General features: G+C 56.0%; 2 protein-coding genes across 2 annotated transcripts; one reads left to right on the top strand and one right to left on the bottom strand.

Moving 5' to 3' along the window:
- Positions 1-47,871: 47,871 nt before the first annotated feature.
- SMYD2 (SET and MYND domain containing 2) lies at positions 47,872-65,432 on the top strand. The gene is made up of 12 exons (XM_056110789.1): positions 47,872-48,083; positions 56,353-56,416; positions 58,107-58,217; positions 59,695-59,755; positions 60,328-60,452; positions 60,795-60,862; positions 60,990-61,092; positions 62,299-62,409; positions 62,802-62,922; positions 63,587-63,761; positions 64,447-64,555; positions 65,255-65,432. Exons 1-12 carry the CDS (start codon positions 47,911-47,913, stop codon positions 65,333-65,335), a joined length of 1,302 nt encoding a protein of 433 aa, XP_055966764.1. The 5' UTR covers positions 47,872-47,910; the 3' UTR covers positions 65,336-65,432.
- A 2,305-nt stretch (positions 65,433-67,737) lies between these two features.
- On the bottom strand, positions 67,738-120,623 carry PTPN14 (protein tyrosine phosphatase non-receptor type 14). Its single transcript, XM_056110547.1, has 19 exons — positions 120,593-120,623; positions 107,008-107,204; positions 101,553-101,722; positions 90,001-90,098; positions 87,336-87,403; positions 86,152-86,222; positions 85,904-85,991; positions 85,258-85,346; positions 84,547-84,634; positions 84,022-84,104; positions 83,702-83,759; positions 82,515-82,593; positions 78,805-80,240; positions 77,629-77,772; positions 76,425-76,643; positions 74,041-74,169; positions 72,720-72,954; positions 69,990-70,153; positions 67,738-68,038 (listed from the first exon to the last, which is right to left on the bottom strand). The coding sequence occupies exons 1-19, from the start codon at positions 120,621-120,623 to the stop codon at positions 67,910-67,912; spliced, it is 3,576 nt and encodes a 1,191-aa protein (XP_055966522.1). The 3' UTR covers positions 67,738-67,909.
- Positions 120,624-141,942: the final 21,319 nt, after the last annotated feature.

The following is a 141,942-nucleotide window of genomic DNA, read 5'->3' as shown; positions in this document are numbered from 1 at the left end:
AATGTATCCATTTCTTCTAGGTTCTCTTGTTTTGTGGCATACAGACTTTCAAAGCAGTCTCTGATGATCTTTTGGATTTCTTTGGTTTCTGTTGTGATATCCCCCTTCTCATTTCTGATTTGGTTTATTAGGGTTCTCTCTCTCTGTTTCTTTGTGAGTGTTGCAAGTGGTTTATCTATCTTGTTTATTCTCTCCAAGAACCAACTCTTGGTTTCATTGATCTTTCGGATTGTTTCTTTGGTTTCCATGTCATTGATTTCTGCTCTAAGTTTTATGATCTCTTTCCTTCTGCCTGATTTAGGCTCTTTCTGTTGATCCTTTTCTAAGAACTTGAGCTGTGAGGTCAAGTTGTTTATGTGCACTATTTCTACAGACCTAAGATATGCTTGCAGAGCTATAGATTTTCCCCTTAATACAGCTTTCGCTGCATCCCATAGGTTCTGGTAGCTCTTGTCTTCATTCTCATTTGTTTCCAAGTATCTTTTGATTTCGCCTTGACTTCGTTCCTGACCCACTCGTTGTTCAGCATCGAGTTGTTTAATTTCCAGGTGTTTGATTTGGTTCTCCGTGTTCTGTGTGTGATTCACTTCTATCCTCAGTGCATCATGGTCTGAAAAGATGGCTGATACTATTTCTATCTTCCTTATTCTGTTGAGGTATGTTTTGTGTCCTAGCACATGGCATGCTGAAAGTAGACTATCGACCAAACATGATTGCCACTCAATGCCTCTTTTGCAAACCACAGCACTCAAAAGGAGAGAGAGGGAAATGCCCTGCCACAGAGGCAGGGTGGGATGGGGGCTGGGGGGTGGGAGGGATACTGGGATCCGTGGTGGTGGGAAATGCGCACTGGTGGAGGGATGAATGTTTGATCATTGTATAATTGAAACCCAAGCACAAAAATGTGTAAGTCTGCAACTGTACCTCATGATGTCTCACTATTAAAAAAAATAATAATAAATTAATTTTTAAAAATTAAAAATAAATAAATAGGATATAAGGAAATAAACTAAGAAACAGGAATTAAGAATAAAAAGAATAAGGAATATTCTTATTCTAGTCCATCCATAAAATGTCTATATGAACCAATCCCCCAAATCAACAGGTGAGCAAGAGACAGGGGAGGCAGATCACAGGCACTAGAAACTGGCTCTGTTCCATGGGTAAGTAAAGGACTATGGAATTTGCTTGTCAACCCTGGGGACCAGGGGCACTTCTTTCCCTGGCTGCTGCTAAGTTGGAAAAATCTTTTCAGAAACAATATGACACATTTAGAGACCTATTTGCATTTCCTTGAACCCAATATCCCCTTCCATCATTATCCTTGTTGTTGTTATTGTTAAACACTGGGGGCTACACGAGTGTTTCTCAAGACTTACTGTTGACTCTGCACTCATGGATCATTCCTGGCAGACTTGGGAGACCACATGGGGTGCCAGGGATCAAACCCGAGTCAGCCACATGCAAATCCTCTATATCTCACCAGCCGTATCGTCTGCCCAGCCCCCAGCCCCCTTCTTCCCTGACCCCGCTCCCAGGATGCACCCAGAGCCGTACACCTTTGAACAAGCCTATGGATGGATAGTTGGGGGACCGACAGAGGGATGAATGAGAGGAAGGAAAGTTAGATGGATGGATGGACTGATGGTTGAAAGGGTTGATAGATCGGCCGGCAGACAGGTGTATGAATATATGCATACAGGTGTACTAACTTTCATGTATATTAATTGGACTAGTTATGTGATCGTGGTCATTCAAAACTCCCCCAACTTCCTCAAGTTAAAAAAAAAAAGTGGATAGGGCGAGAGAGATAGAATGGGGATTAAAGCATCTGCCTGCACCCTGCCCACCATGATTCCAAAATCCAGCACCATACATGGTCTCTTGAGCACCCTCGGGATCACTCCTTAGCACAGAGCAAGGAATAGCCCCTGAGCACCACTGGAGGCAGTCAAAACAATGAAAATAGTAGGGACCCAAGAGGCACTGCAGAGGGGGCTGGCAGAAGGGGTCATGTTGCATTTGCAGTTTGCTCTCCCACCCCCAACACACTTCTTGAGCATCTGCCGAGTACCGGGAGGACAGAGCAGACCTCACCGTCCTCCGTGTCTGGGGGCTCTGTCCTCAGGCCCCACGCAGAGCAGGGCTGACAGGACACGCTGGCTGTTCAGAATACCAAGTGGCCCACTATCTCTATTTCCTCTGTCTATAACGAAGCATATAAAGTGGCCGAAACATAATGACTGTCCTCAGCTGGGAAACCTTAGCAGCCTCACACGTGCTTTTTTGAGCAAGGGAGCGCTGGGAGATTAGTGCCTGAACGGTGGCATTACCGAAGGGGCAGGAGGATGAAATAACACGCCACATCAGCTCAGCGCTTTCCTGGCCCCGATCGGGTGGCAGAGATGTGCCCACGGCAGCCTGAAGGAGAACACCCCCACATCTTGGGCACACAATAATCTGTTGCCTCGGCAAGAGATTCTTTGTAAGGGAAATGAAAACCCTCCCACATACACCCAAGCACAGTGTCCAGCTCCACAACGCTTTCTGGAAGTCTCTCTTCCAGCATAGTGGGGAGCTGTCCCCCTGCCCAACAGCTGCCAGGGGAGGAGGTGCAGATGGGGGGAGGCATATGAGGATCTGATTTCCACTAGCACCCAGTCCACACCCAAGGGACACTCCCTGACAACAAACTCTCTGATGGCCATGGCCTTGGGGGAGGGTGGCCCCTTATGGTCTCCATACTAGCCACTTTAGGGCACCAGGGTCAGGCACACATGCCCAAGTTTGGTCCCTGGCCCCAGGAATCCCTGGAAGGGTGGAGCGTGGCCCTGGTCGTCCCACTATTGCATCCAGCAGTGCTGTACTGCAGGCCTCCACCATGGACCTGTTTGGCCCCACTGGCTAAGGATCACCGGGAGCATCTGCTAGGTCCCCCAAACTTTACTGGGAAGGGCGCCCCAAATGAAATAAAACATAAAGTAGAAGAATGCCCGCAGAATTCGCTATTTGCCATTCTGGACGGCTCCCTGGCATCTGTAGGTGGGGGGACAAGTAAGTGGGCTGACACCAGCAAGACACTTGGAGGCTGTGGGGCTGCCGGCCCTGCTTCTGCTGAGGACAAGGAAGGGCCACTTAACAGCGAACATTGCCTTCGTCTTCATGGAAGGAACTCAGCAAGGCCCCACGAGAGGTCAGTGAGGGTCCAGGTGAAGTTGACTCTGAGTTGCCTATTTTTCTTCCGAAGGGCCTCCCAAGCATGGTCAGGGTCTGGGGTCACTTCCAGAAATACTCAGCCAACCATTTCGGATGCCTTGATGCAGGGTCTGAGGCTGGTGTGTTATAGGGGCTGTGGTGCCAGGCACCAGCAAGGCCACACTCAGCAGTACCTGGAGTTCTCCAGGGCCACACCTGGTCCAAGAGGCCACACAGGGCCAAGAACCAAAGCAGAGTTTCATGCATGCAAAGCACTTGCCAACTTCTGGCCTCTGGGATGCCCGTTTTGAATGATTTCAGGACTGACCTCATTCCATCAGCTGCTGTTTCTCAGGGCTGTTCCTTACTGGGCCCTTTAAGGCCTATTGGACCACCAGTCCAGTCAGGCAAGAATCATTTGAAAGAGAATCCAGGCTCTCCAAACCCTGCCTGGGAGACACCACCTGCCTCTCCCCCCTAAAAAAAGAACTATTTTTTTAAGTTGTGTGAAAAAGGTCACTCATTGAGAAAAGAATAGAAAACAAGTTAGACATCAAGAACGCTTATCAAACAGAACCTGCAGCTCAGCAGCAAAAAGTTACACAAAATTCCCAAATTCCAGCTGTCTAAACAACAGTACATTATAGAATTGAGTGCAGAATTTTGGGGTGAGAATACTATGTCTGTTCATTTTTGAAGACAATATATAAAGGCCGTTGTCTCCTTAATCACAGACCTCTCCAACCTCAGTGTTGACTTGAGGGGTGAATGCCCCCACCGAGCATGCCACATGTCATTCCCCATCAACAGATCCCCCCAGGAAAGACCCACTCACACTAGCCCACCACCCACCTGGAAACCCAGCAGAACTGTTGGGGAGAGGGAAGGAAAGTTCTTGGTAAGTTCTGGAAGGTCTGGAAGCAGCGCCCCAATAGGTGCTGAGAGCTGGTTTCCCTGGACCCTGAAGAAGAGTGTCACAGCAGAGCCAGCACCCACTAAACCTGTGAGTGGGCGGCAAAAATCCACACCGTGAGCCTGAAGCTTGCCTGGAGTTTCTTTCAGTGGGTTTGGTTCATGAGTGGTAGGTTAACAAGTGCCCAAGCCGGAGTTAAAATCCCAGCAAGGGAGAGATGAAAGTTAACCAAAAATTAGACACAGGTATGTCTGTATGTGTGTTCGTGTGTGTGTGTGTGTATGTGTGTGTGTGTGTGTGTGTGTGTGTGTGTGTGTGTGTGTATTTCCCTGGGGGACTTGAGAAGCTTCAGCCTAATCTTCTGAGAAACATTTTCTCATAGAGAAAGATAGAGAAAGTCATCCCGGGAACTACTTAGATCATTTCCCACCACTGAAGAACTTGTGTTTTCCAGATGGGGCCCCAGGGTAGTGAGGACAATGAAGATGAGAAAACCCAAGGCTCCCAGGATAGAAGCTGGGGACACAGGCACCCAGGAGAACCTCATCATTACTAGCACTAAGAAAATTAATGCTGTGCATGAAAACGAATATCACCACCACATGCTATTGAACTGTCCTGCCAATGACAATGACACTACCAAACTAGTCTAAAGCACAGATTAGGCTCACACTCTCTGGGAAGCGGGCACAGAGGACCCATGGCACTCTTCTGCTGACAGTCTTTAATGGTGAAAGTCCACTGGGTAGGACCTTCAGTGGGACATGAGGGTCAACAGACATGAGATAAGAAATGTCCAGAATATTGGATGGCCACTGGGGACTGCAGTGACGGGACAGACGGTCATCTTGTTGGTCAGAAGCTTTGTCAGACCATTTGACTTTTGAGCAGTGGCAGGTGTATCTTTGATGAAGATCATTGTGGAAATGCCTCATTTTATGGACTGCTAATAGGGTTTCAGACAGACTACAAATGCCAGTTCCTGAGTGGGGACCCTGGGGAAAGTTGGTCCATGCTTCTGAACCAGTTTCTCGGCTATGCAACAAGGATAAGAGCAGTGGCCAAGCCTGTTCTAAAGATAAAATTGCTAAAGGACCTGCTGAAGTGGGGCTGATGTGTACAAAGAGAAGTTGTGTCCACCAGGTAGATATTTGGCCAGTGCCACTATGGACATGAGGTTGACAGGTGTGATGCTGCCTGCCCAGTGGCCAAGGGGAAGTGTCCTTTGCAAGATTGTGGATAAATACAGAAATTCAGGGCAACCCTTTTTAAAAAATTCTTTTGTTTTGGGGACACACCCAGCAGTGCTCTAGGACCTTTTCTGGGAGTGTTGGGGACCTGCGGTGTCAGGGCTCCAGCCCTTTGAACTATCTCTTGGGCCCAATCCAGGTGACTTTTATCCAAAGTAGAACTTAATTATGCAATTCCTTGGTGTTTTTACTAGTGTGTCTATTGAAAACATTTAATCTTGGAGTCTGAGATTTATTTTATTGTGATGGATGCTCTTGACAAGTCCACTTCCTCACACTTTGGAATACTAAAATAGCAGGCCATCTTGTCTACTTACCCAGGCCCCTAGAATTTCTCAACACATCTGTGATCAGTGGGGGCTGGGGTTGGGTGCTGTGTGAGACAATTGCTAAGAATGGCAAATGGATAGTATCCGCACAAGGAAATGAAAAGTAAGAAATCATATTTGCTTAGAGAAGACTTTTCCTCAAGAAACTAAAGTCAAAAAACTTGAAAATATACTACACTCTTCTTTGCTTTTAACTGAGTCCACTTTTCAAAGAACTAGTGCCACTGAATGTCCAAACTTTCTCACATCTGGGTTAGTGTCTGAGAGTGGATCCACCTGGTGGCTTCACCAGAAGAGCACTTTCTCTCTGCAGCTGACCATCTGCATTTGAGACCGTCAGGACACACAGATCCTGCGTGGCATCATCTTTCCTCATTGACATCCCCACCTCTTAGTGGCACTTGAAGTGGGGAGCCCCTCTCTGGGGGGACAGAACAGTCCCTTTCTGATAGGAACAGCACGAAGGAAGTGAATGATGCCACCTCCTGAGCACAACACCCCCGAGACACGCATGATGTCACAGTGGGGGCAGACTGAGAGGCAGGGACATGGAGTGCCTGGCCCGAAGCAGAGTTTAATTATAGCATCGTTACTTCACTGACCGGCTCTGGCAAAGATGCCCCAGAGAGGATTCAGGGGAACAACTGAGCTCCTGTGTCTTAGCACTGAGCTTGACAGCCAGCAAGCCCAGGGAGCACCTGCTCCAAGCTAAGCCCTGGGCATTAGGGGGAATCCAGGGAAATTAAGAAGGGAGGGGTCCCTGCCCTTGAAGAGCTTGGGCTCCGTGGAGGCAGAGTCGCAACGCTCTACACGTTTACTCTTCATGCTGTTTGGCTTCTGCGGAGCCTAATTTTCAAAACCTGCAAGGAGGTGGAATCTGATTGCCCTTGTTTCATGGTGTAGGTATCTAAGACCAGCAGAGGCTGAGCGTGGACACCTTTGGCTTGCATGGTCATCCACAAAAGACCTGGACATGGAGCTTAATGATGGGTGCCAGAGGCAGGGTGGGTAGGGAAAGAGGCATGAAGGGTCACCCCTGGTAGTGACTAGAAGACAAGATCCTGGGACTTCTTAAGAGCCACCAGGGTTGGCTACCCTTTGAGCTACTGAGAGGGAAGATTCTAGATCTCATCACAATAAATAGGGTTGTGTCCCCATCAACACAATCCACCCACTCTATGAGCCCGTCTGAACGGCAGCCCTAAAGGCATGTGCAGGTCAGCCCTGTGTCCACCCGGGAAGAACAGCGGGCACACACTGCAGTGCAGCGAGAGCTCAGCTGCTCTAACCAAGGGAAGATTAAAGTTTCTTAACCTGGGGTGAAGAAAGAACTCCATGTCCCCTCTAAATGAATCTACCCCAACACACCCAAGCCCGGAATGATGACATTCAAGTCACTGTAAGCTAGGTCAGGAATGCAGGCCCTAACTACAGAGCCGCTAAGGAGTACTCCAGCCCCAGGATCTGCATGCCCCCCCCCGAGACAAGGCAGGAAGGTGGGGTTTCAGTGGACCCCTGGAAGCTCCTTGACCTTGTATTTCAGCATCCCGAATGGGGAGGGGCACCAGGCCTGGGCCCCTGACCGCATCACAGGTATTGACCAGCACCACCTGGGGTGGCAGCACAGACCCTCAAGGCCCTGTCCGCTCCTGACCCTGAACTTCAGAGGTGATTTGTCCATGCAAACTCCAAGATGTTCTTTCTAAGACAGCAAACTAGACATTTCAAGAGGGAGAAATGGAGCCCCCGGTGAGAAGCCTGGGGTCCAATGAGGACATGAAATATAGTGATAGTCCAGAGCAGAGAGCTTGGACCATGTGAGTAGACAGGAAGCAGGAGAGGTCGGACATGCAACTCCTGCAGAAGGAACCAAGCAGAGCCAAGCTATCCATCATCCTTTTTTTTTTTTTTTTGATGAATTGAACTGACAAATAAAAAATTGCATGTGGTCCTACTGAGGTGAGATGAAACTATTTTTTGGGCCCCCTTCTTCCTGTTGTATTTCCAGTTAGGGTGAAAAATCTTGGGAAATGGGGGGTAGTATTCCCAAGTGTCCGTTTCATTCAAAGCCCATGAGTCACAGATGACTGACACCTGTGTAAATCCATCAGCAGGGGGGCTTGATCTCTGCCCCTCCTTCCCTGGGAGCTGACTCCTGAGAAAAGTCAGAGTGCCAGGGGTCCTAGAGGTGTGAGTTCAACACAAACAGGCAACAGAGGCCAACAAGCATGTGGCTCTTCTTGGCGGAGCAGAAAAATGAAACATCCGCTCCTCCCTGGCCAAGGGGACGAGTCCAGAGCCTGAGAGTGTGTGCTGGCTCCCGCCCACCTCACTTCCTGTCCACGGAGACATTCTCTCCCTCCCTGGTTCCCCGAAGGCCCAGCAGGTCCAGCCCTTCTGGACATGGGGTGTCAATATTCCATGCTGAGTGGAAGGCAGATAAGGGGGTGTTCTCAGGACTTCATGGCCGCTGCTGTCAACACCTCCTTCCCCCACTCCAAGCATCCGACTTATTCCGAAAGGACCCAGGGTGTCGGCTGGGCTGGGCTGGGTGTGGGGCAAGCAGCCGAGGGAAGACTTGGCCAGAGAGCACTAGAGATAAAATGAAGAGGGGAGGACAGGCAGAGGAAACATCTGGGCCTCTGGCAGCAGCTCCCGTGGCTCATCCCGAAGTCGCTGATGACGGCCGCTTCTTCATTCCGGCCTGGAAGCTGCTTCCTGCCACCTCCGAGTCATGCAAAAACAACTCAGCCAGAGCTATCGTGACCTTGGGCTTTTGTGATCGCCAACACCCTCCCTTCCAAATTCCCCAGGCTGACAACCTATTGGGGTCTTCTGGAATGACTCTCCAGACCACCCTGGGGGTTCAGGACGCACAAAGCAGGGAGCCAGAAAGGTTCTTCCTGGGTTGGTGACAGCAGATGACAAGTCTAGAGGAAAATTCCCCATGCCTGAAACACTCTTGATCTGCAATGTGCCGAGATAGAAGCCACTGGTGGGACGGGATGGGGCAGGATAGTGACAAGGGCATGTCACCCTCCTAAGCTGAGAGTCATGCCTGTGTGTTACTGTGAGCCACGGGCATGCTCCAGTGACCAGAGGTCTGGGCTCATTTATTCAGCCGAAACTCTCCTAGGCTCATTAGACCGACTACCCTTTTCACAGAGAAGGAGGGAAAGAAAGAAGAAAGAAAGAAAGAAAGAGAGAGAGAAAGAAATAGAGAGAGAGAGAAAGAAAGAAAGAAAGAAAGAAAGAGAGAGAGAGAGAGAAGAAAGCAAACAAATAATAAAGAAAAAAGAAAGAAGGAAGGAAAGAGAAAAAGAAAGCAAGCAAGCAAACACAAGAAAGAAAAGAAAGAATGAAAGAGAGAGAGAGAGAGAGAGAGAGAGAGAGAGAGAGAGATCACTCAGCCCTGGAAAAAACGCCCCTGGAAATCTTCCTTCCTTCCTTACACGAGCAAGCAGAAAGCGCCCCCCAGTGGCACCCCAGGCTATTCCCAGTGCCCAGGTTTTGGTTTACTCCAGCGCCCCTTGGTTTGGTATTGCCCACCCTGGGAAACCTTGATCTTGCTGAAGAGAAAAACTTGTGCCAGTGGCCAACACCTCCCCGCTTTCCTGCACCCGCAGTCACTCTTGCTAGCCCTGAGCCCTCCGCTTAAACACTGGAGAGGTTTCAGGTAAGTGAGGCCAGGCAGCATTCCTAGACACATGGAGCAATTCCCCTTCATGTCCACACGGGCCAAACTGTGGCTTTGGCAAGTGGTTGTTTCAGTGGCATCAGGAAGATCCATGGGATCCACGGCCCTCAAACTCAGGCACCCAGCTCCCAAGGCTTCTGCTGTGCCCTAGACTTCACGGGGTGCCAGGTCCTGTTGCCAACCCTGGTGCCTGTCTGGGAGCCACTCTCAGGAGGGTCCCAGTCAGACACTTTGGGGTGAGGTGGGGCATATCTTCTGCAAACTCCACTCAGTGATTAGCAAACTGCTGGTTCCTTCTTCTGCGAGGAATCCACTCTCCCTCGCCCATCGCCTTTTTAGCTAACAAGAATCCAAATAATCAGGAGACTGCCAAGCAGCTCAGAGGGTGCTTCATCCTTCCAAAGGATGTGTGAAGATTGGGATCTTGGGACAGTCCGGAGGACATGCTGGCACCAGCCTGGCAACTGTGGCCGTGACCAACAGGCGGGAGACCCGCCACTCGGGGTCCCACTTTCCCCTCAGAGCTGGGAGGAGTTTCAAACCAAAGTTTCTAAGGACCTTGTAGCTGTTCTATACTTGGTGTTTTCAGATTTCAGCACGATTTACACCCCTGCCCCCAGCCCCATGTTGGAAAAGCATCAGGGGGCCCAGCATGGGCATAATTCATGTTTAAATAAAATGAAGCCAATGTTGCAGGTAAGAATCCCAGACAGTACCAATGGCCTCATAAATATATTGCTTTTCATACTTCCCAGATAAAATGCAAGTTTTTGTATGTATATTTTTAAATACATTTCCTTAAGAATTTCTTATCATGGACTATCACCTAACCCACCATTGCTTTCCCTGAGGGATTAGTCAACATTTATTTTAATACCTTTTAAATCCCTGGGTTCATAGAATCTTACATCTCTTAATTGGAAACAAATTTTTATTTCCTGGAAGTCCTGGTTCATGCCACAATCACTTGACCCCTTCAAGAATATCTGACAATTCGTGGAAATATTTGAAATATTAACTTTGAGTGACCAAGGCACTCCTGTGTGGAGTGCAATACCCATCTAGTTTTGCTCATCCACACATATTCTTGAGGAAAACAGGACCATATTTTCAATTAGTCACCGAGTATTGACTGAGCGCTTTCTGCTTTTTTGTTCTACCCTGCTGGGGGCTTGCCTATTCATTTCAGCTAACCCATTTGATTGAAGTGGTGTAAGTCATTCCTGGGGGGGGTTCCCTCCAGACCTCTGTCTTTTTGAAAGATTGCATTTACACTCGCTCATTCATGAATGTTCTTCAGTGCATTTTTTTAGACTTTTAAAATCAATTCAAGCTGTCAAAATGTGTAGGAAAGGGTAAATAATGGATACATAGGATAGGTTATATCCATTAACTTACATATCTACAAATATGCCATGGGCATAAAAATTTCCTCATGGAGCAGGATAGGCAAAGTTCAAAGCAGACTCTCCCCGGAACAGTGACCTGAGTTCACATTCGCCCCAAGAACACAGTTTGCAGAGCCCATGCAGAAGATCCCGCCCTCCTGGCCAAGCTGACGGGTCTCTGAGGAGAGACAGCTCTGCCATCCAGACCAGCCAGATTGGTCTCAGCTGGGCATGTGGTAAGCCTTGGCTGTCACCCGCTTGGTCTGGGCCTCCCTGCCTGTGGCAGCACAGGACCCCGAGCACTCTGCAAGGCTATAAAGTGCAGACCCCTCCCCTGTTCTCCCAACTGAACGCTTCCCTCCCTGTCCTACCCCCGGGCCCCCTTTAGTGGCACATGTCCTACTGCAGACCCACCCTCCGGTTCTTTTCCGCTGTCTGGGAGTATCCCTTAGTCCGCCACTCTGTTTCTCTGTGCCCCGCATATGCGCTCATTCTGAACCCAGCCTGTGCCTCTCAAGACCTGTGTCTCCACGGTTGGAAGCCGCACCCTCTGAAGTCAGGTGTGTAGGAGTGTACAGGTGTCTGAGTGTCTGAGCAGGTGATTGCATGTCAGAGTGCAAGTTTATATGAGTGTGACTGTCTGTGGGAGGGTGTATATTTGTGAGTGGGGGTATAAGTGTGTGATCATGTGTGAGTGTATGTATCTTGAGCAGGGATCTGAGTGTGAGTGAGTGATGTGTGTGATCATGTGTCAGGGTGTCTGTGTGTGTGTATGAGTGTGAGTGGGAGAGTGAGTGTGTGAATGTGTGTCAATGTGATGGAATCTCTGTGCTCAGAGATTACTCTTGGCAGGACTCAGGAGACTACAGCAGTGTCAAGGATTAAACTGGGGTGATCCACATGCAAGGAAAACACCCAAACCCCAGTACTCCAGGACCCAGATTCTGCAGGAAGGAAATGCTCTTGCCTGGGTTTTCTTGCCGGAAAACCTGGTATCTGAGTCACATTCGAGCCCTTCTTCCACACCCATCACTAGTGTGGGTGCTCGGCTCCCAGAGAGAATAGTCTAAAGGCTGGAAAAGGGATGCACACCAGTCCCAGGATCCACCTGGGCTGCTGCTGCTTCAAGTCATCCGTGTTTGCCCCTTCCCTTCTAGAATGTTCTCGTGCCCTGGTGTAGTATGTCAGCTACAGGGAACAGTCTCTCTGGATTGGAGGCATCACATTTTGATTCTCTTGTCCCTATTTCAGATTTGGGTTTTAGAAAAATGCTTTAGGGCCTCAGAGATAGTTTCCCTGGGGCACTTACCCTGCACGTGGCTGACCCAGATTCAATCCCTGCAACCACATGTGGTGTCCAAACACTGCCAGAAGTAATCACGGATCACAGAGCCAGGAATGAGTCCCAAGTCTCACCAGTCATGGTCCAACACCTCCCACCCCCAACAATAAAGTAAACACTGAACCCTCACTCGGTGGTGGTGTGAGCAGCATCTTGACTGGTTTGGGAAAACTTATCTTAGGGTAAGACAAGGAAGAGAAAGGAAAATTCTAGCTGATAGAGCCTGAATGCGCAATATCAGACACCACAGGGTGAGACGCACCCCCTACATTTTGAGGATCACCCTACAAATTAGCTTCTTGTCCTATTATTTCTCAGAGGACCTCCTGGCCCCAGAGTTTTGCTAACAATTCTTCCCTCTCCATCTGGGACTTGCCAGGGCTGCATGATCCCGCCCCTTGACGCTGCCCACTTCTTTATTCTTCTCTCACCTGGGAGGAATGAAATGAAACATCCTGGGATGGCTGCTCACCGCGTGTGGAGGGACTCTGGCCTTGTGGCCAGGCATGGGGACCTCCCCCAAGCACAGCTGTCAGGCCTCCCCTCCAGGGTCTGTGTTCCCCGGAATCCTTGCTCCATCCCATGCATCTCCCAAAGCCAAAACCTTTTCTCCACTTTGCCCTGGACACCACGCGCCAGCTACCCTGGCCGTCTCTCATGCTCTTTTCCTGTTTACTGCCTGCAAATGAGGAACCAGCCCCACGGACAAAAGCAGCACGTCTCCGGCCGACAAATATCTGAGCATGTCTTTCAGTGCCATTGTGGCCACCTTTCCTCTTCCTTCCTCTCACTCTTCTCACTGTCTCTTAGGGTCGCTCTTTGTCCCAACCTGGGCTGCCTCGGGCGGCTGCCAATGAGTTCCATCGCCTTTGTCCCTTTTATCCGCCGCCTTGCACCTCATTTCCCCCATTGTTCCTTTGTTCCAGGAAAAGAAAAATAATTCAAGGAGCACAAACATAGTTGCCAAGGTCCTCCGAGGGAAGGGTTGTCCTCTAACCTGACTTCATTCTCCTCTGGGTTTTAATTGCATTCTCCCCCACTTCTCAAGAACCGCCAACACCTCTCTTCTATCCTGACAAGAAGGAGCCTTTTATTTCTCGTTGCAAATGCTTCCCTCCGAATCCCGGTCTTCAGAAGCCCTGGAGGCCCCCGGCTACCTGTTGGCCTTCCTGCTATTGACTGATCCTTCGGCCTCCCTACACTTTCTTACCTTTTCAACCTCCCCTCATCGCCCTTTGCCAACCTAGGTGGGGATTTACAACCTGCTGACTTTTCTCATCTTCACTATCATTATCTCCAAACCTCATCTCCCCAATGCATTCTTTCTTTTTCTTCTCTTTCTTTCTTTCTTTCTTTTTTTTAAGCCAACCCAGGTCTCTTTCAAGAAACAAAGAGAAGAACGATGTGATGGCATCCACTGTTGGAGCGTCTGTGGCTTTGTTTGAGGGAGAGCTTCAAATCCACAGCGAAACCTTGACTTAACACACAGACCCAATTGCCAAGCGCCATCCCCGAGCTCCAGCGCACCAATTGGCCGAGGACACAATCAGAGGGTTATTGGCAGTATCTTCTTATCTCCCTGGTGCACTGACAAAACTCAATTCATTAAAATAATAAAAAAAGATCTCGGTCCCTCATGTGAGCGGCATGTGATTTCCCACGAACGTTCGCTCAGAAGGCGTCGTGCCTATTATACATTCCATTTATAAATCAAACACCTCGGCCGGCGGCAGCACGCTGGTATGTCAGTGAGGTTTGGGTCAGCCGCATACACGGCCACGTGTACAGCAGATGAAGGCAAAGAGACTGGGGAGCAGCTCTTTCTTCCCCCCCTTTTCCACCAGTAATAGGCAGCTGGAACGTTCAAATTGGGCTGAGACTCCAAAACCAAAGTCCCATGGACCAGAGAAGTGAAGCACGTTGAGATGAAAGCCAGGCTCTGTCTGTTCCGGTGGGCCCTTCCCTTGGTCTCTCTTCCCTTTATCGTGCTCATCGGAAAAGGAGGAGCAGGACACATGCATGTGAATTAGAGAATAGGACCCAGGAAAGACGGGCTGACACCCAGTGCAAAGAAGACTTTGGTCTCAAACGCCTGGGCTGGTGGCTGGGAGCCCAAGAGCAGGGCTCTGCCAATGCCCAGAAGAAGATGCTCAGTCAGGTCTCCTCGGAAGGCCATGTAGGACCCAGCTGACATCACTGAGAAGTGCCAAATGCCACATGCCAAGCGGCTCCCTCATGCCTGGGGAGCAAGTTTTACCATGGTCTCTTCCATCCATGGCTCCCAAATCCTGCAATGCCCCAAGGTCGGGAAGGTTTCCTTCAGGAAAGGCCCTGCACCACCATCTTTGCCCTCAGCTCCACTCCAGTCATCAGACACAACCTTCTTCTCTGTTGGCTGGACTGAGAGTAACAAAAGTTAAGGGGAGGTGAAGGGAAAGACTTTGGTCTTTGCAACATGAGTCTCCTTTGGACATTTGGATCTTCCATACTGGCAAGTGTTGGGAAGAAAGGCATTAGAATGTTCTAGAAATACGAGAAAAAAAAACTACCCCCCCAAATGGGAATGTCTTAAGTGAGACCTTAATGTCAGGCTTTGGTCACGTGTCAGGTACAAAGGAGAAAGACACAAAGGAGGAGCTGAGATGCTGAAAAGTGGGATTCTGTCTCCCACATTATTCTGAGACATGAGGATCTTCCCACTCCCCAGACTTTGAGGAATTCTAACAAATCACTCAGGACCACATCCTAAGAAGAGCAAAAGGACATAGGTGGCCAAAGTGAACTGTGATTATCGTTTTCCTTGAAACCATGAGATCTTGTCACCAGCAGTTCCCCCACGTCCTCCAAAGAGAAAGGTCATGCCATTTCCATGTCACTCCCATGACCCTAAGGTAAGGGTCTCAAATTCTAGTTGTTTCAGAAATTGTTCATGTCAGAGAGAGCTGGGGTTATATCTACTGTTAGATAATTACTCAGACATTTTCTAAGTCAACTACAACTTGAACCCTTCAATACTATTTCCTAGAATAGAAAATCCTGATGCCAATCGTAGATTTGGAACTAATTTATTACAAATGAAAATGTTATATTTATCAAAGTTGTAAATGCAGGGCCTAAAATTTCAATCACCTAGATAGATAGATAGATAGATAGATAGATAGATAGATAGGTTGACTGATTGACTTAAGCTCCCAGACAGCTATCCAGCCTCTCTTAGCCCCTCTGGATGGTTAATGATGTTAATCACATCTTTCCACAGCAGATCTCCTTGTCCAACAATAATTTCCACTGTTGCTCTCTTGCCTTAACAAAGAAGGTCTTGGCTTTTGACCCCTAGGGCCCTCATCACCCCCCTGCATGTCACGGTGGGAAAATTCTGGCCCCCTTCATCCAAGCTCACCATGCAAGAACTTTGGGTCAGCCCAGAACTCGATGTAGATAGCAGTATCGCTGTTAATCTCAGTGGTGAAGGGATCACTTTATTGACTATTTCTACCACATCTTATTCTCTTGGTGTTTCCTTTACTTGGGGGTACCTCACTGCTGTGGCCCACTTACCACTGCTTAGCCATAATGCTCATAATGCCAGCACTTCAGTTAAGATGGTGCAGATGGGCACCACCCATGTGGGCTTGAACTGCCATCCAAGAGATCTGCTCTAGGGGGCACATGACTTGGTGTCAGGACAATCAGTCATTGTGACTGTAGAAAGGGCAGAGCAGCGCCGGTAGTGCCCACACATTCAAACAGAGTGTGACACGCACACGGACTAGTGGCAAAGCAAATACACGTCACTTGAGGAAGGAAAGAATTGGAATGCTCTTGAAAAGCATACCCAGCGCTTGGCATGTGATCTGAGGACAAAGGCGCATCCCTGAGTGCAGAAGAAAGATCACATTGGTTCATGCAGGTACAGAAAGGCTTTCCCATTGGTGCAAATCCTGCTGCTGACAGGAAAACACACCAAATCCCTCTGCAGAGAAGAAACAAGTTTTTTGAGGTGCTGGTGCTGTGGCCAATTCCACAGCCACTTTTACAGATTCGAGAGAGAGTACAAGGGTGGAGTGCTGGCCTTGCACACGGCCAACTCCAGTTTGATCCCAGACACTGCAAATTGTCCCCCCAGCACCACCAGGATTGTTCCTCAGCACAAAGCCAGGAGAGCTCTGGAGCGTTGCTGGATGTGGCCCACATACTTTTAAAACCACCTCTTCTTGCATTCAGGATCCTGTAGTCATCACATATTTGCTCCACCCACAGCAGCAAAGCTGACTAGCATCCAACATGCCTCTCCACATTGCCCCTACACAGGCCCTTGAAAGTGTCACAGATCAGTTGCTGGCAGTGAGATGTGTTCAAGCAGCTTCTGCGAGGGAGACTCATTCTGGACCTGTCGTGCTCTGCATGCTCGGGTGGAGACCGCCACTCTGGTTCTGCTCCAGGAAGAAACCCCCACATTCCAGAGCAGTACCAGCCATTGGCTCTATTGAGATAAGAGAGGAAAAAGTAGAAGGGACTTTGCCTCTTTCCACTGATGAGGGGTGGGCCTGGTTGTGAGAACAAAAGCATACAGACCCCTCCACGTTCACACATCAGCGGGTGAGTGCTGACGGGATCTGTGGGTCCCCCAAGTACTCCTACTGCTCCCTCACAGGAAGCTGTGGCTTCCCAAGGGCAAGGGAGTTCCCAGTCTCTTTGTGGCAGGGGACAGTGATGGAGGATTTCAGACATGGCCCCCAGCCGGATTGCTGAAGAATGATGGGCTCCAAGAACAGATGATTGGTTAAAGAAACTTCGGTACATCTACACAATGGAGTACTATGTTGCTGTTAGAAAAGATGAAGTCATAAAATTTACATACAAGTGGTACAACACGGAAAGTATCATGCTAAGCGAAATGAGTCAGAAAGAGAGGGATAGACATAGAAAGATTGCATTCATCTGGGGGATATAAAGTAACAAAATATGAGATTAATACCCAAGAATAGCTGAGATCAGCACCAGGAGGATTACTCCATAGCTTAGAGGCCAGCCGGGCATTCTAGGGGAAAGGGCAGCTCAGATAGAGAAGGGAGCACCAAATAAAGGGTGTTTGGAGGATCCTCCCAGGAGGGGAGATGCATGTTGAAAGTAGACTATGGACTGAACATGTTTGCCACTCAATGCCTCTTTTGCAGACCACAACACCCAAAAGGAGAGAGAGAACAAAAGGGAATGCCCTGCCACAGAGGCAGGGTGGGATGGGGGGGGTGGGAGGGATATTATCCATGATGGTGGAAAGTGGGCACTGGTGGAGGCATGGGTATTTGATCATTGTATAATCGAAACCGAAGCACAAAAAATTGTAAATCTATAACTGTACTTCATGGTGTTTCACTAATAAAAAGAAAAAAAAAGAAATTTTATAGTTAAAAAAGAAAATTTTAGAAGTTTATTTGCTCACAAAAAAAAAAGAAGAAGAATGATGGGCTCTTTGGGGCCCATCAATGATGGGGCCTTTCAAGAAGAGCTAATCTGGCTGATTTTGGCCGTGTCTCAGGACCCAGCAAGAAAGCCAGCTCAGGGCTGGGGACAACACTGTGAATGACAGTGCAGAGGCACAGGGAACAAATTGTACTAGATTTTAGACCGACATACCCCATGAAGCCAATCACTGCACACCAGCCTCCCCTTCCGTGACTCTGAGGGTTTGCTCAGAGCAAAAATCGGGTTTGGGGGTGGGGGTCTCTCTGCTGATGGAGATTACCAAAATGTAGCACGAGTCTGTTCTGTCGCTTCCCTCCCACCATGTCCCATTGATGGGGAGCACAGAAATGACCCTGAGCTGGCCCACTTCAACCCAGCTAGGAGATGGCTCAGAAAGCAAAATTCAAATCTTCCTAATCCAATGCCCTTATAGGCATGGGACCTTGGACATCTATTTCTGATGCGGGCTTACTTAAAGTCAAGTGTCTTCACCAATGGGAGTTATTTGGGAAATAACTAACAGGTTTACCTCTCGTCGTCTGGAAGCAGCATTTCCTGTTCTCTCTACGTGATCAATGATGGCTCTATCCACACAAATTTCAAAAGCCATTTTTTAAAAAATTTTTATTAGTGAAACACCATGAGGTACAGTTGTAGACTTACAAATTTTTGTGCTTGGGTTTCAGTTATACAATGATAGAGTACCCATCCCTCCACCAGTGCCCATTCTCCACCACCACTAATCCCAGTATCCCTCCCATCCCCCCAGCCTCCCTCCCACCCTGCCTCTGTGGCAGGGCACTCCCTTTTGTTCTCTCTCTCCTTTTGGGTGCTGTGGTTTGCAAAAGAGGCATTGAGTGGCAATCATGTTCGGTCTATAGTCTACTTTCAGCATGCATCTCCCAATCTGGGCGTATCTTCCCAACATCCTTTATTTGGTGCTCCCTTCTCTATCTGAGCTGCCTTTACCCCTAGAGTGTGTGGCTGGCCTCCAGGCCATGGAATAAACCTCCTGGTATTTATCTCAGCTATTCTTGGGTGTTAGTCTCCTATTTTGTTACTTTATGTTTCCCAGATGAATGCAATCTTTCTATGTCTGTCCCTCTCTTTCTGACTCATTTCGCTTAGCACGATACTTTCCATGTAGTACCACTTGTATGTAAATTTCATGACTTCATCTTTTCTAAAGCTACATAGTACTCCATTGTGTAAACGTACCAAAGTTTCTTTAACCAGTCATCTGTTCTCAGGCTCTCAGGTTTTTTCCAGATTCTAGCTATTGTAAACAGTGCTACAATGAACAAACAAGTGCAGATGTTGCTTCGACTATACTTTTTTACCTCTCTGGGATATGTTCCCAGGAGTGGTATTGCTGGGTCAAATGGGACCTCAATTTCTAGTTTTTTGAGAATCGTCCATACTGTTTTCCAAAAGGGCTGAACCAGTCGGCATTCCCACCAGCAGTGAAGGGGGGGTCCCTTTCTCGCCACATCCATGCCAGCACCGGTTGCTTCAAAACCCATTTCTTATCTCATTGACATAAGGACCTATCACAAGGCACAAAGGAATGTTTACTGTTTCACTTCAGAAAGCAGGCCAGGTGGGGCTTCCTCTGCCCCATGGGAAGCTTCTGGGACTTCCTTTTCCTACAGGTTAATATAGTAGAGACTAAACAACACGAGGAGAAAGCAGCTCCCACTATAGCTCCCCAGCTTCTGAACCATGCAGATGTTTGTAGAAAAATCAGACCAGATAATTGAGGAGGGAAATTCATATGCTTTCAGCATTTAATTATTTGATGGACTGTCTTTAGTCATTTAGGTAATAGTCAATTTTCCCTCTATTTTGTATAGTGCACTGATTTTTTTACACAAAATGAGAGACATAACAAGTATAACCCAGGAAACAATAATTCCAAGGGCACAGCCCCAAACATTCTTCTCTCTGCCCATGCTCCCTGCCAAGGTGACCCACCCAGATCCAGAGCTTCCAGAACCATCCAGACAGCAGCCCAGGTACTGCCCTCACACTGCCATCCTGCCTCTTTCCATTATTTCCCTGTGTGTGTTTCAGAGCTCAGCTCAGCGTGCCTGAAACTCAACTCTTCATCTTTCCTCTCCAAATTTGCTCCAGCTGTTCTTCTCTGTTTCTTCTCTGTCTCAGGCAGAAGGCAGCCTCCAGGTGTTCAAGACAGCACATGGAGTGATTCTTGCCTTGCCTCTCTCCCCAACACCACCTCTAAGTCATCACATAATACAGCCCATTGGCTTTACTGCTGGAACAAAGCCCATTCTGCTCACCTCTGTGCCACCAGCTCCATCAGCCCATGCAAAGTCTGCCTGCTTTCCCCTGGATGACGTCCTTGGCCCCTTAGCAGCACACCTACCCACATCTTGCCCTCCAAGACAAGCCCATGTATTGTGTGTTTCATTTTAACACACGTCTTTAGGAATACAAGGCTTAAAACATGAAGAATTCACATCAAGTACCAATAACACACAACACGCAACATACACACACACACAACACACTGCAAATACCTCACCTAATTGCAAACACCTGGCCTTCCCAGACATGCCGGGAGTTGGTACAGCTCGGTAACACTGGGAAAAATACAGAGCTATGCAACACGTCTGTCTCAAGAGCCCCTTTCCTCTGCCCCTGGGTTCCTGGACAGGCCCCTTGTCCTTCTCAATTCAAGACCCAGAGAGAAAAGGCAGCTGGCGAGGATGAGCCAGCAAGCTGCCCGCAGAGAGACGTGGCAAGAGGTGGTTTTCTGGGCTGCAACCTCACACTTGCCCGGAGACTTCACCCCCTTAGTAGCCTTGGGGTGTCCTTTGTGCTTGCGTCCTCCACATACTCCGAGAAGGGAGGAAGAGCGGCAGCCGCAGCAGGCTGGGGTGGAGGGTTGGGGGTTATGGGAGGGAACCTGGGGACACTGTTGCTGGGAAACGTACAGTGGTGGAGAGATGGGTGTTGGAATACTGTGACTGAAGTCCAATCATCAACAGCTTTGTCGGGGTCTATCTCACAGTTTTTCCACTAAAAAAGTCAATTTTTTAAAAAAAGAAATATCAGGACTAAAGTACATTAGTCCATCATGCTGACTCTGTGAAGAACCTCTGAGCACTTCCCAACTCTCCTAGGAACTTTGGCCCCTGGTGGGAGCCTGTGGGAGTCTATACACGGATGTGCGTACACGAGTCCATAGAAGGGGTGTGTGTATGTGTGTGTGTGTGTGCACGCGCGCGTGCACACACGTGCACAAGTGCCCACGTGCATCAATTCGAGCACAAATATAGAACAGGGCTCATATGCCAGGTGTCTTTGGAACCAGTTTGCTTCATTTTTACTGCTGCCAAACTTGTAAGTCCCTTTGGAAAGTCAAGCTGAACCGCTGGACTTAGCACGGGGAGAAAGGGCATCTCCAAACTGGCTCCTCGCACCCCAGATTCCTGCCCTTTGCCCCTGACTTACCACGCAGCTTGCTCAGGCTCTTTCTGCTCCTCACTCACTCTGAAACCACTTTCTAGACACCAGCATGAGACCAGCACCCCCGAAGGCATCAAGTCACACATCATTTCTGAACTCAAAGTGCTCCTGAGACGTTGGCTTCCCTTAGAGCATGAAGACAAAAGCTTTGCCTGCCACTTCTGTGACAATACCCCTTTTCTTCTCGAACCCTGGGTCATTGAGTGACCCTCAATCTCACAGTGCCACAGACAGGACCCGGCCTCACCTTCCAGCCCCCTATCCTCATTCTCTATCACTCTCTGTCTTTCTGACTCTCTGCCTCTGTCTCTCTGACTCTGTCTCTCTCTGTCTCTCTCTGTTTCTGTCTCTTTGACTCTCTCTGTCTCTCTCTGTCTCTGTCTTTCCAACTCTATCTCTCTCTCTGTCTCTCTGTTTTAAAAACGTATCCAGCGATGCTCAGGGGTTCCTCTGGGCTCTGTATTCAGGGATCACTCCTTATGGTGCTCAGGGAACCCTGTGAGATGCAGGGATATAATCCAACTTCCTCTGCCAGGCCCCATGCAGCCCCTCTCTCCAGCTAGAGCCGGGCATGGAGCCTTGGACTGTAGGCTGCACTCCCTGTGAATGAATCAACCCCTGGTCGCCAGAGTTGTGAATGCACCCTGAACACTTTACAAAGAAGTTGGGAATGTTGTGGGCATCTGACTAAACAGGGAGCTTCTTTGGTGGTGTGTCTCATAGTTGGTGATGATCAGGGGTTACTCCTGTATCTGTCTGTACCTAGGAATCACCTCTGAAGGTGCCAGGGATTGAACTTGGCTCGTGCCACCAGATATATGCCTTACTCCCTATACTGCTTCTCTGCTTCTTTTAGAAAGGGGTTTGCTGTCTATATAATGCACTGGCCACTGGGCATGCGGGCACTTGAACTGGTTCAGAACGTGCACGCTGGTACATGCAGTACTTGGCTCCGAGCCGGACACAAGGGGGCGCTAAGGGTGTCCACATCTGACTCAAGACACAAGGCACAGGGTTATTGTGCAGCCCAGCAGGTCAACCTGTAACTGCAGGGCAAGTGCATTAGTAGCCTGGCGGTGCCTTCAGGCTTCCTGATACCCCAATATTGCTGCTGTTCCTCTTGCCGGACCCCAACATCTTGGGACCAAGTTTCCCAAGAAATTAAATAGCCTAAAGTTAGGTATGTGGAAGTCACACCCACAAACCAACTCCGGCTCAGCTATACAAGCTCATTTATCGGCCTTGCTTCAGAGATCCATAAGTCTCGAAAGAGATCAAAAGCAGGCCACTTAAGCGCATTAATGGCCATGATTCAGAGACTCACAAATGAATCTCAGAGGAGAGCAGCTTGCCATAGAGATGTCTCCCCACCCTTAGCCAGGCTGATTTCACCAGGGCATCTCAGAGGGGGGCAGGTGTGTCCCTCGCCCGCCCCAAATGAACCCTGGCAGCTGCAAACCTCCAGAACCCAATCCCTGCCACACTCAAGCTGATCTTCACAGGCTCGTGTGGAGTCCTGATGCATGCGAATGAATCCACTGTAAAACTCAGGTGTGCGGGACCAGTGACTGAAAACTCCAGGCTTCACTGAGTCGGGGATGGGCGGTATCCCCCATCCTTCCCTTCCAGTTTCCTGGCAGTCTCGCCCACAAACTGCCTCCGGGCAGACTTAAGTACATTAATAGCCATGATTCAGAGACTCACAAATGAATCTCAGAAGAGAGTAGCACGCCACAAAGAGGCCTCCAGACCCAAATATTTAAAAATTTTAGAATTCCAGGAGTGCGTGTGGTCACTTTTGCTGCTGTGTGGAACCTCTTACTATTCATGGCAAGCAATACAAAGTAAATTGTTTATCATCTGCCTATGTGTCCTATGGCACATCATAGGGCACTCCCTACCCATTTTCCATGATTACCACACCATATTTAATGGGGTTCAGACAGTAAGCAACAAAACATAGAGGGAAATATATATATATTTCTGGATGGATTCTCCCTACCCCACAGATATATATATACATATATATATACATATATATATATATATCGAAAAGTCTGGCAAGCTACCAAGAATAGCCCACCTGCACGGCAGAGCCTGGCGAGCTACCCGTGGCATATTCATTATGACAAAACCAGTAACAACCAGGTCTCATTCCTCTGACCCTGAAAGAGCCTCCAATACGGCAGCATTGGGAAAGGCGAGTAAGGAAACGCTGCTAAAATCTCAGGGTTGAGACGAATGGAGACGTTCCTGGTGCCCGTTTGAGTAAATCAATGAACAACGGGATGACAGTGACACAGTGATTACGGTGATCATACGTTAATCACTTAATCACTTAACTTCCCGTTAGTCGTCGATTTGCTCGAGCGGGCGCCAGTAACGTCTCCATTTGTCCCTGTCGCGTGCTAGTGTAGCCCAATGGCATCTGTTCGCTCCGGGAACATGAAGGGCCTCAAACCGATCGTTCATGATCTTCAGGAAGAAGTCTGACCATCTGGTAGGTGGGCGGCCACGCGGTCTCTTGACATCCCGTGGAATCCAATCAGTAACAGCTCTAGTCCAACGGTCGTCTTTAAATCTCATTACGTGACCAGCCCATCTGATTTTCGACACCTTGGCAAATGAGACAGCGTCCCTGATCCTTGATCGTCGACGGATGTCAGAACTCCGGATTCTTTCTCTCAATTGAGTGAAACGTGATATTCCAAGCATAGCTCTTTCTATTCTTCTTTGGGAGACCTGAATGGCGTTCTCATCTTGTTTGCGTAGGGCCTAGGTCTCTGAGGCATATGTTAATGCAGGAAGAACAGTGGAATCAAAGAGATGTGCCCGGAGCCGAGGTTCTTCGTCCTCTTAGCTATTTCTTCGACGTTCTTGAAGGCGTTCCAAGCCGCTCTCTTCCTCCTGCGCAGCTCGGGTGCCAGGTCATTTGTCATGTTGACCTCTCGACCTAGGTAGACATAGCTGTTGCATTCGGAGATGGTCGTTCCATTGAGAGCGAATGGGGCATCAGGAACAAGGCTGTTTCTCATAAACATTGTCTTCGTAAGATTCAGCTGTAGTCCTACCTTTCCACACTCACGGTCAAAGTCGGCCAGCATTTGTGCCGCTTGGCTGATGTTTGGTGTTATTAAAACAATATCATCAGCAAAGCGGAGGTGGTGTAATTGCCGACCATCTATCTTCACTCCCATTCCTTCCCATTCCAGTCGTCGCATGATGTTCTCGAGGGTGGCACTGAAGAGTTTCGGTGAAATGGTATCACCCTGCCGCACCCCTCTCTTGACATCAACGATCACTTCTTTGTAGAATGGTGAGATCCTGGTAGTGAATCCGCAATACAGCTCACGGAGGATCCTGATGTATTGGGCTTGAATGCCCTGATTGGCTAGGGCTTCTCGACACGACTTCCACTACCCAGCCGTCGCCACACTCCAGGACGCTTTCCGGACCCGCACGGCAGCTCCGGCCGAGACCCACGCACAACTGAAGACCCACAGAACAAGATAAGCGGAACTCTCTGAGACCTTGGACTCCAGGCTCGGCGGACCCAGGGACAGAGCTTCTCTGCTTGCTCCCACCACCACAGGTGACAAAGGGATTCTAATCAGGAGCCCCACCTTACCCTGCCCTGTCTGCTTCCATCAACCACCCAGGGATCGAATTGTGCACAGGAGACCCACCCTACCCAGATAAATACCCCACTGGCAGACTTCCACTCTCGACACGACTTCCACTACCCAGCCGTCGCCACACTCCAGGATGCTTTCCGGACCCGCGCGGCCGCAAGCGGCCGCGCGACACATCATAAGACACTAAATACCCATCTTCTGGAATTGTCGTACCATATTTGATAGGGTTCAAATATGGTAACACCTACAAGGGTGATTAGAGGTCACCCCAAAAGCCTCTATCCCTCTCGGAAAGACTGGCAAGCTACCGAGAGTATTCCGCCCGCACGGAAGAGCCTGGCAAGCTATCCGCTGTGTATTCGATATGCCAAAACCAGTAACTACAACTGGTCTCATTCACCTGACCCTGAAGGCTTCACCGACATGGCAGCACTGAGAAGGATGAGAAAGGAGAGGCCGACAAAATCTCAAGGCCGACCTAGGCTGCCACAACGAAGGAAGACAAAAATGATCGTCTGTACTTTCAATGCACGTACGCTAGCATCAGATGCATCCATCGAGGACCTGATGGTACAAGCGCGAATGATCAAGTACGACATCATTGGTCTGACCGAGACAAGAAGGCACGAATCTCACCATGCCGTTTTCGACACTGGAGAAGAATTGTTCCTTGGAACATGCGATAAAAGAGGTGTTGGAGGCATCGGTGTCCTTGTCAACACAAACTTGGCCAAGAGCATTGATTCATTCGAATGCCTAACAACCCGAATCGGACGTTTACATTTGAATAGATGTGGCTCACTGCCTGCAGTTTCTATCTTCGTTGTCTACGCACCAACATCTCATTATGATGAAAGAGAAATCGAGAAGTTCTACATGGAGCTAGAGAAGTTCTATAAAGAAGACCACACCTTCTACAAGATCATTGTGGGTGATTTTAATGCCAAGATAGGACCGAGAAGGTCAGCTGAAGAACTTCACATCAGGACCCATGGCCTAGAATGGAACGAACAGGGTGAGAGACTGTCAGAGTTCATCATGTCGACCAAGACCATCCATGGTAACTCACAGTTCCAGAAGGCAGAATCTAAACGATGGACATGGGAGTCTCCCGGTGGACGATTCCACAATGAAATAGACCACATCATATTCAATCGACGGTTTTGCCTGACTGATGTCGCTGTTGTCCCAAAATTTCGAACGGGATCGGACCACCGTCTCCTTCGTGCAAAATTCTACTTCACAGAGCGGGGAGAAAGGGCTGCAAAGTTCAAAAAGAGAACTCCCAGAATGACCACCAACTGGGAACTCTTTGGTACTATTGCGGCAACATGGGAAGATGCCATTGTTGACAACATTGACGAGGAATACGATCGACTGGTTCAGCACCTCCATGAATGTGCGAGGAACGCCAAGAGAGAGATAGCCACAAAAAGTCGCCTATCTTCGAAAACTCTTGAGCTAATTCGCCAGCGTGGTTTGGCGCATGCCTCAGGCAACCGCAAGCTAACGTCCGAGCTTGCAAAGCAGTGCAGAGATGCGATAAAGGAAGACCTCAAAGAGAGAAGAGCAGAAGTACTGGTAGACGCTGCAGAAGCCGGGAAAAGTATTCGTAACGCCCGCCTGTCCTTCGCCAACTATAAGACCAAGATGACTGCCCTCCGACATCCTGATGGATCCATCACATCCTCCAGAACGGCAATGGAGAAGATTATCCATGACTTCTACTCAAATCTCTTCGATAGCCATGTCCACTTGCCAACATACCAAATTCCACAGGATGGGTATGTTGTTCCCAACGTTCTCCCCTCCGAAATCCGACACACCATTTCGTCGGTAAAGAAACAAACAGCACCCGGCCCAGACAAGGTCAGACCTGAACACCTGAAGAACCTGCCGTCAGTACTCATCAATACACTGGCTCGGCTCTTCACTCGCTACCTGTCTGAATGCAAGGTTCCGTCCCAATGGAAAACCAGCAGGACCGTACTACTGTTCAAGAAGGGAGACATCCATGACATTGGCAACTATCGCCCGATCTGCCTATTGTCTGTCATCTACAAGTTGTTCACTCGAGTCATCCTGAATAGGATTGGCAGAACACTAGATGAAGGACAACCATGCGAGCAAGCAGGGTTCCGCAAAGGATTCAGCACCATCGACCATATCCACACAATAACCAAACTCATTGAGGTTTCTCGGGAGTTCAAGATGCCGCTCTGCTTAACGTTCATTGATTTAAAGAAGGCCTTTGATTCTGTTGAGACGGATCATACGTTAAAAAAAAAAAAGACAGAAGGCAGCAGCATGTGGCCGAGCTGGGGCTTCCCTCCCCAGCCCTGCAGCAGCCCCCATCCAGGCTACCCCCAAATGCACCCCATAAATGCCGGGAACAAGAACATTTCTCCTCAACATTCTACTCTGAAAATTCCCACCCTGAAAAATCAAGAGAACAAACCCCCACTCTCCTGCCTGCTACCGCCAGCTTGCTTGTTTTGTTTTGTTTTGTTTGTTTTCTTTTAATACCTGGTCCCATTTTTTTTTCTCCTTCCTCTCTGCCTACAGGTTATTTTTTCCTCATCTATTTGTAGTTACCCTGATGTCTCGCCCCTAAAATTTGTTAAGTCTCCCTGAGAACCAGCACCACCCCCCCTCTCACCCCAACAGAGAAAAGTAGAGAAGTGAATGTTGCTCTGTGAGGTGGGGCCCCAAGGCAGTGACGAGGGTCTGGGTGGATGCGCCCCCACCCCACAGAAACAGCCTGCCAGAGCTCAGCCTCGGATGCAACATTGCTCATCCACAGTCACACAAGGTGGTGGTGGAGGGGGGCACAGCATTTTATCATCAAGTAAAGTCCATGTTCAAAGTGTACTCCAACTCCCCGTCCTCTTGTTTAGAGCTGTTTGTTTTTATTTAGTTGAGGGGGGGGGGCGTTGGGAATACTCAGGGCTCTGTGCTCAGGGGACCCTGCACCAGGAGTCCAACGGCTGTCTGTCACATGCAAGGTGAGTACCCTGCCCCCCACCCCCAGCTCCCCTGGGCCACTTTGTCTTCGCTTTTGTTTTTATTATCTAAAATACCTGAGAAGTTGTGAACCTACAGTTGCTGGTCCTCTCCCTCCCATTACACCCCTCCCACTTTCTTCTCCTCCTCCTTTCCCTCCTCCTTTATTTTCTCATCTATTGTGCCATCTATAATTTTTAAGTTTCCAGGTCAACCATTTCCTAATTACTAGGTCCATGCAAACAAAGTTTTAGGAACACCTCTACCTGAAAATCTACTGTCAGTGCTGGCTTTAATAATTCTTCCAAAGGTAGGTGCAGGGCAGTGGACAGTGACACAGGCTGAGTGGCAGCCTGCGAGGTTGACCCCAGCAGGCTGAAGTCCCAAGCCCCAGAGCGACTCCAGGTGTGCCTGCACTCCTCCCCCAGTCTCTGACATGCGTGTCGCATGCCCAGTCCTCACCTTGAACCAGCTGAGTTCCACGCCAGTTGATAAGCAGTATTCAGTGGGTGTTTCCACTGTCCCTTGCTTGCATCATGGAGGGGACCAGAATAGATTCAGCAGGCCTTTGGGTCTGAAGCCCTGGGAATCAGACCTGGAAGATGACACAGCTCTGTCTGAGCAATGGACAGTTTCAAAGCAAGCCTGGCTGAGTTGTTTACAGACTGGGCTGGGATGAGGGGACGTAGTCGTGTGCCTTCAGAGACCCATCAGTAGCCTGGCTTGGGGTTTTAACTAAATCCCGTCACTGATTTTGGAAGTCTGCAGTGTTTCACCCCATCCCCTTTGGACAAAAGGAAGTTGGAGACTCAGAAGGTGAGGAAGGGAGTGTTCCAGGGGTCCTGAGCAGCTGCTCTGAGCCCCTACACCTCTAGGGGGCAGCAGAGGGGCTGGCTCCCTGGCTGCTGGGCAGTGAACCAGGGCCTCCTTCCGTCCCCAAACCCCAGCTGGGCAGTAGCTTAACCCAACAACAGCTCACAAAGACAAGGAGTGGGATTGTTGACTCCGGGAGCTGGAGCAAGGGGCCATGAGTAACCCCGACATTCTCTTTGGACTTTTGAAAAAGAGCATCTTAAATTGAACCCTTTCTAAAGGCTAAATATATCCTCTTGAGCATGCCTCATCAACCCCACTAACCCGAGTCTCGCTCCATCTGGCAATTAATTCTGAGCAAGCAGCTGAGATTGGAATGACTTTGGGACTTAATGGCCACTGGTGCCTGGTCCCTGTGGCCAGGGGCACTCAGCTGCCTGCTGTCTCCTTTCAAGTTTCTGAAACAGTCTTTGTCCTGCAGCTTGTGTAAAGGCCATCTGAGGGAAATGTACTATTGTCAGCACCCACATTTGTTTCTAGTGCTTAGATCGCACCCACTGGCACACACACTGCCGTCTAAGAAAGAGTTCAGGAGCTTCTCAAACTCGGGCTGACATTCTCAGAGGAGAAGTGATGGGCAAGAGGGGAGGGGAGGGGGTCCAAGAGCCCCTACCCTTGGAGCCCAGCTTGGAGCCCAGCCCATCCCCCCCAACACGCTGTGTGATCTGCAAGTTCATTACTCTGTGCCTTGGTTTCCCCTTCTGCAAAGGAGATGTCACCCATGCCTCCTTCCCGAGGGTAATCAGGTGAGCTTAAGGGTCAACATGTAGTGACTTCAAAAACTTGACTTTCATAATACCAGAGAAAAGACAGCTTTTCGGACCCAGCATCTCAGACTGCTACAAATATCAAGCTCTCACTCGCGCCTTCCTCTTCCTCCTTCTGCTCCTCCACTACCTCATCCTTGTCCTCGTGCTCCTCCTCCTCCTCCTCCTCCTGTTGTTTCTTCTCCTCCTCCTGTTCTTATTCTTCCTCCTCCTCCTGCCCCTCTTCCTTCTCCCCCTCCTGCTATTTTCCCAAGAAGACAAGGCAGGAACCAGGCTTCAAGTTTCCCTTACCTTCAAGAGTCTTACCTTCCCAAACAGGAAGCAGTTCTCTCCCGGAACAGTCAGGAAAGCCACGCCCCCTGCACCCCCATTGATATACCTCCTCCACCCCGAGGTTCTCTGCCCGCTCCTCCCCAGGCTCAGGATGGCACTGCTGGATTTCCTTGTCCCTTCTTTACTTAGAGGATTTTGTGGCTGGAACCCGGTCTCACCCACACGAGATGTGGTCTCTGTTCCCAATCTCCGGGCCTGACAGGTCTACATGGCAGGTGTTGGTCTGATCTGCCTTTCTCTTGGGTAGCCCGGGGGCACAGCTGTGCCCAGATGAGCCCACTGGCCACCTCTCTGCAAGAACTTCTCTTTTTTACCACGTAGAGAGAGGCTGGCACTTATGATCTCCCCTTTAAAACAGAAAAAAGGAAGATAAATCCCTTAGCCAAAGGAAGGTTTTAAAAAATTAACTGCAGCTTTGTGAGTGGAAGCCCTGGATTCAGTTCCCAGTGCTCATGGTCCCTTAAGCACGGCTATGAGCCAGGAGTAACCCCCGAGGACTGTCAGGTGTGGCCCCAAACCAAAACACATCACACTTTTTAAAAATGTTTCATGGCCTAGAGAGATGCATAGTGGGTAGCGTGCTTGCCTTGCACACAGCCAATGTGGGTTTAATCTCTGGTGCTGTTTTAGTATCCAGAGCACTGCTAGGGATAATCCCTGGGCATAGAGCCAGGAGTCAGCCCTGAGCACTACTGAGGATGGTCCCAGAGCAAACAAACAAAACCTGGTGTTTCAGGCAGGGAGATGGTTCAAGCAGCAGGTGACTAGAGTGCATCAGGCCCGAATCCTGTCCCCATAGCCCCTGGTCCCCATGCCCTGACTGTTGTGATCCTCTGAACACAGAAGTCGGGAGCCCTTCCCAGCAGTGCTTAGGAGGCTGGCCTGAGGTTTCAGTGCTCCGGCCTGAACAGTGAGCCTGAGTCCCCACCCTGGGTCCCCGACAGTCCCAGGGTGATGGAAACCATAACAGGCAACATAAGGACAGACAGCGTCTGGCCTCCTGGGGAGGCCTCGGGCATGGTCACACACAGAGAAGGCCACAGGTGCTGGGAGAAGCAGGGGCTGTGCAATTGAGAGCTGTGGAGGGAGGGAGCCCCCTCCCCCAGAACTGTGCCCCCTTGCTTGGCTATGATTGCCAGGGGTCCCCCAGTGCCAGGGAGCCCACGGTGGGTGAGCATGGAGGGCCAGAACCTCCTCACCGCCACGTGTGCTTTTCCCATAAGCGAAGCCTCTTGGCTTCATGTTCCCCGGCTTCCCAGAGTCAGCCCAAGGTTCTTGTTTGAAGCGGAGCTGCAGGAGTCTGAAGAACTTAATTTCAAGAAATTCAAAGAGCCCGGAAGGGCACTTTGCCCTTTGAGTTTCTTAGACCTATGTTGCGGTGTCTTTCACAGTCATTTGTCTTTTATAGATTTAAAAAAAAGAGACAAATACACAAACCACTTAGGGGAACGATGCAGGGTGACCTTGGCTGGCCGGCGTGTCTGCTTCCGGAGTGCATGCGCAGGGCCCATTATGAAGACACCTAGCGGGCAGCGTGGGAGGGAGTGCACCATTTCTTTATTATGCAGTTCAAATATAAGGGCAAAGAAACTTACTCATAAGCTTTCTTTTTTTTCTTTTTCTTTTTTTTTTTTACAGGTTTTCATTTACCAGCTCTTGCAAAAAAAAAAAAAATGGATATAGGCAAAATCCCCACATGAGAAGCAAAGTGGCCAGGCCCGGGGGACCGCTAAGTGAATGATTACGATCCTACGTCCTGAAAAAAAAAAGATTCTTCTCTGGCTCTCTCATCTGACCTCACTACCCACGGGCTTTTGTCCACTTCACAGCACTGCGGCCATTAATGGTCTCCTCCAGGACAAATGGAATGTTCTCCCTTCTTCTCCCATGCCTTTGAACCTCTCGGACGCCTTTGTGCGCTGCCGCCACCCTCTTCCTCCTCCTCCATAACCCGCGCTCGTTTCCTCTCAGTCTTTCGCCTTCCTTTCGCTTCCATTTCACTACGTATCTTAAAAATAAAAATGAAAACGGCGATTAGAGCAGAGGGGGCAGCGAGCCCGGGCGGACCGCACTTCATCTGAGGGTCCTCCCTGACATGCTGGGGCTGGGGGGGAGGTAGCATCTCTCCCCACCAAATATTTGCACTTTAATCACTTCCTGCATGGCTGCCTGTTCTCACCCCTCCTGAACTCCTTTCAGTTCTTTCTTCTCTTCCTGGCACAGGCTCTGCCTTCCACTCTCTCATCCCGAGGAAGCCTGTCCCTCCCAGCAGGCACATGGGGGCCAGGGGCCCCTTACGTCTGCCACATTGTCCTTCCGAGGCTCAAACATAGGCTCCACTCAAATAATATTGATGTTGCATTTAAAAATAAAACAGAGGGCGTATGGTACCGCCAGCAGGTCAATCTGTACCTGTGAGGCGAGCGTATCAGCAGCCTGATGGCACCATCAGACTTCCAGATACCCCCAAATTGCTGCTGTGCCTTTGGCCAGACCCCAAAAACTTGGGGCCAAGTTTACCAAGAAAGTAAAAGGCCAAAAGTTAGGTATGTGGGAAACACACCCACAAACCACCTCCGGCTCAGCTATATAATTGGAGGCATGGCCTCTCTGGTTCCCGATAGAACTGCTTAATGGCCATGATCCGAGAGACTCAGAAACAAATCTCAAAACCCAACGGCTTTTGGCAGAAATGCATCCGGTCCCTGAAGTAGGTTACTGGTGCTGGGCCAACCCAGGTGAGAATAGTGTCTTGTGTCTTGGCCAGTTCCCCCTCGTGGCCCAGTGGCCGTCATCCTCCAGAGGCCACTGGACAGTCAGGTTTGGACCCGCAGTGACGAGACATTTTGGGCCTCACGGGATGGGGGTGGAGCCAGTCCTGTCCTCCCTGTCCCAACGGGACCCCAAGTCATCGCCCATAAACGGCCTCTCTCGCTCCTTATCAAGCTGCTTAACAGCCATGATCCCAGAGACTCAGAAACAAATCTTGAAACCCAGAGGCTTTTGGCAGAAATGCGTCTGGACCACGCAGTAGGTTACTGTTGCTGGGCCACCCCAGGGGGGAAAGGATGTTGTCCCTCCGCCTGCGTCCCCCTTGTCGGTTCAATGGCTGTCATCCTCCAAAGCCCATTGGACAGTCAGGTTTGGGTCCACAGTGATGAGACATTTTGGGCCTCACAGGATGGGGGTGGAGCCAGGCCTGTCCTCCCCACCCCAACGAGACCCCAAGTCATCGTCCACGAACGGCTTCTCTGGCTACTGATAAAGCTGCTTAACGGCCATGATTCCAGAGACTCAGGAGCAAATCTCGGAACCCAGCAGGTTTTGGCAGAAATCCCTCCAGATTTAAGTGTTAAAATTTTGGAATTTCAAAATCACATGGCCACTACTGCAGCCATGCGACATCATGTGATTCATAACCAGCAATAGAAAACAAATTGTCTACCATTGCCTTTTCAGCAGATCTGAGTGTTTGAGTAATAGCTCAAATAATAATGGTGGGTCTGGTGTCAAAATATTGAATGTGATCAAAGTAGAGAGAGAGTAATGTGGAGATCATCTGCCCCACAGGTAGGGGGAGGGTGTGGGATGGGGGTATACTGGGGTTGTTGGGGGTGAAGAATGGGCACTGGTGAAGGTATAGGTGTTTCACTGTATGACCGAGACTTAGACCCGCGAAAGCTTTGTAACTGCTCTCACGGTGATTCAATAAATAAAATTATAAAAAATTTAAAAAAGTAAGGTGGAGTTCATGCACAATTCAATCAGCTAATCAGTGGCTGAATCAATAGCAGTACTCCTACATAAAAAATTTTTTTAAAAAATAAAACAGAAAGAAGCTCTAGAATCCCTCCAATTATAGTCATACTCCAATGCTACTCACGCTGGGAATTCATCATTCTACCTAGATCAACAAGGTCCACCTAGACCAACCATGTCCACTTGGACCAACAATACCATTTTCTAAGAAATCCCAAATGGGGTCAGAGAGATAACATGGAGGCGAAGGTGCTTGCCTCACATGTGACCGACCCAAGTTCAATTGTTGGCACCTAATAGGGAAACAGAAGTGATCCCTCAAAGCAGGAGTAAGCTTTGAGCACTGCTGAGTGTGGCCCAAAATTTAAATGTATATATTTAGATTTATATGGTTCGTATATATATGTATATATTACATATGTATATATTGTGCATATATATGTATATATTTGCCTAGTGTAGCCCTAGGAAATAATACTGCATGAACCACTTCCCAAAAGCTAAGCAGTTTTGTTTTGTTTGTTTGGGGTCACACTGGCTGTGCTCAGGTCTCACTCCTGATACCATATGATACCATATGACTCAAGATACCATATGGGGTGCCGGACATTGAACCCGGATTGGTCACACACAGGCCAGTATCTACCTGTCATACTATCTCTCCAGGCCCAGCATCTTTGTTTTTTAATTAGGGACATCAAAGCAGATCCTTAAAATATTGTTCTGGCATCCCACTCTGCAGGAGTTCCCACCACATGCATGCCAGTTCCTCTCAATGCTACATCACCCCTGCAAAGTGGAGATGCTAAGCCCAGCTTTCAGGATGCCTTCCCAAGCTGAACACTTTGATCAGTTATTGATGTTTAATATCAGTAGTAACAAGATTAATGAGTCTTACATGTTCCACTTGATATTATTCCACTGCATGCAGATTTTCAGTGTTGTTGAATTACCTTAAGAGCCACTTGAGGAGTTGGAGTGATGGTTCAGACAGTAGGGAACTTGCCTTGCATGTGGCTGACCCAAGTTCGATCCTTGGCATCCCTGATGGTCCCCGAGCACTTCCAGGAGTGATTCCTGAGTGCAGAGCCAGTAGTAACCCCTGAGCATTGCAGAGATGGCCTAAAAACAAACAAAAAAGAGTCATTTGAGCATCTTAGGAGGAGGGGAGAAAAGCTGGGTCACTACTTGGGGCGCTCTCCTCAGTCCCCATGGTGGAATCAGGGACAGGAGCAAGCACAGCCTCAGTTTCTCACCCCAAGAATTGAGTGGTTCCAGCTACCTGCTCACCAGCCCATAAGTGCTGGTCCTCTGGCTGGAAAAGATAGAAGACCAACGGACCTGAGAGGCGATAGAGTGGCTTTACCAGACTGAGGACTGATGTGAAATGTGTTATGTTTATTAAGATGAAGCTTTGGAAATTTAATGCATTGCAGGAAATGCTCTGCATTAAATGTAATTAGTTGCATTAGTTGCATAAGGTTCTTCCTCCCATGAATGGTAAAGTTTATAACAAATCAAAGGCAAATTAAAAAAGGAAGAAAAAACACATTACTGTATTTCACTGCACCAAAATGGATTTTATGCCAATTTTTTAAAATTTTTATTAGTGAGACACCATGAGGTACAGTTGTAGACTTACAAATTTTTGTGCTTGGGTTTCAATTATAGAATGATCAAATACCCATCCCTCCACCAGTGCCCATTTCCCACCACCATGGGTCCCAGTATCCCTCCCACCCCCACCATCCCCCCCATCCCACCCTGCCTCTGTGGCAGGGCATTCCCTTTTGTTCTCTCTCTCCTTTTGGGTGTTGTGGTTTGCAAAAGAGGTTATGCCAATTTTTTTGCAAGGTGCAACCATTACCAGAAATTGTGCCCAGGATTTCTTAAAAACAAACAAACAAATCAGGTTGTGACAGTGTGCAGTGAAACAGGTGCAGCAAAAGTTTTACAAGTTTGTGGAAACTCCACCCAGCAGTCTATTGTAGAATTTTTCCTAATGAATTATTCAATAATATAAACCAAGCTTTAACTTGACAAAGATGCTCATTGTAACACTTTAATAAAAATAATGTAGCAGTAAGGAGCAGTCAGACAGATGACAGGCCTTTATGGGGTGTTGCGATGTGGGACAATTGCAGGATGTTATAGGAAATACTTGTCAAGGAAAAAGATGCACAACCAATTTTTAAGTTGAAAAGCAGATGATAAAATAACATGTGTGATGCAACCCAATTTTTGTTGGAAAATAGTTCATTTTTTAATATATATTTTTAAATTTATTTATTGAATCACCGTGAGAACAGTTACAAAGCTTTCAGGTTTAAGTCTCAGTCATACAATGATCAAACACCCATCCCTTCACCAGTGCATATTTTCCACCACCAAGGACCCCAATATACCCCCCATCCCACCCCTCCCCATGCCTGTGAGGCAGATGATTTCCACTTAACTCTCTCTCTACTTTGATTACATTCATTATTTGTAAAAAGATGCACCATTATTATTTGGAATTTCCCCCCCCAACAATCAAACCTGCTGAAAAGACATCATGAAATAATTTGTTTTCTGTTGCTGGTTATGAAGACCATATGATGTCGCACGGCCGCTATTTCAGCTGCACGATTTTGGATTTCTGCCAAAAGCCGCATAGTTCCGAGATTGGTTTGTGTTCCTCTGGAGCCATGGCCATGCTGGAGAGCTGCTCGTGGGAGGTAACTCATGGTCTTGGTGGGGCAAGAAGGAGGTGCCCCCCATACCATGAGACCGCAGCTGCCCCGTCACCACCGGCTCATACCTGGCTGTCCAATAAGCTCTGAGGCAGCAGCTGTCATGCCACCAGGAGGGAAAAGGCAGAAGAGACAGACACCTTTTCCCTCCCGGGGGCGGGGACAACACAGCGCCATAGCTTAATGCATAGTCCATTCACATTTCTGCCAGAAGCTGCTAGGTTCTGAATTAGGTCCGTGTGCCTCTGGGGCCATGGCCGTGCCGGAGAGCCACTCGTGGGGGGCAACCGAAAATAGTTCATTTTGATAATGAAAGTTATCCACATGAACCTTATCCTGGAATTGTCAGGTTAATCTGCATTCTGTAACATTTAGCAAACATATAAGCATTGCTAGGGGAGCAAAGTCATCAGTGGACTTACACATATTTTCCATACTTTGCTCTCATCACTCAGGGTGACAAATCACTGATGGTGAAAAAGCAAAATAGGATTTGATAAAACTGCGCCAGGAAATGCTTGCTTAAAATGGTAGCACTGCTAAATGTTGTCAGCAGATACAGCGGATCCCTTTTCCAAAAATAATGAAACTGGACAGGGTTCAGATGTGAAGTGGGGAAGCACCTAAAAGAAGTGACAGGGGCTGTGGGCTCCTTCCTCCACAGTGGTCTGAGTGCCGAAGGGTGATCTTCCCACGGCGACCAAGACCCCTAGGAATTCACTATGTCTCCTCCATGGGGTTCAGTCAGGAGCTATTTAAAGCCTCACTGTCTGCAGTGAGGAGCAGTCCCAGTGTGTCTGGAACACTGCAAAACCAACACATTCTATCAGCACCTCAGTGGGGGTGGCCTGCCAGGACTGGTCACCCTTATTCACCCTGGAGCATTGGAAAGGGACCACTATGACAGTGATAGTCGGAGTGATCACTCTCGACAAAAACTGGATGTGAAACAGAGGGAAGGGAAATGCATGGTAAACTTTCAGTGCCTATATAACAAATCATAATATAATTTCCGGAAGAAAGTGCTGGGGGTGGGTGTTGGTAACAGGTGTTGGAACATTGTATGACTGAAACCTGATCAACTTTGTAACTGTATCTCAAGGTGATACAACAAATAACTAAATAAAAGAACAAAAAGACCGCTGTCCTCTTCTTGTAAAAGCCCCCCTTTGGTAAAAAAGGAGAAGTCGTGAGAGGCTGGGGAAGGTCCTGACAATAGAGTGCTCTGGAGAGTGTCTTTCCGCAGCAAACTATCTCTGAAAGCCAGGCTGACCGTATGTCCTGCCCAAAGCACCAACTCCACTCTCCCTAGTCACGGGGCAGTGACCGTCTCTGAATGCCACACTGACCAGCGAGAGCACCCACTCCCCTTACCCAAGTCACAGGGACCCAGGAAGGTGTTCCAGCAAAGACGCCCCAAGACCCATGGACCCTAAACACAGCCACCCAGCCAGAATGCAGCCAGGAAGCAGTTTTCAGAAAGGTTTCTGATTCTGTAGGTGGAGAATGGCAATCTGGGCAAGGAGATGGTGCTGCGTTTTTTCCTTCCAATGTTATTTTATTTTTTAAAGGTAGTTCACAGTAATTTATTACATTCAATATTCCAACACCAATCCCACCATCATAACGCCTTCCCATCACAATTATTTCAAGTTACCCCACCACCACCCAAGCCAGTCAAGAAGCAGGTCTTAAATAATTTGTTTTGTATGGCTTGTTATGAAAAATGCATTAAAAATGATTCAAAAATGTTTCCTTAAAGGAAAATGTGTGAAGCTTGTTGTATCTCACCCTAGAACCATTAAGCTCTTCTGTGCTAGTATGTTGTTTACTAACATGGTGTTGCATTTTGAGCCTTGTGTGCTAATATTTATTTGTTTTGTTTTTGGATCTAGATCAGTTCTCATCTACCTTAACCCCATCCAATGTGGTGTGCTACTCTTGGTACATCTGTGGAATAGAGTATATATTTTTTTCTTTTGGGGTCACACCCTGCGATGCACAGGGGTTACTCCTGGCTCTGCACTCAGGAATTACTCCTGGTGGTGCTCAGGGAACCATATGGAATGCTGGGAATCGAACCTAGGTCAGCCGCATGCAAGGCAAATGCCTTACCTGCTGTGCTATGGCTCCAGCCCCAAGAGTATCACTGTCACTGACACTGTCCTCCCATTGTTCATCGATTTGCTCGAGTGGGCCCAGTAATGTCACCACTGTGACACTTGTTACTGTGTTTGGCATATCGAATACATCACGGGTAGCTTGCCAGGCTTTGCCATTTGGGCGAGATACTCTCGGTAGTAGCTTGCCGGATTCTCCGAGAGGGGCAGAGGAATCAAACCTGGGTCAGCTGGGTCAGCCACGTGCAAGGCAAATACCCTACCCGCTGTGCTATTGCTCCAGCCCCCGAGAGTATAAAAATTCTAAAAACAGGGGCTGGAGCAATAGCACAGCGGGTAGGGCATTTGCCTTGCACGCGGCTAACCCCGGTTCGATTCCCAGCATACCATATGGTCCCCCTGAGCACTGCCAGGAGTAACTCCTGAGTGCAGAGCCAGGAGTTACCCCTGTGCATCACCAGGTGTGACCAAAAAAAAGCAAAAAAAAAATTCTAAAAACCGGGAAATGGGGGTGGTCACCCACTCCCAATTCCATGAGAGCCTGGTGATTTCGGTCACAAAAGCCACATACTTGAGGTTTCTAAGCAGATTCATTCTTATGTGTGAGGGGCTCGTCCCAAGCCAGTGGAAACCAGACGTGAGCATGGCGGTAACTGGGTTCTGGAGGTTTTTGGCTGCCACGGTTCTGTTGAGGCAGGCGGAGGGACTCAGGTGAGACTTGGCCTGGCTCAGTGCCTAGAGTCATCTCTGAAGCTTGTGGCTCTCTTGAGAGATTTATTTGTGAGTCCTGGAGTTGCATTTGAACAAGCACAACAACCCGAGCCACGTTTCTTCTCCATGCTTTCACAAGCATCAGTCATATGAGGGCCAGCATGTGCTGCTAGCCTTCTTCCATCTCTGCATTGATTCTCTGCTCTCCCTCCTGCCTCTCACCCAGGCGGTGATGCCCCACATCTGAGACTTGCTGTCTGGCTTTCCACAGGAGGCCATTACCTTTCATTGCTATACTATGTAAAAGCAGCTGGTCCATTTATCTGTCCCTTCGGTCTATGACTAGACTGACATCCTTATCTGTCTAGTTGGGTCTAGATGCTCGGCAGTACAGTGGGATGAGTACCTAGAGAGCTGAGTGCTCAGCAAACTGAGTACTTAGCAAGCCAGTACTTAATGAAGTTAGTACTTCATGACTTGAGTACTTATAGTAAAGTTAGTTCTTAGAGAAGAGAGTACTCAGTGTACTCAGTGAAGCCAGTACTCAGTTTTATGAATATTTATACTGAAGTCAGTACTTGGAGAAGTTCTTAGAGTGAAATTGGTACTCAGGGAAGTCATTACTTTGTAACATGGGTACTGAGTGAATAGAGATGTATTTCATAAAGCAAATGTCAAAGAAGCCAGTCCTTGGCGGCCTGAGTTCTGAATGAAGTGAGTGCCCCCCCGAACCAGACGGGGCCTTTGTGCAGAGGCTAGGGGCATTGCTGATAGGTCTCCATAACCCAGTGCCATCTGCAGGGTCTGAGTGGCAGTTACTGCTCTCTAGGCTGCGTTGTGACTTCAAAGTCCCTGCAAGTCATCCGCCTCTCCCATTGCTTATCATGCTTTCTTTGGTTCCCAATCTTTCTGGGACACGCTGGTTTCCCTGGCTGTGCACCCATCCCACAAGTCTTTCTTGCCCTCCCTCCCAAAGTGAAACAAGCAGACAGACCTGGCCCTCAGAAGGGAACATTCTCTTGACTTCCCTGCTTCTAAGCCTGCATCCTGTCTCTTCCCCTAAACTCTTGCCTCTTGGAGGTCACAGTGGGTGTCTGGTTGAACTTTAAGCCTGCGCAAGATCCAGCTGTTAAATCAGTAAATGTTTCAAGAGTACAGCCCCACTTGGGGCATGGTGCTTACTCCTTGTTCTCCTTCCCTTTCCTTCCTCTTGTTCTCCCGGGTCCTCGTCCCGGATCTTGCCATGTAAGACCCACAGAGGAGGGAAAGACACAAGCTGTGGATACAAAGCCTGCCAGGCCTCCACTGGTCCAGAATCAACCTGTGAAAGAAACGCCCAAGTGTTGGCTTTCAAGCCAGGGGGCCCCTGGGACAGATTCAAATCAAAGGATGCTGTGACTGTGTGACTCGCCCGAACCATCCCAAAGTTTATTTGAGACATTTGTACTTATTTGTTATTTGTTATTTGCGGGGTAAGTGGTGGGCCATGATTCTGCTCACAACTTCTGGCTGTGTTCAGGGATCGCTCCTGGTGCTCAGGGCATCCTATGTGGTCCCAGGGATTGAACCTGGGTTGGCCACGTACAAAACAAGTGCCCCACCCACTGTGCTCTCTGAACCTACGCATTTTTAAAATTTTAAATTTATTTATTTTTCAATGCTTGGGATCAAACTTATGACTTCACGTGCAATTTAAGAGCTTCACTCCTGACCTCTGCCCTCTGCCTTTTTTATTTTTAGGTTTTAAATTCTTTATTCAAATCTGCACCACTAAAGCCTACCCTTAGGCAATCTTAAATTTCACCAACAAAATAGCAATGGGTATTAATTTTACTTTTTATAACTTTTTTATTTTATAAAGTAGTTCACGATATTTCATTATATTTAATATTTAAACACCAATCCCACCACCCTTCCCACCACTATATTTCAGATGTTTCTATCCCAAACCTCAATCTCTACCCCAAAGCAGAACTGAAATAATATATTTTATATTGTTTGTTATGAAAACCCGCTGAAAATGCTACAAAAAAGTATCCTTAGAGGAAAGAATGTGGAGATTGTTGTATTTTACCCAGGGGCCATTAAGCCCTTCTATAAGAGATCACTTAAATGTTAAAGGTTGAGACTTGTGTACTTGATATATATATGTATATATATATGTATATATATATCAGTAAAACATGTATACTTCCCTCTAAGGTTGGTTGCCTGCTACTTTGAACCCTATCAAATGTGGTTCGGTACTCTTAGAGAATGGGTAAGGTGTGTGGTTTGAAGTATTGTGTGAATGGCATGCGGTCCAGAAGCAGATTCACGCGTGGGTGAGGCTCAGCCCAAGTGTGTGGAGAGTGGCCGTGGGCACGGTGGCGGTTGGGTTCTAGAGGTTTTGGGCTGCCGGGACTGGGTCCCTTGGGGCGGAGAGGGGGTCTTACCCACCCTGCTCTGGGGTGCCCAGAGTGAACAGCCTGTTGTGGGGTCCGGCGGCATGGCTATGGAGAGTGTCATGTTGCTCCCTTCTGGGAGAGAAGACTGTGCGACCTGAATGGTGGTCAATGATGAGAGTGCAGCCAGGGGTGGTTTATGGGCATGACTTGCTGAGTCACTGGAGACGGGGGGGGGGGGGGGGGGGGGAAAGCAGAGGATCTCCGTTCCCTGTCCCATTGAACCCAGAGTTCTCAGTTCTGTGTCTTTTTTTATGGGGCAACAAGTAGTGATATTTCTTAAAGAATAAGTAATCCCACCCAAAAAACAAAAACACTGTCCTCTTGTTGTTCATCGATTTTGCTCGAGCGGGCCCAGCAATGTCTCCATTTTGAGACTTGTTGTTATCGTATTTGGCATATTGAGTACATCACGGGTAGCTTGCCAGGCTTTGCCATACAGGCGAGATACTCTCAGTAGCTTGCCGGGCTCTCCGAGAGGGGCGGAGGAACCAAACCCGGCTCAGCCAGGCTAGCTGCGCACAAGGCAAAGGCCTTACCATTGGGCTATCACTCCAGCCCCACCCAAAGATCAGGATAAATATGTCAGCAGCGGCTTGTCCTGGTCTTTGTTGTCTTTTAATTCATTTTTCCCTCATAACAGGTTAGGACACGGAGATTGCCCTGGTATTGCAGAACAAACCCAGTAGCACTTCTCCCCACACCCCAAACAGGAGAGAGTGTGGATGGTTGTTTCAGAATTGGCCCGTGTTTCCTGGACTAGTATCTGCACGTGCCTTTGGGAGCCTTGCTCCTCCCTGATGTCTTCCCGGTAGTTCCCCCTCCACCCCCCCACCCCCCCAGTGACTGAGGCCACAAGGGGGCGATGCTGTGTCTGGACTTGACTGCCAGTTTCACTTGGGATGCTCCACAAACCCTGGTTCCTGGGAGAGAGGTGTATTCTAGCTCCTTCCACACCTCTCCTGGCCAGGGAGAGCACAGAGCACCCCACAGGCACAGGGCCATCTGGGAGCACCAACGTTCCTCAGCCACAGGGATCACCGGTGGGCAGGAGGCAAAGCTCGTGTCCACCCTGTGAAACCAGACAGACTCCTTCTTCACAATCACTTGTAACTGCTTTGGAATGAAGGTGCCGGTGTAATCTGCAGGCTCACATCTTCACCCCTCAGGTGGATCCCTAGAACAGGGTATCAGGGGGTCCAAGTGCAGGCTGCAGCCCCACCTGGAGAGCACGTCTTCATACTCAAGCTTCTGTGCCCAGCAGACCCAGACCCTGGCAGTGCCCACATTCTATGAAGCCCTGCCGGAGACTCAGATCCTACCACGGCAGAGTAATAAGGTTCAGAGGTCAGCTGTGAGCAGCAGTGCCTGGGCACAGGCCAACAGGGACTACACGCCTGCTCGCACATGACATGAAAGCATGCAGAGAGGAAGGGAAAGGACCCCTGTGGCCATGCATTCTTGGCAGTAGGAGAACCAATATGCCCTAAGGCTACCAGGATCCACCAGTGGACACAGGATCTAGACTGGATCTCCGTGTGGCGCCAGCACGGGCCCAGAGAAGGCTAGACCCCTCCAAGAAGTAGTGATATTTCTTAAAGAATACATAATTATTCTTTAAGGGATGTTCCAGCAGGAAAAAAAGGCAGGACAGGACGTCAAGGAAGATTACCCACTGCTCCCAACTCTAGCCTTGGCACCCACCCGTGACGGACTCTTACCTAGGCAAAGCCCCACAGGGGCAGGCTGGAAGAAACCCTACAAAAGCCAACTTGAACAAAGGAAGGGGGTACATGTCTGAGCACATGTGTGACCTGGGCACATGTGTTGCCTGGGTACATGGTGCTCAAGCGCTGTTTCCCGTGTCTCCCCTTAGAGATGTTCACTTTCATAACTTCTTCTTTAGTGTGGGGATCTGTACTGGGGCTCTCTCTCCACTCTGGAGAGAGCCTGTTCTCTTTTGAGTTTCTCCTCCTCCTCCCCCCTCGCCACCCTTCTCCTCCTCCTCCTCCCCCCTCGCCACCCTTCTCCTCCTCCTCCTCCTCCTCCTCCTCCTCTTTCTCCTCCTCCTCCTCCTTCTTCTCTCTCCCCCCATTCCTCCCCTTCCTCAGAATTTCCAAATCAAACCTGTTTTAACTTCACTGCTCCTCTCCTCCTTTTCTGGGAGGGAAAGGTGACATCAGAAGTTCTGGCTAGGGTCTAGGAGTGACTTCTTTCCTACAAAGAGCGAGACCCCCAGCAGACTCTCATAGTTCGAGGTCCCCCAGCCATACCCCAGAGGCAGAGGTAGAGAGAGAAATGACGAACTTCTTTCTCGAGGTCACCATCTCTCTCCACCCTACTTCACATCAGTTATAATGTAGGAGAAACAAGCAAGTGCAGACACCACAGTGTGGAAGTGGTGCCCCTAACCCTGCCGTACAATTGACCCCTTCCATCAGCATTGGATGTCCCCTGCCCCTTCCTGCCCGGCACTCCTTGCTGTGTTCTCCTTGCTCAGGAGTTGGTTTTCATTTTGCTCCGTGTCTGTCCTTCTTCCACGTGGCTGGGCTTTGTCCAGTTGATACTTCACTTGGCATGATGACCTTTCAAAATGCGCCACTTGAGGCATGGTCACCAAATTCTCCAGCTTCCAGGAGCCCAAAGACCAAGCACTTATGCCAGGGATCACAAGACCCTTGGTATGGCCCTTCCTGATGTCCTGGGGCCCTGGACTAAAAAAATTGCCCATAGAATTCCATGAGGCCACTGGTATGGCAATGGGGCTATATCGTGGCACATCCAGGAGTGTTCAAGGGACCATGTGGTGTCAGGAACCAAACCCAGGGACTTGCACATGCCAGGAACACATTCTACCACTTGTGCTGTCTGCCTGGCCCCAAGACTGTTTCCAAGACTGGTAGGATAGGGGTGTTCAGTGGTAAATCACATGCCTGACATGTGTGAGGTTCCATACCCAGCACTGAAAATGTATAATAATAACAAATGAAGCCAGGCAAGGGAAGAAACCTCACTCCCAGAGTAGTGTGACCGCTCCCTGCCCATGGACAGAGGTGTACATCTTCAATTTCTTTTTCTTTTTTAACCACCCAAACCCACCAACACCATCTAACCTTATGAATTATATTTTAGTTGTTTTGCTTTTGGTGGTCACACACAGTGGTTCTCGGAACTTGCTCCTGGCCCTGTCCTCAGGGATCACTCCTGGTACTATGATCCTGTATGATGCAGGGGTCAGCCTTGTAGGCCACATGCAAGGCAAGTGTCTTTCAGCCCTGCGCTGTCTCTGGCCGTCCCATTTTGCTTTTTCACATGCTTATTGATGTTGTGGGGCTGAGGATCAAATCTGAGGCCTCAAACACACCAAGTTAGTGCTTTGCCACTGAGTCCCCTTCCTGCCCACCTTGCAACTTCTTTTCTCTGTTGGGGAGCTCTCAACAATATCTCAGGGATATTCCTGAGAACTTCTTTTTTTCATCCTTTATGTGTGTGTATGTATGTATATATGTATGTGTATGTATGTATATGTGTGTATGTTTGTGTGTGTGTGTTTTGGGGCCACACTGGGTAGTTTACTCGGGCTATTCCTGGCTCCCAGGGGTGCTCAGGGAATCATGCAGTGCCAGGGATTAAACCCAGCCCTGCCTTCCTCCCTACTGCAAAGTCCACACTGTAACCCTTGGGACTTCCTAACCTACTCGGGGATCCCATCTTTCCCTTGGGGTTCCTTCGCATCCCATCTAGAAGGTACTAACAGCCCGGGGCCCTGGGAAGGCTTTGATTCTGCACACTGTCTGTCTTCAAAGCTCATCAATCTCATTTGTGGGCAAAAACTCTGAGGTCATTTTCATCACTGAGTGTCGGTCAGAGGGAGAAACCCCATTAGCTTCTCCAACTGGAACCACCTGGTCATTTACTTGACTTTCCAAGGGCTGCTGCTGGGGACAGGAAGCAACAGGAACATGAGTTGGGGGCTGTGAGGGGCCGGACCCCTAGGGTCTGCAGTGTCATTACATGGCCCAGTTGCGGGACAAATGTGTTTGGCACTCCTGGCAGGACTCCCTCCTGGGCTGGAGGCTTGTCCCTCCTTCCTGCTGTGGTCACCTTGCCTCCTGGCCTCTGTCCTCTCTGTCCCTCCTCCAGGACACAGTGTCCTGCGGCAGAAACCACCAAATATCACCATCTCGGGGGGCACAACTGAAAACACAGACAAGATCCCTGAGAAAACATTTCCCAGACGATTTGGGGGATCTGAAGGTCGAAGAGGTCTGAGGTCCACAGGGGACCAGATCAGTCCCCTCTTGTGCCCTTTGACCCGGCACTCCTGGGCCGTTGACCCCTCAGGACAGGCTCCTCGCTCAATTGTGTCTGAGCTCCTGGGAGTCCGTGTGTGTGGCCAGAAGGCCGAGGGACTCACAGGTCAGAACAGAGCGGAGAGAAGCAAAGCAAGGCGGGCCGGAGCTTGCATCATTCTTCTAGGGAACCAGGCGCAGGAGGGCTCCAAAGAACTCCCCAGCTTCTGGGTCCAGCTGAGGACAGAAGGAAGGGCCATGCCAGGGGCCCTGGCAGCCACTAGGTGACTTTCAGGGAATGTGAGAATGGCAGAGTGACAGGCTTGAGATGCATTAAGAGTGTTGTCATCGCTCTGGGCCGGGCTGGGGTGCTGCCATGTCCTGGCTGTTTATTTTAAAGGCAGTTTTCTCTGTCATTTAAGCTCCCACATTTGTGGCTGTTGCTTCACAAACCGTCCCCCCACTGCGTCACTTGAGTGGGGCCTGGGCCCTCTCTCCAGTGAGGCCACTTCCTTCCCGGTGTCCTTAAATCACAGCCTCCTTCAGTTACAGGTACATGTCCAGCCACTGCTCCCTCGGCAGGACACCCCGCACCCAAGGCTGTGGGCTGCGCAGCTGTTGCAAATCTCACTTGTTGAAAGAGGAAAACAATTACTTGCTATCAAAAAAAAAAAAAGTAAACAAGTAGATTATGTCACATCACGAGTCTTGGCAACAGCAAATTACAAAGTCCTTGCCTTGCACACGGTGGGCTTGGGTTCCACCCCCAAGACTGCATATGGTCTCCCAACTCCTCCAGGAGTGGCTCCTGAGCATGGAACCAGGAGCACCAACCTGAGCACTGCTGGGTGTGGATCCAAACAAAACACAGAGGCACAATGTGTATCCAGGCAAGATTTGTAGCTATGTGTCTTCCCTAAAGAGGAAATGGTTGCTGGGTTGGTCAGGTAGGAGCTACAAGACCAGATAAGGAAAACGTAGTGTGTGTGACTGATGGTCGTGAAGATGAGGTGCAGAGATGTGGTACTGAATGCACTTAGCTCAGTTCCTGGGCCAAGGTACTAGGTCCTGAATGTAAATTGTTTATAGACGATGAAGGGGTGGCATGCAAAGACTTGGGGTGACATCAGTCATCTGACCTTTTGATGACCTATGAGGGCTGACCTTACCCATTTGAGGAGCATGACATGCTCCAAATCCTGCTGGTCTTTTTTGCTTTTGTGGTGCCACCACTGAAGACATCTTGGTACCCCAATGACGCACACCGCACACTCTGTACCACATTCTAGTGGCTAGACTAGGCTCGGATTTTCCAGTAGAGTATCCCATGAGATCACACATCTTTGGTGTTTCCCGTTCAAATTCTGAATCTTCCGCCTAAGAGTCCGAGTTCAGCCCTGGTTCCATTCTCCGCCCTGTCCATTCGGCTTCACCGCTGGAACAAAGTAGGGGGCCAGGTTGGCACTGGTAATATCCGAGCTCCTTGTATCTTTGAAGCCCTCTGGGTAACTCAGTCCAAGTGTCATTTCTGCGATGGCCGGAACAAGAGGTGCAATCCAGGAGCACCGGAAACACTGCAGCTCTGGCATCTCCTGACAGTGCCCGAGTTTCACCTCCCAGCTCACCTGTCCTCTCCCCCCAGATCCCACCCGCACTGGCTTTGAAGGAGGGGTAGACCTGCGAGGGTTAAAGCCAGGGACCCCTGTCACCTCAACTTTTCCAGGGGGCGCCCCTTTCCCTTCCTCCATTTGTTCGGGAAGACTCCAGATGCGGGGTGGCCTGTGCCAGGGCAGAAGAAACAACTTGGCCCCTGGGATTAGCCACCGGGGTGGGGGTGGGGGGTCACCGTGGGGGTGCGCACTTCCCGCGGGGACGCGAGCAGGGCGCGCCAACCCGGGCCGGCCCCCCCACCTCCTCCCTCTCCCCCCTCCTTCCTCCTCCCCCCGTCCCCCCTCCCCCTTCCCTCCCCGCCCCGCCCCGCCCCGCCGGGCCGGCCGGAAGCGCCGCGCGCGGCCGCGGGTTCCTGGCGCGCGGGGCGGGGCTGGGCCCTCCCGGTCCCTCCCCCGGTGCGGGCGGGCGGGCGCGGCGAGGGCCCTTCCGGGCGCGGCTGCCAGCCGGGCCGGTGCCGCTGCCCGCGCGCCCGGAACCTCCGCCGCTGCCGCCGCCGCGATGCGGGCCGAGGGCCCGGCCGGCCTGGAGCGCTTCAGCAGCCCGGGCAAGGGCCGGGGGCTGCGCGCGCTGCGGCGCTTCCGGGTGGGCGAGCTGCTGTTCTGCTGCCCGGCCTACGCCAGCGTGCTGTCGGTGGGCGAGCGCGGCCACCACTGCGAGCACTGCTTCGCCAGGTAGGCGGGGGCGGCGGGCCTCTCCCCGGGCACCCCGCCCGGCGGGGGGCTCACGTCACCGAGCCCCCCGGCCGGCCCCGGCCCCGGCCCCGGCGTCTGGAGCCCAGCCCGAGAGGGCCCGGCACGGACCCTGCAGAGCACGTGTCGGGGGGGCGTGGTGGGCGCGTCGCCTCGTGGCGTCTGCAAGCGCGGAGGCCGGGTGGGGGCCGCTCCGACCCGGCGCGCGTCACGGCGTCGGCACGTGGAGAGGCCCCCGCCGGCGCAGGAGCGCAGGGCCGGACAGCCAAGCCCCCAGACTGCGCCCCCCGGAAGCTCGTCGTCCAGGGGTCCGTCCCCGCGCCCCGCCAGAGAGGACGCATCTCGGGCCGCTGCCCACCTGCCGGGGGCCCAGCCGCGGAGGCCCCATCCTCCCCCATCCCCCCGTGCCTTTCCGGGGGTACGGCGGGCGCTCGAGCCCAGGCACCTGCGTGCCCTGGTCGCGCTGACCTCCGAGGACCCGGCCAAGACCCGCACCTTGGAGGAGGGAGGCAGCGGGCGCGCAGCGTGGCAGTGACCCTGGGGTCCCCGCATCCCCTCCGCGGGCACAGTCGCCGCAGAGAGCAGCGGTGCTTGGAGCCCAAGCGCAGCTGCAGGGTCACGGCTCGGCTCCGAGCCAAGCTAGTGACGTCGAGCCGTGAGCGCAGCGGGGCCTTCCCAGTGTGGCAGGGCCGCTGTGAAGGCCCCTTGGTCTCCCCAGCCTTCGGGAGCAGAGCGGGCTGCGGTTCGGAGGTCACGGGCACCGCTGGGGCCCAGAGCCCAGCCGAGTAGGGAGTGACGGCTCCAACTCTGTCCCCGGGACTCAGCGCTCAGATGTCCCTCCCTTCAAGGGACTTGGGGGGAGGCACCTTGTGTTTGGCCCTGGCCGTCCCCAGGGTCCCCTCTACTCTCTGAACCCTCAAAGCCAGCCCTGCCATGGGGAATAGTTGGCAAATTTGGGGGGGGGGGGTAAAGTGTGGGGCCACCGCCTACAGCCTCACTCCTGGCTCTGTGCTCAGGGATCACTTCTGGTGGTGCCTGGGGGCCCTTTGCAGTTCCAGGGATGGGAGCAGGCACAGCTGCTGGCAAGGAGGGGCCTTGGCACCTGCGCTGTCGCTGTGGTCCAGTTGGTTCGTTTTTCTCCTGTTTCTGAGCGATGTTCGCTAGTGTCACTCCGTCCCCAGGGCTGGCACACCTCCCCTTATGCTAGAGAGGAAACTAGGTCAAGCCCACCCATGGTAGCTCTCTCTGGGGAGTCACTTCAGACCCAAGAATTGGGCAGACGGACTGAATGACTGCTTCTCTCCAACCCTCCCAAACACATGTTCATGTGTACACACACACGCACATGCACACATCTGCACATGCACCTGCACACACGGACATACACGTATGCATACACGCAGGCACTGAGCCCCGGCCAGGCATGAGCCATCCGTGGTGTGCACGAGTGTCAGCATGTTATTAGGTACCGGGGAAAGATGCAGAGACAGCAGGTCCCCTGGCGGGGTAAAGCAGGCGCCTTTAGGGTGAGGCGTGTTGCTTTCAGCGCTGTCCTGTTGTTTATTCTCGTGTGCTTGTGGTTGCTGAGCAGTGTGTTAGGATGCCAAGTTTTAGACTTTGATTTACTTTGAGGAGGGCTTTTCAGTTGGGACCACCAGGACTCCCTGAGGGTTTCGGGTGTTGTGTCCAGGATGTGGTACCCACAGGGCACTCACTCAGGTCCTGTTAGCCTCTACTGGCCCCATGGACCTTGCTGAGCCCGAGGTTTCTCAGCTGTACAACATGCACCTGGGCGCCTTCCAGGGCTTGCTGAGAACTGACCAGGCACCGAGTGAGGTGGTCGCCAGCCTCAGGATGAGCTCCCAGGTGCCAGGCTGGGACCCCACCAGCTCACTGCTAGGATGTGTGCTCCCTCTGGGTACCAGGTATATTTTTATTGGAATGGTGCTGATGGGAGACCCTGGAACTCGTGAACCCACAGAAGCAGCACTCAGAAGCCTCCAGACCCAGGGGACATCTGAATTCCGTTTTCAGGGTTTTCCAGAACCTTCTAGAATGTGAACCTGTTCTTCAGTTCATTGTGGGTTTTTTTTTTTTTTTTTTTTTTTTGCCTATCCCCAGCTCTGTCTACCTCTGCGTGCCAGCTGGTGCTGGGTTGGGCCCAGTGTCCTGTGTGGAAAGCCTGAATTCAACCCCTCCAGACTTCTCTGTTGCCCTGGAAGGTTTTAAAAAAGAGTTTCTTTCTTTTTCTTGTATTTAGTCACCAAATTACAAACATGGTTGTGTTTCTGGTATACAGTGTTTTGACATTAATCCCTTCAGTGTCCACTTCTGTCCACCAGTTGCCCCTCCTGCCACTCCCCCCACCCCAACTTGACTCCTACCCACCAGTCTAACTCTGCGACACTTTCTTAAATAACCCTGCCACTGTGGGCGTCAGTAGTTACTGCCGGGCCTCATGCCTGACTCATTCCCCCCTTTCAGCCCCCTTCCCGCCGTCATAGTCCCTCCCTCACATGTTCCACAGGCTTCCCCACGGCCGGCCTCCTGCTGAATACCAGTCTCAGTCTCCTCTCCTTTACCTCTGGCGTGTGTTATTCCACTGGCATGTTTTTATCCCACGTCTTAGATCATCTGTGTCCACCTCAAGTACAGAGCTTTCTTGGGACTGGGATTTGGTTCTGTGATCAGGGTCATACCTGCGTCCTGCCCTCCCTGCTCTGGCCCCAGCACTGTGCTGCCTCTGAGCCTCTGAGCCTCCTCCAGATGCAGCCGCTGAGCTGTGAGAGCAATAAGCACCACGGCCCAGTAGCTAGAAACACACGTGTGGCCGGCGCAGAGTTACAGACTGAAAAGTGCCTCTGGCTCCCTTCCCTCCCCAATGTCATCATAGAAAACTCAGATTCACAAGAAATGTCTCAGGCGTTCCATCCGAAATGTTGGCCCCCTATACTACAGCCCAGAAGACGTTTCCAGAGACCTTGTTTGGGTCCCCACCTTCCCGAACCCAGTTCACCCACTTGCTGTCGGAGGAACGCGGGATGGGAGAAGCTGGCTTCTCCTGCCGTGTGCATTCCCCCCCCCCCCCCCCCCCGGCTGAGCTGCAACCCCCCTGCACAGCTTGGGGCGGAGTCCTGCTCCCGACCCGCCCGCCTGGCTGCTTCCATGGCTTTCCGCATGCCTGAATGCGGTTCCCATCACTGTCCCCGCTGTGTCGCTCAGATCCTGAGTGGGTTGTTAGTAGGAAAGCAGCCGTGATTCTGGTGCACTGGCTTGGTGGGGGTGGACAGGACAGTGATGGATTAGTTCGGGGCTTCGGAACTCGCCGGAACCCCGCGTCTCTGTGCTCTGCACAGTGTCTGCATCTGCTCTTTGTCGGGATGTGTTTTCCACATTTCTGATGCTGGGGGGCTGTGCTGGATGAGGGGGATGCAGGGTGGGAGTGGCCCGGGGCCTGGCTGAGTTGCAGCCCCTGGGACACCTTTAATGATGTGGCCAGAACCAGGTTTCAGTTCCGTCCTCGACTCTGCACTCCCTGTAAAGGGGCCTGTGCCTGTGCGGGTAGGAGCCCTGAGCCTGTTTAATTTGGGACCCTGTCCTGCAGAGGCCCCTCCTGGGTTCTGCCCTGACACCGTAGAACAGCAGTGACTTCAGGATGCCCCTGAGTGACAGACACATACGGGCGCTGGCCGATCGTGTCCGGGTTCTGGGCTTTCGGCTGAAGGGACTTTCTGGTTCAGAGAGCTGGCTGCCATTTCTATCTGACGGTTAAAAATAGGCCGGGACTCCTCGCGCCCTCAGTTAGCGCGGAATCTGGTGAGTGGCAAAAGGCCGCCTGTGGGTGGCTTCAGATAACTCAGTGTGTGATGTGGATTGCTGCCCTTTGGGAGAGATGGGGAGGGTCTGGGTGCTGTCCTGGCGAGACTGAGGGACTCTGAGGTCCACGGCTGCTCCAGGCACGGCCTAGGGGACTGTGGCACCAGCCTTGGGAAGCTCTGGGCCTGGCCTAGGGGAGGCCAGATGGCAGCTAACCTGAGCCCATCAGGGCCCAATAGAAAACCCAGATAGATAGAGAAAAAGAAATCTCAAGGGTTTTAGATCCAGGCTGGAAAGCAGAGAGCGCGTGGTCTAACAGGACGCAGAATCCTTGGACACCCTCCCCCCTGCCCCCCCCCCCCCCACACACACACCCTGTGCCATGCCGTTGCGTTGATTTCTCTTCTGGGGTGCTGTGTGGGCCCGAGACAGATTCCCCAAGAGCATGTGTGCCTTTTGTGTGATATGTGAGAGCATTTGATTTCATTGGGTGTTTGATGGGTACCTAGTCCCTAGGAAACAACAGGAAGAAAGGGGCAGAAACCTCTCAGACCCCCAGGCCCTGGGCTTTTTGCAAGGCCTCAGCAATTACTTTGTTGAAGTATTATTTGGGGGCCCAGAGAAACAGTACCAGGGTTTAGGAGGTTCCTTGAATGCCACTCGGGTTTTATCTGTGGCATTGCATGTGGTCTCCAGGGCACACAGCCAGGAGTGCTCCTTAGCACGGCTTGAGTACAGCTCACAGACCCCCCATAAGAAAGGATTACTAAGGGGTTCCATTTTTCCTTGGTCTTTTATTGAAAACCCGTGTCCAGAGAGATGTGCACAGAGAAAATTCCAGGTACCAGAAGACACAGCCTTGCAGCCAGTTTTTGAGGCCAGCTCAGAGGAGACGGTTAATAGGTTGTGTGTATTTTGGGGGTCACACCCTGGCACGATGCTCAGGCAGCACCTTCCTGGAACGTCCCGTGGGCATAAGTGGCGTCTCAGATCTATGAGGAAATATCTGTCACTTTTCTCTCTTAAAGGCCTACTTCTAAAAATCAAGTGTTGGGGCTGGAGCGATAGCACAGCGGGTAGGGCGTTTGCCTTGCACGCGGCCGATCCGGGTTCGATTCCCAGCATCCCATATGGTCCCCTGAGCACCGCCAGGGGTAATTCCTGAGTGCAGAGCCAGGAATGACCCCTGTGCATTGCCGGGTGTGACCCAAAAAGAAAAAAAAAATCAAGTTTTGAGGTGGTGCTGGAGAGAAAAATGGTCCCTAGGACCAAAGCACGTGCTTTGCAGGGAGGCCCCAGGTCTAATTCCTAGCCATGCCAGTGGGGGGAGGGGGTCACCGACTTGTCCCCTGGCTCCAGACAGCCCTACCTTTTGTTTGGGTCTACACCAACAGTGCCTGGGGTAGGGGGTCTCCCTGCCGCTTCAGGGGGGAAGCTCGCCATGGCCACAGGCTGGGCGTCCAGGCTGTGGCTTCTGGTTGCGGGTCCGAGCTCCAGGTCCTCCCTGCGTCGCCTCCAGGACTGAGCCGTGCCTGCCCTGCCACAGCCTAGTGTTCTTGCTGGTCCAGGCTGCTCTTCCGGACTGGGGAGCACCTATTAGCAGTCCTGGCTGCCCTAAATGTTTCCCACCTTCCCGAGAGCCCTGTGCTGGAACTTTTAACAAGCGCTAGAACAAAGCCCAGCGGAAAGGAAGGGGCTGGCTTAGCTCTGGGAAGAAGCCCCCCTTGGCGCAGCTCCATCGTGGATTAAAGATCTCCGTGGTGCCCCGCTTCCTGCCACAGGACACCTGCAGCTGCGGCATTATCCTGTGCCCTGGCCAGGCCACGATCCCTCCCAATTTTCATTCCTCCCAGTAAGACTTTCTGGTTGAGCCTCGATCCCTCTGGGTGGGGGGCCTCACTGTCTGATGGCCTCATTCCAGACTGGGGGGTGAGATCATGTGGCTGCCATCTCCCCTCTTTTTCCCCTTCCTTTCTTTCCCCTTTTCTCTTTGTTATTTGGCGGCGGGGCTGCCTCTGTTCCACAGAGCCACTTGTCACTTCTTCTGTCGCCAGTTAGTTAAAAGTAATTGTTATTGCGGGTCCTTCCCTTTCATGGCAAGACCCACCAAGCTTTCCCGGCTGGCTGCCGTGGGGGTCCCAGGATCAAATTCCTTTCATCCAGGCCAACAGCCCCAAGGGCCAGGCAGAGAATCATCGGGACTTGCTAATTACACCCCCCACCTGTTGCTCTCCAGTTTTGAAAAGCAAGGAAATGAATCGTGTTGTGTTGTGTCTCTGAAGTGACCAGAGCGTGTCTTCCGAAAGCCCTTCCTCCCACCCGGCTGAGATGAGCCGGCTGCTTCTGCACGCACACCTCCTCCCTCTGCATCGAAGAGATGAACCCTTAAGTTCAAAGCCCCGGCAGACTCACAGCGGGGCAGAGATTTGCCCCGAAAACAAAGGCTTGAGAAACACGGACCCCCGCACAGGGGAGAGGGCACGAGGCATGTGTTGCCTGATGTGGTTTCTAAAGGCCAGAGCGGAGAGGCTAATTACAAGCCTGTCAACGCCCGCATTCGCGTCTAATTCCACCCCCCCCCCCCCCCCCAGCCTCATTTTCAATCAGCTCCTGGTTCTGCAGCACAGGAAAAAGGTTCCGCTCAGACTCAGAATGTCCCCAGCACCTCCTCACCGGCTCTGGGAGTCCCAGGGCTGTCTGCCTGTCATCTGCACGGGAGATGCTGGAGAACGTGGGGAAGAGCCGGAACTTGGGGTTTGGTGTGGGGTCACGCCCTGCGGTGCTCGGGTTTACCTCCAGTTCTGCTCATGGGTCATTCCCGGCAGAAGGGGGTGGGGGGGCAGGCAGTGCCAGGGAGCAGACTGGGACTGGTCGCTTAGTCCCTGTGATCCCTGCACTGTCTCACTGCCAGAGCAGCTTTCTGGTGGTGGTTTTGCGTTCTGTCCCGAGCAGCGCCTGCCATGCACAGGCATTGCACCTGCTCTGTGTCTCTGTCCCAGCGCCTGTGAGCCTGGTAAAGGGGCGCTTGAAGAGTTCTCACGCCCCGTATCCTGCCTACGGGATGCTCGACAGACTCCAGCCAATCCTCCCCAACCCCCCAGGAGAACCCAGCCAAACTATCAAGCACCACTTTTCTTTCTGTTGTTGTTTGGTTAAGGCTGGAGCACAGCAGCAGGGCATTTCGGCTGGGCCGGCCAATCCGGGTTCGATTCCTCCGCCCCTCTTGGAGAGCCCGGCAAGTTACCAAGAGTATCTCGCCCACACGGCAAAGCCTGGCAAGCGACCCGTGAGGCATTCGCTATGCCAAACACAGTAACAAGTGTCACTGTGGAGACGTTACTGGGCCTACTCGAGCAAATCGATGAACAACGGGAGGACAGTGCTACAGTGCAGTTTGGTTTGGGGGCCATGCCCAGGAGTGCTCCTGGCTCTGTGCTCAGGGATTGTTCCTGATGGGACCATGTGGAATGCAGGGCATCGCCTGGTCTTCTGTCTGTGGGCCAGCGTGCTCCCTGCTGTGCTATCGCTGGGCCCCCTCAGACACCTGATCCTTTTGTTTGATCGGGATCAGACCCTGCCCCAGTGCGAGCCCCCAGCTGTGTGTTCTGCAGTGTTGCTGCTTGTCTGCACAGTTCTGGTGTGGGGCGTGGGGGGCTGGGCCGGGGAGAGGCAGCATTCTGACTTCCCCTCCAACTTCTCCCCAACACGCGCTCCCACTAAGACACCTCCTGGAAGCTTCCACAGCTTGGCGGGGCACCCCCGGGACCTCTCATCTCAGTCTCCCTGGGGGTCTTTGTGCCTGGGGGGCAGGAGAAGTCTTGTGTCACAGCAGGCCGGTGTGGGGAGTTGCGGAGGTGGTGTGGAGAGCCCCCGGGGCTCCCCACCAGTCCGCAGCCTGGATCAGGCTGTGGTCTGCAGGGAGAGGGGGGAGCGGCTGGCAGGACCCCAGAGCGCTTTGCTGCAGACCCCCCTATGGGGCCCCACTGCCTGGAAGAGAGGGGCCACTCGCTGTCCAGCTGTCTAGGACCCCAGGATGACCTTGGCCTCAGCCTTCCAGGCTGGTGGCTGGTGCAGTGCTCCAGGGCCCAGCAGGCTGCTCTGTGACCGGGATGTGTTAAGACTCTTCCCTGCCTCCTGGCCTGGCGTGCAGCCACTGTCCTTCTCCAGGAACTCCAGGGGTCATCTGCCCCACCTGCCCGCACCTCCATGGCCACTCTCAGTCCGTCCAGCTCCCCATTAATGGGGGGATGCAATGTGGCTTGGCTGTGGCTGGCCGGCCCCTGAAACTGAGTCGTGATGACAGAGGCTGACCTGTCACACCCCGATGTAACTGTACAGGGCGCTGCAGGCTGGGCTCACAGGCCCTGCAGGGCAGTGGGTGGTGGAACCCGGGAGGCCCTGGCTGCCCTGCAGCCCAGACCCTTCTGTCTTGCAGAAAGGAAGGTCTGTCCAAGTGCGGGCGCTGCAAGCAAGCCTTCTACTGCAATGCCGAGTGCCAGGTAGGTGCCGTGCCAGGGTGGGGTCCCGTCTCTGATGGCCGCATGCTTGTCCCTTCCCGGAGTCACCCATCAGGCCTCCAAGGGTGTCCAGTCTGTCACGGGGCCTCAGACATGCCCCTTCCCCTGCAACCAGGGATGGAATGTTCTGGGGCCCGGGGAGTTCCATGACCTCATTCCAGGCCCGATAAGGTCCCATTTCTATATTTAACTCACACCACCCCAAAGAATGAAGTGAGGAGTGAATCTACCCTTCGTGAACTTGAATGCAGATTCCTGGGAGACCAGGGCCATGCGGAGTGCCAGGGCTGTGCATGGTACTGCTCCAGGGACCCGGGGTGCTAGGAGTCCAACCTAGGAAGGTATATGCTGGCAGGACCCTAACCACTCTGCTCTCTTCCTGGCCCCAGGCCCCTTGTCACAGAGACCTCAGGATTGTCATTAAGTGCCATGGAGAGGGCTGTAGGCAGGAGAGCATTTCTGGGGTGGCTTCCTGAAATACAGAGAGGCAGAAGCGTGTGTGCGTACCTGGTTTATAGTGGCGGCATTAGGGAGGGATGGAGAGACAGCCCAGAGAGGAAGGAGACGCCACGCTGGTCTGTGTGACTGTGCGGGGTCTGAGCACCCCCTGGGTGGCAGCGTGGGCCCCAGGGGACCCCTCGGTGCCTGTCCCCCTTGAGGCTTGGCTCTTTTGCTTGAGTCTGCCCCTGCAGCTGACAGGCTTGAACGCATAGCATGGGCCCTGCTAAGTCCCTGGGATCATGTTATTTGCAGCTGCAGGCGGGGATTAAGCGCGTGCTGGGTCACATAGCTGATTTGCTGCAGCCAGACTGAGGCCTCGGGCAGGTGGTCCTTCCCCTCAGGCTTGTGGGCGGAGCTTCCTTGAGGGCCCATTCGGTCCGAGGGAGTGGACAGACCCTAAGACACACTGGGGCTGTGCTGTGCTTCCCAGAACCCTCTGGCGATCCCCGCAGAGCTCCTCACGGCTGCCTCGCCTCTGTCCCCGGGGTAGTCCCTGCGGCCTGGCGTCCCTGGCTCCTGGCTCCGTTTGTCTCTCTGCTTTGCTTGTAGGGTGTGACATTTTTTTTGCTTTCCATCCAGGTGGGGAGCAGGCACTCTGCCTCCACTGCCTGAGCCAGAGGGCACAGCTGCCCCTGGCCTCCATCCGCCCTTGGAGCTCCAGTGTGCTGCATGCTTGGGCTGCAGGGGCTGAGGCCTGTGTTCTAGAACGTTTCAGAATGTTCCCAGAGGCGCTGGACTGAGCCCCGGTTCAGGGCCAGTTGTTACCGCGGTGATGGGGTGCGCGGCTCTGGGCATTCTGCTCTGGGTGAGAGTGGTCAGTGCAGGTCAGGAGTGAGCCGTGCCCAGCACCATCAAACCTGGGTATGTGTGAACGCAGGAAGTGCATCTTCCGGTCCCTGCTCTGGACGCTGCCATCATGGCCACTGCTGTCCCCTCCAGGGGCGACATTGCTCTCCCACACATGTGTCTCAAACCATGAATAGGGTGGGGGTGGAGTTGCTGCCCCCCTCTGGGAACTCTATTCTGGTGTACATGTATGCATGTCATGCACGTGCCTGTGTATGAACGTGTGCACAGGTGTGCACTCCTGGGTACGCACGTATGTGTACATATGCCCAGGTATGTGTGCGTCCGTGTGCACGGGTGTGTACCGACCCTCTCCAACTCACAGAGGGAAGACTGGCCCCTGCACAGACTCGAGTGCACCCCCATGGTGGTTTTCGGGGAGAACTGGAGCCCGTCCGAGACGGTGAGGCTGACGGCGAGGGTCCTGGCCAAGCAGGTGAGGGCTCCTCCCGACTGTGTCTGCTCCATTCCCAGCCGTACGTGGGGTGGGGAGCAGGCGCTGCATCACAGAGGGGTCCATGCGGCCAAGGGGGAGGGGGAACGCTATGTGCCTGCCTGCCACTTGGGGCCCCGCCTGCGAAAGCTGGAGGCTCTTGCTCTGTCCCAGAGATCTCTGCGAGGCGCCCAGCCCAGCTCCCGTCGGAGGGGCAGGGAGGGGTGGGGAGAGAGTTTCCAGGTGGAGGTGGAGGGAGGGCATGGCTGTGGCTGCACCTCCTGGGTGTGATCCCGGGCTGTGGCTGGGCCCCGGGACCCCTGAGAGGTCCGGGCCATCCCGGGTGGGCGGGAGCGGCCGCTGCGTGATTACAAAACAAAACAAAAGGCAGAGCAGCCGTGCTCGGGCCTGGCAGAGGATGAGGAGCAGCTTGCCAGCCAGCCGGGGGGCGCCGAAATGTTAACGAGGGAGGTGAGGGCCCGCGGACCACCTGTATCCCCCCGCTGAATGGCCGGATGACAAAGACCGCCCCGGGCCAGCGCTCCAGCCCCGCGTTTGAACTCATGTCAACACCAAGTTTATTCAGGGGTTCAAAGCCGCTCTGGCGCTATTGTGGTTGCTCTGGGGGGCCGGGAACAAAGGCAGGCGCGTTTCAAGGACTGCGGCCCACTGGCAGCACCCGCGCTTTGTGAGAGGAAGAATTAGCCTAGAGAAGGGCTGAGGTGGGGAGCGGGGTCGGCTCAGAAGGTGAATAATAAGCCGGCGCTGCCTGATGGGCCCTTTCAAGTGAGGGGGCTGCAAAGTTGGTCCCTAACGAGCGTCCCGAGCCCACGGTGTGCCAGGGGCTCGGGCTTCAGACCCGAGGGGGCTCCTGACCCCAGCATACTGGGGTGAAGCCCTGGAGAACCCCAGCACAGCCGGGCTGGAGCCCTTCCTCCTGACCCTGCCAGGATGGCCGGCGCGGTCAGCTGGGAGTCACCAGGAGGGACCCCTGAGCCCCTGAACGTCAGTGGGAGGGACCCCTGGGTAGCGGGGAGCCCCCCCCCAGATAAAATGACCTTTCCCGAGAGCTGTTTGGCTTGGGGTGTCAGGCAGGCAGCTTTCGGGGGCCCAGACTGCGGTTTCTGTTTGAGGGGCACACCCGGCAGTGCTCATGGCTTACTCCTTCCTGGGTCTGTGCGTAGGGATCGCTCCTGGTGGGGCTCAGGAGACTTGTGGGGTGCCGGGTCTTGAACCCGGGTCGACCGTGTGCAGGAAGCACCTCCCACTGTCCTGCTGCTTGGCCAGATCTGTCTGTTATACGTTCTGCCCCCGTGGGGGTGGGGGGTGGAGCCACTCCCAGTGACCCTGGGGTGGGACCCGGAGCCTGCACATCTCCCTGGAGCACTGTGGACTCGGAAATAGTGGTCTGCACCCCAGGGAGCACAGCTGGTGGGACTGGTGGTGCACGCGCTGAGCCCGAGCTTCCTCCCATCCCCAGAAGCTGCACCCTGAAAGGACGCCCTCAGAGCGACTACTGGCTGTGAAGGAGTTTGAATCCCGTGAGTCTCGGGGTGATGAGGGGTGTGTCTAGGTGCACTGTGCGGTCCAGCTGGCCCACGGGCTTGCGGGGGTGGTGTTGAAGCCCTCGCTTCTTCCCTGGCCCTGGGATGCCCTTTGCAGACTGGACTGGCGTTTCTGAGCTGACCCTCTGTGGGGGATGGCGACCATGGCCTCCACGAGCCTCAGGGCTTGCAGCTGGGTCAAGTCCTGTTGATGGCTGTGGCCCTTTCGGGGATTTTTGGTGCTGGGTGTTGAAGCCAGGGCCTTAGTATGTGAAGCATTTGCCCTACCACTGAGCCATCTTTCTGGCCCTTGTGTATCTTACTGGCCAACACCCAGGTTCTGGGCGCCCCTGCACAGAGGCAGGGAGGGTGTCCGCCCTTGGCCCCGGTCTTGCGTGTCCTGGGGACGGTGATGAGGAGACGCAGCTGCTCTGGGCTGCTGTGGGGAGAGTGAAGGCAGGGTGGGGGTGGGGAGTTCGGGGGTCTCTGCACCTCGTCCCCTCCCTGCTGCTTCCAGCAAGGGGGGCAGCACCTAGGGTCCCGCCGGTGCTTACGGGCCGCGCCCCCAGACCTGGACAAACTGGACAATGAGAAGAGAGGGCTGATCGAGAGCGACATGGCGGCCCTGCGCCACTTCTACTCGGAGCTCCTGGACATCCCGGAGCCGGGCAGCCTGCTGGGCCTCTTCGCGCAGGTGTGGCTCGTCCCTCGTTCCCACTCAGTCGTGACAGGGTGCTCCCAGGAGGGTCTGCGTGTTCCTCCTTGTCCCCCCTGGCTCCAGGGGTCACTGGAGCCTTTGTGGGGGCGTACCGGGTTGGAAGCTTCCAGAGCCTGGTCCCCAGCCCTCCGGGCCACACCACTGTTGGGAACGGGGGCTCCCTCCCTCCTCGCAGAGGCCTCTCGTGCCACCTGCTTTGACCCTCGTTTCCGAGCTGTGGGGACACAGATGTTGACCATCTGCTTCCAGCCTGGCACTGAGCACAGGCCCGCCCGAGGCCTGGGGAGAGAAAGCTCAGGGCCCACGTCCCTCCCACAGGTGAACTGCAACGGCTTCACCATCGAGGACGAGGAGCTGTCGCACCTGGGCTCGGCCATCTTCCCCGAGTAGGCCCAGTGGCATGCCCTTCCCCGCCCCCGCCAGCCCCCAGGCAGGCCTGCCCCAGCCCCCAGGCAGGCCTGTCTCCCCTGCCCCCCACGGCTGCCCTGGGACACGCATTCTCTTGTCACCCAGTGTGGCCCTCATGAACCACAGCTGCTGCCCCAATGTCATTGTCACCTACAAGGGGACGCTGGCGGAAGTGAGAGCCGTCCAGGACATTGACCCTGGAGAGGAGGTGAGGGTCTGGGGGCACCGGGCGGGCTGGCAGGGCCTCCCCGTGCTGTGTCCGGCCTGCGTGCCCATACCCTCGATGCCTCTGGGGCACGTGGTTACGTGGATGGGCACTGCCTGGCAGGACACAGAGCCCACGGGCTCTTTCGAGACATGGTCAGCCCAGTCAGCCCGGCATGCTGGGGTCCCCCACACTGTCTCCGGCCAGAAACAGACTGTGTGAAGGTCACAGTCGGGCTGGAGACAGCACAGCGTGAGCCTTCCCCAGGGGTGACCTGGCCAGTCCACACACCTATTGGGGCTCTTGACTACCACTGGGTGCCCCCCTAAAGCAAAAAGTTGCAGCCCTCATGGGTGCCAGGCCCCCTAGGTAAGACTCTGGACTTGATAGATGCCACTCGGCAGGATGGGGTAGGGCTCTGTGAGTCTGTTCCGGGCTGCTTGGCCCCCTGGGGCCGCTCGCTGGGCACAGGGCTCCAGGGACAGGGTGGGGGAGGCTGTGTCAGTGACCACCGGTGCCTCTCCCCGCCGTGGGGAGTGGAGGACTCGGACTGGGACCCTGGAGGGGCTGGGCTGGAGGGTGTGGCCCCAGCCTCCTGTCCTGGTGACAGGCTGCCATGCACAGACACCCCGATGGGACGGTGACATACATGTCCAAGAGTGGCTGCGCCCTGGCACTGCGAGCTCACCCTTGGCCAGGGTCTCCTTCGGGGCAGAGGTTGGGGCTTCCCCCGCCGCCAAGACCCCTCCCAGCTGCTTTTGTTCCGAGGTCTAGGTCTAGGCTGGCCGGCCGGACCAGCGACACAGCACGGCCTCTGTCGCCCTCTGCTGGCCACTGCTGGCTACGCTGTGCCCGCCACAGCCTGGTGGACTCCTGCTCCCCTAAACCCAGGCTTTGGGGTCCCTGTGTGGGGGCGTGTCACAGGGCGCGATGATGTTCTGGTCTTGGCGTGGTCAGGAACCTGGCTAGCAGGGCCAGGCAGTATCCAGGTCAGGTGGTGGAAGGACAGACCTTGTGACGGAGCCAAGTGCCCAGTCGGACCCCCTCCCCCCCAGAAGAGCCTGTGGTCCCACCTCCAAGTGCTGGGGAGGGGACAAGCAGAGTCTCCGGTCCTCAGCACCCTTCCCTGAGCACAGTCGGGACCCTCAGCCTGGGGGTGGGGTCTGGGCCTCCCTGCCCGTCGGAGGCTTAGTGAGTCGGGGGCTGCAGGTGTTCACCAGCTACATCGACCTCCTCTACCCCACGGAGGACCGCAATGAGCGGCTGCGGGACTCGTACTTCTTCACCTGCCAGTGCCCAGAGTGCCTGTCCCAGGACAAGGTGAGCACACGCAGGCGTCCAGGGCCTGTCCACTCACCACACTCGGGGTGTCCAGGGCCTGTCCAGCTTCTGCTTTAGAAGATCTGCTGCAAAAGGGACCATGGCGGCGGGGTGAGAAGCACCTGGGAGTGACCCCCAGGGCAGAGTGGGCCCCTCGCAGCATCCTGACCCTTGCCCTGAGTGCACTTCAGAGTGGGAGTCCAGCCCAATCTTGGGGTGAGCTTGTAGGACGTGGCTGCCTGAGTGCCAGCAGGGTCACTTCCGGGTGCAGACGGTGTGCCCGTGCGTGCATTGCCTCTGTGTATGTGTGTGTGTGTGTGTGTGTCTGTGTCCCAGCAGGGGGTGCCCCTGGGGGGGGGGTGTGGACACACCATATTGAGAGGGGCCCACAGGACAAGGCCAAGGTAGAGATCCGGAAGCTCAGCGACCCTCCAAAGGCCGAGGCAGTGCGGGACATGGTGAGATACGCACGCAACGTCATTGAGGAGTTCCGCAGAGCCAAGCACTACAAATATATCCTTGATGGGGTGCGAGGGGGCGGGGCTCAGGGATGCTCTTTGGGCCGCATGGCTGGGGCTGAGGACGAGGACCCCGAGAGGGGCTCTTGCTGGCCCGTGTTGGGGGGCACAGCCTCCCGCTCCCTGCAAGGCGATCAGCAGTGTCCGTGCTTACCGAGGACTGAAAGGACCCCTGCAGCTCCCATCCTGCGGGCGCCCTCAGCCCTCCCCCGGCTGAGACCTGGGCGGTTCGGCAGGAGGGTGGGGGTTTCCTGCTGATGGCCCGTGGTCTGTGTTCAGGGATGACCAGGCCACATGCACAGTCACACTGATCATGCTTGGAGGCCTAAGTGGCCTCCAGAGGGTGTGCCCGGGCCCCCCACACACTCGAGCTCTGCTTTTCATTTTCTCTAAGTATTTGGGACACCCCCGTGATGCTCCGAGGTTCTCTGCACTCAAGGTTCCCTCCTGACTGTGCGTGGGCGGACCTGGGGGTGCTGGGAGTTGAACGCGTGTCGCCATGTGCAAGGCCAGTGCCTTCCCCACTGGACTGCCGCTCTGCCCCTTAGTTCCGCCCTCCGCCGGCTCCTTTCCCCTTGCACCTGGCGTGGGGGGGGGGGGGGGGGGGGGGGGGAGGGGGGCCTCCCAGCCCCTCCCACCTTTCCTTGACGGCACAGCGCCCCCTGGGGAGCTGCTGGAGATCTGTGAGCTGAGCGAGGAGAAGATGGGCTCCCTGTTCGAGGAGGGCAACGTGTACATGCTGCACATGCGCTACCAGGCCATGGGCGTGTGCATGTACATGCAGGACTGGGAGGGCGCCCTGCGCTACGGGCAGAAGATCATCAAGCCCTACAGGTGAGGCTGGGTGCCCGCGGGTGGACCCTGTGCTCAGGCCGGACGCGGTGGGGACACAGCCCACTCCAGGCTCAGGTGCCCTGATGCCCACCACCCTGTCCCTTGGTGCGTCTCACCCTGCTCGTAAAGGGCCACTCTGGGGCCACTGAGCCTCCCTCCCGGGTCGGAAGCTGGGTGTCTGCATCACGGGCAGAAGTGTGGGCCAGCCCCTGTGACGGGGTGACAGGTGAGCCCCCTCTCTAGGCTGCGTTTTCAGAATCATGATGTCCGATGTCAGCCCTGAAGTCCGGAATCCACTGTCCCTGTCCAGTACTGGGGTCCGGGACACCCTGTGCTTCCCTGCTCGGGACTGGGGGCTGAGCCCTTGTCTGCTCGGACCCTGGGACACAGCCATTGCCTTCTGGGGCGGGCTGGGGTGCAAGGTGCCTGTCCCAGGCTAAGGGGTCACCCGAGGCTCACCTGAAGGGGGCAGGCACAGAACCTGCACCTGGGTCTCACGTGTGAAGCGAGTGACTGCGGCTGGGGGGGGTGTCAGCTGAAGTCCGGGGGACCCAGACTCCTTCCCCACGTCAGTCAAAGTATTCCGAGAGGACGTGGTTCCTTGGCCCTGGACCTGAGCTGGCCGGTGTGCTTCTGTGAGCCCCACTGCAATGTGTCCGAGTTTGACACGTCCCCCTCCTCGCAGCAAGCACTACCCGCTGTACTCACTCAACGTGGCGTCCATGTGGCTGAAGCTGGGCCGGCTCTACATGGGCCTGGACAAGAGGGCTGCCGGGGAGCGCGCCCTGCGCAAGGTACGTGCCCCAATCCCGCTCGGGGCTCCTGGCGCCCCACCCCCAGCATCCGTGTGTCTCAGGCTCTGCCTGAGGCACTGGTCAGGGTGTTCAGGGTGTCTAGTAGCACCTCAGTACTTTCCACTGGGTACTTTACTCAGTACCCAGACCCGTTGATGCTGGGTCTCTGGGTGTGTCTCTCATCCGCCCAGTGCTTGGGCTTTCTTGAGGAGGACGTGAGGTGCGGAGGGGCCTGGGGGCGCTGGGGCCCCGTGCCCTGGGGTCTGAGTGGGCAGCACTCGGGGCTCCCCGCAGACCGTTCAGGGCCACGGGGGTGGGGAAGTGGGTGTTCCCTGCAGTTCTCGCAGGAACCCTCAGTCTCCCCCATGGAGGAGGGGACAATGCTGTGAACCTCCTCAGATCTGGGGCTCCCAGGACGAGTCAGGGCTCACGCCACGTCAGGCTCTGCAGGGCTTGGATGGGGCCGAATACGGTTTGTCCAGAGATGGGCACTAAGGTTGCCGGTCAGCACCCGAGGGACCCCTGTGTCCTCGGGAAAGTTTCTTAGAGAAAAGCCTGTGTGTGGCCAGGTCAGCCAGGGTGAGGTCAAGGTACACGGGACGCGGGGCCCCTCGGCCTCCTGCACCATGGGCAGCTGAGCGGCTCCACGGACCCTCTGCCTGCCCACCCGCCCTCACCCCACCCCCCCTCCCTCCCCAGGCCCTGGCTATCATGGAGGTGGCGCACGGCAAAGACCACCCTTACATCTCCGAGATCCAGCAGGAGATTGAAAACCACTGAGGCCCCTTCGTGTCTGAGCACTATCTGCGTGCCCAGTCATGTGACCTACTGTGCTCCTGCTGCAGTGCTCCGCACACTCCTTAGAATAAAGAGAGGAGTTGAAGTACGCGTCCTCGTCTGCTGCGTGCGGCCGAGCGGGGAGGCCAGGAGACCCACAGCAGCCTCTGCCTCTGTCCCGCACGCCTCGCCCCGCCCTGCCCTGCACTGACCAGCGGGTCCCCCAGCGCAGGGCAGTCTGCAGACTATGGTGCTGGGACAGCAGAGACCGCCACCCCCCCCCCCACACACACACACCCGCCCCTGGAAACCATTCTCGAGGGAGGGACACACACACACATGCCCCCGGAAACCATCCTCAAAGGAGGGCCTCTCTGGGCACAGCGTACCAGCGAGAAGGGCCAGCCGCTTCTCTGGAGAGAACGCTTCCTCATCACACAAACCCTCTGAAGCCTTTCGAGGAGCCGCCCAGAGGGGTCAGGATGGGGCTCTGGCCAGAAGCCCGCGAGTGCATGCTGAGATCTCACTCACAAAACCAGGCAACAGCAGAAGCCCTTGCAGTTGACTGGGAGAGGCTGTGGGGCTGGGCGTGAGGCACAGAGATTGGGGCGGGAGTCGCGCCGCTTTTCCGGGTACGCTGTGAGACTGACCCCAGGAGGCGGGGCCAGGCCATGGCACCCTGCAAGCTGCAACTACTGCATCCCCCCCCCCCCCACGTCCCCTGGAAAGCACCTGGCCATGCTTAAGATCCCCTGAACACTGCCCGGGGTGGTCCCCCAGAACCCACGTCCAAGCTCCGTCCCCACTCGGCACCCCTTCTCTCTCCATAGAATGCCAGTCTGGCCCGAAGCCAGGAGAGATCAGCCAGCCCCAGGGGCCGCAGGGACAGCAGGGGCAGTGGGCACTGGAGGGAGGGGGAGCTTCCTGTCCAGGGCCCAGGGGGTGCTGACCTTTGGCTTTCCCCCCCTCCCCCTGGCCCTTCACATGCAGACCCTGGCCCCTCACTTCAGGTTTGAGGCAGCATCGGACCATCCCAAGAGCTGGAGAACTCGCCTCAGACATTCACAATGTTTGGTCCTTGGCCGGCGTTCCAGCGGGGGCCATCCTGCTGGCACTCACGCAGCTGGCATGGGAAGCTCGGGAACAAGCTAGGGGTGGCGGCCTGGGGGGGGGGCACTGCGCCCCTGCTGGAGACCCCCTCTGAGGTTGTTGCCGCACATGGGCTGACCTTCCTCCCCTCCATCCTGGTACAGTGGGGGCCCCAGGGGTGGGTAGGATGGGCCCTTTCTCCCTGCACCCAGGGCCCGAGTGGGTCAAGGTCTGAGCACTTGCTGTCTAGGCCAGACACCCGCTTCCACACAATACACCACATGAAGGGGTGTCCAGGGCATTCCCCGGCCCATGGAAGCCCTGACGCCCTGATGCTCAGACCTGGGAGGGCACGGGCAGATGTGTGTCCGTGCTGTGGCCAGGGTACAAGACGTTACTCGTGCTGTCAAGCACAGATATTTGCTAGGGACACAGAGGGATGTGGGATGAGGTGAGGGAGGGGACAATGGAGGGACCAGTAGGGCGGCTGCAGTCCGATCTGAGCACACAACCCACTAAGTTGCTTTCAAGAAGCCCTGGGGAGGGGCAGGAGTGTCAGCAACCCGGCACAGACAATAAGCCCGGGTGTGACTTCACAAGGCCCCGCACCCCTAGTGGACACGGGGCCCAGACACCCCAAAACTGACCCTCCCAGAGGGAGGCTGGCACTCACCACACGGTGGGGGTGGATGGGGAATGGCAGAGAGCCTTGGGGACACGGACCCCACTCTCCTCAGAGCGGACATGCTCTGACTCTGGAGAGGCTGGCTGGGTTCCTGCTGGGCAGGGCGTACCCCGGTTCAGCTTCCTGTTCTTTGTTCCTTCGTGGCAGCTCTGGAGCCATCATGTGTGAGCCCTCTGCTGGCCCCCACATCACACAGGCGCCTCTGCTCTCCCTGCCAGGCTGCCCACATCGGGGAAGGCCCTGATGCCCACAGCGCCTGACCCAGCCCCTGGTGGGATGCAGTCAGGAGGGGAATCCGGTCTGTCAGCAGCCAAGAGATCCCCCAGGGCCCTGGAGGCTGTTCCCCTGCTGCTCCCACTGTCTGGGGACAGCGGAGCGAGAGGGAAGATGGACACAGGTCACCCACGATCCCCAAAGACGTGTCGCTCTCGACAGAGTCTGGCCCACCTCCTGGAAGCCGGGAGGAATCAGGAACTCAACTGTTGGCCGTCCCCGGAGTGGGCCGGAGGAATGAAGCAGGCGGCTTCAGGCCCTGTGATGCGATTGGTGAGGGACCCTCTGCTGTCCCCAGGGCCCGCCCAGCCACCTCCCTGCACCCTCGGCTGCACAGACAGTGGACATGGGGTCTGACGGGAACAAATATATTGTGGGGACTGCGCACAGCAGTTCACAGAGGCGACTCCACGGGGGTCAAAATAAATTATCTCACATAAAATAACACGCCGGCACTGGGCTCCAGGCACTGGGATGGGCCGTCTGCGCCTCGGGGGGCAGATGTTGTCAGTCACGCCCCCGCCTCGGGGCTAGATGAGTCTGGAGTTCTGCAGGAACTGGATGAGCACCTGGTAGACGAACCTGTACTGCGCGACGGTCTGCACCATGGACACCCGCTGCTCCCGCAGGGCCCGCAGCATGGCTGGCACCTCCACCTGCTGTGGGAAGGATGGGCCGTGAGGCGAGCAGCCGGGGCGCTGGGCATCGCTTGTGGGAGCCCCATACCACATGGTCCACTGGGTGTGGCCCCCAAACCAAAGAGAAGATCCCCCCACTATATGCTTTGGCTTTTCTAATCCACGACTTGGTTCCACAACCACCTGGTAGTCGCGGCAAAGCCGTGCCACCTGCACAGGGTGTGAGCCCAGAGCCGAGAGAGTGGCGACTCCAGGTGGACACAAGGACCCATGTGGCCAAGCCCCGTGTCCAGGTATTGAGGTGCTGGCCCAGCTCCACTCTGGCGGCAGCGGCCGCTGCGGGCACATAGGTGCTGGGCATAGGAAGGGCAGTGCCACCTTGCTCTCCCGGGCGTCAATGGGCACTGAAGCCCCTCTCAGCCAGACCGCGACCCAGCAGGCAGAGGCCATGAGGGACGGACGCCAGTGCACAGTAAGTCCCCCTGCAGCCCTGGGCAGGCAGCTGACACCAGCTCTCGCACCCTCAGAGACCGTCTCTGCTGGCCCTCAGGAGCCCCCAGGGGCTGCCAGGCGCGGGGGGGGGAGACAGCTGGACTGCTGACTGGCAGCAGTGGGGAGGAGCCCAGGGTGAGGTGGCCCCTGAGGGTGACATGCCCCAGCCCACCCACCCTTTCTCCTGCGCCCTATCCCAGACCGGAGAGCAACCCGGCTTCCAGGAGACATGTAGTTTGCATGTTGGGGCCCCCGGGCCGGGACAGGGACTGCCCCCTCCCCTTGCACCCCACCAGCAGCACTGACATCTCTAGACCCAATGGGAAGTTCCCGAGTTGGCATTCTCCAGGCAGGAGGCTCATCAGACACTCCTGGACCTGTCTGAACACAGTGAGGAGCCCTGGCTGCTCGGACGGGAGGAAACGCACGGGCCACACCGAGGCCCACGGCACCTGCCCTGCAGGCCCCGCACGCGTCAGGACCTCCAAGTGCCCCCTCTGCCTCTCTGAACCCCAGGGCATGGAAATGGAGCCAGGAGCCGCTCTGGCCTCATCCACAGGCCAGTGGAGCCTGGGCCATGGCAGACACGGCGGACACGGGCCCGGCCACCCCGAGGACTCGAGGAAGCAAAGGCCCTTCTGAGAGCAGCCCGAGTATATGGACAGATGCTGGCGGCCCCTCTGCTCCCGCCGGGCCGTGATCTTCCGTGGACACGCGGAAGCTCTGGACCATGTGACCCGACTGAGACCCCCCAGAGAGCCGCCAGCACCTCGGTAGGAAACCCGTCGTTAGAAAAGCGCTTCTCTGGCCGTGCTCGGGGACGTGTGCGGCTGGACCCCACACGCTGCGTTCCCACAAGCCCAGGCCCAAGTGTCGGCCCTTGGAGCATCCCCAGAGTCTGAAGCTGTTTTCTTTTTGGAGTTTTGGGGCCATACCCAGAGGTGCCAGGGGCAGGGCAGAGTCTGTCCTCAGGCCCCCATCCTCTCCCTCGCCCGGAACCCTGTCCAGGAGCACTTTTCCATGAGGACTTGGGGCACAGCACGGCCCAGAAGCACCAGGATGCATCTGCACCCGCAGGGCCCTGGTGGTGAGTCTGGGGTGGTCCCAGCCTCACTCCCACTCTGAGCTGGCACGCCTGGCGCGGGAACGCTGAGAAGTGACCCTGGAGAAATAACAGTCTCTATTTCTCCCCTTGCGTACCCCAATGCGCTTACCTGACCACCAGGTACAAGGAGGCACAAAACCACTGTCTACACCAGCATTGTATATCGGTATCCATATCAGCTAGGCCAGGGGTACCCGCTGGGGGCCCAGGTAAAAGCTGCCTTAATGGGGGGCCAGGGCATGAGGTTGGGACGGAGAGTTTGAGGGGCACGGGAAGACAAGTGGTGAGGGAAAGGCGGTGGCCACTGCAGGCAGGCCTCCCTGCCACGTGCTGCTGACCGAGACCAGGGTGCTTCCTGGAGGGGCACAGACTTACCTCATTGTGTTCCAGGCAGCAGATCATCAGCTCGGAGAGGATGGCCACTCCAGTCCTGCCCACGCCGGCACTGCAGTGGACGACGACGGGGGCTGGGCAGGGCTGGGGGCCCTCCAGCAGGCAGTTAGTGTGGCGGCGCACGGACTGGATCTCCTCCAGGTACGCTGCGGAGAGGCAGGTGCTGTGTCACCGGCACCTGGCCACCCCCCACCCGTGACGTTCCTCCTCCCACAGTCCCTGGGACTGGGCAGCAGCCTTGGGTGTAGGGCTGGACCCAGGCACGGGCAGCAGGGAGTCAGTCTGTGGGTCCACAGGAGAATTCCTTCTTGAAATGTAATTGTTCCCTGGCAAACTGAATTCTGTGCTCCCCTCTGCAAATCCCCAAGTCCCCTGAGCAGGTGATTCCCGACATGACTTAGAGCAGATTCTGCTCCTTGCAGGCGGGAGGCGAGCGCGGGCCTGTCTCCTTCAAACGCCCGCCAGTTCTGGCCGGGAGTGCAGCCATCTGCCCTCTCGCCCCCCGGTCCACCGAGTCGGTGCCAACAGAATTAAAGATTCTAAGACAGACCTTTTCCTCGGGGGAGGAGTGGCGGGGAGGGAGGCCCCTCAATGGGCTCCCATGGTCGTGAGTACAAAGTGAGTGTGTCCTTCCGTGGCACGAAGGCCCCATGGGTCGGGATGGTTTGTGCCAACTGCCCCACCCCATCCAGCACCTGCCCCACTCAGCAGGGCCACACCAGGCCTGTCCCCATCAGGCACAGATGAGGAATCCCAGCAAGGCAGGCCTTGTGCCGTTCCCTCCTGGCGATGAGGCCAAAGGCAGAGGAGATGGGTGTTCAGAGACATCAGAGCACAGCAGAGCACTGAGGGAGGATTCCTCCCAGGCAGCCCCGGCAAGACAGAAACAGGCGCCCGGACACGCGGGGACGGCGGAACTGTCTGGGGAACATGGCCTGCTGGGAGGGGCACCTCTGGGGTCACTCGGGCTGTCACGGCCACCACGGAGGGCCCTGCTTCCTCTCAGAACTGCCCTGGGGACTGAGGAGCTGAAGTAGCTGGTGGCATCGAGCTGAGGTCACCACTGGGCCAGTGGACATGGAAGGGCGGGAGGGGGCGCCTCCAGACACCGCCGGAACAGAGGCGCGCCCAACACAAGAGTCTTGGCCCCATGGCTGGGCTGGCAGCAAAGGCGCTTCTCCCCTCAGATGCAGGCCACGGTCACTGCCAGCACACAGGTCTGCCTTGCACGGCACGTGCCATCATACTGTGGGCGCTACCACACTCGCACGCGTGTGACAGACTGGCGGGAGCAGCAGCCACGTGGGAATCAGGAGCACCGGGGTAGCAGGGCATGAGGCTGACCCGGTCCAGTACCCAGTACCACAGGGGTCCCCACGACCCCACCAGGAGTGAGCCAGGAGAAAGCCCGGAGCATCACTAGCTGTGGCCCCAAGTCCAAAACTAAAAATAAGAGGGGCAAAAGGAAAAGTTACATCTCACTTTGCAGACATGTTTTAGGAAAGGCAGCAGTGGGCTGGACGGGGCCCTTCATGGTCAGGTCTGGGGCCTGCAGGCTGGATGTGGAACCCAGGGCCGCAGGCTCAGATGCCGGTGCTGGGAAAAGCTTCCCAGGTCCATCCCGGCAGCCTGCTGCTCCAGCCCCAAGTGTAAGGGCCTGGTGCAGGCTCCTTACACCTGCCCGTGAGTTTGTTTACAGGGTTTGAAAACACTCCCGACTTTTCTTTTCTTTTTTTTTTTTTTTGGTTTTTGGGTCATACCCGTCGATGGACAGGGGTCACTCCTGGCTCATGCACTCAGGAATTACTCCTGGCGGTGCTCGGGGGACCATATGGGATGCTGGAATTCAAACCTGGGTTGGCCGCATGCAAGGCAAACGCCCTACCCGCTGTGCTATCACTCCAGCCCAATACTCCCGACTTTTCAAGAATATACTCAGGCTTCCTTTAGAGGGGGTTGATGACAAAGGTCTGACTGGAATATGCTCAGTCTGTCGGCACCTCCTGCCAATCAGCAGACGTGGGAGAAAAAGCCCCAGAGTTAGCAGAAGAGGCAGAGGGGGCGAAAAGGCCGCACGATGGGGTGACAAAGGTCTCTAGCTTCATCCTTGTCATTGTCAGCAGCTGCTGGCTTGGGCATGTCACGAACCCTCACTGGCTCCTACTCTAGGCTCCGGGACCCCCGCGCTTGGGGAAGGAAACTTTGGGGACTGAACACTGGCACCCCTATGCATTCTACATGCAGATCAGAACAAAACCCATGATGGGACGCTTGCTGACCCAAGGGGGCTCTATCGGTGGTGTGGGCGAGCGCCAGCCATGGGGCAGTTTCTGCCCACACCGAGCCCAGGCAAGGTGTGGAGAGGCTGTGAGGGCCGAGGCACCAGGCCAGGGGCCAGGCAGACCCCTGCCCCAGCCCACGGGCTCCCGGGTGGCCACCTATCAGAGCGTCACCGGCTGTGTCTGTCCCCCTCTGCCAGAGTCCCCCAGCGGTGGCAGCGAGGGGCAGAGGGCCTCCGTGCTGGCAGAGCGAGCAGCTGAGCCTGGCTCGTAAGCGTCAGGGAACACTTGGCGCTGCGTGTCCCTCTCAGGAAGAAGGGTGCGCTGCACGCTGCAAGGCTCTTGTGGGTTTGTGGCCCAAGAGAAGATGCCTGTGTGTGTCCCTGCCATGACTCAGGTGGGGTGGGATCCCCCAGGCCCCAGGGGGACTTACCCAGAAACCCCTGGACGTCCTCAGGGCAGCCATGGTCCGGCCAGTCAGTGTACTGCAAATGCCACACCGTCCTTTCCTGTCCGGACAGAAGGTGCTTGACCTTCAAGCCCGTGGTCGCGTAACAGCCAGAATCTGTGCGGAACTTGGTGGTGACCTTGAACTTGCCATAGGTGGCAGCACTGTGCTTGGAGCCCAGCCGGGGCCAGTATCGGTGGCTCTTGGTGCGTCCGCCCTCCTGAGTGACACACAAGCCACAGCGAACAGTCAGGAGCTGCACGGCACTAGCTGCTGCTGGGGCCCGGGGCACAGGCAGCCCCGCCGAACCTCCAGCTCACCCCTCGCGCCTGCCACGTCGCTGGGGGCTGTGGCTGCGAGGAACAGAGGGAAAGCCTGTGCCACGTGCGTACACCCGGAGCAGCGGAATGTTCCAGAAATGGAAAGGCCTCCCCATGGCTAAGGGTGGGGGGCCACAGTAGGGAGCTGGACAGGGTCCAGCCCACAGTGGGCAGCGACCAGTGGGACAGATGACCCAACAGCTAGGTGAGAATCCCTCTGCAGGCCAGCCTCCACCACTCTCCTCCTGATGGACGCCCGTCTGACCCTCGGCACTAGCTGGACCCAGGCCTGCAACCCGGCTGATTGGGCACCTCTCTGCCGGCCCCTCCTGGGCCTGACCCCTGGCTCCCTCCATGCGCGCACACACACGGACACTGATGGATTTAGTGCCACACATGAAAAGTCATGAAAACCGTCGGTCAGACCCAGGTCACGTACTGTGAAGTGTGACCTCTGAATGCACGTGTCCTATCTAGACGTGCCCACGTTTCAGAGGCCCAGGGGCCTCTGACGGGAGCAGATCTGCAGCCCTGGGGCCCGTCGCTGCCCTGGGCCCTCCGCCCACACCCAGGGATAGCACCTCTCAGGGGCAGGCCCCAGGCTGCCTCCTTCACGGCATGCAGAGCACGGAGGGGCCTGTGCCTGTGCAGGGCGGCTGGGCCTGAGCATGGCCGCTCAGCTGTGTGCTGTGTCCCCGCAGCCAGGCTGTGGCTCAGAAGGGGCAGGAGGGGCGGGCCTGGGTGGGGCCAGGCCTGGGGCAGGTGATGAGGGGCTGTGGGGAAAGGCCGGGCAGCACGGAAGCTACTCTGGGGCCCATTTGGGTCTGGGTCTCCCCATTTGGGGCAGCACTTCTGCTCGAGGCCACCCCGTGGGGTGAGGACGGGGAGACGAGGTATCTGGGGAAGACCCCCGGGTCTGTGGGGAAGGCTGAGGGGCGCAATCCCGTGGGTGCCCTCGACACGGTCAGCCTTGGTGCAGCCCTTACCTCCTCCGCGGTCACCATGGCGATCACGTTGGCGCCCTGCTCCCAGACCATCTGCCAGAACTCGTGGCATGTGTGGGGCAAGGGCCCCTGGGTGGCTATGTAGTGCCACTCGGCACCCCCAGCCACCACCTGCAAAAGAAGACAAGGGCGTGAGGGCACCCCGAGTCACCCCGAGCTCCCCGCCAGTGGGATCCAGAGTGTTTTCTGGGTTTAGTGGGTTTGCGCCATGACCAGCGGGTCCCAGACCCCGCTCTCACGCAGGCGTCTGAGCGCACCCCCGTTCCGTCTCTGAGCGGGGGATGACGGCAGCAGTGCCCCTGGTGCAGGGCCCCACAAGAAACCCTGCCCCCACAGCCGGCTCCACGCACACCTTGCCAGCCCCTGCCCGCGCTGTGCCAGGCACTCTGGCCCTGCGTGCTCCTGGGGCCACCACTCCAGATGATGCCCTTACCAACCAAAGGAGCCTGCGGCGGATCAGCCTGCCAGGGCCTGACCACTGGACCACCCTCGTCCAGTCTGGCTGGCAGAATATCACAGTAGTGACCGCTAGACAACTGAGCATTGCGTGGGCACCATCTGCCTTAAAAAAAAAAAATTTAAAAAAAGTATCCAAACCTGGAAACTGACTTTCCACTGAAATCCTGTGTTGGGGCCAGAGTTGGGAAATACAGGACGTCGTGGTGACCACACAGTCCACTGAGACCGGCCTGGCTGGGGACAGGGGCTTTCGGCTGCTGAGCTCACTGGTCTGCTATCTGGGATAAGCGATCCCTCCCACACAGCCCAGCTCAGAGAGACACGTCTAGACTGCAAATGTTAACGTTCACTCAGGTGGGATGGCCTGGGGTGGTCAGTCCTGGTAGAGCCCAACGCTGTACTTAGAATGGGGCCCAGGACCCAGCTGTGTGTGTGTGTTGGGGGGGGGGAGGGCGGTCAGCGCAGGGTGGCTTTTGAGGGTCTTTCCTCTGTCCTGGCGCCATGTCAGTGCAGACCCATAGGGCTCTCCACTCAGACAAGGGTGCTGGCGTCCACATTTCCACCTCATTCAGTTTTGGAATCATGTGCCAACTTGATTCAAACAAAAACTGTCAGTGAAGGTCTCATTAGCCAAAGGATGGTTAGGTCAAAGCTGGCAAAAGAGCCCGTTCCCCAAAGGCCAGGAGCGGGGGCCTGCGCCCGCATTTGCTGGCAAGGAGCTGGGCAGTGCAGGCGCCAAAGCAACAGCCTACAACAGCCATGACATTTCCAGAGCCCCCAGCGCCCGGAGCATCTCCGAGCAGAGACGGGAGGGCATTCAGAGTCGCAGTAAGGAGCCGGCAACCAACACGAGCAAGTCCACAGCAGACACCGCCCGCCTCTGCCGCAATCAATCCCCGCGCCCAGCACTGACGGCAGCCGGGAGCCGGTGGACACAGTGGTGAGGGCAGCCTCTGTTCCAGCACGGACAGGTCCTCACAGGCACCTGTGCCCGTGAAACACCCATGTCTGACTCGGGGCACAGGGTGCAATGTGGGCCAGGGAGAAAGGGCATCTGCCAACGATGCCCGCCAGGCCCCAGCAGTGACCACCACAGCTAGGCAAGAGCAGGTAGAGGATGGCGGTTTGACCAGGCGCAGGACGCAGTTCACAGCAGGGTCACCAGCGGGGAGGGCAGCCACACCATTTGCTCAGGCTCAGGCCACGTGGGCACTGTGTCCACGAGGAGCTCCGAGCCAGCCTCACTGGCCTCCCGGATGTAGCGGTTTGTGTCTGCCTGCTGTGCTTCCCACACTCCGAGACACGAGCAGCCTTGTCATGCTGAAGAACTGGGCAGGGGTCTCTGAGGACCTGCCCCTCCTGGGTCTCGGGGGAAAGTGGCTCTAACTGAGCTCTGGGCGTAGGAGGCGAAAGAACCGCCCATAGCCCGCTAGGACCGAAAGCTCGAGGGGAAACAGCAGGACTCTAAGGGCTGTTGATCAGGGGACTGTTCACACTCACCGTGGGCTGTGCAAACACGTCCGGCATTACGCCAGGAAACTAGGTCAGCAGATGTGGAAAGACCGAGTGCCATCCCCAGCACTACTGCCCACATCCCAAGCACTGCCAGGTGCAGCCCCTGAGCACTGAGTGGGGAGCAACCCCGAAGCACCCGTGAGTGTGACCCAAAACAAAGCCCAAGAAGGCTGGAGAGATGATACAGGGGTTTCAGGTGCTGACACCTGACCGTGGCTCAAATCCTAGCACCACACATGGTCCCCCAGGAGGTCACTCCTGGGCACCACTGGGAGGGGCCCAAACCCTCCCCCACCCCCCTAGGCAAAACCTGAAGGAATCCCATTTCCTGTGTGAGCTGCTTTAACGACAGGACACGCGTGCACCCGCCACCAGGCTCCTGAGCCCCTCACCCTGATGTGGGAGGCGTTGATGTAGCCCGCGCTGTTCTCTTTGGAGGGCGGGAGTGCCACGCGGTTCTCCTCGTAGGGCAGCACCTCGCGGGTACGACTGCGCTCGGCATTCTCGGGCAGGGAGGCTGTGCTGAAGTCGGCGCCCGCCTTCCTCTTGGGGATCTGCTCGTACTCCGTGAGCACCAGCCCCTCCTCCAGCCTCTTCTTCAGGCTTCTGAACTGCAACAGAAACGCGTCTTCAGCGCCTGTGACCCGTCAGCCACGGTACCAACCAGGCCATTGATGCCGACACGTCCGTCCCCAATGACATCACCCGCTGACCTATCATGCGCATTTCGCTGTCCGAGACGGACCACCTCATGCTGGCGCTGAGTGTGGATCCCATGCCCCCCCCAACCCTCCCTCCAGCGGCACAGCTGCCATTATGGATGGAGCCAGCCGCGTGTCCACAGCTTAAAGGACTCACTGGTTCCTCCTTCACCGCCTGTACTCAGACCCGTCACAGTGCCAATACGGGACAGACCGACCTACAGTGACCAATGGACTGATGGACCCACCGACTAACACCCTCAGCCCTCCCTGGCCCCGCCCAGCTGATGCGCCATCTTGGGCTGAAGTCCTTCAGGTATCTGCCCACAGCCTGGCACCATCACTGGTCACAGCAGTGGGGAGGACGCTCGCCACGCCACGGTCCTCTGCTCACTGCACGTTTCTGGGCCTCCTGGCAGAAGCCAAAGGACGCCCTTTCCCGGGAAGGAAAGACCCACAACCCTCGCGGGCAGCGCCTCTGTGCTGAGAGCCTGGTTCTCACAACACGGTCTCCTGCCCCTGGTGTCCGCCGTGGCAGGGCAGTCACGAGGCCCCAGCCTGCTGTGGACCCCAAGGAGCGCCTCTCCCAGCCTCACCTCTGCCTGTGCCCCCGCCCTCGTCCAGAGCTTCCCCACCCATCCTGATGTGCCTCTCCTGGGGCACCTTGGAACATGCTGGCAGCCCCTGGAAGCCTGTCCAGGTCTGGGGAGATGGGCCCTCCAGAGAGGGACAGCACAAAGCCACTGACTGTCATGCCTCCTCCTCCCGCCTGAACCCAGAGTGAAGGTGGCCCAGGACCTGGGGAGCTACAGTGCCCACCTGGTCGAGTGCGCCCCGACACAGGGAGGAGGGGAGTGCGGAGCCCGGGCCTGCAAACCAGGGCCTCCCTGCTTACCCTCTCGTCCACGGGCACCTGAGGGGCACTGCCCTGGCCGTCCTCTCGCCCTGGGACCCGGGCCACCGACAGCCCGTTGAGCGCCGCCAGCATCAGCGGCCTCTTCTGCGCCTCCAGGCCTGCCAGCTTCTGCTTCTCAAGATTCTTGGGGACAAGAAAACGCACGTTCTTATTGTTGGCATTACCAGGGGTGGCTGGACTGTGCGTTAATCTCCGGTCCCCAGCCAGGAATGCAGACGAGCGAGCACTGTTAGTGGGAGGAAGGCAAACACGGCCACCCCCGCCCTCCCTGCCCCGTGGGCAGCCGGCCTCGCCCACAGCATGCTGGGCCCTTGGAGGGGAGCAATGGGTGCGCGGATGCCTGAGTGTGTGATACACATCGCGTGGGTGCACGGGTATGTGGGTGCACAGGTGCCAGACGCATGAGGATGGATGCATGCACAGACACACGGGTGTGTGGGTACACGGGACGGGTGTGTAGATGCATGGGTGTGTGGATGCACAGGTGTGTGGGTGCATGGGTGCATGGGTGCACTCATGAAAGGAAGGAGGTAGGACGGGAGGAAGGGGGGAGGGAAGGCAGGAGAGAGGAAAGGAGGGAGGGAGAATAGAGGGGGAGAGAGGTAGGATGGTGGGAGGGAGTGAACGGAGAGGGAGGGAGGGAGGAAGGAGGTAAAGGAGGAGGAAGGGAGAGCCGAGGGGGAGGGAGAGAAGTACAGGAGGGAGGGAATAAGGGGAAGGAGGGAGGGAGGGAGGAGGGAGGAGGGGAGCTGTGCTCTGGAAGAATCTGCTCTTATCATCTAATTGGGAAAACTGCCTTCCTCTTTCAAATACAAAAACAAAGTACCAAAAGAGTCAGAAATACAAGGTTCCAGGAGGAATGTGAGCCCAAAGACCAACACACCGGCCTGGGCGAGGAGTCCCCCCACATCAGGTCTGACCAACCAAGGTGCCCACAGCCGTCTTGGGGCACGCCTGATGCCTGGGGGTGTATCGGGTGCCGGGCAGTGTTGGGTGCTGGGGGTCTCAGCATGAGTCTAAAGGGCCACGAAGGGGTCAGGAATCTGGGATGCTCCCGGCCAGTCCTCGGCCCCAAGCACACGCCAGGAGCCTGAGCCCGGGTCCCTCTCCCGCCCGACGTGAGCCCCCGGTGTCCCGCGCGGCCCACCCACTCACTCTGATCATCACTTCCCGCTCCACGATGCTGTCCTCCAGCGAGAACATCTCGGACACGGGCCGCTCCTTCAGCGGCTCCTTCCTGACCCGCTCCTTCACGCTGCTCAGGTCCGGCTCCGAGATGGAAGGGCCCAGGGCGGGCCCCCCGCCGACAGCCAGTGAATCGGCCCGGGTGGCCACGCCAGGGGCCCTGGCGGGTCCGTGCCGCAGTGCCCACGCCTGAGCCGCGGCGGGCAGCCGGCAGCCCCCCGGGTCCTGCCGCAGCGCCCCGTTGCTCACGCTCTTCCGGGGTCCTGGGTACTCAGGGGGCGGCTTGTCAGGGATGCGGGCCAGCGCGGCCTGCAGCTGGGCACTGTAGCCCACCTCCTCGCACAGCGCGGCCAGGGCGGGTGCCACCGTGGGCACAGGCCCCTCCCGCTCGTCCTCGTCCTCCTCGTCCTCGCTGCTGTGGATCAGCATGGTGGCGTCAGAGAGCGTCTTCTGGTGGTGGAAGTGGGGCCCCTCGCCGGGCGCCTGCTCCCGCAGCGTGCTGCTGGGGCGGGCTGGGGACCCACACAGGGGCTTGAGGGCCTCCGTGGCGCGGAGCGCAGCGCTCATGGCCTGCAGGCTGCGGCGCTGGGCGGCCGACAGCGGCGCGCTCACCTCCTGCAGTGACTGGTGCACCACGGGGCAGCTGTCCTCCTGGAACGTCTTCACGGACAGCTGCACCTTGCGGGTCACCAGGTCCGGGCTGCTCCCACTGACGTAGCACTGGTGGCGGTGGCTGGCCAGATCGGGGGTGCTGGTGGCCGGCCGGGGCCGGGGGTATGTGGGCGGCGGCCGGAAGAGAGAGCACTTGAGCGCCTGGGCGGGGCTGTAGCTGGGCAGGGCCTGTCTCTGCACGTTGGCCAGCTCTGGAGTGCTCACCGTGTGGGAGATGGCATGGGTCCCCGGCTGGCTGGGCACCACGGCCGCGTGCCGGGGGTTGCTGGGGGCACCCGGCCCTGCCTGCCAGGGCCCGTAGCCCCCCCGCGGGCCACAGGGGAGCGCGCAGGGGGCCCGCTCGCGCATCTCGGGCTGGCTGTACACCAGCTCCTCGGGCCGGCTGTAGGCATGGGCATGCAGGAGGCTGCGCAGAGACTGGCTCTGGCCATCAGGCCGGGGAGCGCCCCGTTTCAGCTGCCGCATCACCGTCTCGTAGTCAGGGGTGGGCCGGTATGAGGGCACGATGATGGCACTGTGGCGGTGGCTGGGGATGCAGTCGGCACCCAGGGGGTCGCTGCCAGGGATGCTGAGGCTAGAGGATACAGGTGAAGCCTGGAGGAAGCTCTGCGAGCAGCTGAGCGAGTTCACGCTGCACACACTGCCGTTGGCCACAGGGCCGCCCAGGTAGCTCAGGTCCAAGCTGTTGTGCGAGGCGTAGTACAGGGCGTCCTCGTGCCCAGGGAAGATGCTGTCTGCGACAAGGCCACGCAGCACGTGAGCTGCTGTCCCAGGGAATGCACGCACACAGGTACACACACACGCGCGCACATATACACACGTGCACACAGGTGCACAAACATGTACACGTGCACATACATGTACACAAGTGCACACACATGCACACACGTGTACACATACACACATGCAAACACGTACACGAGCGCACACATATGCACATACACATGCATATAGTTTCACACATGTACACATACACATGTGTGCACACAGGTGCACACGTGTACACACATGCAGATTCACACATGCACACATGAACATAGGTACAGACATGTGTGCACACCCATGTACACATGCACATGTGTACTCACTGTACCCACATGCATGCACACGTGTACTCACGTGTGTATACATATGCACACTTGCACACATGTACACATGTATACACATGTACTCACAGGTACATGGACATGTGTGCCCACACCCATGTGTACACACATACACACAGATATACTCACACAGGTACATAAACAGTGCAGTACACTCATACACGCATACACATGTAATCACATGTGCACACAGGTATACTCACATGTATGCATACATATACACAAGTCTGCACCCCTAGGTCATCCACAACCCCATCACTTCTGAGGCAGCTCCAGGCTGCAGCAGGGACCCCAGGAGAGGGTACAGCCAACATGGACAGAGCAGCCTGGCCACAGTAGTGCATCAAGACGGGCCCCCAGAGTCCACAAGCCTGTCAGCCAAGGGGCAGAAGGCGGGGGCTACCAAGGCAAAACTCTAGCTGGGCAACAAGACTTGAAATGAGGAACTACTGGCCAGAGAGAAAGAGACAGGGCAGTAGACAGGGCACCGGCCTTGCATGCATTCGACCAGGGCTCGACCCCAGTGCCCTGTAGGATCCTCTGAGCACTGACAGAAGGGACCCCTGAGCTCAGAGCCAAGAGTAGCCCTGAGCACAGCCTGGTGCGTCCCAAACCACCCCACCTGCTTTAACTGTTCCTGGCAGTCACAGTCAAGATGTCCTTCCCCGGGGAGGGCCCAGGCATGACCATCCACTGCCATCAGAGCCCTCACAGGGAGCGAAAGTCTTACTCTCAACTGAGACTCCCCACTAACCACTTCGGCCCGTCCGCAGAATGGTCACCTGCAGTTTAAAGAGAATAAGCAAGTGCTCAAGGGCACCTCATGCTACACACACTTGCATGCACACACGGAGATACACTCACGCACAGACACACACAGACACTCATACACACACACACCGATACGCACATACACACAGAGACACACACTCACACACTGACACACACACTCATGCACACAGACACACACAGACACACATACAGACACGCACACACACGCACACACGCACACCAGCCCAGCAGTGACAGAGAGCAGGATGTGTCCCCGTCTGGTAGGGTGTGACCATCTCTTCTCAGGAAGCAGCCCCACCCCATGTCGCATTGACTCTCGTGCAGACCCGGTGACGAGCCCGCAGGGGGAGGCGCGCACAGAGTGTCCTTTCTGGGAGCCCGCTGGGGAGCCCAAGGAGCAGATTTTTGCTTTGTTTATTTATTCATTTTGCAGCCCTCAGATCTCATAATCTCCCCCCTCACCGAGAGGCACTAGCAATCCCAGAGTGCTGAACTGGGAGGAAAAGGCAATCAAGAGATACGGCAGAAAGGCAGCAACGTGCCCGGGTTCGAGACACCAGTCCTTCTCGCTCTAGAGGGCCACTGGTCATCACTGGGTAGAAGCAGTCTCACAGCCAGAGCCTAGGTGCCCCCGCCTCCGGGCCGCCCCTGCTGCTGGCACATGGGCCCCAGGGGACCCCAGGAGGCAGCGGGAGCCCGTGCCATACTGAGGACAAGTCCATGTGGTCCTCAGAGACCAAGGACAGTCGCCAGCCTCTGCCACCCAGCCCGGGCCTCTCTGGGAGTGGGGGGGGGGGGGGGGGGCACGCCCTCTTGGCCTCAGTCCCTCTTCTCAGTGGGGCCCGTGTGTCTTCTCGTGACTGCTGGATACAGGGGGCCACACCCACCACACCAGCGCCCTCTGCTGGCAACACTGTGCCCTCGGCTGACCCCTGCGGGCTTTCTCTGGGAACACCCTGAGTGTTACGGATTGACCTGGCCTCCCCCTACCCGTCCCCCAGGGCCTGCTGTGTGCGTGAGGACGAGATGGGGCTCTGGCTGGGAAAGATGGAGGCCATCACCCCAACTCTGCCACTTCCCAGAAAGACCCCTCTGCTATCCCTGGGTTACCTTGGGAAGTGTGACTCTCCGGACAGTGCTCTCCGCACGGGGCATGCACGGGGGGCAGGATGTAGGGCTGCTGTCGTGGCTGAAACAGAGAGGTGGGGCTGGGCACCCGCCAGAACACACCGTGTCCCCCTCACGATGCAGTGGCCTCCCCCAGACTCCCTCTCCTCCAGCCGCCAGGCAGGGAGAAGTGACTGGTCCTGGTGACAGGGGAAGGGGTCGCCACACCCACAGGGGCAGGGAAAGGGGCTCCGTCAGGATCTGTCCCCCAGCAGGGGCAAGCTCCCGGAGCTGGTGCCGCCCACCACCCCTCCGAGGAAGACAGGAAAGATGCAGGTCACCTCTCCCATACAGAGGCCTGGGTAGATAGAAGCAGTCGGCGCCTGGGGCCACACCCTGAGGTGCTCCTGGCTGCCTCCTGGTTCTGTGCTTGTGGATCCCTCCTGGCAGTGCTCAGGGAACCCTATGGGGTGCGGGGATGGACTCGGCAAGCACCCAGCAGCTGGATCTCTGACCCTGGCTGTCCTTGTTTGGTACAAAATCACCCTAAGCTGACAGCAAAGAATCCTTAAAAGAAGGAGCCCCTGGAAGACAAGCCCCAGCACCTCCCGCAATACAGCCCCTGCACCTGGGGCTGACATGGCTGGAGACAGCCGTGCCCAGACCCCAGGATGGCATGGCCTTCGCACCGACCTCCCCACACCGAGGCGGGCAGGCCCAGAGCCTGTCAGCTGCATAGAAGCAGCTGTGGCACTGCAGTTCCCACTGGTCCATGTCAGCTGGGCTCACGTGGCTCTGGCCCATGTCCAGATCAGTGACCAGCACACCAATGATGGCGCTGCTCACCAGCATTGATGCCATCCAACATTGATGCAGTGTAGACTGCAGTGACACAAGAGTGTCTGCCGCTGGTGACCAAGGACGTAGGCACATGCTGTAACCAGAAACAGGAAGAAGAGAGGGGCCAGGAACACAGCCCAGAGTGGGCCTGGGGACTCGGACTCCTCATCTTTGCTCAGGGGCATGAGGACAGGCAGGGGGACAGACGGGGGGCGGCCGGGTCTCAGCACAGCAGTGGAAGACGGGGACACTAGGCACAGCCGGGCAAGCCGGCAGCAACGTCCTTCTGCCTCCCAAACCACCTGCCTGACCAGCACCGGGTGACCCACCCCTGCCAGCGCGGGACCTACCAGTGAGGAGCGGCTCCATGTGGGCTGCCTTCGGATGGGAGGCGGAGAGCTGGCCGGCCTACGAGACAGGGGTGAGGGGCCGCTGCTGCTGGTGCCCGAGGGGCAGCCCATGTCGGGGGTGGGTTTGCCTGGAACCCAGGGGCTCAGGCGTGGTTGGCCCCACTGCAGTCCCAGTATGGGTTGGAAATGGAGGCATGTGACTTCCGGGATGTTCTGAACAGTTATTAACACGGGGCCCCCATCAGCCACAGGAGCACCAAGAAGCAGTGGTCAGCGTGCTGGCCCCTTGGGCCTGGGCAGGAGGGTACTGGGTCACTTACTCGGTGCAGATCTTGTTCTGCTTGTAAAACTTGTGCCTGGTAGCAAACAAGCGCGAGATGTACTTGGCATGTTCAATATCGTCCTGGAAGGAGAAGGAGGACAGCCAATGCCCGAGCAGCCTTGAGTGTCCATGTGGCGCTGGGTGCAGATCCCCGGCCCCCCACGCCTAGCACCGACCAACAGGCAGACAAGCTACACCCGACAACCCGCAGAACGGGGTGGGAGGGTGTCCGGGTCCCACTGAGGCCCAGAAATGTCCGGGTCCCACTGAGGCTCCAAATGCTTCCACAGAGCACATGGGGACAGACATGGGAGCAGGGACGCGGGGTGGGGGTCCAGGCACGGCTGGTCTCCGGGTAGTTTTCACAGGCCGTATGTATTCAAGGCCACCCACAGTTACTGCCACTGGGCTTGGAGAGCGCCCCCAGCTGGGCCAGAGGCAGTGCATGCCCCCAAGCTACCCCCCAGACTCAGGCCTGCTGAGCCCGAGACCCCTCAGGACCGGAAGAACCCGCGCGGCTTACAGTGTGGAAGAGAGCCGTCTCCTCCTTGTGGAGCAGCTCGGCCAGGACGGTGGACTTGTTGTGGCTGATGTTCCCGATGTCGCTCCACCTGGCCAGAAAGCCAACTGTTGTGTGCAGCGGCAACAGCGGCACAGATTCCACCCCCCGGCCCTCCCCTCAGAGCAGGAGAGGACAGGTCAGGCCCCCAGACCCGGCCTCTACTGGGGCTGCTGCGGTTTCCTCTAGGGCAGTAGCTTCCCCACCCCCGGGAACTTCCCAAAGGCGGGATCCACCATCTGCGCCCCCAGGGGGCTGCAGTATATGATGGGGGCAGACCCCATCTTCCTGCTCACCCCTACCAGGCAGCTGGGGACAGTGGACACAGGGACAGGGCAGTTTCCTGCGGAGGCGGGGAACGCCACACCTTCCCTGGCACCGGGGAGAGGGCAGAAACCTCCTGCACCCTCACAGCCCTCCGGGACAAAGATGCTCTGAGTCAGAGATAGCACAGTGGGTAGCTGACCCGTGTTCGAGCCCCAGCATCTGACACGATTCCCCCCAGCCCACCAGAGAAATTCCTAGTGCAGAAGAGCCAGGAGGAACCCCTGAGCACCACCCGGTGTGGGCCCCCAAAGAAGTCAAGAAGAAAAAGAGAGACAGGAAAGGAGATGCTTCTTGCAGTGAAACCGGCTCCAGTCAGGAACGCTGCCAGGCCGGGTGGGGGGGGCCTACCTGTACACCAGCACCTGTCTCCCCACACGGCTCCGCACGAACACACCCATGAAGAAGACGCCCAGGTGCACGCTGCTGCCCTGATTGTCCTGCGGGGGAAAGGGGCTGAGCGACAGGCCCCGGCCCCCTCTCCTCTCAAGTCCTCCCGCTAGCTGGAGGGAGAGGGTGGTGAGCTCCCCCCAGGGAGGGGCACCCTTCTCAGGAAGGGGCATTGTCTTTTACCTCAGTTTGGGTTTGGGTTTGGGTTGGTCTTTGTTTTGTGGTCACACTTAGCCGTGCTCAGGGCTCACTCCTGGCTCTGTACTCAGGGGTCCCTCCAGGCAGTGATTGGGGGACCCTACGGGGTGTTGACCTCTGACTGAGGTGCATACACCCTGTGGGGGCTTTCCAATGAGGCAGGGGTGCCCCCTGGGTCCTTCACATCCCAGCGTGCCCCTGGCCAGACTGTGCAGTGTCTACTGGCTCTGGGACTAATTGCAGTGACACCTGTCTACTGACACCAGGAGGCAGAAAGCGAGCAGGCCTGAGCAGGCACTGCCCATGGCCCCAGGCCGTCCTGGGTCTTCATCCACCAAGGGAAAGGCAGTGCCCTGGCTGTGGCCAGCAGCAGGCTGCCAGCTCTCACAGAGGGGTCTGTGGGCGGTACCTTCACAGGGAAGACTTCCTGTCCGAATCCATCCAACCGCTCTGCTTCATTAATGTACATCAGCTCTGCTTCTGCCGGCGGAATCCCACTGGACAAAGGGCAGCAGGGGGACACGTTCTGCATGGCCAGCCAGCTGCTGCCCTGCCCACATCCCACACGGGACAGGAAGGAAGAGCGCGGCAGCCAGTCCCCACAGCAGAGCAGGGACAGGGCAGCGAGTGGCCACTGCCACGCCCAGCGCTGGTCACCTGTGGGCCTTGTGCTCTTGGGCCACCTTCTGGGTCAGCTCGTCCAGAACAGCCTCGTCCAGGGCCAGATCCTGCAGCAGAGCCGCCAGGCAGGCGGGTGGGCGGGCAGCCATGTGTGTGGGCTCCGGGCTGTCCCAGAGCCCAACTCTGCCCGGCCCGCCTATTCCTTGCAAGGCCCCGGGGTCAGGAGCATGTCCTGCAGCTCAGGGCCCCCAGGAGAACCAGGATGGGGTGAGGCGTTGCCTGGCATGCATCCAACCCGGGACAGTCCCTGACACCACCAGGAACGATCCCTGAACAAGGTCAGGAGTCAGCCCTGAGCATCACCGGGCACGGCACCAAGCCTCTGAGAGCAGATGCTCCGGCTCTGCGGCTGCTCTGACCACCACTGCAGACACCCAGCCTGCCCTCCTGCGGGGACAGTGTCCAGGAGTCCCTGGCTCCCCTCCCATTCTGGACCCCGAGCCTCCTCACACCCTCCCACTCCCGGTCACCAGTCCCCAACACACAGGTTCGCTCCCTGCCTCTCTGCCTCAACCCGCCTGCTCCCACACAAACTCCCTCGTACCCTATGCCCACTTGACCCCCCTTCCTGCTTACTGCCCTCCCTGCCGGGGCCCTGGGACAGCCACTGTGTTTCTTATCTAACTTCTTCCGGGGAGGGCTTGGGGAGGGGTCGCAGCCCCCAATAGCAGGCAGAAAGTGGGCTGTGGGGTGATCATGATTTTTCCACCGGAGTATGGAAGATGGTCTTGGGCGAGGCCTTCTCCAGAGTGGTTCTCTGGAGGCTCTAACCTTCCCTTACTAGGACTCTCCTTTGCCCCAAAGCCAACAAAACACTGAAGCAAAGTACCCAGGGACTGAGGCCGGCAGGGAGCAGTGGCTCCAGGGGCCAGCCTCTCAGAAGGAGGGGTCTGCGCCTAGGGACCACAGCCTCACTCAGAGGAGGCAAACCAGCTCAGGTCCTCAGACAGGGACTGGCAAGGAGTGGCCAGCAGCCCTCCCTGGAGGGGTTTCTCAAGAAGACCCCACAGACAAGCGGGCAGCCATGCAGAGTGGAGAGGGGGCGGTGTTTCCTGGGGGGAACATGACAGTCTCTCTCCCCCAGGGACCATGCCTATCGGATTCCCGTGACTACAACGTCCTACCAAGCCAAGACCGTTCCTGCCAGCCAGGTCACTTACCATGGGAAACAGCACATACTCCCGGAGGAAGTCCTGAGAATCAAACTGGTGATAGTCTCCGAAGTCCGCTGGGGAGAGAGGGCAGAGTGGGTCCCCAGGACACAGTGAGCTGAGCAGCCCCGTGGGCTCTTCCCTGGACCTTGTATTTCTGCAGTTGTTTGGGGGGGGTGGGGGGGGTGGGTACACCTGACTGTGCTCAGGGCTGACTCCTGGCTCTGTGCTCAGGGATCATTCCTGGTGGGGCTCAGATGACCTCATGGTGCTGGGGACCGGACCTGGGTCAGCAGCTTGAGAGGTAAGTGCGCTAACCTGTGTGTGTCTCTCTGGCTCTTAGCCTTGAGTTTTGTTTTTGGGTCACACCTGGTGGTGCTCAGGGCTTACCCCTGGTCTGTGCTCAGGGATCATCCTGGCGGGGCTATATAAGGTGCTGGGGGTTGAAGCTGGGTTAGCACTGTGCAAGGCAAGCTCCCTTCTCTTTGTATTATTGCTCTGGCATATAATAAATAATAATTTCTTTTTTTCTTTTTCTTTGCTTTTTGGGTCACACCCGGTGATGCACAGGAGTTACTCCTGGTTCATGCACTCAGGAATTACTCCTGGCGGTGCTCGGGGGACCATATGGGATGCTGGGAATCGAACCTGGGTTGGCCACATGCACGGCAAACGTACTACCCATTCCAGCCCCAATAATAATAAAATTTTAAGGCGAACTCGCCCAGAAGCTCCTGTGGCATCAGAGGACCTTGTCTCTCTGACACGAGGGCTTCTGAACTCAGGTTTATTGGAGAGAATTAATGAGTCAGCCAATAGGCCTTCTCAATTCAGCAATTCGCAGCTGGAAATTCCACGAGTAAGCACCCTGAGCAGTGCCCCCCCCCAATACTCTGAGCCCCTGACCAACTTCCCACACCCAAGTCTCAGTCCCCAGGGGCCAGGATGCCCTCTCCTCTGGTTCTTTCTCAGGATCGAGCCAGTTTGCACATGGGGCAAAGCCAGAGTCTGCTCCTACCATTGCACCCACTGTCCCATGGGCCCAGTGACACCATGACATCAAAATTCCGGGGTGGCTCGGGCCACATGCCCCGCAGGTGGGCGAAGTCGGGGGCTGCACGGGTGCAGTGCTGGAGGACTGAGACCACCTGCCCAAGTTGGAGGCGGGAGGCAGTGGAGAAGCAGGCCCCGAGCACCAGGCGGGTCACTGGTGACAAATCTCATTTCATCACCGTCTGTGTCCTGGTAACAGCCCAGGAGCGCCCAGCCTCGGCCCCAGCATGCACTGCTGGCTCCACAGACCCAGTGGGAACAAGGTGACATTCAGCTGCGTCCCCAAGGTCCAGGCGGGGTACATGGAACTCAGGGGGATGCTCCGTGGTCTCCCGGCAGCGCTCAGGAGGCCTGGGCTCTGCAGGGACACACAGCCACCGGGCAGTCCAACTCTGGACCTGGGTGCCTGGCATGACCCGGCCAATCTGATTATGATCTGGGGACCTTCTTGGTGCCAGGGATGGGACCAGGGTTGGCTGCGTGCAAAGCAAGCGCTTTATGGCTTTCTTCTCCAGACACACAAACATGGCTTCTGTGTTTTTGTTTGGGGGCCATGCTCAGGGTTAACTCCTGCTCTGTGCTTGGGGGTCACTCCTGGAGGGCTCAGGGGACTATCTGGGGTGCCAAGGATCGAACTCGGGTTGGCTGTTCAAGGCAAGCGCCCTCCCCGCTGTACTGTCGTCCCACCCCCAAAACGGCTTCTTAAAGGAGAAAGAGGCCTCTGAGGAGAAGCATGTGGAGTGTCCACCCAGAATCTGAGCCCTCTTTGCCTCTCCTGTGCTGGGGCACTGGGTCACCCCCTGCTCTGAACTCACAGGCACATGATCCCTCACCCCGCCCCACCCCGCCCACTCTACCTGCCCAGGTGACAAGATGCCACCACGGGAACTGAGTTCTGTAACACTTTTGCGCTTGACACCAGGCTCACGTGGCCGGGGCAGACCCCTGGTGGTGCTCAGGGCTTACCCTTGGGTCTGCTCAGGGATCATCCTGGCACCAGACAAAGGCATGCCCTGGAGCCCAGTGGCAGAGAAGCTTCTACCAAAATGACAAAATGATAGTCTCTGTGCTACTCAAACAGCTGATGACAAGGCCACCATGCAGCAGAGATGAAAATGCGGGTGATGTGGAGGTTTGCTAGGCACGGTCAAGGACAGGGGTGGGTGCTCACAGCTGGCCGAGCTGCTGCTTTGTGGGGGTGGGGGCTGGGCTCCATCCTGGAGCCTCCTGTTCCCTGAGGGCTGCCAGAGAGGCTCCCGAGCACAGAGCCTGGAGCACCCAGGGTGTGGAGAAACATCTCTGCATTTGTCGCAGGGACTGGGAGAGAGAGGTTATGGCAGAGACCCAGCACACGCCAGAGCAGGTCCGATTCCCTGCACATTACAGTCCCGCCAAGTATCACTGGGTGCAGCCCTGGGGCTCGGTCATCCCCAGCAGGAGACTGAACCAAGCTGGCCGTGGGCAAGGCCAGCGCCCTCCCCACTGAGCTCTCTCTAGCCCCACGCTCTGCATTTTAAAGGGAAGTGCAATGAGACAGGGAGTGGGTGCTCTGTGGGGTCCTGATGTCAAGCTCGGTGCCTCACCCGCCCAGTGCAGGGGCGCAGCCAGACTCTCCACTTACCCTGCACTGCGAGGCCAGCCAGCCGGATGGCCTGCTCCAGCGAGCATCGCAGCCGGCCCTCCAGCACGTCCTTCTTGGCTTGCAGGTAGTACTGGTACCTGTGTGGGTGGGGGGGGGGGGCATCAGGAACACCACCACCCCTCCTGGGCAGGGTTCCCTTCCACCCCCACCCCTGCAGTATCTTCTGGGCACCCTGTTTCATGCCAGGGGGACCAGTGGGACCAGCTTTCTCCGGGAGACAGGGTCTTCCGTGACAGGTCAGGAGTGAGGGGTAAAAGAACTCTGCAAGCACAGTGTGTTCCTATAAACGCCAACACCCTCGCCCCCTGGGGTGGTCCCCGAGACCCAATCACCAGATGTCCTGCTGGCCAAGGAGTCAGCTCTGCAGCACAGGGCCACCCCTTGTGAGTCACAGAATGCAGCCGAATGGAGGCAGGGGAGTGCGTCCCACGTGCCTGCATCAGCCCTGCCCGCAGCCGGCCCGGCTCTCAGGCGCAGGGACAATGCCCCATTTCCTTGCCAGCCCAGTCACACGCTTGTACTAAACACGGCAGCCCCCCTGCTCCAGGAATCCACTTCCTCTGGCCAGACTCAAATACCAGCCCTTCCCCACAAGCCCCCCAGCAACACAGCGCAGTGCTGACCCCTTTGCTCCCGGCCTCTGTCAGGCTTTTTCTGGAACACGAGCAGGAGCACAGGAGGAAGGCTCAGAGCTGGGCAGGGCACATCACCTCGCGGGGAGGGAGACTGTGCTGACAATCCCGGGATCTGTGACGCCGCCTGTGAGGTGGCAGGTCTGCAGCAGGAGGGACGACAGTCCCCGGCAGGCCCCTCCAGGCCAGCACCGGCTCATCCAAGCGTCTCAGTCCCCTTCCTCCATTACAAAATGCCGTCTCCTGTTTTACCAGCACCGTCCTCTCTGCTGTCCACCATCAAGACGTGGGCTGTGGCGCTGCCCACCGCAGGCCAGAGAGCACAGTAGCCACGGCCAGGAGCAACCCAAGTGCCCGGCAGACAGGGGGTCAGAGAAACTCTTTGGGGGCTGGAGAGGAAAAAGAATAGCAAGGACGATGGTTGCCCTACATGTGTATGGCCCTGGTTTGGTCCCTGCACTGCTAATGGTCCCCTTCCCCTGAGCACTGTGAACCCTCAGCAGAGCGCGAGCAGCACCTCCCACAGGAAATGACATGCACCTGGGTTTGGGACCTGACAAAATACCCCTAAGTTCAGAATCATTGCTCCGGCATGTCATGTCCACTCCACAGCGCCGGGCTGAGTCCCAGTCCATGGAGGAGACAGTCAGGACTCCCACTCGCCCATGGGGACCCCACAGGAACAGCCCACGGGAATTAGGTCTTGCACAAAAGGCACTGTGGTAAAGGGAGTGATCCTGACCTCTCTGAGGCACCAGGAGAAAACAAGAGCTAAAATTCCACTTGTAGAGCACTCGCCCTTGCCCTCCTGGACGCAGGTTCCATTTGGAGACAGTGACAAGTTCCAGGGATCCTGCTCTGGGAACAGAAAGCTCCCCTGGATCCCACTCCGCCCTAGCACAGCTTGGGGAAAAAAGCAAAACAAAAACCATTCCTCGTGCCAGGAAAGTATTTGCCAACTTTCTCAGGAGATCTTCTTTGGAAACCCAAGCACAGAAGACGGCCTTCTAGTATTTTTATATCCTAAGACCTGGGGATGGTTCATCTCACTGTAGATGCAGTTTAGATACGACATAGCTGTACCCCCAACCCCCACCCCACCCCCTCAATGCGTGAACCCTGGTGGTGCTGACCAAAAGCCAAATCTCTGTTCTCAAAGTTGCCTTGCTCTTTTTCACAGAAAGGATGGGGGAGTTGCTTGCGTGCAAGTTTCTCCAGGTGAAGCAAAGGAGGCTTCCTGATCATCACGAATGCCAGAAAGTGATGCCCGGAGTACTTGGTTACTGCTAATAAAAATATCTAGAATATTCCTATTCAAGTACAAGAAAACAGGTGACTCGTCCGTATTCCTTTCTCCCCTAGGATACTGAAAAGAAAGTCTTACTTTTGTTTTCAAATGCCATTCCAGGCAAAACGCTACAGCTGAGCCTGGTGAGGCATCAGTCTTTCAAAAGAGATGCCTAGGGCGGGGGCACCAGGACAGCAGGGGGGCATTGGCCTTGCCTGTGCCCACCAGGGCTCGGGGTCTCCTGAGCCCAACAGACATGATTCCTGAGTGAAGAGCCGAGACAGGAGTAAGGTAGGTGTGGCCAGATACCAAAAGAGATGCCTAACCTCTTCTCTCTGACACTCTCTCTGACAGTGCCTCGGGCCATTTGGTTTTAACTCTTTTGGCCTTTTTTTTTTTTTTAAATCTCATTCACTTGATTGTTTCCATTGGGCAATCCCTTCCCAGGTGCTTGGGAGGGCTCCGTGGTCCCGGGCTATGTGGAGCTGAACTCAGCCACCTGCCCTTGTCTCCTGAGCTCGGGCAGTAGGGATGGGCCTGGCACTGCGGCTGAGGCTGTCGTGCTTCGGGGGTACAGTCATGGAGCCCCAGTCCCGCCGTGGCCCTAGGCCCAGCTTGTGGGTCCTCCTTCCCGGCCCCCCGCTCAGCAACCGCAGTTCTGGATTCCAGTGGCCACAGTCTCTTCTTCTGTTTGTTTCTTAACACCCACACAGGAATGAAACCTTGTCTTCTCCACTTGGCATGAACCCCTCAGGTTCCACTGATGCTGGGGTCCACGGCAGGATTTCCTAGCTGACAGAAGACAGTTTCTCTGTCCACTCAGCCACTACAGACTTCACCTTCTCTCACAGCTGTACAGAAGGACGCTGTGTGTATAGGCCACAATTACTTTCTATCATTGGCTTTGGGGTCACACCCAACGGTGCTTGGGGCTAATTCCTGGTTCTGTGTTCAGGGGCCACTCTCAGCAATGCTTGGGGGCCCATATGTGATGCTCGGGCTCAAACCAGAACTAGCTGTGAGCAGGCCACGACAACCTCCCCACTCTCTCTGACCCAGAGACCTTCCTTACCCACTTAGGTGCTGTCCACGACTGCAGTGAATGAGGCATACACGCACACTGAACCTTTGCAAATTGGTGCTTGTGGGTTCTTGGGACAGACGCCAGGGACTGCAAACGCTTGGCTCGAGAGCAGCAATTGTTTCCGATTTTCGAGACTTCTCTATACTGTTTCCACAGCGGCAGAACCAGCTGACGTTCGCGTCAGCAGTGGAGGGGATTCCTCCCACGGAGGACAGCCCCTCCACACAGCCCCTACATGCCTCTGCCCATTCATCTGCCTCCCCACTGCTGGCCAGTTTGGCCCATGGTATGGTTTTGTCACTGCTGCTTTGAAGAAAAGACCTGAAACGCTTTTTTCTCACTCAAAATGCCTTTTACAAGGAGCATCAGAAGAACCTTCTAGAACCTCCCGGCACAGGGTGGTATATGCCAGAGCATTCGCCCCACTTTCTGCTTGACGTACATGTGCTAGTTTCTCTACGATCAGAGACCCACAGAGGTCCTGGCACTCCCCAGGCTGCGGGTGCAGGACAGCCAAGGCCCTGGTGACCCTCAGAAGGACAGAGGACACAGAACACTCCAGGCATCCTCCTGGTACACATGATGACCCAGAGCTAGAGAGTAGGTGGCAGACACACAGACAGGCAGGCAGACCTGCTGCCTCCTTCCCACCCCTCAGAGCCCGGAGGAGATTCTGGCCACACATCAGCACAGTGATGTGACCCCCGCGTGACCCACCAGTGGCTGCTCCCATGATGCTTCCAAGGCTGTGACCTGCACCCCCTCCGCCATTGCATCTTGCAGCTCTGAAGCAAGCGGCCAGCAGGGGACAGGGGCAGGAACGTGTGGGCGACTGGCATGCCCATACAAGGGAAGAGTTCCTCCTGCCTCCCACACAAGCCTGCACGCCAGGAGAAACACACACACGTAAGCTCACACACACCAGACACACATGCCAGCACACAGACACACACACGGGCACACTGACACACACAATGATACGCAGACACACACACCAACACACAGACATACACTGCAGACACACACACCAGCACACAGACACACACAAGGGCACACAGACACACACAATGACATGCAGACACAAACACCAGCACACAGACACACACAAAGGCACACAGACACACACACTGACACGCAGACACACACACCAACACACAGACACACACTGCAGACACACCAGACACACACGCACCAGCACACAGACATACACATTGACACACAGACACACACACAATACACAGATAGACACTGACATACAGACACACACTGATACACACACTGGCACACAAACACACAGACACATATACTGACACACGCACCAGCACACAGACACACACACCAGCACACACACAGACCAGCCAGACTTCCAAGGCCACAGCTGTCCCATGCACCCCCCATCACTCCCACTACCCCTGCTCCTGACACTCAAGGAAAAGTGGACTCACTGGGAGAATGTGGCACTCTGACACCCAGAGAAGACCACTGCCCACATCTGCACTTGCTCCTTCTCAGCCCCATCTACTTTGTTGAAGTAGCCTGGGAGCCTGGGCGAGTGGCCACATGGAGCCCGTGTTCTCATCTTGCCTTCCCCACTGGACACTGGTCCCAGACTGTGTGGGAGAGAAGTGGGTCCAACAGCAACCTAGGTCACCAGGACACGGGTGGCTGCCCCTCCCCGTCCCCAGCACTGGCTGCCCCAGGGAGGCCGGTCTAACCATTCGCACCATCCTTCATGGTTGCTAAAGTGAGTGTCTCCACCGAGAGCCACCAGGAAGGCCTGTACCAAGCCCCCAGGAGGCAGCGGCCATGGCAGCCGCAAACACACCATTCAGAATGCGACTCCACAGGGTCCCAAGCAACCCCAATGCCCATTGACCAACCCCCTCCCCTCGTTCTGTAATCCAATTACTCACGCATGGGGTCAGGGGGACAAAGACGAGGTCAGCCGCCTTCTTGGTAAAATGCAGTTATCACAGAACAACGAGCCGGAGCTCTGATTGCCGGCCATGTTCTCCCATAGATGTTCAAAGCCCCAGTGGAGTCTAATCATACTGCGATTAGAATGCCACAAGGTCACCAATGAGCTGATAATCACGTTAACACAGACAAGGCTGACGCCACGGCTGGCTGCCTAAGTGACTCTGGCCCCGGGGAAGAGGAAGCGGGCATGGGAGAAACACGTTTCCGTATTTGTCTCTTCGAACCACCTGAGACCAGGACATGTCCCAGCCATTTTTTGAGGATAAGAATCTTTTGTCCCTGCGTGACTGTCAGAGGAATCTGCTGGCTCACAGATCAAGCACCCGTCACTCGTGCCGGGAGACAGCTCGTCTCGGGGTCCCCGGCAGGAATCTGGGCAGGCAAACGGGACGAGCAGCGGGTGCTAGGGAGAAAGGCGTAAACAGCACCCACAGCACTCTCTGCTTCTTGGCTTCTTACCGACACGTGATGTGCTGACCGGCGGCTGGGAAGCCTGGGAGCCAGCGTGGAAGGGACAGCTTGGGGAAGACAAGGCAGGAGACCCCCCTGTATGCGGCTCTGGCTGCCGCCTCGCTGCCCCACGCGCAGTCCGCACTTCCCGAACGAGGCAGAGCGGTCAGACCAGAGGACGGCCGGGGACGACTGGAATCTGCCCGGAGGACGCCCGTTCTGGAAAGCCCTCCATGTTTCAGTTGGTTCTAAGAAAAGCACACAACTCGCGGTGCTCGGGGTCGCCTGTGCAGTGCTGGATTCAAACCAGGCTCAGCTGTGTGCAGCGAGTGCAGGGACGGACCCCAAGTGAAGCAGGCGCGTTCCGGCACGGACCCCTAGCTCATGCCCTCGCTCTCGCCCTCTCGCCGAGTCTTGCCTGCAAGTGACATTGACCTCTGGCTCTTCCTCTCCTGGACCCGGCCAGACACCGCGGCCGCCCACTGCGGGAGGTCGCCAGACACGTGCGTTCTCCTCTGGGGTCCGAGCGAAGGCCCTCTGGAGATTCCCCTCGTCGCTGGGCATGGGAATACCCCATCTCCACCTGCTCTTTCCCAGTGCCATGCTGGAGGACCCCTGCCTTTAAAACCCCACATGGCCCTGTGCTCTCCTGCAGAAACCATGGCCAAATTCCGGGTTCTGTGAGTGTGGGTCCTTCACTAAGCATTTCTGGAGAGACTGAGGCCATGTGTCACCCCCAGCCTCCTCGGCCACAGGCCCAGAATGACCTTTGACCTTATGCTTAACTTGGAGGGAGAACTGGACCAATTGCCTGCAAGTGACATTGACCTCTGGCTTTTCCAGAGGGACACCTCCTCCACTTGCAGGCACCATCTGCTCAGCGCGGGTCACCGCAGCAGAGCCACGCCTGGGAGCTGACCGATGACGGCTGGCCCCTTGCCACGGCGAGCCCCAAGCTCTCTGCCTGCCCTGCTCCTCCTTGCGAGCAGCTCCATGCCCTGCTGTGGACAAGCTGGGCCCCCGGGCCTCTCTCGAGCTCTCCAGCTGATGCCCACTGGAGCCTGGTCTGGGGAACCTTTGTCCCTTCCTGTCTAAGTCACTTCCTCCCTTGGACACACTCAGCCTAGCCAAATCCACAGCCTTGGCCGCCGCGGGCAGGGACGTCTGGCCAGGGGTTCCAGAGGTTCTATACATCCTCTCCGTGGCTCTGCCACGTCTGCAGGTCTGGGTCCCCTCCAGCCAGTACAGTCCCGGCTGTGGCTGCTCTGCGGCTGTGTGACGGAGGCACAGTCCCAAGCTCCTGCCCCTGACGGCCGCAGGCAGCAGGGCCGGACACTCCGCAGGCAGCAGGAAGTCGGAAGCTGGAGTGGGAAGAGAGGTTGGGATTGAGGTTCTTGCCTTTGCTGTTCTGACTCAGCCAGGACCGAAAACAGACTTTGGCTCCTTAGTGCAATCTGGAGCATAAACGTGAGCCCTCGTCACTTCACCGTGCTGTTCATTCTGGGACCACAACAGGAGGTGGGGGAGCGTCACTATCCCCAGCGATGCTGGGGACCAGTGGAGCCCAGGCTTGCCCTGCCCGCCCCACTCCCGCAAAACCTGCCCTGGCCTGGCCAGCCCTCGGGCCTGCCTACGACTGTTAACCGCATCCTGCAGTGGAGTTAAATTGCACCCCCAGAGTAGCTTGAAGGGTGATGGGGGCAGAAGCTCCCTGACCCCCAGGCCCACAGTGCCACCCCAGGAAAGACAGTCCCAGGGCAGAGTCAGGAAAACAGTGGCGCAAAGGATGCTCAAGGTCTGCCTCCCCGCTCCCAACCCCCTCCCCCGTCCTTCCTAAAATCCAGTTTTGAAACCAACATGCTCTCCCCAATCCCATCCATCATAATGACACCCCTACAAATCCTGAGAATCCTTTATAAGGAAGTGGGTGTCTTTAGCAGGCTTGTAACGCAGTGGGCAGGCCCCGGCAGGCCCGACGCCTGCCTCCCTGGGAGCTGGTTTCTCTTCCCTGCCTGCCCTGGCCTCTCGTCCCCACCCCAGGGGGAGAGTGTCTTGTGGGGTCCTGAGCTCCTCAGCTCTGAAACAGACTCTTCTGCACTCAACCCTCGCTCTCTCACGCACCTTCACTGTTCCCAGTGACCGCGGCATCTGATGGGGAGCCCCGAGCCCATTGAGCACGGGGGGAGCAGGCGCAGGAAGGCCTCCAGCACAAGGTCTGCCGGGACAGCGGACGGGCTCATCAGGAATGATGGCACAGGCAGCAATGGGGCCCAGAGGCTTCACACACAGGTTCTGCCTGCAGGAGAGCCCGACTTCTCTCCCTGGCGCCCCAAACTTGGCACTGAAAATTAAAAGTCTACTCCCAAAGGATCTTCAAGACCAAAAAATGATTTTCAAAAATGGTCAAGAGCACCTCTTAGTGCTCCCCCCTCAGAGTCTGGAAAGCACCGTCCGTGTCGGTGGGCACACGAAAGCCATCCGCCTCCGTGAGAACACAGGCCACCGACAGGCAAAGGTCTGGTTTGTGTCTTCCAGTCACAGCAGGCAGTGCTCCAGCGCTGCTCCTGGCAGTGCATGAGGGCCATGCACGGCGGCAGGGATGGAACCAGAGGCTGCATGCAAAGCCAAACCCCTTACCTTGGACTCTCCACTCTGTGTCTGGCCGATTTTCGCACCCCTGTCACCAATCCTGCTTTCAAGCCGGTGTCAGGAGTGAGCTGGACCTCAAACTCCTCCTGAAATACCAATGACGCCTCTTGCTTTTAAAATCTGGTTTCTTCCTGCACTTTTCGGGCACTGGTTCTGATCTGAATGATCACCACAACCTCAGGCACTGAAAGCGCATTCCACGCTCCTGAAAGTGCCAGTTCGGGGCTGGGGGAGGCCAAGTCTCAGACTCAGACCGCCAGGCACGGCACTGCAGGCGGCCGGCAGAGAGATGCAAAAGCAGCACTCTCATTTGTGGGACCAGCTGAGCCCTCCAGAGAAGGGAAATGGGGAGCCCCCTGCTGTGTTTTAGGGTTCACTCTCTCCTCAGTGCCTCAGTGCGGGGCCCGAGAGCCGGCCCTGAGGGAGCCCCTGCGCTTCTCCAGGCTGGAGGAAATTCCTCTGGTTTTATCTCATCTCCACAGGGTTTTCCACTGACTCAGGTCCAGAGCAGATTGGTTTCCAGGGCACTCCCCCGTTGCTGTCTTTTGCACAGATAGTGACATTTTTTATTTTTGTTCCCCTGCAGGCTTTTATTTACTTTCCCCTCTTTGATCATACAGATCCCTGGGCTCACTCATTCCCCGGCTTGGTGGAAATGAGACCAACAAAGGCATGGGGGTGGACGGGGGGTCCACAGAGACTGGTGCCCCAGAACACAGGGTTGCCCCCCCAGACAAGACATACACACTGTCCCGAGAGCAAGAGCAGGTGGACCAGTACGGGGCTGGCTCTAGCCCCAGGGAGAGTGCCGGCAGTGATGGTGGGGGACAGCAGGGTGGACGCAATGTTCGACACTCAGATATGGGCACATGGAGCGTGCATGGGGTTTTCTGAATATTTTTTTTTCAGTTTGGGGGCCACACCTAGTGGTGCTCAGCGTTCTCTCCTGCAGTACTTCACGGATCTGATGTGGTCTGGGGCATCAAAGCGGGTGGGTAACAGCAAGGCCAGGAACTCACCCTGGCCCGGGATGGGTCATCCTCCAGGGGCTAATGTTAGATGTGGGGGCCTCAGGAGTGCCGGGGACGATGGGCCAGGGCTCACCCCTGCCTGTCATGGGCCGAATCCGTTAGGCCTCTGTCACCAGCCACGTACCAGAGGGTCTCAGGACCGACCCAGCATTCCGGCCTCTCTTGGGGACACCCTTCTCCCTTCTCCCCTTGCACAGGGCTCGGCCTGCTTGACCCCGTGTCTCCCACAGAAGCACGTGTGAGCGCAGAACTCACTGCCCAGCACGAAGACTGAGGCCCTGCACCGACCCCACCCCTGTCAGCTGCCCAAAAGGGCTCTTCAACACCACAACTAATCAATCCTCTACCTGGAAGTTGCTGCCTCCTAAACAGGCCCTACAGGTTGCCTGTTTCCAGACAGACAAGACCGGAGTGGGGGCGGACAAAGGGAGTGGAGACCAGAGATGGTGGTGGGGGTGCCTGCCTTGGCCATGGCCACCCCCAAGTGCCCACCTCCCGGCCACTGCAGGGACTGAGCATAAAGAGCACAAAGTCAGAAGTGACTCAGCCTATCTCAACACACACACACACACACACACACACACACACACACACACCAGAGAGGCCAGAGACAAAGGACCGAGACTCAGCTGCAATCCCCAGCCCTGTAGGTGGCCACTGAGCACTGCTGGATGGGACCCATGAGCACAGAGCCAGGAACAAGCCCCGAGCACTAGAGTGTGATCCCCAAACCAAACAGGATCAAGGCCCCACAAACAGGAGAACACCCATGCTGTCTGCTCTCTTCGATGCCGAGATATGCCCATCAAATGTCCCTTCTTGGGCACACAAGACAGACTCGCAGCTAGAGAGTGTACCGGCAGGCCTGGGCCCCAAGTCCAGCCTTGGCTAAGTTGGGACAGCCCTGCTGATCCCAGGAGCACCAGTTCTGCATTTATAGGCAAGTATTCGCTTGGAGAGGCCCGCGGGCAGGGGGAGGCTGGGGGCACAGCACTGCTGGGGGCCCTTCCAGCACACTCCAACAATTCTCACATACGCCACCCATGAAACCACTAACTGGCCTGGACACATGCATACAAGCGACCCCAAATATGCCACAGCTGACTTGTCTGTAATGGTCAGCACGAAAAAAGGAGTTGCAACAACTCTGGGTGCCTGGCCCACGGCGCAGGGCTTGGTTCCGCCCCCAAGTCCTGGAGCCAGGGCACAGACCTGCCTTCTCGGCGCCCAAGGGGAGAGGCAGCAGGACAGCAAACAGAACGTGACCTCATGCCAACGGTAGCACTCCACGCTGTGAGGGCAGAAGAGCTTTTCACACAGGCCAAGGGACTCAGAGCCACAGAGCTACAGGTGGCATCTCCTGGGGCGGCAGGAGAGTGGACTGTGCATGGCACGGAGGGACAGCAGCACCTGGCCATGAGCTGTCCAGAGTCGGAGCCTCTTGGAGTCACCCCACTGGAACACAGAGGCCTGGACGCAGGCAGCACCTGGACCGCCGAAGGAAGTGCCGGCCATGGGGCCTGTCTGCAGACACATGGGTCAGTCGCTCTGACATGCACATACGCGTGAAGCCCATCCTGGTTTCCGAAACTCCACATGGAGACAACAGCCCAGGCCAAGTCTGATACTGCTGCTCCTCTCAGCCAGGCCCCAGTCCTGTTTCCAGAGTGTCCTGAAGCTGTAAAGTGGGTCAGCGGCAGAAAACAGTAGAGGCCTCACAGTCCCCTGCAGGCATGCCCAGGAACACCCACTGGGCAAGGAAACCCCTACAATTTAACGAGAAACCCTACCAATAAGCCAACAACACAGTGTCCTCAAGCCGCAGAATCAGAGGTGACCGCAAATACCTCCCTCAATGTACAGATGGTGGGGTCATGTCATGTCATGTGCAGGAAGGCCACAGCAAGAGGCTGATACCCAGACCCCGCCCCCAGCCCCCACCCTGGCACGAGGCCACTTTGTTGCAGAGATTTGGGAGGGGGCCCATGCATCATGGGAAGAGAGGGCCAAGCCCCCTGATCCGGCTTGTCAACTGCACACACTTTCCCATCAACACCTGCGAACACTGAATTCCACTGGGCTCGGAACTCCCAGGCAATGCTGAGCAAGGACAGGAGAGTCCCAGTCGTGAGCCATACAGACCCCAATGGCACTGCCAAGGCCGCAAACAACGGGCAGACTAGCCTCCCCTCCCCCCCACACACAGGCACACACATGCACATGCACACATGTATGTGTGCACTCACATGTGCACGCACACATGCACACATGCACTCACAGACTTGCACACATGTGCATACACATACGAAGACATGTGTGTATTCACACACATGCCCCTGATCAGTGGGCTTATCCACTTTCTCTGGGATTGCCATGGGTCTAAACTCACCAGAACCAGAGGGAAGGGCAGCGCTTACCTCGTGACCTCCTGCTGGAGCCAGGACACGTCGGGCACATAGAACATGACCCCGAAGAACAGCAGGGGCTCGTTGGCAAACTTGTCCAGGTGTTTCTTCAGTGGCTTCTCCAGCTCCACCCACCGTGCCTGTTGGCTCTTGCTGAGAAACCAGAGGCCGAAGAAGTGCGTCTAGAGGCAAGGGGAGAGGAGAGGCGTTGTCAGCTCTGCTTCCTCCAGCTATGGCCACACAGGCCCAGGCCCTGCTCTGGACACTGTCGTGCCCACACCCGTGCCCCCCCCCCCCCCCGTCTTTCCCTGCCCTGGCTTGACTGGCAGAATCACCAGCCCACTGATCTGTCCACGGGGCTTCCGACCACGTCCACTAGGTGAGGGGGTGGCACAGGCAGGGGTTTAGAGCTGCTTGCTGCCCTGCAGGCCCAGGCTACTTCCTGAGGGCCTGTAGGCTGCCTGACACCCTCTCCTATCAGCCAACGGGGTCCTGGCACCTGCCACCATGCCACCCCTCTTTCTGAGACTGAACATTCTGCAGGCGAGGAGGTCCACCTCCAGGTTTTAGTGGAAGACCAACCTTCCCTCGTGCCCTTGGAGGCCTGATTTCTTAAACTAGGGGTCAGGAACCCCAGCCGGGGGACATGGCTGAACACGGGGCAGCAGTGAACAGGTTCTGAACGGGCACCACCTGGAACTGAGCTATCTGCCTCTCACGACACCGAGGCATCTGTGTCGAGCAGAGAAAATCAAGGAGCAGGGCTTGCAGCTGCACCGCCCTGAGCCTCTTTATCATGCACGAGCGGCAGCGAATCCCTTGCCCACTCTAGCTCGCACGCGGGGGCGCTCCTCGCCCAGCTGCCACGCTGCCTCCCGGGTGCTCCTCGACCACTGTGGTGGGATTTGACAGATGAAAGTCAGAGACTCACCCTCGGACTTGGAGCCACCAGTTGCTGCCTTTGGAACACACTAAATGATTAAAACAGGCACTTTCATGCACCCAATCCTGTCTTTACATTAATTCATGTGAGGATTTTGCGATTAGCACAACAATCGCCAAAACCAGAGAAGGCGGTGTTTGAAGTCTTCTTTCATATTTCAATTACAGTCTCCAGTGCTTGGCAGTACACCTGGAATCCTGCCTCAGAAGAACGTTTCCAGGACAATGCTTCATTTCCAAAAGTGTTCCTGGGGCAGGCCAACGTCCCCACCCGGGCTGGCCGCCTCTCCTTCCCCAACAGCACCTCAGACCAGCACCAACTGACCAAACCTGGACCTGTCTGGATTCTGCATGACTACAACCCCACATGTGACCTTGCCTACCAACAGTCACGGAACCAGATGTTCTAAACCGATGTTTCTTAATCTTGCTCCGATCATGACTCCCCTTCTGACTCTGTTTACTTCCTAGTGGTTGACCCCTAGTCTCATGCTATTGACCCCCATCGATGAAAAGTCTTCGGCGAACATTCAGAATGGCATCGTGCCAAGGACCTCCACTTTCCTAGGACCGCTGACCTGCTCGGCTGCTCTCCGCGACACTCCAAAAGGCAGGCCCACACTGGCACCTGTGCCTTTCTCAAGCGGCAGAATGCCCAGAGAACGGCACGGGGTCAAGATGCCACCAACTCAGCCAGCCTGTTTCACTGGTCCCCGGCCCTGCCACACATGTCCCAGCCTCTGTGGGCACATTCGCGGTTCTAGCAGGACTGAGGGAGCCGAGAAAACACCAGGAGGAAGGAGGCGGCCCTGGAGCCTCGTCCATCACTCGGCATTCACTGTCTTGGAACCTGGAAAGTTCCTGAGACCCCCAGAGCCTCGGCCTTTGCTCATCTTTGAGTGAGGGATGGTGGCTCTGTGAGGGTTATCCTGAGTTGATGTGAGTGTCCATGTGAAGGGCTGCATGAACAGGGCTCTCTGGTGTCACTCTGCTGCTCCGGTCGCTGTCACTGACCAGCACCACCCAGACTCTCCTTACCACATCCCAATTCTATCAACACCATCACCATGGCCATCACCCATATCAGCAAGACCCTCAGCACAACCAGGACCCACCAGCGCCAATCGCCATCCTCCAAACCATCCCCTCACTCGCCAAACCCTCATCAGCACCAACACCATCAGCAGCAACACTCCCAGTCATCACTGCACCAACCTCGCCATCATCACTAGCATGATCTGGCCACTCCCCGTGTCAGAGGGAGGCAGTGAGTGGCAGAACCTTCTTGGCACACTCTCGCAGGACCTACTGTCAGGGGGTGGACCAGTGTGGTGCTGCGGGACTGCAGCCACCTGCTCTGAGACACTCAAAGCCCTCTCTCCCATGCCCACCTCCCCTCTGCATCCTCCTTGCCTCTCTGTCTCCATCTGTCTCTCTCTCTCCCCTCCAAAGAGCCCACAGATGGGAAAGACCTTCTCTGCTCCTCAGCCCCCTGCTTGCTGTCCCTTTCCAATGTGGCCCAAGTCTGCAGTGAATGGGGGCAGAGTCAGCCTGTCCCACACCCCCTGTCTCTGACTCAGCCATGGAACCCCCAGCCCCGCGGAGAGCCCAGCTCCACTGGCCTCGGGGACTCACTACCAGCAGCTCCAGTGGAGTGCTGAGTGCCACACGGCTAAGGGGAGCAGTGATCAATTCCTGACAGAATCTGGCCCCTGCACGCCAAGGACACGCAAAGACACACTGCGGCAGGCAGTGGCACCCGAATGGCTGGGCTTCGCTCTGAGGGCCAGACAGAGCCAGCTCTCTGGGTGGGAGGGACGAAGCCACATGCCCTCCAGGGCCCTGCAATCAGGAAGGAGCCTGACATTGGAGAAACAAGACGGGAGCTCTGAGTTGCCAGCACAGACACTGGCATCCAGGCTCGGTGCTGCCGCTGAGGGGTGGCAAGGCCTGGCAGGGGCCGTGCCGAAAAGAGGCAGCAGGAGCATGTTGCCTGAGTGTGGAGCCAGCTGCTCTCTGCAGCAGCAGGAGCTGCGGTGGGCACCCGGAGGCCAGGGACGCTCCCCGGGGGCATCAGGGGGCTAGAGAAGAGCAGACCGTACACCCGCCTCAGGGAGTGCATCGGAGGAATGAGAGGTGTCACCCATAGCAGCCAAGAAGGCAACGCAGGGAGGAGGCCTCAGGCGGGGGCAGGGTGGGGATGGGGCGCTCTGCCCGCGCTGCACTGGACGGCCCGCTTTGCTGCAAACCCCCTTTTGATCTGCAGGCAATTTCGGGGGACAAATTCCATGCTCCATGATCCTACTGGCAGAGTGGGGATGAGCTTGGTGAGTGACACCCGAGCCTCGAGCCAGAGAAAGCACTCTCTCTCCCGAGGAGAGGAGACGGGCAAGACGGAGCAACAACGCGCTCCACAGGGTAGGCACCGGAGAACGGACATGGGTGCCCAGGAACTATGTGGCCTGAGCGCCAGCAGGGCGCAGGTCAGATGTCCATGGCACTCCCAGCCAGGTCCAAAGGCTGCCCAGTTCTGACCATCAGCGGAGCCTTGGCCCATCTGGGTTGTGGTCATCTCCTCACAGAGCACGTGAGCACAGTGCGTATATGTATATGTGATGTGTGCTCGTGTGTATATGCACATGTGTAGGGACTGTATTTTTACACATTACACTAAGAGGCCTGAGGGCCAGGGAAGACCACGCGCAGAGTGGGCGAAGACCCCTGCACTGCACAGACAAGAGCTCTTCCCGAAAGGTCACATCAAATCAAAGCACAGATACCCCCGATGTCTAGTGTTTTCACTGATCAAATGCATATTAAGATTCTGTGTCTTCCGGGACCAGAGAGACAATATGGAGTTAGGGGGGATGTGTAAGGCACTTGCCTGGCACTTGGCTGAGCCTGGTTCAGTCCGCAGCACCACAGTCCCCCACATGAGTGTGGCCCAAAGAGAGCCTGGAGCAGCCCCTGAGCACTGCCGGGGATAGCCCCAAACCAGCTCCCAAAGGAAGAAGGAAAATAAACGGAGTCTGCGACTTTGGGAACACTAGCCACTCTTAATACGGTAAATGTGCAGTTTCCACCCTAGCCGATGGCCTGAGAGGAAGTCAGCCCTTCCCATGGTGGAAACAGGAATTAACAGAAATGAATGATCTCCAGCCTCAGGCCCAGCAGCAATGACCAGAGGCCAGTTAGGGGGCACGAGGGATTTGCCTCCACCTGCCCCGCCCTGTGGCACAAGAGTGAAAGCACCCCCAAATCATCTCCCCACACCCCTGTCTCTCGGTGCCCACTCCAGGGACCAAAGTGGTGGGCAGATCCGACCCAGAATCTGCGCCCTGGGGGACCCGATCAATGGGGGGTGAGGGTCCCCCTGGCTTCCTGGGCAGTATCTGCTGAGCACCCCCACAAGGCAGGGCACTGTGGGGACGAGCCCGTTTCTGTGACCCCCGTCTCAGAAACCTCGTTCTGCGGGACTGAACTGGACTCCAAGGCAGGCCCCTCTTGGCGGTCATGGCCAGGTCCCACCCACAAACCACACCCTCCCCTGAAACACACAGGCCAGGCCTGGAGCGCGGCTGTCCCTGACAATTCCATCTTCTTTCCTATTTCCCCACTTTGGTGTAGGTTCTGTCCTGCTCGCCAATCTCCAGGGACGCTGGGAGCAGCAATTCATCCTCAGCCTCCCTGGCTGCATACCCAGGACCAGGTCAGGGTCCATCAGCGTACTGTGAAACGAGACCCAAACCCCAAATCCCATCTCTGGATGGGTGTCATCACCCCCCGCCAGAGCTCCTGGAAGGACACCAACTGTGGGGTCATGTGAACAGAGACAGCAGGTGCTGAGGACGCATCCAGGGTTACCCCCTGCACCACATGTGCCTCCACAGGGAGGGGGGCCTGGGAGGGCAGAGGAAGGAGGGTGTGGGGCTCTGCTTTTTCCACTCAGTTTCGCGATGACCTGACCACTGTTCTAAACGTGAGTAAAAGCCAAGAGACAAGTGGCTGCTGCATCCCCCAGCGCCCAGCACGCACATGGGTACACATGCACACTAGTGCAAACACATGTGTCCGAAGCACAGGGCAGGTGCCACAGGAATACACATCACAGCATGAAAGCACAAGTATGGTGACATCATATAAACATGTGGTTACATAGGCGTGTCCCTACATATCCGCATATACACGAAAGCACACATAACATATATACTCATGCACTCACCCCACATATGCACACACACACATGCACATTCACACCATACATGCATATACGCATGCACTGACACATCACGTGTGCATGCCGCCCTCACGTCACACACTCACGCACAGTCATGTATGTCTGTGCACGTGTGTGCTCACACGGCCCAAATGCATGTAAATGAACAGTTAGACATCACATGTTCCTCCGCACACCTGTGCTTGTTTCACTCATGCACACACATGCACCCACACATCGCGTGTGTAGGCGTGCATCACCAGTGCACACACATGTGCCCGCACCATACACACGTGCACCTGCACTTACCTCCCGCAGCTCCAGCCTCTGGGCCACAGCCTCCAGGCACTCCTGGCCGGTGCTGTCCACGGAGAGAGTGCACTCCACAACACTGCTGTCCAGCAGGCGGATGCGGGTGACAAAGCAGTTCTTGCTCAGGACACTGTAGCGCCGTGTCCGGCGGAGCTTCAGGCCGAAAGGCATGGTGACGTGGGGCTGGCCACCGCCTCGCACAGAAGAGCCTCAGCAGCGGACAAGCCGACTCCTCCCAAAGCGGGAAGCTGTGTCCATGCCCGGCGTGGACCCCTGGAGCAGCGCTGTGAAGGCAAGAGTAGACCAGGTCACTGGTGGGAAAGCAGTGGGCGCGGTGTGCCCTGAGCCTCCAGACCCACAACCCGCACGCTCCAGAAAGCTCCATCTGTGGCTTCAGTGAACAGGGCTCGGCGCTGTTCTGGCATTTCCCCCCTGCCTGGTTCTGCAAGTGAAGATGAACCAGATCCATTGGACAGAGCTGACAACCTGCCCACAGAGCCCCCTCGGAAGTGCTGGGCTGTGGCAGAGGAAAGCATGGAAGCCACGGATGCAACCTACGTGAACCGTGTGCATTCCACTGTTAATTGTGTGTGTGCCACTGTGGACCACCCGTGGGACAAGAAAGAACCTTTTCTATGCTTGACTTGTGAGCAACCTGTCAGGGAAGGGAGTGGCAGAGAAGGTGTAAGAAAGGGCAGAGCAATAGCACAGTGGGTAGGACATGTGGCTTGAATGCTGCAGCCCTGGTTTGATCCCTGACACCACATATGGTTCCCCTGAGCACCACCAAAGATGATCCCTGAGCACAGAGCTGAGTGAGCCCTGAGCACTGTCAAGTAAAGCTCACTCTCCCCCAAAAAGGTTCCTTGGCACATGGCCCTCTGCTGGCCAGGGCCTCAGAGCAGCACATGAACACATAAGGACACACAGGCAAGCGAACACACAAGGACACACAGGCAAGCACACACATGCACACACACACACACACACACACAGAGCACAGTGCCGTGGAGTCAGTCCAGAGTCAGGGGGGCTGAATGAGGGACCCAGGTTCGATCCCTGGCAATACCTGCACTCCTGCCAGCCCCTCAGGACCAGGTATTGAAGTGTCCACTCTGGCTGGCCAAGTTTGGGGGGTTGGGCCCCCGGATCCCCTGAACAGAGCTTAGGATGGCTGGGATTAAAAAAAAAAAGTCTCAATAAATCCCCCTGTGCTGTGCGCTGGGTACTCGGGCTGGGGCGGGCCCGTGCGGTATGTGCAGAGCCATGAAGGCGGCACCGAGGAAAGCATGGTAGCTGGGCTGCAGCGAACAAAAAGGGACAACTGGCTGGCACCGGCAGGAGACAGTCTGCCCCGGACCTCCCAGGTTATTCAGTTATCTGACGGGAACCTGGAAGGAGCAGGGCACAAAAGAGCCCTCGGTCAGAGAGTGGAACCCACAGCCAGCCAGAGAGCACAGCGGGGGTGACATGGGCCCTGCACGCAGCCACCAGGTTTGCACCTTGGCACCGCAGAGGGTCGCTGAAGCACTGAGGCAGGAGACAGTCCTGAGCAGTGTCGGCTGTGGCCCCCAAACAAGCGAAGAGAATCGGTGAGGCAGGCCTGTCTTGGTGCCCCGCTGCAGCCTGAGACCTCCACAGCTCGGCCAGTCCCCCCAGAGGACACCACATGGCAAAGGCCGTCTCCCCCCGCTGCTCCCAAGTGGGTCTCCACAGAGTGGCATTGGACCCCCGTGAACATGTCACAGATGCGCCCTGCTCGCCCTGTAGGCACCAGGAAGGCCCTCCCACTTACACCCCCTCTTGTCGGAGCGCATTCTGTGCTCCCCTGCACCCTCTCCAGATGTGTCCTGAGACCACCGACTCACCCTGAGCTCGGCACGGAGCCCTGTTTGCCCACAGCCGCCACCTCCCTCTGAAACGTGCCCAGCATTCCGCCCAGTGGCTCCCAGCACACCTCACACCGCTGTGCAGCCAAGCCTGGCATCCTGGCCGCGCCTGGCCAGGTCCACGCTGCGGCCCGCAGTCCATATCCATGCGGGAAAGCATGGCATGGCTTCCTGAGGAAAGTTCCAGAAGAGGAGCTCTAACGTGGATGACGGGCTTCTCAGAGTTCCTGCTGCAGGAGCAGAAGCACATTTGCTTTGTGGATGGAAGCAGGCTACTCAACGAGACCGGAGCATCTACCTGGCAGCTTCTCCCAAGGACTGCCTCGAGCCTGAAGCCTGGGAGAGAGCTGAGCGCTGGAGCCCCAGGTTTGAGCCCCGGCTCCGAAGCTGTACTGGCATGCTCTGCTGTCTCTGAATCCCATCCGCGCAGCCTATCACGGGCAGACAAGGACGGGGGTCTCCCAAAGCACAGCACAGAAACCCCAGGCTCAGCCACCAAGTGGGGTAGGGAGGGGTCAGTCTCACGTCCTCCCCCCATCCCGCTGTTCGTGTCACTGTGACCCTCACAGCTCTGAGGGTCCTCAGGCTACCTCTGCACTTGCTGACCATGCAGCACTGCCCCACACACGACCTGTTGCACCACACCCGGTCCTGGCCACCCCCACCCACGTGAAGGCGACATGCAGCCTCCACCACTCTGCAAGCAGGCAGAAGCCATGAGCTGGGGGACGTGCTTCTCTTTCAAGCCCCGGGCCCCAAGACCACTCCCATCTCCTGCCCTGCTCCTGGAACCCCATGACCCCCACCACAGCCCCTGGCCCTGCGCCCTCGGCCGCTGCAGAGGGGGAGGGCTAGGACATGAATGGCCACAGGGGAGGCAGCAGGGAAGCCACAAAGCTGGCCCGAGGCCGACTGGAAACTGCCCACGTCAGTGCCCGGTCCCCACCCAGCTGGCAGGAAGGCGGACAATAATACACTGCTGTCCCCACCTCCCCCGTGTCCCCGGGAGGGAGGTGGCTGCTGCGACACTCGGGGGTGGTACTCTGTGCTTTCAGCGGGTGGGGGCCATGCTATACTTGGGGAGTCCCTGCAGTGCTCGCCAGAGCTCACACTTGTGCAGCTCCGCAGGGCTGAGGTGTGACTGGGACGGCTGGGGCAGGCTCCCGCCAGAGAGCCATCACCCAGGCCCCAAACGACCCACCCCAGCCACGAAGGCCAAGCAGAGCCACCGAAACAGCTCGGCTGCCTACGAGCTCTGCACCCCAAAGCCAAGAGCGCCCACGAGCACCAGAGGTTTCCAACGGGGGCTACCCCCGGGGTCAGGGGCTGCAGGAGCCAGGTTGGGAGACGAGTGCACTGACAAAACCCCGTAACTCTGGAAAAACTCCTTTCCAGCCCCTGCTTTGCGGTGACCCCCCTACACATGCGCGTGCGAGCACACGCGCGCACACACACACACACACACACACACACACACTCAGAGGAGACACGAAGCACGAGCACAGTTTGTATGTGCTCACTGAAGGCCCCTGGCACTCAGAACACACCCATCACAAGAGTGGGAGAGGACTCATCTGGGTTTGCTTGAGAGCACTGAGGAAGGGGGAGGGTGCTGGGTGCGGGGAGGCAGAACTGGCTGGAAGAGGCTGTTATTGGCACGGGGAACCAAGCGAGGCACCCCTTCTCCAGTTTCATACAAGCTTAAAACTGTGCTTAGAAAATTGGGTTCTCGGGGGCTGGAGCGATAGCACAGCGGGTAGGGCATTTGCCTTGCACGCGGCCAACCCAGGTTCGAATCCCAGGCATCCCATATGGTCCCCTGAGCCCCGCCAGGAGTAATTCCTGAGTGCAGAGCCAGGAGTAGCCCCTGTGCATCGCCGGGTGTGACCCAAAAAGCAAAAAAAAAGTTGTATTCTCAAGGCCAGAGTGAAGGTCTAGTGTTGAGGCGCTTGCCTTGGTGCGGCTGACCTGGCACCCTGTAGGAACCCGAGTGACCTCTGAGCACAGACCCCAGATCAAGCCCTGAATACTCCCAAGTGTGCCCCCAACCCCAATAATAAATAAATGAGGTCGGGGCCAGAGAGAGAGAGTGCGAGGTCAGAGGGCTGAAGCCGAGCTTTCCACGCAGGGGCGGGAGGTCTCCTGGGGGACAGGCGCCACCGTAGCAGTGTGGCCAGGACAGGGACTGCTGGGCTCTGTGCTCAGGGGCCACTCCGTGTGCTCCAGGACTGAGCCTGACCAAGTCTTGGTGTCGCGGTGACAGGGACAGCGAGTTCAGAGGGGGGTGCGGGTGGCACATTCTGGCCCTGGAGTCTGTGACAGAGCCCACATCCGCCCTCCGGAGGAGCTGCTCGGGGAAGCGGCCGAGACCCCAGGCAGGCCGAAGCCTGAGATCCTGGGAGGAGTCGCCAGAGCCCTCCCCAGAGCCAGAAAGGACATGCCCTCGTCCCCCCCCCCCCAACCATCCACACTCCCTGTCCACACTCTGCCCCCCAATGCCCACTCAGGCAGGACCACGGGAGCCCCCGGACACGAGGAGGGGCACACGCAGTGGGGGTGCAGGCTGCTTGGGTCTCACACCAGTGGCCTTCGTCGGCCGTACTGTGTTCTGTCTCAACGGCAGCAGACTTGGGGTCCCGGCCATGCATGCCCACACACCGTAAGCACATGTGCACACACATGCATGCAGTACACATGCACAACGCTCTCACCCAGCAGTTCTCTTTAGTGGTGGAGGTCTACACCACAGAGCAGGAGACCTTGGTGCCTCTGCCAAAGCCAGTTCCCTGCAAGGTCCCCACCTGGCCACACGAGCCGAGCAGGGCCAGGCCCCCGGGAACTCCCCCGAGCAGAAGGCACCGTCTCCCTCCTTCCCGTTTCCTGCCTCCACTTCCCCAGGTGTGGGTGGAAGAACTCTCCTGTCACTTCCTGTCCCAACAGCAGCCGGACCGTCCTCACTGTCAGGGCCAGGGCCGCGTCTTCAGCACCTCCTGGTCTCCCACCTTCTCCCTGGGTCTCTCACCGCCACCAAAGACCACCATGGAGCCGGGTGAGCCCCGGTCGGATGCTGCCGCCTGGCCTGTGAAGTGAGAGCACCCGCAGCCTGGCGCTGGGGAACTACCGAGTGCAGATCTGCAGACACTGCACCATGCTGGGCTGGGAAGCTCACGCCTTACCCGGCTTGAAGGCCGCTGAGCTCACACCTCACCCACACCTCACCCCTGCCGTGGCTGCCACTGAGACCCACGGTGGGAAAGGACGGGCCAGCATGACATGTGGGGCATTTACAGCAAAGCTCCGCCCTAGCAACAGGACTCCGAGCACTCAGGAATGCAAGCAAGCTGCTACAGGCACCGGGATGGGTGATGGGAGCCAGCAAGGGGCTCTGTGCTGCAGACAGGCGACACCTGCGTGAGTCAGGAGCACGGCCCAGCGGGTTCCGAAGGACGATGCCACCCCTGGCCATGCCAAGACACTGACTCAGGCGAGAAGGAATGAGGACAGGTACGGACGCATGTCAGTCCGGGGTTGCATCACCCCAACTGATGTAACAATACCACAGGAGCCATAGTGGGGCAGAGCGAGCTCCACGCCAGGCGGCAGTGCTGTGTGTGTGTACTACATGCACCTGTGTACCAGCTACACACACGAACACACCGAGTTCATGAGCATTGCCATCCCCTGAACAGATGGCACAAGCTCTCCAATCATCTGCACGTGTGCATGTGCTATGAACACACACTCGTGTGTGTGGATGGACAGCTGTGTGCATGTGCTACAGAAGACATTAATGCACGTGTGCACGCCCCACAGAGCGACCCATACACATACCACATGTGTGCACGCCCAGTGTCTGTGTGTTTGGACATATGCACACACAGGAAGACCATCAGAGTGTCCGTGTCCCTGTCTGGCATGTGTCCATGTGGTGGTCCATGAAGAGTCCCAGCCCCTGGACATCAGGAAGCAGGAACGGCCCAACCAGAACATTCGATCAGCTCAGCTGAGGGGCTGGGGCTTGGCTCTGCCCACCTGAACCTGCTCAAAGCAGCAGGATCAGCCCAAGTGTCGAAGGATGTTTGTGTGTCTGTGTGTGTGTCTGCAAGTGCGTCTGTGTCTATGTGAGTATGTCTTGTGTGTCTGTCAGTGCTGTGTGTGAACATGTCTGTCTGTGCATGTGTGTGTAAGTATGTGTATCTGTGTGTCTGTTCATGTCTGAATGTGTGTCTGTGCATGTCTGTGTGTCTGTGTATGTCTATTCATATCGGAGTGTGAGTCTGTGCATGTCTGTATGTCTACATGCGACTCCTATCTGTGTTTGTGTGTGTCTGTGCATGTGTGTCTGTGTGTGCCTGTGCATGTCTGAGTGTGTCTGTACATGTCTGTGTGCCTGTGTGTCTCTGTGTCTATGTGTCTGTGTGTGTCTGTGCATATCTGAGTGTGTGTGTCTGTGTGTGTGTATGTCCGTGTGTGAGTGTGACTGCAAGTATCCGTGTGTGTCTGTGCGTGCGTGTGTATGAGATTAGGGGTTATCTTGGGCTGCAGCTCACGAGAAACCTTTTCCTGTTTTTCTCCATAATCAGGAGGCAGACACAGGTACTCTGCAGACACAAAGGCACGAAGCACGACACCTGCACCACAAGGCCATCCTGAGCCAGTCTTGACGATGGTTCTCACGGAGAGGGGGTCAGTGATCACACGCCAGCACCGGTTCAGAGGGCATCAAGCATGCTGAGTCCCATAATGCTGACAAACACAGAGGCAAAGTCAGGCCAATAGGGGTCAACAGGGGCTAACTGGGGTCAACGGGGGCCAACGGGGGTCAACAGGGGCCAACGGGGTCAACAGGGGCTAACAGGGGGCGTTCTGAGGTCCGAGTCACAGCCCATGAGGCTGCAGAGGACAGACACATGTCCCAAGTGCACCACGGCCCATCTGCCACCCTCAGCTTCTCAAACTGGAGATGAGCTCCCAGGGCAGGGCTGGAGCACGGAAAGGAAAAGCAGGGGTGTGGGGCACCCCACAAAGCATGAACTGCTGGGGAAACAGCTACCACGCACTCTGGTCTCGAGTTCCTGTAGAACAGGAAGTAGGTGTGCAGCCACGGCACCCCATGAGCGCACACCCTCCGCACCCTACGAGTGTGAACTCTCCATGCGTGCTCACGGCTGCCCGCCCTTCTCCCCCCGGCCTCGTTTCCTTGCTGAGCCCCTCTTTCCTACAGGCTGGTCTTTTAGTCACACGCTGTGGTCCCCATAGATACAATTTTTATTCTTTTTTAGGAAGGGTAAGTTTGGGCCACACCTGGCGGTGCTCAGGAATTACTCCTGGCTCTGTGCTCAGGAGTTACTCCTGGCAAGACTTGGGAAACCATATGTGATGCTTGGGATGGAATCTGGAATGACCAGGTGCAGGCAAATGCCCTACCCTCTGCACTATCTCTCTGGACCCTGGACACAATTTTTAACTATGGCTCCATGGCATAGCCGAGGGGTGCACAGGGCCAGATGGCTGGGCTGACACAGAGATAGCCTCCCTTCTTGATCTGAGCTTCTGTGTACGCATAGCCTACAGTGGTTAGTGATCGTGCCTGGTATGAATCCAGTATGCACCCGATTTGGGTTCAATTCATGGCACAACATGGTTCCCAGGGCCTCGCCAGAAGCAGCCCTGAAGGTCCCAACTCTGCTGGGGTGATTTGGGGATCCCAGCACTGCAGGGTCTGGGCAACACACCGTCTGGGTTCTTGCACTAAACCATCAGTCCAGTGGCCAAGAATCATGAACAGGGTCCCCAGACGTCCTTAGCACCGCTTGGGAGATGTCACCCTCCCTCAAAAAGGGAAGAATGGTGAGGCACTCCAGCAGCATGGGGACACATATCAGTTGCCAAAGCCTTTGTACATCAGCAAAAATAATGACAACAGCTCCTGGGAAATGAACAAGAGTAGGAACCAAGCCCACTGTCTGCAGCGTGGGTGGCCCCAAATCCCTGTGGACTAGGATCATCTCACCATCCCCACCAACACACACACACACACACACACACACACACACACACACACGCACAAACTCAGAAGAGGTGTTTTGGAAAACATTCTTTGACAGAAAAAGCAGCAGTCACTTAAGGCGTCTGTGTGAGGGTGCTGTCGACAGCGCTCAGTGGTGCAGGGGGCTGGGGGTGCAAGAAAATCGCCGAGTATCTGAACAAGAGCCACGACCATGGCAGTTCTGCACTCCCGGTAACTTGGAGCTTATGCAGTTCCTAGAAGTGAGTGGAACACGGCTGACTCAGAGCGGCCTGCGGTGTTCCCCAAGTGGGAGAGGTCGCAAGGGAGGCAGGCAGAGAAGGGGAACATGAATATCTATCTCTGGTTTTGTTTCTTGGGACAAGAAGCCCAATGGGCTCAGACCTGACTCCTGGCTCTTTGCTCAGAGATCGCTCTGACGGGCTCACTGCTATACAATGCCAGGGGTCAGTCTTGTACAAGTGCCTTACTAGCTGTCCATCTCTAGTGGACATCTTTGTAGTCTTTGCTCCTGAAACAATCTTCACGATGTTAATGTCATTTTTCAAAAATTCTCTCCGGGTCCAAGGCGATGGGTCCAAAGGTTGGAGCGCACCCCCCAAACATACATGCAGGTGGCCTCTAGTTTCAAGTCAGCACACAGTGGGCCGAGCTCTGATTCGACAGGCCTGCACTGCAGAGTCAGATGTCCCGAGAGCCCAGGGCCCAAGTTCCCCTCGGGAGGTGACCCCAAAACACGAATGCTCCATGTCTCCCAAACACCCTCTTCTGGAAAACCAGTAAGGTCTTCGTCACCCCATCGGCTATAGCATCGCCTGGGCCAGCACTGTGTGAGGAACGTGGGTGCACGGGCCCTCGGCGGTCCTCTTAGACACAGGTGTGCCTGCTGTGTGGACACAGAATGCCCTCTGGGAAGACCCTGGGAGCGCAGTGTTCACTCAGCTACCCAGGCACCATCGCCGGCATGTCCCGGCTCCAAAAATAACCAACTGATTCAGAGCAAAGGGGAAGGCTCTACTTTTGGATGGCAGGGCAAACTTGTGGGAAGCCGGAGCCTGTGACCAGCCAGATTCCCACAGCTTGGGCAGACGGGGGGACGCTGGCCTGAGAGCCGCACTGCAGAAGACACTCCCGCAGAGCTCCGGGGGCACTGCAGCCCCCCACCCCCACCTGGCCAGCCCAGAGACATGCACACCGACCCAGCATGGTCCCCCAAGGCAGAGCTGGCAACTGTACAGGAACGAGCATGTGTCCCACCGTCTCAATTCTTGGTCTTCCCCACGTCCAGTCCGCTCTGCCTAAAAAGGGCGACAACTGGAAGAATAGCTGCATCTTATTCCTAAGAAAAGCAGAAACTGTAAAAGGAAGAAAACATAAAAACTACAAGGTGGCAGGCTCAGTGGCAAACTTTTTCATGCACTCCCCCCGCCTCCCCCAGTCAGGAAGCATTTTTCAGTGGTGAGTTTAGGGAGCACAGGGACCACAGCCCAAACAACCGGATCAGACCCTTGAGCAGGAGGTCCCAGAGGATGCACTGCAGTGTCAAGGACCTCTGGGGCCACTTAGGCAATGCTCAGGGGCCTCAAGGGTTGCACCGAGTGGTGCTAGGAATTGAACCATGGTCAGACACATACAAAGCAAGCACCTGAAGTGCAATACTATCTTCCCGGATGCTCCTCTACTAACTTCCTATCTTTGCTCTTAAACGCTCATCCTGCAAAGGGCAGCTGGGACCCAGAACCCCCAGTTACCCCATTACTGTCTAAACACTGCCTCAGACACCTCGATATACAGTTCAAGCTCTTCTCCCTCGTGGCGCTGTTTTCTTGCCCTTTGCACACTCCATAGCCCTCTGCTCGCCTCTCTGTACAAAGCTACAAAACTGTAAGCCGAGTTCTCTCCTAACTCCCAAGCCGGCTTCCTCCTGTCTGACAGAGACCGAGCACGTGCACAAGCTCCCCTGCAAACTCTGCGCTCACAAAAGAATGGCTGCTTCTTTTTCTTAAGAAACGGCTGTCCTTGGCTGTCTTGGGCACAGAGGCGAATGGGAGAGAAGGGAAGAGGAAGGACAGCATGGTGATGGCATGGCAGAATAACCCACCCTGTCCGGCACCTTCAATCCAGACGAGCATCGGCCTCCAGAGCTACAAGCCAGGCAGAGCCAGTGCGACAAAGATGGCTGCACTCTTTTCCCAGCTGAAAATCAATCTGGGACAGGACAGGGCACAGATGCTCAGAGCTCCACTTGACAAACAACTTGGCCAGAGTCCAAACTGCAAATGGCGACGCCACCACAAATCTGAGCTATTCCGGCATGGCGACTGGCCCGGCTCCTCTCTAGGTGGCACTGGGTAGCAGATGTGGGGAGGCAGTTGTGGGATCAGGGGGAGGGAGTCAACGCGGGGGCACGTTTACTTTCCAGCCAGGAGGGGGCAGGAAGGAGGAGGTTCCAGGAAGGAAGGAAGGGGCACTCTCTGGTGAGACTATGCAAAGGGCATTTCACAGCACAGCAGCAAACACAGGTGTTCAAAGCAAGCCACGGGAGGGACTTACCAACGCACGAAAACATGCCAACGTGTAGGAAAACCAAACACCACATTGCGCTCACCGGGAAACATACTAGCTGTTCATCCTGTGAGGAACTCACAGAGATCAGTGCTGCCGATTACATGAGAAGGTTGACGGGAAAGGAGAGAGAACAGAAATAAATCTGTCTTTATTCACCACCAACACTGTCTTAACCACCATCAACAACATTGTCCCAAACATCACCACCGCCAACACGAATCCAAGCATCACTAAGTGTCCTAAGCAACACTATCACTGTCCCAACCATCACCAAAAACATCCCAACCATCACCAACAATGTCCCAGCCATCACCACCACTGACACCATCCCAACCACCACCAAAACTATTACCTCTACCAGCACCATCACAACCTCTACCAACACCATTACCACCGTCAAGACAACACCAATACTGTCACCAACTCTGTCATCACCAACACTGTCAACAATCACCTCTACCATCATCATAAATACCTCCAACACTATCACCACCACCATTAACACGACTAACACCAACACTGTCACCAACCATCACCTCTGCCACCAGTAACTTTACCACTGCCACCAACACTGTTACCATCACCACCACCTCTACCAACAATACCTGCAGCACCAAATCCTACCCCACTGCCTTCACCTCCCCACCATTACCCTCTCTAATGCTACTGAGGACTGACCAGGTTTGGCTTTCATTCTGAGCACTTACAGGGGGGTCTCGCAACCCCCCTCCAGGAGTCAGGAGGTGGCCACCACACAACGGACATCAAGAAGCCATCTCACCCTGAGCAAGAAGGAATTTTCTCCAGAAAGGGATGCCACTCCATCCCCACTCCCAGAGCACCCTGAGGTCAATCTTTGAATTTTTTCAGGAAGAGGAGCACCTGCTCCTATCCGGGCCATCTGGAAGAGCTGGAGCAAAGACTCTCTGGACAAGCAGACAGCTGAGAAAGGGCTGACAGAGGCTGAGGTGGCTGAGGCTGACCTTCAGAGCAAGCCACTGTCCACACATTGACCTAGACTTCATTGACCTCTCCTCTACCACCCAAACTATACTGACGGATACTTCTACTTTATTTTTATCTTTTTTTGGAGGGGGGGGTGTCACACCTGGCAATGCTCAGGGGCTTGTCCTGGCTCTGCACTCAGAAATTACCACTGGAGGTGCTTGGGGGACCATATGGGATGCCGGGGATCGAACCCAGATCAGCCGCATGCAAAGCAAATGCATTAACTGTTGGACTATCACTCCAGCCCCACTGGTGGGTCTTCTAAAGGCAGACGCAGGAGCGATGGGCTAGGCCACAGCAGCCTTTTCTTTGTAGGCAGGGGCTGAACAACTGCTGGACACAGACAGATCCCACAGGTCGGGAAGCAGGCCCAAATATCCACCTCTCTGGGTTCTCTCCCCACCATATTGCACGGATAGTGGCTCCACGCTCACCCATAGCCCCAGAGGAGCACTGGCTCCGCCTGGCCGATGCGTCCACCGTGGCCTGCAGTGTCCTGAAGCTCGCCAAAGCCAACAGCCTAGCGAGAAGTCTCTGTCCAGTTGCTGGTGCCCAGCTGGGCAGGAGGGGGATTAAGGAAGGGGAAGACTGAGAGGGGGATCACCCAACTGGACCAGGTCCAAGGGGACAGAGAGAGCCAGCAGGGAGGACGATCAGCACCCGACCCACTTCACAGGCTGGACTCCTTGCCCCAGGTCCCCACACTGAACAGGCCTGGGAGGGTGTGCTGGCCCAGATCCAGCTGGAACTGTAACCGAGAGGTGCTGGTGCGGTCCACTGTCTTTCTCAAGTCTCACCCGAAAGGGAGGACATGGACCCAATCACTCACTAAGGCAGGTGCACAATCGCAAACCATGACTGCTTCGGACCTCAGGCCTGAAACAGGGTGATCCGAACTTGAAGCACAAAGGTGTTTTGGTGTTTTATTTTAATTGTGGGTGTTCAGGCCAAACTCAGCAATACTCAAGGGTCACTCCTCAGTCTCCTCGGGAGTGACCCCAGAGAGTGCCAAGGGAACAATACGCAGTCCCAGGATCAACCCTGCATCATGTGTGTTTGCCTGGGGAAAGTTCCAGAAGCACATGTGAGGTGTGGGTAGGGTGAAACTGAGGATGAAAGCACATGGAAGAGGCCAGGAGACAGGGCAGCAGTTATGCCCAGCAAGCACCCAGTCCAGGTTCAAGTCCTGGCACCCTTGACTCTCCCCAAGCAATGCTGCCTGCAGCCTGGAGACCTTCAGCCCTGCCAGGGTGGACCCAGGGACCTCCAGTACTGTAAGGCCAAGCAGCACCACAACCGCTTGGCTTGGCTGACCCAAAATCATCAGTGGGGTCCCCAGACTGCTAACCATTCAGCTCCCCAAAAGAGACTCAGACGGTAAAATGGAAGAGATCCTTTGGCCCAGATAAGTTCCACTCCCCGAAGTCTGTCTGAGACTCATATATGTGCAAGAAAGTGCCTGGTCTTTAAGCAAAGTGGAAAAAAAACAAAAGGCTTCCTCAGAGAAAGCAGCAGGTGAGGGAGCATCCAGGTACAATGGAATGTGAGTGAGGAGGTCCAGTATGCACTACCCAAGTGCCACCCAGCATGGAGTCAGCACAGAGACGGAAGAGGAAAGTGCTGGTAATGAAAGCAGAAAAGGGGTAGGATGTTTACAAAGTGGCTGATGAGGGCACCCCAAGGCCAGAGAAGAGAGGAGAAGAGGGAGACAGGCTTTACTGCTAGCATCATGCACTGTGCTTATTCTGCACCCGTGCATTCCCCCTTCCCAAATTAAAAAAAAAAAAACCTAATGGTATATGAAGTCTACACTCAATGCATTTCTCTCTGCCCTCAAAAGAATGTCAAAGCCAAGACTGTTCACAGCAAAATGATCCATTATGTGAACCCAGAAAGTCAGCCAGAGTTCACTGGATTGTCACTCTGAAATCACAAATAAAAATTGTAATTGTTCCTAAATCAGGTCTCTGTGGAGAAGGCCGGGTTTCTAAGTATAGATTTTCCAAACAAGACACAGAAACAGTGCCTTTTCTTTTAGAAAATAACTCTTGGTTTTGTTTGATGTCTCCAAACACAGAAACTCACTCACATGGCAGGAAACTGCCTTCAAAAGCCGCCATGTTCCCTGCTGGAGCGTCCAGAGGAGAAAGGCAACAGGCAGGCATCATGCCAGAGCCTGCCCGTCACCTGGGGCACTGCGGCCCTGAGTGGACACGAGTCACAAAGCTGGGATATTTGCACATGTCACACAGTTCTAAGATGCAGATGTTGAAAGTGGGCATCCTGCAAGAGACTCAGTGACGTGGATCCACGTGACTGACATAGGTGAGGCCACTACAAAAATTCCCAGCAGAGACACTGCAGCATTGTGGGCCCCTGAGGGGCGCAGGCTGGAGTCACAGTGAGAACCCCCCGGACCCTTCCTAGTTGGGTTCCCCTATACACAGCCTCAGGAAGTACAAACCCTTCAGCTCACTGGCGCTGGCCCGTGCCACCGTGGCTGGCACCTGAACGTGGTTTAACAAGCACAAGTGCAAGAGCTGCATCCATGCGTTAGAGACCCCACCTTCTGCGTTCTTCCCCAGGCCACCGCTTGGATTCTCTGGAAGTTTCTCCACCTGGGGCTCCTCTCCTCAAGGATACCGCCACCCCCTTTCCTGAATTCAGCCCCAGGGGCTGGAATTTATCTGGGCCAAAGGCCCTGTGCCACCACATCATTGTCACCACTTATTGCAAAGTCAGACAATGAGCAGTGAGCTGAAATCTCTGCAGACTACCAGCCCTGAAGCATCTCTCAGCATCGGAGTGGCTGGAGATAAACCCGGTGAACACACAGCACTCTTAAACATGCTTCCATGCCCACTTTCCTTACAATGAACATGTTTAAACATCCTTCCACATCCATTTTCCTTACAATGAACACACGTGGTGCACTTAAACATGCTTCCATTTTCCTTTTGAAAGTGGTGGTTTTCAAAGTCGGAGCTGTCAGGCAGTGAAATGACAGATGATAGGTGAGTGGGGCACCTGGATCCATTGCCCATTCATGCCTTCATTCCGAGCTCCCTCAGACCCCCCCTTCCACAAGACTCCTCTCCTGTCCGAGCCTTCGCTCCTGAACAGAGACAGATTCGGAACCTGCTCTCAACCCAGTGAGCCAAGTGCTGAAACCCATCTTGGGAAGAACACTGTGGCGTTTCAGAGCCATGGGGGACCAGGGGTTCAGCGACAGATGCTGAAAGGTGGACAGCGATCCAGGGTCTGCACAAAGAATCTGGAAAATACTGGAAAGCAGCAGAGAATCTTGACCACACATAGGCGTGAACGGGCTATGTCCCCTCCGTCCTGGAAGCGGTGAGAGCAGTTTATGCGGGTGGCAAAGCCACAGAAGGCTGGTTCATCACTGGCTTAAGGACTCAAAACACTCCTGAGGGACTGAAGAGTTACGGAACAGTGGGTAGGGCTCTTGTTATGCACATGGCAAATTGAGGTCCAGTTGCTGGCATGGTCCCCAAAACTACCAAGAGTGATCCCTGTCATGGTGTTTCACTAACAAAAATTTTAAAAAAATGTAAATGATGGAGAATGGGCACTGGTGGAGGGATGGGTACCAGATCATTGTATAACTGAAACCCAAGCATAAAAATTTGTAAGTCTACAACTGTACCTCATGGTGTTTCACTAATACAAATTTAAAAAAAAAGTTATCTCTGAGCACCACTGGGTGTAGCTCAAACACACACACACACGCACACACACACACACACACACACACACACGACAGAACCAAAAAAGAACATTTATAAGAAGGGATTCACTGGATTCCATGGAAGTTAATGATTTTCACATTAAGCAGCAGTCTATCAAGTTTTAAGTCCATCCCAAAGTTCAAGAAATAACATCACAAACAGTAAAATGCAGAAGACAGAGCAGGGTCCGAATGCCATGCTCCTCTCTGCACATCTTAACGGTGTTCCACGCAGGTCAATGACCCGCTCTCAGTCTTACGCATAGCCCAACAACACGTGGAGGAAGGCGTGAGCACTCCAGGGCCCCTCGGCTCAGGGTCGCAGCCCACCAGGCCCTATCAGCTTGCAACCCAGCAGAGATTGGAAGCTGCACAAGCACTTTCAGAGAACAAGCCAGGGCTGACGGGAGCAGCACCCAGAGAGCACTCAGGGCTGAGCCAGGCTTTGCACCGCAGGATGCCCAGCCCATCCCCGGCACCTCCGTACTCCTCCAGTGCAGAGAGGTCCAACATCCAAAAGGAGGAAGAAAGGAAGGCTTGAACCCCTTTCCCATCTACACAGGCAGGCTTCTTTTCTCGTGCCATCCCTTCCTGTGCTTTGCTGATATCCGTTTTAACAAGAGTGGGACGGGCCTCCCTCCAGGCGCCCATCTCTAGCACTGGCTCTCTCTGGGGCTCCCCAAGCCTCTGCTGCAGCTCCTCACGGTTGCTTCCCGGGTTAGGGGACCACAGACCCCGCAGGGTGGAGCTATTTTTTTTTTTGTTTGCTTTTTGGGTCACACCCAGCGATGCTCAGGGATTACTCCTGGCTCATGCACTCAGGAATCACTCCTGGTGGTGCTCGGGGAACTATGTGGGATGCCGGGAATCAAACCCGGGTAGGCCTGTGCAAGGCAAACGCCTTACCCACTGTGCTATCGCTCCAGCCCCCTGGAGCTATTTCTTTTGTAGGTGTGTTGGGGGTGACATCCGGTGGTGTTTCGGGGCAACTCCCAGCTTGGTGCAGGCAGGTGAGTGGGGTCACTGCGTGGATGGAACCTGGGCCTCCCACCTGCTCAGCCCTCTCTGCCTGTTCTGATTTGGGGAGCTCCCTTCTCTCTTCCAGCAGTGCCTGCAGCTCCTGGCCCAGGACACAGCCTGTGGTCAGACCCCAAGGACAGGGGTTATGGACCAGCATGTCTTCAAGGGCCAGTGAAGCTCAGAGCCATCTCCCATCTCCCATGCCGCCTGGGAGGCATGGGTTCTGGGTTTGGGGATTAAGTGGCTTCCTGTTCCGGGACTTTCCCAGGGGGCCCATCTGCCCCACACAGACACACCAGAGCTCAGTCAGCCAGCATCCCTCAGGAGCCCTCTGAGAACCAGAAACAGACTCGATGGACCCAGTCGCCCACAGGCTATGAGCGCCCAACAGTGCAGGTGCACACACGGTGGGCCAGGAGAGATGAGGCAGCAGGTCTGTATGGCGCCTCCCTGGACGCCACCCACAGGGGCAGGCGTGCAGCTTCACCATCAGCCCACGGGGCAGAGGTTCGAGGACAGGCCGCTCTCACTCCCACTGCAGACCCTGGGGCTGCGAGAGCCCGGAGCACTCTGCCAGGAGTAGGGGCCGCCCCAAAGAACAAACCACAGGAGGTCCCTCACAGGTACCCTGGGCCAGATGCACGTCTGAGAGCTTGTGTTGGCTGAGCCATGACTCCTGTGCATGACTGGGGGAGGGCTCAGGGCAAGAGCCAGACGCTGAACAGCAGTGAGAAGGTCTGTCCTGCACGGCAGACTCTGTGAAAACCAATCATCAAAAAAGAAGTCCAGGTGACAGAACCCCCAGGAAGTCCCCAGGGTGCTGGTGCTCAAGTTACTCCAGCAGAGACCCGAGGCCTGGGAGGGGTCAGTGATGGGCAGAAGCCCAGGATGACTCGGGAGGAAAACCCAGAGGAAGGTAGGGGCTGAGAACCACAGCCTGAGGCCAGGCACCAGGCACGGGCCACCTGCCCCAGCCGGCCAGTCCCCAGCTGAGGGCAACACAGAACAGAGCCCTAGGTCATACTGGGCTCTCGGTTCGGTGTTATTCTAAAACCTGGATTTCCCAGCAAAGACTGCGCTCCCTGGAAAGGGAGGCTGTTCTGTGGCTCCGCCCCCTGAGAGCACCCTGGGGAAAGCCGGAGCCCCCAGGCCACTGGCTCCAGGGACCCCACACAGCGGCCAGCGCCCACCTTGGAGGCGCAGGCCTCCATCCACTGCCCCCATGCAGGGCCGAATCATCCACCCCACGTTCCTGGGAAGAACGCGGGCAAGCCCAGGCACAGAACCGCAGCAAGACTGGATTTCCCGGTGACCTCATACACACATACACGTGTTCTCACATGCACACACACAGACACTCTCACATGAATGCAAACACATACACCCACTCACACACGCCCTCACATATACCTACAATCATACACACATGCCCTCACATATACAAACTCACACTCACACACATACAAACACCCCCCGCTCACATGCATACACACATTTCTACTCATTCATACACACATACAAGCTCACACTCACACAAATACGCTCACATACATACTCACACAAACTCACACATATACTCACACACACAGCCACAACACACACCTTCACATATCCTCACACTCAAACTCAGTAATACACTCACACCTCCCCAACATGCACACACACACATTCTCACACTGTCATTCACACACACTGTAGCTCACATTCACACACTCAGAGTGCAGCCGCCCTGCGCCAGGGTCCCTGCGAGCTGAGCCAGGGTCTGCTGGGGCCAGGCCAGGTCTGGGAGGGACACAGGGACACGCCCCCGGACCCTCCCTGGGAGCCGTGGGAGGACAGCGACCCCAGGGCTTGCCTGGGAGCACGGCGCATTCCTGCTCACCAGATGGCTGCCTCAGATATGCCGACTTTCCTGTCCCACATCATTCTTGCCAGATCAGTGCAGCGCTAAGCAAACACCGCGCATGGGAGAGGCAGCTGGGAGTGACCCAGACGCAGCTTCCCGGGATGGTAAATATTTATTTTCATTAGAGACAGAATCAAATGGAAATAAAGAGCAGTCAAGGCTCGGAAACACTGGATCAGCTCTGGCACCCGGGAGCGTAAGCGGGGCAGGGACACAGCGCCACCAGCCAGAGAGGAAAGCCACATGTGCACTTCCCTGCCCCCTTCGACCAGCCCTGGCACCTTCTGCCTCCCAGAGCCTGCGGGGGCAGGGGCCCCCCACTCACACACTCGTGGTTCGAGTCCTCTGGGATACTCTTTCTTCCCCAATTCCCAAACTGGGCCGGAAAGAGAGTCCAGCGGGCAGGGCGCTGGCCTTGCAGGTAACCGGTCCTCATTCAATCCCAGCATGTAGGATCCCCAGATCACTGCCAGCAGCGATGCCTAGGCACCCCTGGGTATGTTCCCCCAAATTATTAGCGAATCAAAATGTGAAAAGGAATAAGAGAGAAGAGAAACAAAGGGAGAGAGAGAAAAAGAGGAAGAGGGAGCAATGGGAGAGAGGAGGGGATGGAGATGAAAAGCCTAGGAGAGGAAGGGCGGGGGAGGGGAGGCAGCAGAGAGCATGAGCTGGGTGTGGATCCCAAAAGATAAAAAGGTCAAGATCGAGGTTTTCCCACTCTCAGGCTTTCACACAGGCTCCAGTGAGCAAGGAAGATGGCCTCTTCCCACACAGAAGGCCTGAGCGTGCCCAGGCGTGGGTCAAGGAGGAAAGCCTGGCGGAAGCAAGGGCTGAACCCGTCTAGGCCTTCTCGGCAGCGCCCACGGCAGGGAAGCGAGGCCCGGGACGGAAGTGCAGGGGCCCATGTGCTAAGCGCAGGGACAAGATGAGGGCTCCCCCCCGGCCCCCGGCCTGGCTCTGCCACTGCTGCTCCCAAGGGGCACACAGCCAAGCTCCCCTGTGGGAATGGGGGGCCCAGGAGTTGCCAGGCAGAAGCCCCTCCTCCTCCAGCCCCTCCTGGTTCTGTCTTGTCCTTTGCTTGGGCCGCAGTGGGCTGGGAGGGGTCTCGTGATTCCGAGGCTGTGAGTAAACACAGACCCCTCACGCATCCCCTCAGACCCTTTCCTGAGCAGACATAGCGGCCCGCACCTGCAGCCCACAGGGCAGGGGCACCCCGAGGGTCCACCTTGTCTGTCCCACTAGGGCAAGTCACACCCCGTGGGTGGCTCCGGGCCCACCATTGCTTCACAGCAGGGGCGTGGCAGCGCTGTGGGCTCTCCTGCACAGAGAGCGACGCTGACCTCCAAAGGGCCTGGCTTTTGTGGCTGCTTGCTTTAAAGGCAGTTAAAGACAGTGAAATAACAGTCACTGAAGTGTGTGCCAACAAACTGCGCATGTCTAGGATTTACAAAAACATCCGATTTCTGGTTCAGCGAAAAGCCCATTACTTGGATTGAGGAGGACTGCATGACAGCTGGGGCGATACCAAGGGCCCCAAGACTCGCTGCAGCAGGCTGGGCGGCTCCGAGCAGCTTCCACGGTGCCCCCCGGCTGCCCAGTGGCGTGGCTGGGCTGGGGCTCACCCTTGCCCCCCGATCTCCCCTTGCTTTCCTGTCCACCAAGGGCCCCTTCCTAGCCAGTGCTCTCCAGCCTCTAGCGATTTCCAAATGAGTTATGAAATTCTCAGAGTGAAACAAGTGTGCCAGAGAAATCTATGCTAGAGGAGCCAAGCCCAGAGACAGTATTGCAATTCTCCGAAATAGGTCCAGGAGGTGCCAACAAGGCACAGAGGTACCCACAGCAACCACCAACACACTTTTTTTTTTTGTGCTGGGATCATACTCGGTGGTACTCAGGGCTTACTCCTAGTTGTCCTGAGGGGTCACTCCTGGCTCTGGTCAGTGGTCACACCTGGCTGTGATCAGGGCTTATTGCTGGCTGGGCTCAGGGCTTACTCCTGGCTGTACTCAGGGGTCACTCCCAGATGTGCTCAGGATTTCCTTCTGGCTGTACTCAGGGTTTCCTCCTGGTGAGGCTCAGGGTCACTCCTGACCACGTGAACCTAGCAGTGCTCTGAGATGACTCCTGGAGGTGCTCGGGAGAACCTATGTTCTTGGGTGTCAGGGATCCAATCAGGGTCAGCTGCATTGCAAGACAAGCACTGAACCCCTGTAACCTCTGGTTCAAACCCCCGATGCTCTGAAGAGCAAAGCGGAGACAGAAATAGCAGCTCTTGTCTCTGCAGACATCCCGACCTCCCCGGATGGACAGCAAGATGCAAACCCTCCCAGTGCTCACAGAGAGCCCCCCACCTCACAATCCCTGCCCACCCCAGTGATGTCAGCCCCATAGGGCAACACCCACAACCATAGGCAATGCCGTCTGCCACTGGAGACCCTGAAGACCCAGTCCAACAGAGCAAATCTGGGGGCCTGACAGAGGAGTTGGGTCACACCCAGTGCTCGGGGCTTACCCTGGCTCTGACCTCAGGAATGAGTCCGGGCAGGGCTTGGGGGACCCTGTGCAGTGTTGGAAACCAAACCTGGGTCGGCCATGTAGTTGAGTGCCTGCACCCCGTACTGTTGCTCAGCCCAAGAAACGGAACCTTCAGCAAACGATCTAGGAAATAAAGTGCATAAGGCACAGCCCGAGTTTCATGAGGAAAACCAGAGGTGAATGCTGCAGCATCATGAGGAGGAAACGACTCTTGGTGAGAAGCCATAGCAGACAACCATCCTCTGTGCTGCTTGCAAATCCAACACAGGGCTGAATTATTTCCAGAATCGGGGCCTTTTCAAGGGCATGAAGAGCAAGGAACTCAAGCAGGACATTCTTCATGACCAGCCAGTGCATGAGGAAGACAAGGAAACTGAGTCACGAGCGATACAGAACTTGCCCAATACCAAAAGAGTTATGTAGGGGCAGGAAGCGAGAGCTCAGGTTTCCGGGATCCCACAGGAGCGACTCAGTGGAAAAGGGAGGGAGGGAGAAAGGACTCGTTTTACAGGGCTAGGGATGCCTGGGGGCCCACTGCCACTAGAAACGGCCTGTTTAGATAGCTGAGGTCAGGGCAAGGAAAGCCACGCTAGGTAGAGCAGAAGTACACATGTGCCCACAGTCTCACTCGCTCCCCATCCCAAACCCTCGCCCTTCTGGGTCAAACAGCACTTTATGGTGAAATGTCCTTTTAACAGCATTTGATCACTAGTGGAATCAGAATCTATTTGATAAGGACTTACGGACGCCAGACGCTGCACCGCAGACAATTTTCATATGTGACCAGTTGTCTGAACTCGCCTCCCAGAATCAAAATACAGCCATGGAAAAGCTCCCCGAGATTTTACCACAGGATCCCCAAACTAAACACAGCAGAGAGGGGGTGTTTTGATGGGCGAGTTACTATAAAATTCGGGATGTTTTTGTTGGTGATGTTGCTTTTCTCATGGGAGGTGAGGAGTAAGGGTCCTTAAGCAGTGTCAGGAGGCCTGGGGACTCCACTAGCAATTTTTTGCCATTGCAGCCGACAGTTCAGTGAAATGGCCCGAGGGTGTGGTGCTGTTCAAACCTGCTGTGCTGGGAGTGCGGAGGCCACCTTGGGGCTTCCAGGGCCAAACCCACCGATGCTCAGGGGACCACGTGGTGCCGAGAATCCCTCCTGAGGTGGGACCTCTGGGCTATTTCCTGCCCTTCCTTTTTCTTCAAAGTCTAGGATATGTAGAAGGGATGACAGCAGACAGCAAAGAGGTGGAGCAGAGCAGACAAGTGGACATCAACGACCCATGAGGTCAAGAGCACAGGAAGTGCCATGGGAACCTGCAGGCGCTGAAGCAGCGGGTTGACCCTCACTCCCTCTACCGTCCCAGGCCAGACCACAGCAGACCCATGCATGACCTTCCCCAGGATGATGCACTGGTCAGCCAGCCCAGGGACCCCAAGAACCAGCTGTTTCCAACATCTCAGGGGGCAGAGGAGATCTCATTGAGAAGTAGGCTTGACAGAATAGTCAGAACTACACAGGAGACCAGCTTAGATGCAACCCTTCAGAACTATCTTGTCTAGTCTTGACTCACACATAGCCTTGATTCCCTTTCCAGAGCCATCTTACACAAGCCGTGGTCAGTCTATACAAATTCGGAACAGAAGTCATTTTACTCAATGCACATTTTTCCTGCTGCGATGATGCCAGAATTTGAGAAAAATTATGTCAGGATGGATCTAGGTGAGGGGTTACATACTACTGAGCCACGCTAGGCACAAACCCAAGCCGCCGAGTCTCCGATAGGCCCGGGAGGAAGGGACGATGCAGGGCAGAGAGAAGCGGAGTCAGTTTCTGCAACAAGCCACTTCCCAGCCAACACCACGCAAAACAGAGGGCAGCTCTCGGACACCTGGCAGACCAGCTCTGAGCTCACCCTGCTCACTAGCGCTTGAAAGCCCAGTCTGGCACCAGGATGTTCCTCCGAGGTGCACGGCAGGCCTGAGGCCCGAGTTGCACCCCCAGCACCCAAGGGAGCAGCACCCCTCGAGCTGCTGTTTGCAGCCTGTTTGCCCTCACAACAGCACCACAACCTAAAAGTGTTCGCAACAAAGCATCCCACTCACTGATCAATGAAATTCTACGAATGTGAAACCCGTCCTTCTATCTCCCAAGACAGCAAGCAATGCAAACACAGTGGCTTACGGTAGAGCTCATAAACCTCCATGCAACTGACAATTGCTATAAGTTTATATGGGGACTCCCCAACAGTGTTCAGGGGTCACCAGGAATACATGTGCTGTGTCTCTGGGGCTCTGCGGCACCAGGGATAGAAGCCAGGGTCTCTGTGTAACTGTGGCCCTGTGAGCTCTGCCCTGCCCTGCTGTTCTTCAGAAAGGAACAAACCAGGACACAGGGACTGGAGTCTGTGCAGCTTTGAGCCTGTCTGTCTACATGCCAACAACAGCCAAGACGAGCAGGTCCAAGAGCCGCAGCGGCTGGAGGGCAACTTGCCTGTTCCCCACAGCACAGCCGTGGGTGCGGGGCAAGTTCGCACAGGTACTGAGAATGTCTGCACGGCGGGAACAACTCTCTCCTTGGAAAGGCTAAGGCCACAGTGTCCCCTCTCCACGCCTGAGAAGGGGACAGGGCCAGGAAACCAGTCCCCACTGGCAGCACTATCAGCACCATCTGGGTTTTTCTTTTCGACTTTCACAGCATGGGCACACCCTCTTTGTTTTTTGAGTTTTATTGGGCGTTTTCTGTACAAGAATTCTAGCATGAGGCCTGTGATGATGCTGTGAAGCACGGTAATGGCATCATTTCAGACATCCCGCCTTCCTCGGGTGCTTGGGCGCTGGCAGCTGCGCCCGCCATCAGGAGGAGCTTCCTGTCTGCACCCGAGAGCAGGGGCCCTTCTTCCCAAAATGGGGTATTCCCCCAGCCACAGAACCCTATTCCACACCGCCGGTCAGCTCAAGCAACGTTCTCTTTGCCCTTTTGTGGGGCACGGCTCCTCCAAGAAGCACTCAGGGTGCCCAGGGCTACTCTGGTGATTCTCAGCCGGTCCAGAGATGCCATGTCAGGGTCCAAGGATGCAGCAATGCTTGGGACCCACAGGGTTTGGGGGCCCCTGCATGGAGGGCCACCTGGTGCCAGTGAGCACACCAGGGCTGGACGCACCTTAGTCTCTCTCACTGGCCCCTTCTCTGGAGGCATTTGAGAGGCAGCATGGTCCATGCTGAGCTGATGCTTGTCTCCGCCAGGTGCTCCCACCTGCACGCCATGGCGTGTCCCAGTTACCAGGGCCTCTGAGCTGTAGAATCATGCAGCCTATAGGGAATCAACCTCTGGGGAGAGCCCGCCATGCAGGCAGGGCTGCAGGTCAGAAAGTTAATCCACCCGAAGGGTCCGACACTTGAGGTACTCGGTGACGCAGCAAACGAACCCCTAACTGTAAGCACTCTGCCCTGAACCTGCTAACAGGACGCTTTCCGCCCTGGTCATAGCAGTGACCCTCCCCATCATCTGCAGTGGCAGGGACCAGCCCAGCTGTCACACACAGGAGGCCCGTGCTCCGTCCCTGAGCCAAACCCCCAAGCTTGCTTCTTCCCTCCACCAACAGCTTTTGCTGAGTTGTGTCTCCGCCATCTCCCACTTCCTCGAGCTCCCCTGGGGACCGGGGCCCAGGGTCACCACCAAGAACCACGCCACAGCCACACACGCTGCCTTCGCATCTGCAGAACACCAACTGTCGAGGGAAGCGGAATCGGCTCTCCTCCCTCGGTGCACCTGAAACGTGACTGCAGGCTCTCATTCAGTTTTAAACATCACAATGAGGCAGTGCACACTTTCTCTGAAGCCAGTCTTTGACACCCCGGGTGGACCAGACACCAAAGGCCTCAGGTCCAACTTAGCTGGCTGCCAATACCAACTGGCCACTGGGCGCCTGGGGAGTTGCCTATACTCACAATCAGGGGCCACAGGATTAGGACAGGAGTCCAGGGTCCGGGGTGCCTGTCTGAATGCCCAGGGGTTGAGTTCCATCTGCTGAGCACCTGTGGGTTTGGGGCTGAGCACTGTACCATCGGTCTGGGTATCCGAGGACCTATAGAACACCACTCAGGAGGATACCCCCAAATCATGGCCACCGATGAACACCCCAAAACTCCCACATATCAAAGCACACATATGAAGCAAGAGGCGGAATGCCAGGGAAGAGAGGAAGGAGGATGAGCCTTGGTCGGCGGCAGCAGCAAGGCCCCTCACACCTGAAGCCCCCACGGAGACAGGCTTGACGAAGGTAGGGAGGAAGGGAGCTCAAGCCTATTCCCCCACCAACCACCCGCTGCCAGCTTTCCCTCTGACCCCTGACCTCTTTCCAGTGACAGCAGGACAGGCAGCCTTATTCATAAGCGAGCTCGGAGTCAGAGAGTCGGGGGCAGAAAGGGGAAGCTGCCCCCAGGCCCAGCTTTGGAGTTGACCCAAAGTGGGATGGGAAGAAGCAGAGGAAGAGAAAGCTCAGAGCAGGCTCCTCAGAAGTCATGAGGCAGGAGACCCCAATGCCACTCATCCAAGGGGCACTGTCACACCCTCATCCCCCAAATCCATGGTCTGACCCCTGCAAGCAACACTTTCTTTCTGGGAGAACTGTCAGGAAGGGGGAGCTCCCTGATCCTCAGAATGCACAGAAACATGATGTTTCAGGGGTGCATTGCCCAACCAGCACCAGACTCCCTGACTATGTGGTACGAAGCAGGGATACCATAAAGGGTCTCTATCACAGGTGGCCGGTTCCAGCATTTCTCAGGATGGCTCCTGGCTGGCCCGAGTCCCCGTGGAAAAACAGTCTCTGTCCCTAAAACTTTTGTTCCGTAAAAAAGACAAAAAATTCTGCTATCACGTTACGCTCATTCTCATTCTACACATCCTCCCCATCAATATTCTAATTTTTTTTATCCAAGTCTGACCCACTAATGAAGACAGTAAATATGCACTTGTCATAGAAATCCTCACCGTGCTGTTTGTTAAACTTATTCCTGGCTTCCCTGGTAGCTTACGTGCACAGTTTCACACTGCTACAGGCAGCCATGATCACTGCTGTCTCAGCATATACAAGGAAACTCATCTCACCAACTGAGCGTCTTAACCACATGGGAGCTGGGAAGCACCCATCTACAGAGAGACAGACAGACACACACACACGCACACACTCACAGACACTCACACACGTGCGCACACGTCCGCACATACATGTATGCAGGCACATTCTGAGCAGAGGGCTTCATCGGGGCCCCGTTACCCCTAGTGCTGTGCTTTTCACCCTCCACCTTCCCTGATGAGTATCAACCTTGAGTACATATCCAATAATTAACCAGCCATAATCCTCCAAGTAAAGAAAAATGACAATGAAGAAAAGGAGGAAGGAGAAAGGGCTGCGGGTAGAAGGAGGAGTAAAACTCAGGCAAACTCAACAAACAGAGGGATTGTTTTATGGCCACAGACCAAGCAGAACCGCTCAAATACATTCAAAGGGCCAAACATCACCGAAATTCCTCTGCCAAAAGCACACCTGGGCAAAACAAATGTGTTTTTTTGGCGCTAGAAATCAAACCCAGGACACAGAAGGACGCGTTCTCCCGCGGAGGACATCCCGAGGCATGAAGGAGCACATGGCTGCACGGTGAGGCGTGAGGGACGTAACCTGGTCTCAGGCGGGCAAGGCGGGCACCACGCGTGGCTAAACAAGGCCCTCATCCACAAACCTAAACCCCAGAAGCCCGGCACACATCACCCTCCCCAGCCGTTATTTTTAGATACCTCTCAAGTAGAACAGTAATTTTCTGGAGAACGCAATGGAGACTGGCAGGAGCCGCTTCACGCTGCAACCGTATGCCCGACATCTCCGCCCCTCTCCAGGCACGATGCTCCACACCAAAGGACTTAGATGAACTTTTCAAAACCTCCCAATTCTGAACCGTGAGAGCCACCCACAGATCTGAACATGGGGTCCAAGAGCAAGTGAGGCCCCCGCCCCCCTCCCAGGATCATCCCAGCCCAAGGACGTGAGGAGAGCTGCAGGGCACAGGGTTGGACACCTGGTTCACGTACCACAACCATGACGGCAATAACAGAGGGAAGAGAAAAGTCCAAGAAATGAACTGCTTTGCATACTGGAGAGTAGAGGGGAGCTGGGAGAGAACGAAAGGGCCAGGGAGACAGCACTCAGGCTGCAGCCAACACGGGTTGACACAGGCCCGGAAGAAAACACCCCCAGCCAGCAAGGATGAGTCAGATCATAATCCACACATCTGAACTGCAAAACAAACACCTCGCTTCAGGCTGCACCTCCACAGAGTCCCACCTCTTTGTTTGGTTTGATTTTGGGGACCACACCCAGCTGTGCTCAGGGATCAGTGCAGATGGGGCTCAGGGGGCCTCTGTGGAGTCAGGGGGCTGAACCAGGGTTGACTGCATGCTAGCCAAGCGCCTCAGCCCACAAACCTGCTCATACCTTTCCATTGTTCTGTTTTGGCAGAATCACACACAACAGCAGAAGCCTCAAACCGGGTCCCCAGCAAGACAGTGACCGCTGGAGTCACCTTTCCGCCCCCACCCCAACCCCCCACATCAGCAAGGGTTCCCAGGTTGTCAAACTAGGGGGAAAGGAGCCTGGTGTGAGGGGCAGGGCCTGAGCAAAGGCAGGCACTCGAAGCCCGCAATCCCCGACTTCAGAAAACAACGGGGTGACGCGAGGGTCTCCCCAAGGGAAGCAGGAAGATCCCCAGGCAGGAAGAGTCCGAGGTGGCCAGGGAGGCTGGCCTGTGCTCAGCCAGGGTTCCAGGGAGGGAAGTGGGGGGTCAAGGGAGCGTCTTCACGTGCTCAACGAACACTGCTGGGAGTCTGGAAGGAGGGAGAAAACCCAAGAAGCTTCTCTCTCTCTCTTTTTCCAATTGTTATTTTTATTTAGATGCCGACAAAGCTGTTGGCCAGAGTTCAGGCATCCGATGTTCCGGCTCCGACCCTAACTGCAGTCCCTGCAGCGCCCCCAGTTCCAGTCACATTCTGCAGCGTGAGGGTTGTGGCCACCCACAGGCCACTGACAGTGGGCCTGGCTCTCGAGGGCCAGCCTCTACCATCACAGGAGCCCAGAAGGACAAGGGCAAATGCCAGGCACTCCCACTCACCAGTTGGGGATAGAAGGCAACATAGATGGGCAAACCTTCGGGTATGGATATGGACCCCAGAAAATGAAAATGTCAAGGAAGGAGAGAAATGGGGGACGTGAGGAGAGGCAGTTTGGGGGTTCCAGGAAATTTCCAGGGGTTGATGCCGATGGCCAGGACTGCGAGTGGGGGCCAGTGGGGAGAACCCCAGGAAAGAACTGGCCTGAACAACAAATCCACTGATGGCCGGTGGCAAGGCTGGCACACAGAAGCACACATGCCCCAGGAGGTGGTGTGGCTGGCCCCAAACTGCCAGGCACCTGTGGACAGTGGGTCTGAGGAAGACGCCGACCAAGCAGTCCTTCCTCACTGCAGAACAGGAATCCGCCACTCCCGGGAGGCCTGGCCGAGGGCCAATGGCCGAAGGGCCCGGCCTGCCTGCACCGTCCAGTCAACCAGCCAAGAAACATGCAAGCAACACCACACAGAAGGGACCTCAGCCCCGTCTGGGGATGGCATGGAGGCTCCCCCACTCTCCACGTGAGCTCTGAGCAGAGGGCACAGACACAGGCCAGTCTCCGTGAGTGGGGCGTAAAGCAGGAAGGGCCAGAGGACAACGGGGTTGTGGGGGGGAGCAGGCCACAGTGCTGGAGGTGCCTGACAAGGGACCCTGGGGCTGTGGACGGGAACGAGGCATCCCAGGGACACTGGAATGACACACAGCACCAGCCGTCACAGCACCTCAACCGTCTTTAGTGCAGGTTTGGGCAGTCACTCTCCTTGCGGACCCAGAAGAGTGAGGGGAGCCCCGGGGGCCAGAACTCTCCAGTTTCTAGGCTATTACTAGAGGGGAACACAGCAGAAGAGAAGGCACCTGCAGGGCTGGGGAAACTGAGGCACACAGACAGGACCAATAGGAGTCAGTGGCCCCAGGCCAGGGTAGCCAGCATTGAGGGGTGTCTGTAGTACCACCCCGACCTGGGTCAGTAAGACCAGCACGCTCCAATAGTGCAGCTTCTACAGAACACCCAGGAGGGGTGCCCAGAGCCTCCAACACGGCGAGTGCGGGGGGCTTTCTGTGTGGTCACTCCAAGGAGGCAGATTCCAGGGGTGCTGACTGATTTCCTCTGACCAGCAAAGTAAGTCTGGGACTCCCTGAACCAGAGTCTCGGGCTCTCTGGTCAGGCCGATGGCCCAGGCTTGGGGACACCCTGGCACAGAGCTGGGCTCACCGCTGACCGCTGGGCTCCTCCAACACCCTGATCCCAACCACATACCCCATTCCGCCATGACTCTCGCCCTCGGGCCCTCGGGCCCTGCCCACACAATCCACCAGCTGCTGGAACACCGGACCCCAACCTGACAACAGCACCAGACTTGCATCCGAGGGCTGGGGGCAGGTCACGTTCCCCCAGGGCTGGGCTGCATCCCACTCTGGGATCCGGCTACTGAGCCTCACCCAGCCCCTCACGGCTGCTCTTCTCAAGAGAGACCCCAGGATGTTCCATCAGTGCCATGAGGCTGGGGCCAGCCTGCAGGACAGGGGCCATGGTCAGGAAAGACCGTTCTCAGCAGGAGCTCCGTGCTCCCCGGAACCTACAGCCCCCACACAGCCCGACGGGAGGTAGCCTGCACGGGCGCACTGACCCCAGTGAGGATGGCTAAAGATAGAGGCAGAAGCAGCGGGCAGCGAGAGAGCAGCCCTTGGCAGCCAGTTCGGCCCAGCTGCAGAGGCTCTGGGTCACTCTCACTTAGTCGGAGGGCCACACCCAGCGGTGCTTAGGGCTTACTTCTGGCGGGGCTTGGGGGACATGTGGGGGACAACATGTGGGGATGCATGCAAAGTGAGCACCCAGCCCACTGCCCACCCTCCACTCCCGGCACTTTTTATTCTCTCCTGCTTTCAGTCCATTTATTTATTTATTTATTTTTAATGAATCACCGTGGGTTTCAGTCATAGAATGTACCATCACCCATCCTTTTACCAGTGCACATTTCCCACCACCAATGTCCCCCATTTCCCTCCTCCTACCCACCACCTCCAGTCTGTCTCTATGGCAGGCACCTTTCTTCTCCTCTGTCTCTTTCTCTCATTCTCTCGTTCTCTTATTCTCTCTCATTCTCTCTCCCTCTCTCTTTCTCTCATTCTCTCATTTCCCCTCTCTCCCTCTCTCCTTCCCCCCTCTCTCCCTCCCATTCATTTTGGGCATTATGGCTTGCAGTACAAGTACTGAAGGATTATCGCATATATATATATATATATATATATATATATATATGTCACTGTCACTGTCCTCCCGTTGTTCATTGATTTGCTCAGGCAGGCCCAGTAATGTTTCGATTGTGACACTTGTTACTGTGTTTGGCATATCGAATACGTCATGGATAGCTTGCCAGGCTTTGCCATGCAGGCAAGATTCTCGGTAGCTTGCCAGGCTCTCCTAGAGGGACGGAGGAATCGAACCTAGGTTGGCCAGGTTGGTCACATGCAAGGCAAACGCCCTACCCACTGTGCTACCACTCCAGCCCATATGTATATATATATGAGATAATATTTTATATATATATATTATCTTTCTGTCAGTGAGTGGTGTGGGACTGACCTTCCTTTCTTCTAAGGAAGGGGATATATATATATATATATATACATATATATATATATATATCGAGATCAAACAACTGTAGCACTGTCCTCCCGTTGTTCATCGATTTGTTCGAGCAGGCCCAGTAACGTCTCCATCGTGAGACTTGTTATTGTGTTTGGCATATCGAATACATCACGGGTAGCTTGCCAGGCATATATACATATATATATATATACACATACATACACATACACACACACACACACACACACACACACATATATATATATATATATGCTACTTGCAGCATTCAGGTACTGTCCAGAGTGATATCCAAGTGTCACTGTCAAAGTGGTCCCTTCTCTATCCTAACTGCCTTCTCCCCCACTACCTGTAGTGAAATTCCAACCGTGGGCCAGTCCTCCTGCATGAGATCCAAAGTCATCCCTTCTGAGGGTAAGAAACACTGAGATCTCTTCACCCCCTGCAGTGGACGGCAGAGCCAGGCTCTCTCAGATTGGGCAGTGCGCATTCCTCCCCTCCAGCCAGATGACTCAAATCGTCCTCCCCCCACCTCCAGAGGTCTCTCTCTTGACCACCCCCCTCCCCCCAGGCATGCAGGCAAGATTTAAGGCTTTCCTGGCTCTAACAATCCACTCTGCTAAGAACACATACCACAGGCCACAGACTCCTGTTTTACAAGCCCTTCCTTTCTTCTAAGGCTGAGCCCTGCTGGGAGGGGACAGGAGGCAAGTTAATGTTTGTCAAATACTTGAGATACAACAACTCCCTCCCCCTCCCATCCCCCCACCCCCCATCTCCCCCCCACACACAAATACACAGACGCCCCAAGACCTATCAGAAAGCAGAACATTTCTAGGAAACTTTCTGAACAACAACAACAAAAAGTGCCCAGCACCGAGTAGCAGAGGCTTTAGCGTGCCCACCCCACCGTGTCACACTGGATGGCACAGGACCTCACGTCTCACGGTGACAGTGGGGAGACTGCTACAACCACCGCACCCAACACACACATACACACACACACACACACACACACACACACACACACCAGCGGCCTTTTGCCTTCCATCTTGGGTCGCCAAAGCAAACATCCTCCTGATTTCTTTCTGTCATGAGTGGCATGGGGCTGGCTGTCTGAAGCGAGCAGTGTGGAGAGCAGGCCTGGACGGGAGGGGATCCCTCAACACGCTCACCCAGCACCTAAAGCACAAGCCTAGCGGGCTGCAGGGGACTGTCTACACTGGGGCGTCCGAGGAGGGCAGCAGGCAGGCATCCCCGGCAGAGGACGGGCAAGCCTGTGACTGATGCTTAGATTTCAGTGTGACAGATACAAGATGATTCCCAGCAAGTCAACCCAGACCCCAGATTCAGTAAGTTCAACACAAGTTCCAGGACCTTTGGGCCACCTACTTCCCTCTGCCCATGAGGGGCATGGAAGCTGCCAGCAAACATGTCTGCTTGGAGCCAACACACACACACACACACACACACACACACACACACACACACACAAAGGGTCAAAGACAAAACCCTATGTGTATGTTGGCACACATGAGAATGCAGACTAATGGGGGAAAGGCACAAAGAGCACATTCACAGCCACACACGAGTCGCAGAACACGCAGTCTCCTTGGCCCGCTGCAGTGCCTGGAGTTCTCCAAGGAGGTTTCAGCAAGTCTGAAGCGACCATGAGGTCCCCAGCATCCGGAGCTCCCCACTGCAAAGCGCCCCCCAATATAGAGACCTTGCCAGCTCTAACCCCGTGAGACCCAGCAACAGCGGCTCCACCTTCCCCTCCAGCCCTCCAGGTCGGACCCAGGATGGGAGAGGGCACAGTCGGATCTGAGATGTTCCTTCCACCTTCCCCCCTCTAGAAACTTGGTTCCCCTCCCTAGAAATCAAGGAAACCTCTAAATTCCTGGGGAGGCGGGAACACCTCCCTGCCCTCCACCCCTTGGTCCTACGAAGTTTTTCACTACTCTCTGGGTCCTGCAGTGCTCCACATGAAGCTCCAGTGTTTAAATACCGCCCCGTACTCAGCTAGTTACAGAGCACAGGGAGCGCTGGAGTCCAGGGGGCAGTCGAAGGGGCTCTGGTCGGTTTCTACAGCAAATTCCATTCTGATAAGAACTGGGCTGTGGGGCTCAGAAACCTCACCCCGATGCATCCACCCGGAGGAGGACAGATTCTAAAACATCCTAGTTCCCTAAGAGGCCTTTACAGTTTGACCAGATGAAAAAGAAGACTATTCTTCCCTAGACAGCTGACTCTCCCCCACCCCCCAAAGAATCAGGCAGAAAGGGCCACTTCCTGACACCTGCAGGGAAAGTCCACCCTGGAAAGAATGGGGTGATGAGGGTCCTCTTTAAAGGGAGCTTGAATAAACTCTCAAACTGCAGGACTTTCCACTGCTGGAGTAAGCTGAGGTCACCCAGGGCTGAATCACTGTCCCGAGGAGGGGTGGGGCAGGACAGGGCCACCTCAGCGCCACAGCGAGACACCTGGACAGTAAGCTGACTTCAGAAGCTGCTTCCTAGTGTTCGGGCTCGGGCAGAAGGCGCGGGGTGGGGGAGGGGACACATGGGGCTCCCCCCTGCAAGAAGACCAGCCTGGGTGAGTGACACAGTTACACACGCAGTAGCCACCAGCAAGAGCTGGTTTCATTCTGGGGACAACTGGCAGATTAATTAGTTCTTCAAAGGCTCCTGGCCAGGCAGTAGAACCAGGAGCCCATTCCGCCTACCATCACCCTAAGCGAACTGCAGGGCACCCGCCACTCAGCTGCCCTGCCAGGCACCCCGCTCCTGCCCCAGCATGTGGTCCCTCACCCTGCAGAATACAAGTCTCAGGAATGTAGCCTTCTCAACAGCTTCTCAACGAGGTTGTCAACCTGCTCTTTGGAGGCGGTCAATGGGGCTCTCCAGCAACAAGCCAGGCCAATTAGCCCATTAAAATGTCGGAAGTCAAACCACTGCTCCCAGGAGGGATGGGGGTATCCAGGTAATTTCGGATACTAACAAATTAAAAGGCAGTGCCTCTCCACCCCTGCACCAACCTGGCCCCCAAACTCCCTCTGCACTCCCAGCAGGTGACCTCCGGCCCACCAGGACGACGAACATAGGCTTTTGGGGGTAACTCACTTTGCACACACTCTTCTGTCCCTTGGCAACTTATCTTGCCCCCCAGGGGGGTCCCGTTCCGCTCTAAGGAACCCAAGCACATTCCAGCCCTTCCCCCCGACCCCCCACCGCACCCCTCTGGCTGCAACGGGAGGCCGAGAGGCCGCTCCTGCAGGTGGCTCGGTTTTGGGGACAGCCCTGGGGTCGGTGGCCTGCTCGCAGCAGAGAGAAGCAGAGTGTGGCGTGCGAGGCCAAACTCCTGCGTTTGCAGAAAAGGACACTTGGGAAGTCAGCCCCGCCACCGACCTGCCACGCGCAGATTTTCTGCGACCTGCCACGGCCAGACCCGCCACCGAGCGCGGCGGCAGCCAACTGTAGGTGGGGAAGGCACCCCCGGGGGCTCTATCTCCGCTGAGACCTCAAGAAGGCGGGCACCCCACTCTCCAGATTCCGGGATCAATTCAGAGGAAGGGGAAGGGCCGTTAACAGCGCCAGGGTCTCTCTCCCCAGGGGAAAGCGGCGTCTCTGAAACGACTGGCCCCGCGTTTGCGGGGAGCCCCGAGGCGGAGCCGGGACGGGCCTGCGGGCGAGGGCAGGACTGCGGCCCCCAGTCCGGCCCGCGGGCGCACGGGGCTCCCGGGACGCGTCCCCGCGGCGCGACGGCACCGGACTCCGGCCACCAGGTCCGCCCGGGTTGCCCTTTCCCAGCCCCCACGCCCCGAAAACGCCAGAGAGGACTGGGCGGCGGCGACGGCTAGGGTATGGGTCGGCGACCCCCACTCCGGGCAGCGCCCGTGCCCGCGCCGCCCCGCGCTTACCTGCTACCTGCGGGCGGAGTCGGGGTCCCGCGCCGGGCGCCGGGGGCGATGCTGACGCGGCGAGGGCGGGGGAAGTTTCGGCCCGCGCCGGGCGCACGGGGCCGAGGAGCCGGGGAGCCCGGGGAGCGCGGGGAGCGCGGCCGTCCGCGGAGCCCGGGGTCGGGCAGCCGAGCGCGGCCCCCCGCGCGCGCCCTCCAGCCCGGCCGGCGCCCCGCGCTCGCGGCCGCCAAGTTGGGCCGAACTTTCCGGGGCGGCGGGAGCCGGGGCGCAGGGAGCGGCGGCGGCCGGGGCGCAGGAAGCGGCCGGGCGGTGGCAGGGGACCAGAGGCGCCGGCGGCCGCGCTTCCCCACCCGGCCCGGCTCGGCGGCGGCGGCGCGGGGCGCGCGGGGGGGGGCGGCCCGGCCGGGGCGCGCCGGGGCGGGGAGCGCGGGAGCGCGCCGGGGCGCGCGGCCACGTGGAGCCCCCGAGCGGGAGGCGCGGCGTCCTGGGGACGTCACGGCGCTGGAATGTCCGGAATGCGGGGAGCCGGCCGGGCCGC

The sequence above is a fragment of the Sorex fumeus genome, unplaced genomic scaffold, assembly GCF_029834395.1.
Source record: "Sorex fumeus unplaced genomic scaffold, SorFum_2.1 ptg000010l, whole genome shotgun sequence".
NCBI classification, from domain to species: domain Eukaryota; kingdom Metazoa; phylum Chordata; class Mammalia; order Eulipotyphla; family Soricidae; genus Sorex; species Sorex fumeus.
Note: the sequence above shows the minus strand (reverse complement) of the source record. Positions and strands in the feature narration are given on the sequence as shown.

Bases quoted from the DNA above. Each gene is read 5' to 3' on its own strand.
- SMYD2 (XM_056110789.1), top strand. From the start codon at position 47,911: ATGCGGGCCGAGGGCCCGGCCGGCCTGGAGCGCTTCAGCAGCCCGGGC. The intron at 48,084-56,352 runs GTAGGCGGGGGC...TCTGTCTTGCAG, and splicing joins TGCGAGCACTGCTTCGCCAG to AAAGGAAGGTCTGTCCAAGT. The intron at 64,556-65,254 runs GTACGTGCCCCA...CTCCCTCCCCAG, and splicing joins GGGAGCGCGCCCTGCGCAAG to GCCCTGGCTATCATGGAGGT.
- PTPN14 (XM_056110547.1), bottom strand. From the start codon at position 120,623: ATGGCGGCTTTTGAAGGCAGTTTCCTGCCAT. The intron at 101,723-107,007 runs GTAAGTGCAGGT...CCTTGCCTCTAG, and splicing joins AGAGGCTGGAGCTGCGGGAG to ACGCACTTCTTCGGCCTCTG. The intron at 85,992-86,151 runs GTGACCAGCGCT...CCCTTTGTCCAG, and splicing joins CAAGAGCACAAGGCCCACAG to TGGGATTCCGCCGGCAGAAG.